Source organism: Periplaneta americana, chromosome 8 (assembly GCF_040183065.1).
Source record: "Periplaneta americana isolate PAMFEO1 chromosome 8, P.americana_PAMFEO1_priV1, whole genome shotgun sequence".
NCBI classification, from domain to species: Eukaryota; Metazoa; Arthropoda; class Insecta; order Blattodea; family Blattidae; genus Periplaneta; species Periplaneta americana.
The window spans coordinates 17507398-17651576 of record NC_091124.1 but is presented as its reverse complement, the minus strand read 5'-3'; the positions used below and the strand labels follow the sequence as shown (position 1 = coordinate 17651576).

The 144179-nt window shown below is 35.7% G+C and overlaps 2 protein-coding genes across 2 annotated transcripts in view; both read right to left on the bottom strand.

Annotated features, from left to right (window-relative positions):
* Positions 1 to 49149: 49149 nt before the first annotated feature.
* Positions 49150 to 124659, bottom strand: LOC138704522 (facilitated trehalose transporter Tret1-like). The gene is made up of 5 exons (XM_069832487.1): positions 124503 to 124659; positions 65006 to 65258; positions 61572 to 61690; positions 55620 to 55852; positions 49150 to 50068 (listed from the first exon to the last, which is right to left on the bottom strand). Exons 1-5 carry the CDS (start codon positions 124576 to 124578, stop codon positions 49298 to 49300), a joined length of 1452 nt encoding a protein of 483 aa, XP_069688588.1. The 5' UTR covers positions 124579 to 124659; the 3' UTR covers positions 49150 to 49297.
* A 14995-nt stretch (positions 124660 to 139654) lies between these two features.
* Positions 139655 to 144179, bottom strand: part of LOC138704520 (facilitated trehalose transporter Tret1-like) — a 47937-nt gene continuing 43412 nt past the window's right edge. Inside the window, exon 5 of the mRNA XM_069832486.1 lies at positions 139655 to 141428. Within this exon, the coding sequence (XP_069688587.1) occupies positions 140694 to 141428 (735 nt within the window). The 3' untranslated portion in view covers positions 139655 to 140693. The remainder of the gene's footprint in view (positions 141429 to 144179) is intronic.

The following is a 144179-nucleotide window of genomic DNA, read 5'->3' as shown; positions in this document are numbered from 1 at the left end:
GCACTTCAACTGATTTTAAACACTGATTAATATTTTATTCTGTTATATATATTCACTTTTGATTTTGATATTTTTAATTTGTTTACGTGAAATTTTTGAAGAAAAAAATATATTTTTTCTAAGTTAGGAATCTTTCAATCTTTCAAAATTCAATAAATCAATTAGAACTAAAATATCATTTGTGTATATAATATATTCCTTCATTATATTATTGCATAATATTTTGTATTTATTTTACAATTGTACTATTGAATACTTTTTCATTTCATTTTATTATTTTTTAAAGGTGCCATCGGCTCTTGTACCTTCTAGTTGACCGAATCTTGTATGTTTTACCTGATATAATTTCATTGTATTTCTTGTATTATTACTGTGATATTCATCACTTTCATTTGCTTACATATATTTGATATAATTTCATTGTATTTCTTATATTATTCTTTCTTGTATTATTATTTTGATATTCATCACGTTACTTTTGCTTACATATATTTGATATAATTTCATTGTATTTCTTATATTATTATTTCTTGTATTAGTATTTTGATATTCATCACGTTACTTTTGCTTACATATATTTGATATAATTTCATTGTATTTCTTATATTATTCTTTCTTGTATTATTGTTTTGATATTCATCACTTTACTTTTGCTTACGTATATTTGATATAATTTTATTGTATTTCTTATATTATTCTTTCTTGTATTATTATTTTGATATTCATCACTTTACTTTTGCGTACATATATTTGATTATTTAAATTAAACAATTAAAAAATTATTTTAGTGTAGGCTTAAACTTGTTATATTACTTTTTCATTATTCGATGTAAACTCTACTCCCAGCCACAAACTTTTGCTTCATCGGGAGTGCCAACCAAAAGTGTACCATTATTATGATCGTTTAAATAAATTATTATTATTATTATTATTATTATATTATTGTACTATATCAATTTTCTCCAAATTGTTACTATAGTGCCCCCATATATCAATACCATGGGATATTCCAGATTCTAGCAGCGACCTGTAGGTATACTTGAGAGTTTTTATGTCAACAGCGAATCTTATGGCTGGTTCACAATAAACTGGGAATGGAAACGAGAACGAAAATAATGTTAAAGTAAATGTATTTAAATGTGAGCATTCACAATTAACTATTAAATACATTTATTTTAACACTAGCTGTACCCCTGCGCTCCGCTGTACTTGTTAGAAATAAATATAAAGTAATTACATAATTAAAATAGGACATCTGGTCTAGGGAACATCCGTGTTTGATAGAAGGATAAATCGTTTAATATGTCACTTAATATAAATTGTATTTAAATAATTAAAATGCGTTCATTTTTCTCCAGAGACCACTCATTTAGTGCAATGATAATTCCTTTAACATATTTCTTAATTGTTATTACATGCAAATAATTAAAATATGATCATTTGGTTCAGAGAACATCCGTTTTTGGTGCAATTTGGTCCGATCAAAATTTTGCTTGGAATGAAACGTATCGGAAATCATTTTTAAAGAAACTTTTGTTATGTAACATTTTACACAAAAATAAATAATAAGCGAGATATTTTGGTTTATTTAATTCAGGCCCCCTTATAATCTCCCTTTTAAATAAAGTATTTTGAATGCCATACAGCCTAAAATCTAACTTACAACCAACTTAATTTATATTCCAATTTTCATCGTAATCCGTTCACCCATTATCGCGTGAAAAGATAACAAACATGCAGACAGACAGAGAGACATACAATCAAAAATTTCCAAAAAGCGATTTTCGGTCTCAGGATGAATAATTATACATGTTAACACCACATCGTTAATTCTCTGAGATGAGAATTAATGTCCTCATAAACATTATTTTAAGAAATACAGGAAATGAATATACAGAATAGCCTATCAAGTTTTCTATGCATAAGAAGCTATTTTAATCTTACCTGTCCTGGATTCACTCAGAAGTTACTGTAATAACATTATAGCATTATGTCCATCCAGAGAAACTACACTTTCCAATGGTGAAATAATAATTAATTATACAAATCGGTTAATTTAGCTTCCGATATTACTTCATACAAACACATAAACATTCTCTGTAGGCTATATTTAATAGCTTTCGATTGTTGTTGTCCAAAATCCCTTATAGACGAAGTCATTTTTTTTATTTTATTACAGCGACTTAGATGGCGTTTTTATCTTAACTATAAAACTCATTTATCTCATTAAATATTAGTCCTATCAAACTTTTGTGAAGAGTAAAACTTATCGGAAATCATTTTTAAAGAAAATTTTGTTATATAACATTTTTCGCTATACTGGAGAATTAGCACGGTCACTTTGAACCGTGCCGTTACGTTTACCACCAAATTTAAGTAAATACACAATGTCACCAACATAAGAACATGACGTTGGTGTGTGGCGTAGTTGGCGGGAGAAATTTTTTCTCTCTCTGTCTACCTCCTTCGTTCTGAACATTATTGAGAGATAGCACCACTGTTAGCGACAATGTGTATTTGTGTAAATATTGCGAGTAAATTATGACGAGTGCCTTAAATGAGAGGCTCGGGACAGAAACGGTTTTGCTGTAGCTCATGCGCGGACCTCTCATGCAGTGGGAGCGTGATCCTTACTTGAATTTATTTTTGCGTGTACTTGCAGATTAAATGATTGAGATCCCTTCTTGCTCCGGTTACAGGCCTTGCATTTACGAAGGTTATGTTAGGTTAGCTTAGATTAGCTTAGCTTAGGTTAGGTTAGATTAGCTTTGGTTAGGTTAGCTTAGCTTTGGTTAGGTTAGGTTAGGTTAGGTTAGCTTTGGTTAGGTTAGGTTAGCTTTGGTTAGGTTAGGTTAGCTTTGGTTAGGTTAGCTTGATTTGATTCGTCCATGTAGTAGTTAAAATTATATAATATTACAGTTTTTGATTCGTAATATTGTTAAAAAATAATAGGCCTATAATGAAAGCAGTGAATAATTTCAAGGTCCTTAAAATTTTTTTTCGTAAAAGGCTAGGTATTTTTCTATAGGCCAGAAATAAAACAGCAACGCCGTCATAATTACGTACTTTACGCTTTGGCGAACATTAACCGGAAATTTACTTTCCGTCATTTTAATTGTATTCCGTGAAACACACCTTTTTTCCTGTTAATTTCCTTGTGATAACCTAGTTTATTATCTTATTACATCTTCATTTTCTTTTAATGCATTCAAAAAACCGCCGTTGTACTACATAAAACCTTGAACTTGACTAATGAGTGAATTATTTAAGAATATAGTCGCGAATTTGACTACCACCATTTCGATTATATTTTGTTTGATACGGCTCGGTACGGCCCGGTGACTAGTGGCCAGCGAGTAGAGTCGACTATCGATATTGGTCTGCCGTGCGTATTATCCAGTTGTTCCACATTTTTAATGAAAATTAATAATAAGGGAGATATTTCGATTTATGTAGTTCAAGCCCCCTTATGACCCCCCTTTTAAATAAAGTATTTTGAATGTCATATAGCCTAAAATCTAAGTTACAACGAACTTAATTTATATTCCAATTTTCATATAAATCGGTTCAGCCATTATCGCGTGAAAAGGTAACAAACATCCAGACAGACAGACAGACTGTACAAACAAAAATTTCAAAAAAGCGATTTTCGGTTTCAGGATGGTTAATTATACATGTTAGGACCAATTTTTGGAAAAACGAAAATTACCAGAAAAATTTCGTCTACAGATTTATTATTAGTATAGCCTAGATTATTTCCGTTCTCATTCTCGTTGTTGTTTCCATTTCATGTTTATTGTGAACCAGCCTTTAGTTTAGTCAGCCGGTGTGGATTTGGGAATGCGCCTAGCTTGAGGGTTAGCGCAATACATCGCAGCTGGGTCGTAATGCCCCCTTCAGAAATTCCATTCCATTCCAACGTACTGTGTGCATACTTGGAACACAACAAAACATCGACGACCCAAACAACTACTTTCATAAACTCAATCCAACAAAACAACATCTACAAGATTTATACTACACTCATTTAGAGCCACCTACCATAGCTGAAACAAATTTATATTCCGTTGGACGCATTCGTGTCGACGGAATTTAGATACCATGCGGATACCAAAGATTATAATATACTACATAATTGAAGAGGAAGGGTTGATATCAACTGAAACTCTAACCAATCAACAAGATAGACGACTTGTGTTTTTTTAATCTTAAATATCTAGTAAAAATTCCCAACACAGCATTCCAAAGTGAATCCCGAGACATCAGTAAATCAATGTTCTCTCATCAAACTCAATTTTACATATCTAATCGTCTTAGAAAGATCAGAAATTTGACACTAAACATAATATCAATAATATCTTATCTTTCTTACAACATTATCTCAAACATTATGTATACGGAAACAGTTTCAAAAAGTTATCTTAAAATTTCGCCACGCAACACATTATGTGAAACTTAATTCCTACAATATATTATTTCATTGTACCGAAGTACATATGATATTTCTATGCAGATATTCTGCGTCATCATACGATGAAAGAGTAATGGAACGGAGAAAAATTCTCTCCGGCGCCGGGATTTGAACCCGGGTTTTCAGCTCTACGTGCTGATGCTTTATCCACTAAGCCACACCGGATACAAACCCGACGTCGGACAGAATTGTCTCTGATTGAGTTCCAACTCTTGGGTTCCCTCTAGTGGCCGCCCTCTGCACTACGTCATAGATGTCTATGAACATAGGACCGAAGTCCACACATGTGCTGAGGTGCACTCGTTATGAGTGACTAGTTGGCCGGGATCGTATGATGACGCAGAATATCTGCATGGAAATATCATATGTACTTCGGTACAATGAAATAATATATGATATGCGTAAATCACGAAGTGATTTAAGACGGCGCTTATTCCGTCGGATCCCGGCCAACTAGTCACTCATAACGAGTGCACCTCAGCACATGTGTGGACTTCGGTCCTATGTTCATAGACATCTATGACGTAGTGCAGAGGGCGGCCACTAGAGGGAACCCAAGAGTTGGAACTCAATCAGAGACAATTCTGTCCGACGTCGGGTTTGTATCCGGTGTGGCTTAGTGGATAAAGCATCAGCACGTAGAGCTGAAAACCCGGGTTCAAATCCCGGCGCCGGAGAGAATTTTTCTCCGTTCCATTACTCTTTCATCGTATAATTCCTACAAGTTCAGAATTATTTTTTACATTCTTAAACTGTGTTGCACGAGCATACTACATTGCTATCCTAGATGACCAACGCAAATCGTAGAGTATAATTATTTCGAAACTTATCGTCAATAACCTCAGTTAACTTCATGGCTTGGACTTTTCAATCTAATTCATCTTCAGAGTCAAAATATACCATATAGTTTCAATAGTTAACAGAATTAAAGTTCTATGCCATTAACTGTAAAAGTATAATTACATAAAAAATCATACAGTAATTCCTGGCTTATCATTATAGCTACATTACGAGAAACTGTGATGTTGAATGAATAAGTAATAAACTTACATTATTTTTCAAACTGACAATAACTGAAATTAAGTTAATCTGTTACCTCAAAATTCCCCTTATTTCACTAATAACAACATATTTACATACATTTAAATACTAAATATAATTTGAGGTAAAATGTACACTAAATAATGTTCAGTGTTGGTTTAATATTACCAATGAGCGAGCAATGCAATGGTTAGAGAACAATGAGCTTGTTGGAACACAACAGCGCGCCTCACGCTATTATTCTGCATCTCCCAAGCTAAGGGAAAGGGGTGGCGCGAGGAGGATATGTAATGACGTCTTACGCTGGTCTCAGTTCAGGCCCGCTCAGGGACATGCCTCGTGTGATCACATTTTGCGATCGGTGCGTTAAGAATCTGAACTTCAAGAAGATCTGTGCTTTAATTTTTACTACCGATAAATAATTGCGATGAAATACAACGTAAATGACATAAATAATGTCTAATCTGTTGTGAACAGCTTATTATTTTGTAGCGATATCTCCTCCGCCTATAAACTACACTGTGTTTACTCTATGTGGGTTAGGAGTTATGGTATTCATGAAGTCCAGTTCTCTCAGATTTCAGAAGCTTGTCGAAGTCGGAAGTTACAGATAGTCTCAACATAGACGAAAACAAGATCTTGTAGTGATAATTGGTGGAACTAATATGTAATAACATGTGCTTAATTCCTAAGTATTACATGAAACTGTGTATTCGTGTTATGTAACATATAATATATGTGTTCGTGCATCAGTTACAACTGCGTAGTGATTGTGATACATTGAATCCTGAATTTTAATATAGGCTACATCAAAATCTAATCATAACGCTAATGATTATGCAACTCAGCGGTATTACACTAGGTAGTTCGAGTGTGTTGATTCATTCAAATACAATTTTGAACCATTATTATTTTTGTTATTGAATCTATGAAACTTTTTCGAGAGTTGAGCTTTCAGCGCTGCGTTTCTTATAGCCTAATATGTGTTCCGAAATGTGGTATATTGTGATGTTTTAAGTGATTGCAATTGACAGTTCTAAGTTTATCATAAAACATATTGAAGTGAAACAGAAATTGAAGGCGACCAAGGAAAGTGTACATCAGGAAGTAAACGCGTCACATGTCGTGATTTGAATGCATTAATCCAATTGGTCATCGATGTCATCCGTGGAGTTGTATGGTGGCGATGTACGCGTCGGCGAAAGGTAAGATTTTCAGTTAATTTTTTCTTCCGTGGACCCATTTGTCGTGTGTAGTAACGCGCTAAATAAATAATGCGGAACACTCTAACTAAACTATGAGAATAATGAAATATATTATGTAAACACGGTATTTAAGTTATAAAAACACTGTAAGTGCTTGTGACATTGTTAAACACTGCCTAGGCCTGTGGTGTCTCAAAGTCAGAACGGCAATGTATCATTTTATAAGTTCCGAGAATGCCGCGTGTATATAATTGTACTACTACATCACGTTCAGGTAGGAATGTAGAAAATATTACAGTTAGCAAGGGATTGTACAGGGACATCATTTTATTTTTACTTCAATTTTTATTGTACCTCAGTTTTTTAATGTACTTCACTCCCACTCCTTATACTAATGAAATTCAACCGTCCTCCACACAGATCCAAGACCGCATATACAGTCATAATACCCTTACGGTCATAGTAAACAGTAAGTTCCAAAAATATGTTCGCGTTTTCCAGTGATGAAAGAGCTTTCAATATTGCATCATTTTCCATTTGCCTACGTCGCATCCCGATTTCCCCCACCTGCTTCTATTGGCTGGGCTGTCTTAGCTCTTTTCTAAGAACATTAATTTCTGTTAGGAATTGGACGTCTACGTAATATTATACCCATTCAATTGTTTAAAATAACTTTAATAAAAGGGCCTCGTTAAGTAATTAACTGTCACGTGATTTCCTCCCTTTCTACGACGCTGCGACGTAATCACTTGGACGGACAGTAGATAGCATGTCTGAGTAATTTTATCTTTTCGGGTCGGGCAGAAGTAAGATTGAATTTACAGTACGTAAGGTCTCTTTTATAGAGTAGGTACAGAATTATTTCAACATGAGTTACTGATACGAAGTACGAACCTGGTAATTAGAATTACGTACAGTAGTCTATAGTGCGATAATATGCAAATTAGAACTGAAGTCTGTATAGAAATGAACGGGCACCATTTTAAAAAATGTGTTTAAATATCCATATTATGATTATTTTTCAATTTAACTTCATTCTCTATAGTGTACGCTAATGTGCTGTAGACAGTATAAAAACACTGCATAATGAATACGTCCGCATGGAAAGCTCATTTCGTGAGTAAAAACACTTATTGTTAATACTGTACTGTATTTTGATTAAACAAAAACCTAATGAAAACTATCAAACTCAAAATCGCGATATTTCCTAGTTTACGTAAATGGATGAACTACTTTTCTTCCCTCCTATACCTAGTAAAGTGATTTGTTTGTATATTACGCCAGTATCACTGAACTCCAATAGTGGAATGGGGTAGCAAACGCTGTTTCCGGTTCTTAATCGTTGATCCGAAGGTATAGCCAGGTTAATATTAGAAATGTTAGTAAAAATAAAATGATGTCCCTGTAGTTCTAGGGAAAATCACAATCATATGAGGACTAGACGGCAAGAAAGATGAATAAGCATTCGAGCGCGTGATGTTCCTTGTGCTTTTCTTGCACGGAGGAAGGAGAGGCAACCAAGGAGTTGTCCCCTACTGTACTATTTTCCTACTCCTGTAGTAACTCGCAGCAAATAGGAAGGAGTTTGCAATGCATTAGTCATAGCGTCTATATCATTTAATGCATAAAATTTACGATAGGATATTAATTAACTCGATAACTATTAGAGTAATATAATATATAAGAGAAGAGAATGAATGATCGTTGTTCATCTCTAGAGAGGGAATAGGAGAGACGAGGTTTGAACACGTGCTGTCACTGGAACGGAATCTATTACGAAAACAGCACGTAATAGAACGGACTGGTCTGGACCTCTAGCTGTGTTTTGGCAATTCGTGCACAATATGGAAGGACATTGAGCAGAGTCCAATGCAAGTCTGTGTTCTGTTCTGCTGTATGTGAAATTTTAGCAGCAGCTGTTGGTAAGTGGAAACGTTAGACTAGGATAGCGAGTCAGGGGTCAGACAGCATTCTGTAGATTGAGTGCTGTAATTCTTTTGCCGTGAACACAAAGTAAAAACGTCAAATGGCGTTACGTTGTGTATCATTACAGACAGTAGGACAACAGTCTACTATATACAGTCGCGAAGATCAATATGTAGTAAAAATGCAAACACGGGTAGTTGCCCACCACTAGGATTGCTACTATCGTCTCATCATCGCAGATCTCTCTCCTAGCAGACGACAAAATATGTTACACTTTCGTTGTCGTGTTCTTTTGGAAAAATTAACACCTTCCTTCCATTATTGAAATATTAAATGCATAAAGTTAATTTATTATTTTAATGAAGTATATTAAATTCCACCATAAACTCAAGATACCTGCAAGAAATAGGTTAATATTATTTTTGTTTGTGCAAAGCGAACTAAAATTTACTATAATAGCTTCACTCATTCAAGATTATAGCGATAATTAATTATGAAACCAATAAATATTAATTTTCATTTCCTTTACAACAACAATAATAGAAATATGAATTAATGGAGTAACTTACGTGTACCGGTACTTGTAGTGTAGGCTTACGTAGTTAACAAAGTGGGATGAGGTTAAGCAATAATAATCACACCAGAATTGGAAATAAAACGTGATCAATAAATTTTATTGTAACAGACTTTTTCTACGTCTCTAGTAAAGCAACAAATAAAAATAACAACAAAATTAACGGCTATAATTAAAAACATATCCTTTGGAAAAAAAAAGTAGGCCTAAGCAATAATAATCCTACCAGAATTGAAAATAAAACGTGATCAATAAATTTCATTAAGACAAACTTAATTTTTCTACGTCTCTAGTAAAATATTATTATTCCAATTATTGTATTTTAGCCATTAACAGTTTCATTACAACCAATAACGAACATTTCACAAGCATCAATGTGAAATACGCAACGAGCTAGCACTCGATGGAAATACGACACAGTCCAAAGTCGACCGTGGACAGTCTATTGTTTCTAGTTGCTAACCGCTTGGAGCGCTTTATCACGAGATTTGCAAAAAATCACCTCAAGCTTCGCGACTGTATATAGTAGACTGTGGTAGGACGTTTTCCAGGGCGAAGAGAGAGATGTAATAGCCTATCTGTTGGGTTGTCATGTGTTCCATATTGTAAGAGGCCTGAAAAACTTGTCCCTTATGAAATTCACACGTTGTATTTTATGTATAGGCCTAATTGTGTGACATTGTAGGTTAGGTCTATTTTATAAGACGACATAGGAGCCGATACTTTTTATTTCTTGTTTAACGTATTTATGAGTACTCGAACCAGCGTCGAAATAAATAAAGTGATCTCACTGACACTGCTCATTAAGATATTTTCCCATTATAATATCGTATATTCTATAGCGAATATTTTTTTTACACTTGTGTCACATTTACAATCTGTCTACAATAGACAGTAAGTAAATATTATAAAAGAATATGACATGAGCGGAGATGTTATCCCATGACAATACTTCAAAAGAAAAATAACAATGTTTCTAATAGCTGTAGTAAAAATGAATGGAAGGTCAACAGCATTGGTCCTCTTAAGTCTTCTTATTGTTTGACTATTATCCAGCAAATTTAATGCATGATGATTCGGATGTTGATTTAATCGGTGCAGGTAATTTTTTGCTGAACGTAGAGATTTCTTCTTTTACAGTTGAAATGTTGAGATCATGATTAATGACATCATTACGTACATACCATGGTGCAGTGACAATGGAACGTAAAGTTTTGGACTGATACCTCTGCAGTATTTCAATGTTTGAGTTGCTAGCAGTTCCCACAGTTGGATGCCGTATGTCCAGATTGGTTTTTAGTGTGACTTTATAAACCAGAAGTTTATTTTCTAATGACAGTTTTGATGTAGGTCCCAATAACCAATAGATTTTTGATGTTTTAAAATTTAATTCTTTACGTTTAGTTTCAATATGTTTACGCCATGTTAAGCGGCGATCTAAATGCATACCTAAATATTTAACATCGTCTGCTTCAGGAAGATCTTTTCATTTGAAGCAATAATAGCAGTGTCATCAGCGAAAGTAGCCACCAATAAGTGAATAAATAACGTAGGATTCTTGTTTCTTGTTGTAGAGCATATTCTTTCTTTTGCTTGTTTTATCTCTTCCTTTGGTCCGTCGAGCGAAGAGAATCTCCTAATTTTGACGATTTAAAACTGTATAACATTATAAACGTATAAATTCCCCTTCTGCAAAAGAAGAACAATCACTAATTTATCACAGTAATATATACAGTCACGAAGCTTGAGTTATGAGGATGCTAGGAACAATAGACTGTGCCGGTACTATTTTGCATTGTCTGTAATGAGGCGATATTAGCGATCCTAGTGGTTAGCAACTATCTATGAATGCATATTTACTACATATTGAGCTTCGTGACTGTATATACTAGACTGTGAATTTATTTTAAAGAAATTCCCCTTCTGCAAAAATGTCCCTTGTAGGAACAGCGGACAAGCATTGGAAGCTTGGATACAGTATGGGCAATGTTAGTATTTTGGTTCTGAACCTATTAAATAATATTCACTCAAAGACTTTATTAGACTGCAATCAATCTACTTCAATCACTCCAATATCGCTAGGGGGGCAGAACGCAGTTTTCACTTGTTTTCATCAAAGCTGTCCTGTATTTTCTAGTAAGATTTTTGACATGCGTTCAATCACCGATAAAGCTCTCGCTCCGTAACAAGTGCGTGGTTGTGCATCGGCCCTATAATCAAGTTGCTGTTTTAGTGATCTAGAAGTAATTCACTCACTCAGCCATGATGTTTCTTACATACATTCATGGAACACTGGCTTAAATAATTGAAATAGTAATGTTTATATAATTTTATTGTATTGTGCTTAGGCCTATCACTTTTCTAATGATACATTGTCAGTTGCGATATAATTATCACACAATGCCAGTTCTGAATGTTTCTTGTTAGATGAATTTACATCATCCCGGTGAAGAAGTGGTAGGACGAGATTCTGAAATTAAGATGATAATAAATAATAATAATAATAATAATAATAATAATAATAAGAATAATAATAATAATAATAATAATAATAATAATAATAATAATAATAATAATAATAATAAAATTCTGCTTCATGCAGCGTTATAAATTGCGGCTATTTCATATTCTTGCTCCGTTTTTCATAAATATCTAACATTTTGAGATCATCCCTTAAATACTCAAAGTCTAGCTCTTTCCAAAGATCGTTTCATTATAGGGAAATCCTTTTAACCCACCCATTCTGAAGGTACAACCAGATTTACAATTTGAGGTTGATGATCTTAAAAAGGGACACCTTTTTGAAAAGCAAGCATAAGGATTGTGTTGGTTTAGATATACAGGATGCCCATAAAATAAGTAACTATTTTCATGAAAACGATATAGTTCATGATATTTGTACTCATAGACGATTGTACACTACAAACTCACTCATACACACTCATTGGTTCCTTTCGACATGTCGTCCATTGATGTCCCTGCACAATTCCCATCTAGACACGGGTTCACGGAATGCATTTCGCAGAAACTGTGGTGTGATTAGTGACACTGCACCACGAATTCTTTGTTTCAGTTCATCAACATTAGACACTTTTCTTGGATTTAACAAATCCCCATACAAAAAAATTCTAATGGGGTAAGGTCTGGAGATCTTGCTGCCCATGGTCTACGGCTGCCTCGTCCTATCCACCGGTTAGGAAACACTTCATTCAAGTAGTCTCTAACAATTGTCTTATAATGGCAAGTGTCTTGTTGGTAAAAAATAGTGACTACGATACCATCTTGTTCCAATTGTGGTTGCAGAAACTCTGTCAGCATATCCAAGTAACAGGCACCAGTAATGGACTTCTCTCTGAAAAAAAAAAATGGTCCATAGGGACCGTATTCATAGACATTCTTAGCGCAGGCTTCCGGTGGATGATCAGCGAACTAACGTTTTTCGTATTCACAAACCAGTGTTAGCGATATGATATCATATGAATCCCGTATAAGTAACCAGTCGATAGCCGGCGCTAGTCTAGCACGCTTGTAGCGCGGGCTAGTGTAATGTCTATGAATAGCACCCTAGATCTTTGCGTGATTCCCAACCACTCATTGGTCTTTGGACTGTCTCTGAAATGCTCAATAAAATCCGTTGGAGGTTTGTCAGCCCGTGTCCAGATGGGAATTGTGCAGGGACATCAATGGACGACATGTCGAAAGGAACCTATGAGTGAGTTTGTAGTGTACAATCGTCTATGAATACAAATATCATGAACTATATCGTTTTCATGAAAATAGTTACTTATTTTATGGGCTCCTCTAAATATCCACGTCTCAGGTCATTTGCTGCCACAATCGCAGGTATGTTCGGTTCTACGTAAATCTGTGAACATTTTTTTTTTTTCAAAATTAAACATATTAAATCAAAAAGGACACGCTTAACAGATGTCAGCCTTCGTGCACAACTAGCAGTGGCTACTTATGAGGCAACCTCTAATTTTGAGATCTTGCAGAATGTAAATATTATAATCAAAAAGTAAAAGATTGCAGATGATAATAATATAATCCTAAAATGATATTCATTCCTTCTTTCTCTTGTTATTTCTTTGTTATGAACACGGAAGGTAGTGACGATCACAAACCGTCTCCGCTGTCTACCTTACTGCGACCGATGCTCCCCATCCCCTGTCTTCACTTTATGTGTAGCGAGTAGTACTGTATTTACAGAGACATCATTTTATTTTTACTTCAATTTTTATTGTACTTGAGTTTTTGAATGTAGTTCACTTCCACCCCCTCTACTAGTAAACTTCCAACCGTCTTTCACACAGAACCAAGGCAGCGTATGCAGTCAAAGTCGCCTTACTGTCATAGTAAACAGTACTGAGTTAGTGAGTATAGTACTTTCCAGAAATATGTTCGCGTTTTCCAATGATCAAAGAGCTTTCAATATTGAATCATATTTTCGCACAGATATTGTCGTCCGTTTGCCTACATCGCATCCCGGTTTCCCCCACCTGCTTCTGCTCGCCCCTCTGTAAATGCTAGTGGCTGGGCTGTCTTAGCTCTTTCCTGAAAACATTAATTTCTGTTAGGAATTGGACGTCTACATAATATTATACAACTGTTTAAAATAACTTAAATAAAAGGACCTTATTAAGCAATTAACTGCCACGTGATCCCCCCCCTTTCTACGACCCTGCGACAAAACCACCTGGACGGACAGTAGATAGCATGTCTGAGTAATTTTATCTTTTCGGATCGGGCAGAAGTGAAGATTGAATTTACAGTACGTAAGGTACTGTTTTATAGAGTAGGTACAGAATTATTTCAATATGAATTACTAGTACGAAGGACGAAACTGGTAATTGGAACTAGGTAGTCTATAGTGCCATAATATGCACAAAAGAACTGAAGCCTGTATCGAAATGAACGGCCACCATTTTCGAAAATGTGTTTAAATATCCAAAAAATCCAAATTATCAAACTCAAAATCGCGATATTTTCTAGTTTACGTAAATGGATGAACTACTTTTCTTCCCTCATATACCTAGTAAAGTGATTTCTTTGTATTTTACGCCAGTATCATCGAACTCCAGTCGTGGGAGGGGGTAGCAAACGGTGTTTCCGGTTCTCAACCGTTAATCCAAAGGTATAGCCAGGTTAATATTAGAAATGTTAGTAAAAATATAGTGATGCCCCTGTAGGTATATTGCGTCATGAATTTATGACGTTTTGCGATGCCTGCCTTAACCGTTTCTGTAAGATATGCCAATAAATTTCTATAGGCTTCTAAAGTTGTAAAGTTCTTATTGAAACACCCTGTAGAAATCCACTTACTTGAGAAGCTCTGCGGATCCTCCATATACTCTTGAATGTCCTCCAGAGTGAGCCTCCTAGTGTCAGGGACGAACAGAAACCCGTGAACGATGGCTATCAACGCGGTCAGGGAAAATACCCATAACATAATATAGCAGCAGCTCCTCTCGTACGTGAGGTGGAAGACCATGCTGACGATGCCGTACAAGACATTGTGCTCGATGGCACAAACCGTCAGCGCTACTGCTTTGATGTAATGGGGAAAGGACTCCGCCTTCATGATGAAGGTGATTGGGCCGTAGCCGATATGGAAGGATATGTTGTACACGATGAGACATGCAAGGGAAACGTAACTCTCGTTGGGTAAGCCCAGATACTGGTAGATGCCCAGGAATGCGAGGGACAGGAAAACTCCAGCCGCTGAGACAGAAAGGTAGATGTTGCGCTTGGCGCGATCTGTGATGAAGCAGAATGTCAAGCCTACCAGGACTTGAATACAGCCTAAGATGGCGGGGAACAGTTCACTGAAGTGCTCATTGGTAAGGAACATTACTCTGACGTAAGACGCGATGGCCATAATCCCGCTGCATTCTCTCAGGAGAATCGTGCAGGCCAGAATAGAGATCTCACGGCGAGTTGATTTGGTTTTGAAGAGATCCTTCATAGTACTCCGGTGGTAGTAGTACATATCCATCGAGATCCGGATTCCTGTCAGCTTCTACGAAAAGAACATGAAAATTAAAAATAATTAATTTTTAAACCCTGATTTCTTAAAAAGAAATGCAGTTACATGAAAACTTGAAGTCTTACAGGAAAGTTTTATGTTAATTTTGTACTCCCGTAGCTGTGATACTGTAAGTTATGTACGAAACATGATCAAATGAAACACGTTTACTTCAACTCGTATAGGCTATTCAGGAAGTTTGTAGATGCCAAACATCTGTGGCGCGACATCTCAGGAAGGGCTAAGATATTGTTTACTTGATTGTAAAGTAAAATATCGTCGGTTTACAAGCAAAACACATAAGTAAAAAATAGGTCTATTACTTCTCAGAAAGAGACGAATATACTGTAGGCCTACATAATGTACTTTATGTATATAAACTTAGAACTAGAAAATTAAATACGCATAAAGAGAAACAACTTGCTAAAATAATATTTTGAGGATTCAGTTTTGTTAAGAGCTTTCAAAGCACCTTTCTCTCAGAGGTTATATTTTTTAATATGTTTTGCTTGTCAGCCGACGATATTACACGCCATGCTTCTTAGCCTACAAGTCACAACTAATAGTATATAGAGCCTCTTTTTATTTTATTTATATATTTATTTACTTATTCATTCATTCATAGTGTTCTATCCAAAGGCAGGTCTTTCACTGCAAACCCAGTACTTTCCAGTCTTTCCTATTTTCTACCTTCATCTTTGTCTCCGCAAATGATCCACATATGTTAATGTCGTCTATCTGATATCATCTTCTGCTCCGAACTCTTGTCTCGTTCACCATTCCTTCCAGTGAATCCTTCAGAAGGCAGTTTCTTTTCAACTAGTGACCCAGCTAATTGCTTTTCCTCTTTCTGATCAGTTTCAGCATCATTTTTTCTTCACTCACTCTTTCCAACACAGCTTTGTTTTTTATTCTGTCTGTCCACTTCACACGTTCCATCCTTCTCCATATCCACATTTCAAATGCTTTTACTATTTATTTATATATTAATTATTTACTTACATATTTATTCATTTTATGATGATATAGCGTTGTTAGCAGAAGAGGAAATGATATTAAAGGATACGCTACTGAGCTAAATGACAGCTGTGAGCAGTATGAGATGAAGATAAATGGAAATAAGACGAAGAGAATGGTCATAGGAAGAAAAATACAGAAGATAAACTTGCGAATTCTAAATGAGGCAGTAGACCAAGTGGACAGCTTCAGATATTTGGAGTATACTATAAGCAGTAACATGAGCTGCTGCCAGGAAGTCAAAAGGAGAATAGCAAGGAAGCTTCTAATAGAAAAAGGACCTTCTGGAAAAAATAAATAAGGAAGAGACTAGTGAATTGCTTTGTATGGAGTGTGACACTGTATGCGGCAGAAACATAGACATTACGACGAAGTAAGAGAAGCGAATAGAAGCATTTGAAATGTGGATATGGAGAAGAATGGAACGTGTGAAGTGGACAGACAGAATAAGAAATGAAGCTGTGTTGGAAAGAGTGGTGAAGAAAGAATGATGCTAAAACTGATCAGGAAGAGGAAAACGAATTGGTTGGGTCACGGCTGAGAAGAAACTGCCTACTGAAGGATGTACTGGAAGGAATGGTGAACGGAAGAAGAATTCAAGGTAGAAGAAGATATCCGATGATAGACGACATTAAGATACATGGGTCATATGAGGAAACAAAGAGGAAGGCAGAAAATAGGAAAGACTGGAGAAAGCTGGATTTGCAGTGAAAGAACTGTCCTTCAACAGAAGAGTAAATGAATGAATGAGTGAATATTCATTCATTCATTCATTCATTCATTCATTCATTCATTCATTCAGTTTCTTACCCACACCTGTGGAGTAACGGTCAGCGCGTCTGGCTGCGAAACCAGGTGGCCCGGGTTCGAATCCCAGTCGGGGCAAGTTACCTGGTTGAGGTTTTTTCCGGGGTTTCCCCTCAACCCAATACGAGCAAATGCTTGGTAACTTTCGGTGCTTGAACCCGGACTCATTTCACCGGCATTATCACCTTCGTATCATTCAGACGCTAAATAACCTAGATGTTGATACAGCGTCGTAAAATAACCCAATAAAATAAATAAATTCATTTTCTTTAATTTACTCATTTATTTATTTATGCATTAATTTACTTACTTATTTAGTTATATATATATTTTATTTATTTATTTATTTATTCATTTTCTTTCATTTGTTCATTTACTCATTTATTTATTTGTGTGTTTATTTTCTTATGTATGTATTTATTCACTTATTCATCCATTTTCTTTTATTTATTTATTTATTTATTTATTTATTCATTTTCTTTCATTTATTCATTTATTTTTGTTTGTTTATTTTCTTATGTATGTATTTATTCACTTATTCATCCATTTTCTTTCATTTATTTATTTATGTATTTATTCACTTATTCATCCTATTTATTTATTCATTTATTTATTTACTTATTTATGTATTTATTTATTTACTTATTTATTTATTTACTTATTTATTTATTTACTTATTTATTTATTTATTTATTTATTTATTTATTTATTTATTTATTTATTTATTTATTTATTTATTTATTTATTTATTTAACGCTAGGCATGTGGTCTAGTTAGTGCAACGAATACTGACCTGGCTGACTTGATCATTGTCGGCACCGTACAGGCAGATTAGGTTTTCCTCCGCCATGTCCAACCTGCCCCTACTAGCCAGGAAGTAGGGCGACTCTGGTATGAAGGGAACCACGCTGAGGGCGAGTACGGGGGCCATGGAGTTGATGGCGGCCACTATGGGCAGGTTGCCGATTGCCTCTGTGGTGTAGATGAACAGCAACCCCGCACTTATCATCACTTGGATCACAGTGGCTTTATTGCGGGAAAATAGCTATTGTAAATCCTCTGTCCACTCAACATTCAGTCTTATGGTAGATGAGCAAATTATCTCCCGTCCGGGAAACAGCTACTATGGGCAGGCGAGCTCCCACTTCCCGATTACGGAGATAGCGCAGTATCGGTGATTCGACAAAATAGTAATGTATTGTTGTTTCGTCAACTGTCCGAAGTCAAGTTTGAACCTTACAATTGACCCAATAAGTACACCTTATTCTCTGTTGTTTACTCTGTAGAACACTTCAGATGTATGGAAATAATTGTTCTTTCTCTGACACATATTGTCAAGTGAGATGTACTGTCTGATAATAGATGTACACATCAGCCAGAACCTCGATCACAGATATTATCAGACGTTAAAATGTAAAAAAAAAAATTAAAATTAAGAAAGAAGATTCTGAGTCTTCACCTTTTCTTTCAAACATTTTTGCAGAATATGCTCGGAATCACACCGTTCTTACACTAAAACATCGTAGATATTTTTTAACGCATGAAACAAACAAGGCATTAAGTTTGCCCAAAACATGGAGCTAACCCCTTTTTGCAGGGAGCCCTTCAATAAAATTGTGAATGCTGTAGTTAATGAAATATTTGCATTTTAGTTCATTTGAAAACAGCTTTAAGGGAACGCTAATTGAAATATTTTTGCTCATTAAACAAATTCAGTATAATTTACCTTATGTAGACTACGTAATGCAGATATCATACAGTTTTATCAATATTGTCACTTGTTTATATTACCTGGGTTCATTACCTAGAAACCCTCGAGTTTCTTCGTCGGAGATCTCTCCCACGTACATGGGAATTAGAATTTCGTGCATTCCAAGTCCAAAGCCTGCAAGGAATCGGGATAGCAGCAAAACAGGAAAAGACCTGAAAAATTAATAAATCATGAAATCAACATAGCAGCTGTGCTGTGTATTGCTTTTCATTTTCTAAATGCTGGTAGAGAAATCATAGTTACTACAAAGTTTGACGGGAGATCTTGTGCCGTGTGCTCAAGACATACGCAGGGAAAAAATATTTATTAGAAAAATTACGTTGTGATTTATTCAAGTGTTACTGCTCACATGTAGCACGTATGGGCGAATCCAGAAATACATATAGAGTGTTTATCATAAAAATCGTAATAAGTTTGTATTACAGACACGCAATTATGACACAAGACGAAATATTAATTCAACATTAGTAGAACCTAAATGTCTCACATCTGCTGGTCTAAAGCATAGCATTAATTTTGGCCCTCGGTTGTACAATGCTTTAACTAAATTACACCAAGAACTTCTAACACGTAACCCACTAACATATAACAAGAAAATTAGAAACGTGTTAATATCTTCAATTTGATTAGATAAATTTATAGCCTATGTGTATGAATTAATCAACCTATATTATATTTATATTCTATAATTTTGAAATATATATTAGTCCTACTTTTCACGTGCGATATTATTCTTCTCTAGTGTTAATATTATATTATATAATTCCATTGCCGCTGTAATTATATTTTAGTTCCTATTTTATTTTACTTATTTATTTTTTTTATTTTAATATTATATCTGAACTGCGACCGAGCACGAGCGCTGCTCATTCGGTCTCAAATTTTGTTAACACTACTGTATCCTCTTTTTATATTGCTTGTATTATTTTATTTCTATTTCTCTTGTTTGTTTTGTAATTATATTCTTTATTCTGTATATTTAAATTTAAATAAATAAATAATAAATAATAATAAATAGTGTTAGTTGGGGAGGCCGGAGGGAAAAAGACCTTTAGGGAGGCCGAGACGTAGATGGGAAGATAATATTAAAATGGATTTGAGGGAGGTGAGTTATGATGATAGAGACTGGATTAATTTTGCTCAGGATAGGGACCAATGGCGGGCTTATGTGAGGGCGGCAATGAACCTCCGGGTTCCTTAAAAGCCAGTAAGGTAGTAAGTAAGTAAGTAAGTAAGTAAGTTACTGCTCACATTCTCGACGCCAAGATCTTGGCTCTCTTTTATATTCAAGACTCTTAAAGGTAAAAATATAATCAATTAATTTTAAATAAGTAATAATTTTGGCTTACGTATTGCTGCAAAGGGTATGAGAAGTTACAATCTTTTCTACAACAAAAATTTTCAGGGTGCTATTCACTGACATTTCGCTAGCCTGCGCTACGAGCGTGCTAAACTAGCCCCGACTATCAACTGGCTACTTGTACAGGATTCATAGCATATAATATCGCTAACACTGGTTTATAAATACGAAAAACGTTAGTTCGCTGATCATCCACCGGAAGCCCGCGCTAAGAATGTCTATGAATACGGCCCTAAGTGTCTTTCTTCGGTTTTCAGATGCATTGAAATTATTAACTTAAATAGCAATAAGTATGATTCCTTTGCATTATAAATTTACAATTTGATGTTGATGGAATTTGTGTTGGTGGATAATTTCTGAGTTCGTTAATAATATTAGGTTATGATGCTCCTTATTGATGTGAAGAAACATTTTGTGAATCTTCAGCGACAAGACAAAAGTGACAATATGAAATCGACAGTATTGCACGAATGGAGATCTCTGATTGGGCTAAAATTGCGATTTGTATAAACGTTAATAAAACCTATAAATTCCAACCGATTGTGCTAATTCTTTTAGAAAGTGTTTAATACGTGTGTCTACACCGGTACCTATAATTGGTTTCGATTTTCGACCCAAAGAAAAAGTTTTAAAAAATTTAGTTTTTGCGGGATTTTAAGGCATATAAACATGAATAAAAATTACAAATACCATCGGATTCTTCTAATTAAAAAATTATATATTAAATTCATGTGTCTGCACACATATCTGTCATAACTTTCATGTTCGCATTGCAGAGAAACATTCTTACATTCCATTGGTGAAATAGTGTACTGAAGCGAAACAGATATACTTGTAACTAATTTAAGAGTCTTGTAAAGTAGTGGCAAAAAAACCGGACAGAACCTTGTAGCTGATTTCAGAGCATTGTTCACTTCAGAGCACGATAGACTGGTAACTAAGACTTTAGTGGTTCAAATCCTGCCCGGGAAGGAAATTTATTTTTGTTCCTTATTCAAATTTATTCCCAATACTTTTCGATTGCAGCGATATTTTACTACTTAATTAACATATTATTCCCAGAACATGAATTTTACCAGCAATCGAAAAGTATTGGGAATAAATTTGAATAAGGAACAAAAAACGTTTCCTCCCCAGGCAGGATTCGAACCACGAAAGTCTTAGTTAACAGTCTATCGTGCTCTGGAGTGAACAATGCTTTGAAATCAGCTACAAGGGTCGGTCCGGTTTTTTTTTTTTATATTGATGCTGTACATTAAAATTTCAATTTCAATGATTTATCTCTAAAATTATATAATATAGGCCTATCTCAAATTTATATGAATTTTGATATGTGTAATTCCATTATTTGTAAAATCTTAAAAAAAATTAACATACTTTAACAACCACAGGTCGCCTTAAGCCTCACCACGCTAACATGTGTGCATTAAAATTGACAGAATACCGGGGATTGAACGTATTGTGCGCACGTGCATCTTTTCGTAAGCAATGAAATATTAAGACGTGCGCCATCTATTGTAATTAACTACGAAACTTCCGTCAGTGGTGGAGGCATCTAGCGGAGTAAATATGAAACTCAAGCTTAGATTAGATTAGATTAGATTAGATTTATTTATTTAACCTGGTAGAGATAAGGCCGTCAGGACTGATTATAACAGCAGATGGCAATGTATAGATTATTTATAAAAAGAAAAAGCTAACCATAAACTATCTTCTGTGGATTTGTTTATCATCATTATCAGGGAACGGATTTATATGGACTAAAAATATATGAAATATGTAAATATATATGTAGTTATTTTTACCAAAATATGGAATTAAATATGGATTTTTACCAAAATATGGAATTAAATATGGACTTAAAATTATAAAAAAATGACTATGTACGTTAAATATTGGTACATTTTAATCAAACTAAACAAAAAATATAATGGACGTACCTTATCTTCCAATGTAGTTTCAACAAAACACAATTTTTATTGTCTGTTACCATAACAATAGGTTACAAACATTTCTTTCAAGTGCTGAAAAGTGAATCTTCTTCTATTGTCTCTGAGGATAGATTTATACTGACTAAAAGAGCGTTCGACGTCACAAGAAGTAACTGGTACATAATTCAATTTCACAATGTCTGCTGGGGATAAGTCCAAGTTAATCTTCACTGTTGATTCACCACTCATCACAGCAACAACCTTTTGTAGTTCTTCATATCCAGGGTTTTTTGAAAGTACAGTGTCCACCTTAGCTCTTACTGCATCTGCAACTTTACCTCTACCACGATTCAGTTGTTCCACAGTACTATTTATAATTTCAAAACTTTCAGATAGTGAAAGGTGCCTATTTTGGAGACTTTTGAGCGTTTTTATGATGCATGAAAATGTATGCTGAATGTGAGCTAAGTCATTCTTCACACTTACTTATGTCACAGGTAACTGTTTTCGCAGTATCAATTGAGACTGCATCTTCAGAGTCCAATGCAAGGAGAACATTGTTAATAGAGTCTATATGTTCGGCATAATATTCAACTGCTTCTAGCCATGTACCCCATCTAGTTAAAATTGGCTTTGGTGGCAATGGAATTTCAGGGTACATTTCTTTCAACACGTTAACTCTACTGGGAGCTTTGAGAAATACTTTTTTCACTGATGAAATCAACAAATCTACTTTAGGGAAATTGTCTCTGACCACTTCTGCCACACGATGAAATGCATGCGCCACACAAGTAAAATGAGTCAATTTAGGATATACAACAGATAATGCTTGTCCAGCTTTGACCATATAAGGGGCAGCATCGCTAATAAAGAATAACACATTATCGTACATAATACCCTTTGGCCACAGGATACCCATAGCTTCGTTGAACAGTTTAACTATAGTTTTGTTATTGCACTTTTCTAGAACATCACAATGTAAAAGAATTCGTTCAGAATATTGTTCACTTAACAAACCGATAACTACATTACCAACAAGTCTACCTTCTTTGTCGGGAGTCTCATCAATGGAAACCCAAATTGAACTATCTTTAATTTCATCTCTTATCTTCTGTATTGTCTCATCGTAGATGGATGGAGCATACGTCTTCCTAAGTGTTGACTCATCCGGGATTGTATGTTGAGTATATTTTTCAAGGAATTCCCTGAAGACCTTATTCTTTAGTTTGTAGAGAGGAATATCAGCAGAGATGAGAGAACGGCACAGGTCGATGTTAAACTCAGATCTTACATTCGATGTTGTTGGTTGTGTTAAAAACAATTGTCTCTGCTTGGAATTTAGTTGTTTGTTGGCCTGATGTTTACTAGTTGTAATGTGTTGTTGCACCAGGAACTTTTGTGTAGATGATACTGCACACTGACACAAATTACAAAATAATATTTTATTGTCAGTTGATAAACCATCTTCTTTAAATTCTGAAATGTAACTTGTTAGTTTTGATTTTAAATTGACTGAATGACGTACTTTTGGCATATTTACCGTCTTTATAGTATGATTTACAAAACTGAACCTATGTGTACTCTGACTGGCATTTAACTGTTGAGCTGCACAACTGAAGTCTGTTAAAAATTTTAAATTAAATTAATACAGTTTTGTAACTTACTTTCCCATTGTTGATAGGACTGCTAATTTTCAAATAACTCTGATGTTAAAGGGATTACTGAACATGTGTTTAAATGTCTATTGTTGAAATGTATTTTTAAAAGTTAATGGAATTTTGTTTTGTTTTATTGTTGAACCTAATATAATATGGACTGTTTTATATGAAATATGGAAAATATATGGAAATTAACGAAAATATGTACTAAACTCTAAAATATGGAAAAATATGGAAAATAAAAGTAGGATTTTTCAACCCTACACATTGTGAAACATAAAGATAATGCAAAATATAAATTATATTAGCTTTATAAGTAAATATGTATTTACATATAAATCCTTTCCCTGATCATTATATATAGTTTCTTAAATAACTTCTTGGGAGTCTTGTCCAGACTGAGAACTCTACATATTTTTTGTGTTTAAGCTATTTATACGGATTTTTTTTATCATAATAACATATTGAGGGCCTTGCCCAGACTGAGAAGGTCAACATATTTGTTTATGGTTTTTAGGTCACAGAGGCTATTTGTCACCGCTAAGTTGAAATAATGTTTTTTTTGCACGATAGTGTGTTTTTTCGTCATTACAACAAACGGCCGCCACTATTGGTAGTTGATTTTACTGAATCCAGAGTTGCCAACGTAGATAAGTATGTTGAAATATTACAAATAACTACTCTAGGGTTGTAATTAAAACTACTCCAGCCATCTACCGACACCTATGACAAACTTCTTGCTGAGAATCAGTGAGCTGTTCATAGTTCAACGTACGTAGGTACTATATATTAATATTTTTAAAAATATTATTTTCAAGATATATTATCGTGCAAAAAATACTGTAAAATACCTGTTTGTGAAGTGCATTACAAAATCTCAGAAACTGAAAAACTCCTCCTCGATTTTCAAACTTTTCTTCGATTTTGTAAAAAGCACGTTTCCCAACCTTGTATCGTACTATACTATTACATGTGAAGAGTGAAGAATATTGGGAAGCATTAGTGAATTAGTCAAGAATGTTGGGCAGTTAACAAGGTTTTAAATTACAGAGACTACTTATTGTAACTAAGTTGAACATACTGTTTTACATATGAGGAAAGATGCAAAACAGTTTGGTGATTGGTGAAGAGACTTCGACATTTTACATTGCTAGTTAAATAGCCTAAATAAGTTATGAAAAATATGTTCAAGACTTATCCATCTTTGTCTTCAGATGAAGTAAGGGGTAAAGGGGGTGAAATAGAAAATCCTGGAAGAACTATTGTTCTGGAATTAGTTTAATTTCGTACATTATATAATTTATTTCCAAGAAATCGTCTGCCCAGGCATCCTGGGTTGTCAAAAACACATAATAATATTACGCATACAAGAATAAAAATGGATTACAGTAAATAGATGAGTCAAATTAAATGTGAACTTAGAATTTGAATTTTAGAAATAATATAAATTATAGGCCTACATATATATCTATAACATACTTCCTCATTGTATGAAATATTAAAAGAATACATTGTGATAAAATTTGGTGTCAGAATTTTCACTGGAAAACACATTTTTAGCATTACTGGTACGGAAGAAGAGATTCTGGATTTTCTGTATGTCTGAGCCCAGGGCTGCAGAATTCGCAAAGTAGGGGAACTATGACGTCAGCCTCACTCCACTTCTATTGGGGATGACCGACTTCCGCCCCGAGAATGAATGTTGATACAGCCGAGCGTAATTTGAACGCCGTGACCGCACAGGTAGAAAAGGTGGGTGGGGTAAAAGAGGGGAGGAAAGCAGTCGCTCTCAAGAGCTACAGTTCTGCAGGCCTGTCTGAGCCGTATGTGGACACATGACATTCTTCAAATAAGGAATGCATTACGGGCAGCCTCCATAAGAGGCAATGTTGTAATGTTTGTTACATTTCTTCTAGAGTAGCACCCAGAAAGATACTCCACGTTTAATAAAATGCAACATTTAAGTCCGGGAGCCTGGATCACACACATTCCCACAGGATCTCCCCATCCCGACAAGTCAAGTCATCCCCACATGCATTTTATGCTCGAAAATCCGCTTCTTTAACTTCGGGGAAGGTACCTAATCGACACATAGCCGAAGTAACGATATTCATGGTTTATATAACAGATCTGCAATTATAAAACTAGTAAATGCCAAAGGACAACAATGGGCAGGACATATGATGTGCATGAATGATAGCAGAAGCAGTGTTGCCAAGTCAGCGGTTTTGTAGCTAAATCTGGTATTTTCAGGACTATGGTCAGCTACAGAATTTTACCGTCAGCGGCTAGCTATTTATTTGGCGTTTTTTTATGATTCCGGCAGAGGGAGACGATATTTTTAAGTTTTTTTTTGTAAAGATTTTATTATTGTTTTTTATATGTACCTGCGGACAGCAATATTAGTTAATCATAAACCAGAGATTAATATGATATCATCACAATTTTTCATTGTGCGAGTATAAGATATCAATAATTATGCTAACTCGATTTCGTACAACCATGTCCATTTCCTGCCCCATCCATTGTTGTACAAATAAGTTATTCCGCATTCGTTACACTCTTAGTCTAATCATATATGCATTGTTTTCGTAAATGAATTGGTATGTTTAATCGTAAAGAGTAGATAATGAACTGAATTATTATTTTCATTTATGATAACTTATATTATGATTCATTCATCCATTCATTCATGGTGTTCTGCCCATGAGCAGGTCTTTCACTGCAAACCCAGCATTCTCCAGTCTTTCCTACTTTATGCCTTCCTCTTTGTCTCCTGATATGATCCAAATATCGTAATGTCGTCGTATATTATATGTTATTTAATTTATCATTCCGCATTGTAGTTTATGTAACACAGACATACTTAAAACTTAAAACCAGACTCATTGTTGGCAGGCACTTCTCCAGCTCAGTGTGAAATCAGATTTCCAACGGACTGGTTTGATTGTGAATGTGATTGTTTCCGAAGTGCCCACTATATTATTCTTGATCTACTTCATTCAATTTTGAAGAAAAATGCCGCGTAAAACTCCATACGTACAAAAGTTTAGAGATGTGTGAAAAAACATACCGTATTGGAAGATTGGGTGGAAGAAGTTTCCGGTGATAGTTGGAAAGCTCGATGTAAATGGTGTAAGGTGATATATTGAATGCAAAATATTCAGTTTTAATTGTGCATACGATTTTACATAGAAAATAGAGCCTACGAAGTGATGCACACTTCCCATAATTTAGTCTACATTTTTATAAAATTCCCCAGTTTCTAAAACTGTATAGTTTGTATTTCAAATTTCAAAGTGGTGTGTTAAGAAAAATCTGGAGTTTTTCAACTACAGTTTAGCGGTTTTTTTTAAGCTTGTGCAGCGGTAAATGGAATTCTGAGTTGGCAACACTGAGCAGAAGTGTAAAGCAGTCTTACCTGGAGATTGTAAATATGGCCCAGCTTATATACATGGGCACGATCATGATAGTGAGCATGGGCTTACAGCCCATTTTCGTGACGCAATATCCACAAGGGATGGACGACGTCAGAGCACCCAGCGTGGTGACTGGAAGCGTCCACTCCCACTCGGAGGCAGTTATGTGTGGATTGCCCGTGTAGTTTCTGTTTATCAACCTGTCTGTGAAAGGCGAGCTCCAGCCAATCAGCTGCCCAGCGCAGAACGATGTCGTGCATACTACGGAAGAGAAATGTTAGATACTAATTTATTACATGATATTATAGCGATTCGATGGAACCCTTATCAGTTATCACCAAAGCTCGGAACTTGGGGACTTGTGTCTTTGCACGTGGCTAAGCGACCGGACTTCAATGTCAACAAACTCCCGCTTCCAGCACGGGGGTACTGTCAGGTCTGCTATAAAAGGGTTTCTGGCTGGAACAACAAATTGATAGTATTATGGCAGGTTGAAACACGTAATTTTACAGCATATATAATAAAAATAAACATGAGAAATATATCAAATTTACTGTTCTGCTCTGTACATTTTATTACAGTGTATGACTACGTACATTCGAATATTTTCAAACCCATAACTTCTTCGCTGATATGAAACGAGAAAAACTTATTTCCAAGTCACATGAAGTGACGGGAGCAAACTTAAAATATTGAATATTTTCACTGTCAGTGTTTTCTGTTGATTTTCAGCAATTGCTAGCTGATCTCGTATGTGAGAAAGATAAGTATATCCTAAATTTTTCTCAAAATAGTTTTCAATTTGTTCTACGGTAGGTTCCTCTGCTACTTGATCCATGGCTATGGACAAATTTTCCACTAATTTAAGGGACTATAATGTCTTTCATTGAATGCCGGTTTCCAGCGTCTAGTTTAGCACAACTTAAAAAATATAAACTCTCAATTCGAAGAAAATAATGTATCTCCTTCGAATTCCTCCACGAAATTCTGTACCTAAAATTTAAAAAATGTATTTTCAAACTTATGTAATATCCATTCTAGTAACATGTATTTTCCAATTCCTCAAACAGACCGTTTATCTGTAATTCTCTGAATGTCATTGGCTTCGACATAACACAGTTTCCTCGTCCGTCTTCCTCTCATTCGATGTGACCACTTTCTTAGTGCATACGACTGTCCCTGAGCACTTGCAGCGTGAGCTTTGTTCTTATTCATGCGCACGACACATAAGTCCCCAAGTTCCGAGCTTTGGTTATCACCAGGGAGCGAAACTTGTTGCCCGATGAAACAGGTTTCTGTTCCTGGACTGCAGCAGTTACGGGTTTGTTTACTTGCGTATTCATTCATACAAAAATATCCTAAAAATTATATAGTACCAATCATACCCTTGCGCTTCACTGCACTTGCTACAAACAAATACCATTTTTTTTTCTCAGAATGGCTCAGTAACTTTTGATACGAAAGGAATTAAGAATTTTTTATAACTTATAATCAGGGAACGGATTTATATGGACTAAAAATATATGAAATATGTAAATATATATGTAGTTATTTTTACCAAAATATGGAATTAAATATGGATTTTTACCAAAATATGGAATTAAATATGGACTTAAAATTATAAAAAAATGACTATGTACGTTAAATATTGGTACATTTTAATCAAACTAAACAAAAAATATAATGGACGTACCTTATCTTCCAATGTAGTTTCAACAAAACACAATTTTTATTGTCTGTTACCATAACAATAGGTTACAAACATTTCTTTCAAGTGCTGAAAAGTGAATCTTCTTCTATTGTCTCTGAGGATAGATTTATACTGACTAAAAGAGCGTTCGACGTCACAAGAAGTAACTGGTACATAATTCAATTTCACAATGTCTGCTGGGGATAAGTCCAAGTTAATCTTCACTGTTGATTCACCACTCATCACAGCAACAACCTTTTGTAGTTCTTCATATCCAGGGTTTTTTGAAAGTACAGTGTCCACCTTAGCTCTTACTGCATCTGCAACTTTACCTCTACCACGATTCAGTTGTTCCACAGTACTATTTATAATTTCAAAACTTTCAGATAGTGAAAGGTGCCTATTTTGGAGACTTTTGAGCGTTTTTATGATGCATGAAAATGTATGCTGAATGTGAGCTAAGTCATTCTTCACACTTACTTATGTCACAGGTAACTGTTTTCGCAGTATCAATTGAGACTGCATCTTCAGAGTCCAATGCAAGGAGAACATTGTTAATAGAGTCTATATGTTCGGCATAATATTCAACTGCTTCTAGCCATGTACCCCATCTAGTTAAAATTGGCTTTGGTGGCAATGGAATTTCAGGGTACATTTCTTTCAACACGTTAACTCTACTGGGAGCTTTGAGAAATACTTTTTTCACTGATGAAATCAACAAATCTACTTTAGGGAAATTGTCTCTGACCACTTCTGCCACACGATGAAATGCATGCGCCACACAAGTAAAATGAGTCAATTTAGGATATACAACAGATAATGCTTGTCCAGCTTTGACCATATAAGGGGCAGCATCGCTAATAAAGAATAACACATTATCGTACATAATACCCTTTGGCCACAGGATACCCATAGCTTCGTTGAACAGTTTAACTATAGTTTTGTTATTGCACTTTTCTAGAACATCACAATGTAAAAGAATTCGTTCAGAATATTGTTCACTTAACAAACCGATAACTACATTACCAACAAGTCTACCTTCTTTGTCGGGAGTCTCATCAATGGAAACCCAAATTGAACTATCTTTAATTTCATCTCTTATCTTCTGTATTGTCTCATCGTAGATGGATGGAGCATACGTCTTCCTAAGTGTTGACTCATCCGGGATTGTATGTTGAGTATATTTTTCAAGGAATTCCCTGAAGACCTTATTCTTTAGTTTGTAGAGAGGAATATCAGCAGAGATGAGAGAACGGCACAGGTCGATGTTAAACTCAGATCTTACATTCGATGTTGTTGGTTGTGTTAAAAACAATTGTCTCTGCTTGGAATTTAGTTGTTTGTTGGCCTGATGTTTACTAGTTGTAATGTGTTGTTGCACCAGGAACTTTTGTGTAGATGATACTGCACACTGACACAAATTACAAAATAATATTTTATTGTCAGTTGATAAACCATCTTCTTTAAATTCTGAAATGTAACTTGTTAGTTTTGATTTTAAATTGACTGAATGACGTACTTTTGGCATATTTACCGTCTTTATAGTATGATTTACAAAACTGAACCTATGTGTACTCTGACTGGCATTTAACTGTTGAGCTGCACAACTGAAGTCTGTTAAAAATTTTTAATTAAATTAATACAGTTTTGTAACTTACTTTCCCATTGTTGATAGGACTGCTAATTTTCAAATAACTCTGATGTTAAAGGGATTACTGAACATGTGTTTAAATCTCTATTGTTGAAATGTATTTTTAAAAGTTAATGGAATTTTGTTTTGTTTTATTGTTAAACCTAATATAATATGGACTGTTTTATATGAAATATGGAAAATATATGGAAATTAACGAAAATATGTACTAAACTCTAAAATATGGAAAAATATGGAAAATAAAAGTAGGATTTTTCAACCCTACACATTGTGAAACATAAAGATAATGCAAAATATAAATTATATTAGCTTTATAAGTAAATATGTATTTACATATAAATCCTTTCCCTGCTTATAATCAACTTCTTTAGAATACACAGTATTAATAAATTCCCGGTATTTTAAGAAATGTTTAACAAAAAAAAAGTTTTTGGCAAGATATTTGTTTTAATTCTCTGTTGGTTTATTTATTTCATGATTTGAAACTTTCTCTTCTCTTTTCCTAAAACTCTTTCCTTAATTCTAGACATTTTATGTTTTTTCACACTATAGGTTTATGATTTGTTATACTCGTATTGTGTTGTACAACATATTATGTGTCTGTTCTTGTATAGCACCCTGAATATGTGTTTTATTAGTTTGGGAATACTCAATAAGTTAAAAAAGAGTGTTAATTGAATATCTTCTGTTTGTTGTATAAGACCAACTTAAACTATCGCAGAGAAATTTGTTTTCATTTTATTAGAACAGCCTGATTGAGGCGACACGGATGTAAAGAGCATTTTTATTTTAAAACTCATATATCTCGTTAATCAGTCAAATAAAAATTTTGCTTAGAATGAAACTTACCAAAAACATTTTCAAAAGCAACTTTTGTTATATAATATTATGCTAAAAAGTCAATAATAAGCGAGATATTTCGATGTATTTAATTCACTCCCTTCTATTGCCCCCTTCTTAAAGAAAGTATTTGGAATTTCAAACTTACAAATGGCTTTCAGAGAACCCGGAGGTTCATTGCCGTCCTCACATGAGCCCGCCATCTATCCCTATCCTAAGAGAGATTAATCCAATCACTATCACCATTTCCCACCTCCCTCAAATCCATTTTTATATTATCCTTCCATCTACGTCTCCACCTCCCCAAAGGTCTTTTGCCTCTCGGCCTCCCAACTAACACTCTATATGCATTTCTGGATTCACCGATACGTGCTACATGCCCTGCCCATCTCAAACGTCTGGATTTAATATTCCTAATTATGTCAGCTGAAGAATACAATGCGTGCAGTTCTGCGTTGCGTAACTTTCTCCATTCTCCTGTAACTTTATCTGTCTTAGCCCCAAATATTTTCGTAAGCACTTTATTCTCAAACACCCTTAACATCTGTTCCTCTCTCAAAGTGAGAGTCTAAGTTTCACAACCATACGGACAACCAGTAATATAACTGTTTTATGAATTCTAACTTTCAGATTTTTGACAGCAGACTGAATGACGAAAGCTTCTCAACCGAATAATAACAGGCATTTCCCATATTTATTCAGCATTTAATTTCCTCCCTATGTTATTTATATTATTTTGTTACTGTTGCTCCAAGTTATTTGAATTTTTCCATCTCTTCAAAGGATAAATTTGCCATTTCTATATTTCTATTTCGTAATATGTTCTGGTCACGAGACATAATCATATACTTTGTCTTTTCGGTATTTACTTTCAAACCTCTCTCTTTACTTGCTTCAAGTAAAATTACCATGTTTTCCCTAGTAGTTATTTTGAATTTCATAGAGCCTAAAATCTAAGTGGGGCCTAACTTATTTTACATACCAATTTTTCATAGAAATCGGTTCAGTCATTATCGCATAAAAAGGTAACAAACATATAGACATAGAAACAAAATTTTCAGAATTGCGGTTTTAGGTTTCAGGACAGTTCATTATACATATTAACAATTGTTTTTGTAAAAGCGAAAATTACCAGAAAAATTTAAGTTAAATTTTTTATTAGTAGTATAGATTTACAATTCTAAAAATATGATCGTGCAAAAACTAGTATTCATTATCAATTAGGCCTATGTGTTAAGTGCGTATCAGAATCTTGGAAATAGAAAAGTCTCAATTTCGTATCGTCTTTTCTAGTTTTCCTTGATTCCGTTATAATGCATTTACCTTTCTTTTATCGCTATAATATAGTGTACGGAAACACACCTGCGAATGTAGCAAGATACTGCATTCTTTTTGTACCCTTGAGAGAGTCTGTACTTTCTGAAATGGCTTGAATGCTCAACTTTGAACTCATCGTAGGTTATCTGAAACAATAGAAGAAACAAAAAGAAGAAGAAATAATAGGAGAGAGAGTACGGGAAGGAGGAATAACACAAAGAAAAGCTTAACTGCAAGAAGTAAATTCAGAGAACAAGAAAATTAAAGGGCGTGAAACGATAGCTATTTTGTTAATAATAGTAATAATAGTATTAATAATAATAATAATAATAATAATAATAATAATAACAATAATAATAATTGTACTATCGTTGAATCTTTCGAGATAATAGGCTGCCCCACCCTTCCTATAAGAACTAATAATAAAATAGGTTTCAGACAAAAATGTTTGTATTCAGTTTAAACTTTTAACTAAAGTGGAAAGCAGAAGGATAATTATTAAGAATCTTGGTAAGCATAAAAAATAGCCTGAAAAGGTCTACTCATGTTATATTAATTTGAAGCTAATTTTGTGTAGTTAAATTTTCATTGACAGGGAAGAGTTTAAATTGAACGCTTCCTTCAGAGTACATACCCGTGTACGATTTTTCGAAGGAACTGTTGATTTTCGTACGGTCTCTTGTTGAGCGAAAATGAAAGAAGAGAGAAAATTTGTATGCTTAAGTTTTTGTACAAGTCTTCAGATTAACTTCACACTTCAACGAAATCACGTAACAAATTTCAGAAGGAAGGCCGTTGTCTGGTGACAGAACTATTGTTTTGTTACTATGGAAATTAGATTACCTAAATTTATGGAAGCTTGAAATCTGCTGATGTAATATATTGGCGACGAGATTTAGTAGCTGTATTCTGCCCTCTGATGAGATCTACAAGGAGTTGATACTGCATAGAATTCATTGTTGCAGGATCGAATCTTACTTACAGCAGTGAATTCAATGCGCCGCCGAGAGAGTAAGCTACAAGGTCGGAGACAAAAAATATGGGACTAAAAATTATTATAATTTATGTTCATATTTTGCGGATAAATTAACTAGTAGGTACTGTACAAGGTGAGTATAAAATATGGAACACTGCTGCAGTTTTCAATTTTCCAACTTTATGAGAAAATTCTTTATACAGAAGTTATAGGGCAGTGATCGGCAGATTGCGCATTTATGACGTGGAAGCAAGGTCAGACTAGATGAGCACCTGAACAGGACCACAGCAATCGCTCAGCGGCAAGCTATTACAGTTGTATCAGGGAAGTTGGTTAAGTTCTGATTTTATTTATACGTGATATTTTGTCTATATAGAATGTACCGTAAGTTACTTACTTACTGGCGTTTTAGGAACCCGGAGGTTCATTGCCGCCCTCACATAAGCCCGCCATCGGTCCCTATCGTGAGCAAGATTAATCCATTCTCTATCATCATATCCCACCTCCCTCAAATATATTTAATATTATCTTCGCATCTACGTGTCGGCCTCCCCAAAGGTCTTTTTCCCTCCAGCCTCCCAACTAACACTCTATATGCATTTCTGGATTCGCCCATACGTGCTACATGCCCTGCCCATCTCAAACGTCCTAATTATTATGTCAGGTGAAGAATACAATGCGTGCAGTTCGGTGTTGTGTAACTTCCTCCATTCTCCTATAACTTCATCCCCCTTAGCCCCAAATATTTTCCTAAGCATCTTATTCTCAAACACCCTTAACCTATGTTCCTCTCTCAAAGTGAGAATCCAAGTTTCACAACCATAAAGAACAACCGATAATATAACTGTTTTATAAATTCTAACTTTCAGATTTTTTGATAGTAGACTGGATGATAAAAGCTTCTCAACCGAATAATAACAGGCATTTCCCATATTTATTCTGCGTTTAATTTCCTCCATATGTTATTTATATTATTTTGTTACTGTTGCTCCAAGTTATTAGAAATTTTTCATCTCTTCAAAGGATAAATTTGCCATTTCTATATTTCTATTTCGTAATATGTTCTGGTCACGAGACATAATCATATACTTTGTCTTTTCGGTATTTAGTTTCAAACCTATCTCTTTACTTGCTTCCAGTAAAATTCCCGTGTTTTCCCTAATCGTTTGTGGATTTTCTCGTAACATATTCACTTCATCCGCATATACAAGCAGCTGATGTAACCCGTTCAATTCCAAACTCTCTCTTTTATCCTGGACTTTCCTAATGGCATATTCTAGAGCAAAGTTAAAAAGTAAAGGTGATAGTGCATCTCCTTGCTTTAGCCCACAGTGAATTGGGAATACATCTTACAGAAACTGACCTATACGAACTCTGCTGAACGTTTCACTGAGACACATTTTAATTAATCGAACTAGAATGTACCGCAAGTAATGTCATTAATTTCCGGGTGTTAATCTTTGAAATATTTCAAACAAACAAGTTAAATACAATGTTGCTCGTTTTTTTAATCCTTCTCGAGATAAAAATTATTTTATATTAAATATGTTATAGGATTTTTGTGAAAGCCATTGATTTAATTCCCAATATGCTCAGTCAATTTAAGAGAGCAATGTATTATGATTAATGCACAGTGGCAACTCGTGACCATTTTTGTTAGTGGAGCCAGATATTTCACAAATTTTGCAGTATGTTAAATAATGCACCAAGATTGTTTATATAATAAATTATTGAAAGAATTTTAGCTTTGTCCTTTAAATGTGCAGAAATTTGATCCGAACAAATGTAACATTGTAAAACTCCTCTTTTCATAACGAAAAGTTACATTTGTTCTGATCAAATTTATACACATTTGAAGGACAAACTATAATTCTTTCAATCATTGATTACCATCTGGTTCGAATCCTCATGGGGGAAGAAATATTCTCATGAAATTTCGGCCAGTGCATGGGGCCAGTGGCCACCCAGCATTGTGATGCACTTAGGAAGCTATGACAGGTAGCGAAATCCGGTTACGAAAGCCAACTATAACGGCTGGGGGATCATCGTGCTAACCACACGATACCTAGATTCTGGTTGGATGATCGTCCACCTCTGCTTCGTCATGTGGGCATGAGGCAAGCAACCGGCTGGTCGGTAATGGTCCTTCATGGGCTGTCGTGCCTTGGATTATTATTATTATTATTATTATTATTATTATTATTATTGCTACTACTACTTACAAATAGCTTTTAAGGAACCCGCAGGTTCATTGCCGCCCTCACATAAGCCCACCATCGGTCCCTATCCTGTGCAAGATTAATCCAGTCTCTATCATGATATCCCACCTCCCTCAAATCCATTTTAAAATTGTCCTCTCATCTACGTCTCGCCCTCCCTAAAGGTCTTTTTCCCTCCGGCCTCCCAACTAACACTCTATATGCATTTCTGGATTCGCCCATACGTGCTACATGCCCTGCCCATGTCAAACGTCTTTATTTAATGTTCGTAATTATGAATTTGAAAGACATGTTGGTTCAGAAAAGTGTGAAATTTATATAATTGTAAATGCCAGGACGTGCATTACTTACTATGATATTAATTGCTAGATCAACTTATCACCTATTTTTTTTAATATTGTTTGCATCTCATGCACCTGAAGATGACTTTTTAAAGTCGAAAATATTAGTGGCTTCGTATTAAATATTGTGATGTAACAGCTTATCTGACCTCACAACTTGAAAAGTGTATTTGACTGAAAATTTATTATATATAATTATTAATAGTTCGTAATTATGTCCAGTGAAGAATATAATGTGTGCAGTTCTGTTTTGTGTAACTTTCTCCATTCTCCTGTAACTTCATCCCTCTTAGCCCCAAATATTTTCCTAAGAACCTTATTCTCAAACACCCTTAACCTCTGTTCCTCTCTCAAAGTGACAGTTCAAGTTTCACAACCATACAGAACAACCAGAAATATAACTATTTTATGATTTCTAACTTTCAGATTTTTTGACAGCAGACCAGATGACAAAAGCTTCTCAACCGAATAATAACAGGCATTTCCCATATTTCTTCTGCGTTTAATGTTCTCCCAAGTGTCATTTATTATTATTATTATTATTATTATTATTATTATTATTATTGTTGTTGTTGTTATTGTTATTATTATTACTATTTTAAATACTGCTCTCTTAAGTGACTGAGCATATTGGGAATTAAATCAATGGCTTTCCCAAAACACGTTAAGGAATGTTTCATATAAAACCACTTTTATCTGTAAAAAGAAGCGACAGGCTCATGTCGGTAGATTTGCTGACATGTAAAAGAACTCCTGTAGGACAAAATTCCGGCACACCAGCGACGCTGATATAACGTCTGCAGTTGCGAGCATCGTTAAATAAACCATATATATATATATTTTTTTTTATTTTCGTCCATCTGTTCAGTATTCCTTGTCTGACTGTTTCATTTCCGATGTCGTCCTCTATCAACCACATGGATTTCCTTTTCTTATTTGTGAAGGTCCAAACATTTTACTTCGCTGTTCATTAAATCCAGACGTTTGAGGTGGACAGGGCATGTAGCACGTATGGGCGAATCCAGAAATGCATATAGAGTGTTAGTTGGGAGGCCGGAGGGAAAAAGACCTTTAGGGAGGCGGAGACGTAGATGGGAAGATAATATTAAAATGGATTTGAGGAAGGTGGGATATGATGATAGGGAATGGATTAATCTTGCTCAGGATAGGGACAAATGGCGGGCTTATGTGAGGGCGGCAATGAACCTCCGGGTTCCTTAAAAGCCAGTAAGTAAGTAAGGTTCATTAAATCATATCTTCCTTTCCTCTCTAGATCAGGGCTGGGCACCGGGAGCGAATCAAAACTCTAAACGGTGACGCTTAATATTCATCCGTTCCGACATCAACGCTGCGCGGTGTTCGGCGAGGAAGAAAGGGGTTGAAGAGAAGTCATATGGCTCCCCGTGGGAGAGTAGAATTCGCTCTTGGTGCCCAGGCCTGCTCTAGATCCTCTATTTCTTTCCATTTCTCTTTCATCCAGGCTTCCTTCGCCTTATCAGTTTCTCTTCTTAGTTCGTTGTTAAGTTTCCTGTAGTTTTTTCTACCTTCTTCTGTGTTGATGTTTTTTTTTTTCTCCATTTTCTACCTTCCTCCATATTCTCCAACATTTTCCCTGCGACCCAAGGTTTCTTAATTCTCCCACTTTCTCTGTATCCTATTGTTTCTTCTGCTGTTGTCTGTATACAGCTTTTCAGATGAGTCCAGTACTCATTACTATTCTCAGGTGTGGGTTCTAATGTAGCGGCTTTCTCTTGAAAATTTGCTTCAAATTGTTTTCTTCCTTAATTCTTCACTTTTTCTATGTTTAATTTCTTCATCACTTGTCTTCCTCTTATCTTCTTCAGATGAATATCTACTTCGCCTATCAGGAGGACATGATTTGAGTTAATATCTGCCTCTGGTAAAGTCTTCGCAATTTTAAGCAATTTCGGAATCTTTCCTGTACCAGTATGTAATCTATCTGGTATCTGCTTTCGTCCCTTGGGTACTGTAGAATTGGGTAAAGTCAATCAGTGGGTGTAAAATCGATCATTTGCGATTTTTATTGAAAATTGTATATTTTCTCAGTTACTTGTTGAAATCTTATTATGCTGACTTCATTGTCTTACATTGCAAATGTAAGCGAGAGGGACAACAAAAAGCCTGGGAACACTGTGTAATTACCGTTGAAGTGAAAATTGTTATTTTCAACTTTTTCTCTTAAATGAAAAATAAGTCTTACAAACTCTAAATTATAGTCAGCAGTGAAAGGAGACAGGAAGTATACGTAAGTAGTTTTCGTTGAGATTGTATCCTGAAATAATAGTTTTGCAGTTCGTAAATGTTAGTATTGAAACATTATTTTAAAAACACTTGTACCTTTGTAGGGTTAAGGCGATCATGCCATCGACCTACTCGAAACAGATAGGACCAGCAGGAAGAATAAATTGTTCATCGAAATACCTCCAACTAACACTTATAAACAGAAAAGTGTCATAGTATAGCTTATATTGATGGGATAGTGGGGAAAAAAGGAAGACGAAATTATAGTGAATTTCTTGCGTAAGAGAAGCACTGCCAAAGGAACATATTTTGTACACCCCTCTGTACCTGACTATGGGAACAACGTAGTTTCTAAAGTGACATGAGGAGGGGAAGATTTCAAATAACATCTGATATAAACCTAAGCAATGTTGAATTGCATTTTAGATTATAATTGAAGGGTGATATTTCAATGTAAATTTTGAATTCTTAAATCTTTGTTTGTCGGTATGTGAAGTATTAAAAAATGTTTTTATGTTTTATAAGTTGGCAATCATAGTCACGATTGTACAGTGAAGACCTATAGCCTAATTGTGTCGAATAGTATGATCACAGTAACAAAAGATACACTATATAATGCTATAGGCATATATTGAAGATTATTATTGTTTTTACACACCTTATAACAAGTAAAATATACGTAATACACTTAATTTTTTTAAAGACATAAACAGTTATCGACTTTACTCCGCAATATTTTAAGATCGATCTTAAACTAAAAATTCAATGGTGATCAACTTTACCCTATTTAAGCAGGTAACTTCGATCACAAGTAAAATAAAAAAGCAGCTTTTTATAGATTGTAATTCAATTCTTGTAACGTGCCTTCATAAGTGAAGGTTATGACGACAAAATGTTATTTTCTGAGGAACTTCGCTCCATTGCATAACCTCAATATCATTAAAAAATTGCAACATTTTGATCGACTTTACCCTCTTCTGCAGTATGTCCATGTGTATCTTCTTCGTTTATGTTGTTGGAATAATGTATTTCCAGCAATCACTGCATTTCTTTCACAGAAATTTATCAGAGATTCTGCTCTGTCATTTCTTCTTCTCACTCCATATTTTCCAACTGTACTTCCCTTTTGACCCTCTCCTACAATTGTGTTCCAGTCACCCATTAGGATTACGCATGCTCCTTTCTTCTCCTTCTCAACTATCTCTTCTATCTTGTCATAGCTTTCTTCCACTTCCTCGTCTGCTGATCCACTATGTGGCATATAAACTTGCACTAGCACTAAGCCCATTTTCTTCCCTTGTAGTCTCACCATTATCATCCGGTCATCTACATAACGCACTGATATCACTTTATCCTTCACACGTGGTCCGAGTAATACACCAACACCGTGACTTCCTTTGCACTCATCATTTGAATAAAAAACCTAAATTCTTCACTCACCAACTCCCCACTATTTTCCCACCTCACTTCTGATATTCCCATCACATCCACTCTGTTTCTTCTCATTTCTTCCTTCAAGTTTTCCAACTTACCTGCTTGCAGAAGAGTTCTTACATTCCACGTTCCAATCCTCCATCTTCTTTTCTTCTGTTGGGTTGCTTCATAATGTGTCCTTCCTCAGCATCCACCTGCCGGACATCCGATTGGGGGATAGTTTACGTCCGGGATCTTTCACCGTGGAAAGACTCATCATGCCATGTTTGAAGTTTTTCTTGGGAAAGGTAAATACGGTAGCTTCCCGTTGCTTTCCTCACACCACTCTCTCTTTCGCATCTTAAAAGATCCCAGGGAGCCCCAGCGTGGAGATGAGGAGAGTGGATTTGACTAATTAGGTCCTCCAGACTTCACCGAAATTCACCGCAAGGATTAAATATCAGTTCTATCGACTCGATCAAAGAGCGGGAAATCTCAATTAGTCTCTGCCCCCCAATTAGTAATTAATAGACTAAATATAATTTTTTCAGCTTTTATTAATAATTACAAACTTATAAAATATTGTAATATTGTTACATGTACATTTGTTTTTGTTTATAATGAAGTATTGGTTAGGACTAGAATATGAAAATCTAGTGAATATATTTAGTACATTGAACCCAGATTTTTTTCGTAATGTAAGGCATAATAATTATTTATGTAACTTGTGTGAAAAGTACAACTTTTTACACGTGTGGAAAGATTCTCATTACTGAAATTATAAGAGTGCAAAAAAGTTCACTCCAAACACAAATTGAATATATAAATTTATTTATTACCATAACAAAAATAAAGAATTTTATACAAGAATTTATTCTGCTCTTATAGTAAAAACATATCCTACGATGTCTAAAGATAACAGAATTTCTAGTAAGTCATGGATAAATTTTTAATATTAGTAGTAATAGCATTCCGTTTGTATCGGAATAAGAGATATAATACAGGGTGGAAGTGAATTAAGCTTGCAAATTTTCGGAGCGAATTCAAAATTCACTGTGCAGTGATGAAGCGTATCCCTCATAACTCAAAAACTATCCAACATTCTATGATGACATTTTTTGTGTGTATTTATGCATGTCATGTCTACAATAAGAAGCAAAATCACTTCTCTACCTTTGATAAATTGTCTGATAAAAAATAAATTCATTTAAAAAAATGGTCGAATATCAGTATTTTCTTCTAACACAAAATAAAAAAAATATATTATTTATTAAGGAATGTAGTTGAAAGAGCATGATATTATAAACATGAGTTTCAGCAATGAAATAAAAGAGAGAACATAAAAGAGTTAACAAGTTTATGAGTTACGAGGGAAATGCTTCATCACTGTCCTTCTTCTATTTGAAAAAAAAAAAATATTTTTTTTATCGTAAAAATATTTTTTTTTCAAATAGAAGAAGGACAGTGTTTTACTCATACCAATTTTCTTTATCGTACAAGATACAGTAATGGAGGAAAAAACGTTGAATATTTACAAAAATTTTACAGCTGTAAGCTGTACCTAACCTCTTACAAGCTCTAATTTCAAGCCACTGCCCGATGCAAGCAAGTTGCAACGTCGAGCCGAGAGCAGATCACCTAGTGAGACAGAACGTGTTCATTGACCTCTTACATCTGTATTACAAAAAATGTGTGTTGGCGGCGGTGTTACCGGACTATTCAAACTTCAGACTTAATTTTCTAATGAACCGTATATTTAATCACACAATGTAATATAGGTTTCTTTTTATTAACCTTCCAGTAGTGGCGCCCTCTTTCAGAGCATCACTGCTGGCGCCAAGTCTGGTAGACCCATATATATTTAATTTTATTTCTGACTCTTCCAACCAATTTATTAATATTTTAGCAATTTGACAGCATCCATAGAGATGAGCTACTTTTCATACGAAAATTCTTATAAAAAACCTCTGCCATTTGTTATGGTAGAAAATAAAAAAGTATTTGAAAACATTATTCCAGAAACCATGTTTTTGTTTACATGGTAGGAATTTACTGTTTGTACTCATTTTGCTTTTAATAAGAAAGGATATTAGGCCTACATTTTTGCACACATTTTTTATATTAACAAATTCTCTGCCTTGTACACAGATAATTTTTTGACCACTGTCGTATTTTATGAGTTTAAACCTTTAACTTTAAAATAATGTAACAAAAGATATAAAACAAACTAAACTATCAGTACACAATGCTCGAAATAATTTCTTCTGGAGGTTAGACTACATCCAATTACACGGAGCAAGTTAGCTTCAAAACTTACGACTGCAGTTGACGGAACCTAGTTGTTAGGTTCAAAATTCTTCATCTTCATGAGACTCTGGCACTTAAGAAGCTATGACGAGACAGTGTAGACATTAAGAGTTAATCGTACAATTCTTTCCACTTCACAATACGTTCATCCGTTGAGCTCTACTTCCTCTGATATCTTCAGTAGTATCTTTTGAACTTCGAGGTGTTTTACCGCCAACGAATTGTTAAGTCGAAAATCTTCACTTTCGTTAGATACAAGAACTTCAGAAGCTATTACGAAAATGTAAATACACCAGGAATTACTGGCATATTTTTCTCCACTTGACATTCGGATTTTCTGTTGAACTCTGCTTTCTATGTTATTCTCCAGCGGTAGACATATCTTGGGAATTTTCCGCCTTCGACTTGTCAAGGTTATATTATATCTTCAACTTTTTAAGTACAATTGTAGAATCTGTGACGAGACGGTGAAGAAATTAATAGTTTTTGGCACAATTTTTCTCAGTTGACATTAGGAATGACCAGTGATCTCTGGTTTCTTTGATGTTGTCCAGCAGTATCTTATGACCTGTGAGATTAGTGCTGCTTATGATTAGGTTTTCTCCGGAGCGGTTGTTTGCGCGCTTTCAATCGGAGACCTCCGGTTACCTCCGATTGATGCAGCGCAGGTTGTATATGTGCTGTGGCGCAGACATACACTTTCCGCTGAGCATTCCTTTAATCGGATCAGGTAGTGATTCGAGTCCGCTGACGTCCGCGTATCTTTTAAAATAAATTCTAATTTGTTGTTGTTTATTCTCTCTTTTATGTTAATCTCTCTCTCTTTCTTCTGCTCTTTTTTTTTTGTGTTGATTAAAGTTCTACGTTAGCTGACAGATTTTTTTTTTTCTAGTTTTTAAATTCATAGTATATTATGTCGAAAGCCGTATTAGTTTTATGTCATTGATCAAATTAATAACATTCAATCTAACTGCAAAACTAACGCAGAAGTAAAGCTTTTCAGTAGCTAATGTAAATATTTATACTTTAATTCTCCTAGAAACTCTCGTTTAATCGCAAACAGGGTTTGTCAATTATTATTCTAATCGGTTTAGTTAACGTAAAATATATTAAGGGAGCTTCAGAATGAAACAAAAGAAACGTGGGCTATCAATGGGATAAAGTTTACTGTCCAACATAATTTATTCAGATTCTTCACCCGACAGGATTGTGATTATTGTGTTAAAGGGTGTCAGTATTTGAATGCCTCTTCTAAAACGCGCCACTCCTGCTCTGTAATAAAAATATAAGTGGATATCAACTTAAGGATAATTGTAATTATATTATTACAAGATGTTTCTTTAGTTTCATTCAGAAATATTTTAATCCAAACAGTAAAATATAACTCAAGTTGTCTAAACAGTAAAATATAACTCAAGTCGTCTTGTAAATATTTCATATGTTTTTTATTGCCTCGAAAGTCACGTTTTAGAGAAATTTCAAGACTTTTTCATAGACTGTGAGCGTTTGGGAACAATAGCACTAAAACAATTTAAAAATAAATCATATCAAATGTTTTGTGTAATTGTTTTCATCAAGTTCGCGATTGTGCGATCGCTTCAAATGGTCTAACAAATTCGAAGTTCCACCAACCTTAGAGTAAATTCGCCCACAAAGTTTACAGTGTGCGACTTTATTATTACCTTCAACTAAATTAAAGAATTTCCATGCGACGGATATCCGATTTGGTGCCATTTTATTCCCCTCACAACTACCGTCAGTCCGTACGCGCCGGTCGTCCTTGAGCTAACTGTCGCTTCGCTCAGAACCCCCGCATCCCTCCGTATGCCCCCTGTTCCACCTACGGTAGTACCGGAGGTCAACGGTGGAGAGCTTTATTCGTGATCTCCGATTCCTCCGCGGCCTTAGTCACTCCGATGAGCAGCACTGTGTGAGATATTTACCTCCCTTCGAATTGTTAAGTTTAAAACCCTTCAGTTTTATTAAACACAACTTCAGCAGCTATGAGGAGACTGTGAAAACATTAACAGTTTCTGATACATTTTTCTGCACTTGGCATTTAGATTGTCCGTTGAGCTCTACTTTATATTATGTTTTTCAGCATTATTTGTGAACTGAGGAACTTTCTCCGCCTTCGAAATATTAAGACACAAGTATTTCAAAACCCGGCACGAGAGTAGGAAGACAATAAGATTTACTGATATATTTTCCTCCACTTCACATTCAGTTTTTCCGTTGACCTTACTTTACATGATATTCACAAACAGTATCTTGTGCACTCCAATATTTTCTCTGCTTTTCAATTGTTAAATTCAAAAGTCTTCACCTTCAGTAGATACAAAATGTTCAGAAGCTATGGCGGGACTGTGTAAACATTAACAGTACCTCGTACACATCTCATGAACTGTGAGATATTTACCTCCCTTCGAACCTACTGCTCACGCTGAAATGTTATTCGTAGAAATCAATTTATCTTTCTCTAAATGTCTTGTTTGTGTTATCTATCAACCGCCCAGCATAAATGACATCGCTTCTATTGAAGCAGCTTTAGTCAACGTTCTTCCTAATTATGAACACGTTGTAATGATGGGTGACCTAAATACAAATCTAATTGCAACTGAAGACTATTCTACTAGACAACTACTGACAGTTTTCCAATCGTGTAATATGACTGTACTTCCCCTCAAACCGACACATCACACTCAGCATAGTGAAACTCTACTTGACGTTATAACTACAAATAATCCTGACTGTGTATTAAATCATGGTCAGTGTGCAGCTTCAGGCATATCAGGTCACGATATAATCTATCTCACATATTCTCTCAAATGCCCCAAGCCAGCGCACAAATCCGTAACATTCCGTGACTTAAAACGTGTTGACGATACAGCATTAACTGCAGACGCGCTGAAAGTACCGTGGCATACTATCTGGACATTACGGACAGTAGACGAAAAAATTGACCGACTTAATGATTATATATTATCGTTATTCGACAATCACGCGCCCATTCAGACGAGACGTGTTAAGAGAGCTCCTGCTCCCTGGATGACTACTGAAATCAAGACCCTAATGACTTCTAGAGACGTGGCACATCGTAAGTACAGACATGATAAAACTGACGTAAATCTTCAACATTATAGACAGTTACGAAACAAAACGACTCAGGCAATAAGAAATGCAAAACTGAGGTTTTTCCATGAACTTATAACACCGGACTCAGATTCAGCCGACCTGTGGAAGAACTTACGAACAATAGGCTTAGGGCGCAGCAAGACTCAGGTAAACGGGACACCATTCACAGTAGACGAACTGAATGACCACTTTGTTTTGACACAAACAACGGGTGTGAACGAAACAACAAAACAACATACAATTGACGAACTAAACAGTATTACCCTACCAGAGAGGGAAAAGTTTCACTTTCTGTACCTTTCACATGATGACGTAAAGAAGGCAATAAAGCGTATTTCGACCAAAGCTGAAGGATCAGATCGGATTGGAATAAAACTGCTCCAGAAAATTATTGACGTAATACTACCAACCTTGACCCACATTTTTAACGCCTCACTCATAACCTCTACATATCCTCGACTTTGGAAACAAGCTCTCATTAGACCTATCCCGAAAAATAAAATTCCTGAATCCCCAAACGACTACAGACCAATTAGCATCTTACCAGCTCTGTCAAAAGCACTGGAGCGCGTAGTACATAAGCAATTGACTGGCTACCTCAATGAGCATTGCTTACTTGACGACTACCAATCTGGTTTCCGTGCAGGACATAATACTACTACTGCCCTTTTAAAAGTGATTGAAGACACTCGAGAAGCCAGCGACAGAGGAGAATTAACACTACTGACATTACTAGACTTCAGCAAAGCTTTCGACACAGTTGACACGGATCTCTTTTTATGCAAACTAAAAAACTACAATCTTTCTAACAGTGCCGTTGCTTGGTTCGATTCCTACCTTCGCGAACGCCAACAATGTGTATCAGCCGGTGGTCATTCTTCCAATTGGCGTACCGTCAAGGCCGGAATCCCTCAGGGCTCGGTTCTTGGGCCATTACTTTTTACGCTTTATATAAACGACATAACAAAGATCTTAAAATATTCAAAACACCACCTATACGCTGACGACTTACAACTTTATATTCATTCCCGAACTTGTACAATCAATGACTCTGTGACCAGAATTAATGAACATCTAGCATCTGTAGCTCAATGGGCGCAAAAATTTGGACTCAGACTAAACCCAGACAAATCACAAGCTATAATAATGGGCCACCAACGAGCATTAAACAAAATAGATCTAGCCACTGTATCAAATACAAAAATAAATAATACTACAATTACATATAGTAAGACAGTAACAAATTTAGGGGTATATTTAGATTCAAATTTAAATTTTCAAAGTCATGTGACCTACATATGTAAGAAAACTTTTTCCATAATTCATTCCCTCAAACACTTAACCAATGTTTTACCTCTCAGCCTTAAAAAGAACTTGATCCAAACTTTAGTGATGCCCCACTTCGATTATTGCGATTCTTTATTCACGAATCTAAATACTGATCTTGCCCATAGACTACAGCGTGTTCACAATATCTGCGTTCGTTTCGTTTGTAACATTAGAAAATTCGATCATGTAACACCGTCACTAGAATTGTTGTCTTGGAGTCCACTTAAAGAAAGAAGATTCTTCAACTCTCTCTTATTACTATTTAAAATCATCCACACCTCCACACCCTCTTACCTAGCATCTCGTTTTGTTTACCTTTCACTACCTCGAACCCGGAACATGTACCTTCTCTCTATTCCTCTGCACAGAACATCCTTCTACTCATCATCTTTCAGCATATCTATTCCATGCCTCTGGAATTCTCTCCCTGACCACGTCAGAGACTGTCGGACAATATCAAAATTCAAATTTAAATTAAAAAATCACATTCTAGTTCGTGGAATTGTTTGTTGAACACATGTCAGGTTGCGCAACTTCACCTTAACCCATGACATATAGTAAATATTGTAACTATGCTGTTGTAAAATTGAAAATTAATATGTAATGTATTTATTATTAATATTATTATTATTATTATTATTATTATTATTATTATTAGTATTATTATTACTATTGCTACTATTATTATTATTATTATTATTATTATTATTATTATTATTGTCAGTTATCAATATCATCATTGCTATCTCTGTTTTCTTTCTTTTCGTTGTATTAGCTCGATGAGAGCACTATAATGTACTTTTGACTCTGTTGACCCTCTATAGGGCTTTAACTTAATTTGTATCATTTTCATCAGTGTTTGTATTTCTTTTTTGTATTTATATGTGCTATCTGGTAGGATGGAAGAGAAGGCCTTATGGCCTTAATCCTGTCAGATTAAATAAATTATTATTATTAATTGTTAAGTTTAAAACCCTTCATCATTATTAAACACAAGTTCAGAATCTATGAGGAGACTGTGAAAACATTAACAGTTTCTGATACATTTTTTTGCACTTGGCATTTAGATTGTCCGTTGAGCTCTACTTTATATTATCTCTTTCAGCATTATTTGTGAACTGAGAAAATGTCTCCGCCTTCGAAATATTAAGACACAAGTACTTCAAAACCCGGCACGAGAGTAGGAAGACTATAAGATTTACTGATATATTTTTCTCCACTTCACATTCAGTTTCTCCGTTGACCTTACTTTACATGATATTCTCAAACAGTGTCCTGTGCACTTCAATATTTTCTCTGCTTTTGAATTGTTAAGTTCAAAAGATCTTCAGAAGCTATGGCGAGATTGTGTAAACATTAACAGTTACTCTACACACATCTCATGAACTGTGAGATATTTACCTCCCTTCGAATTGTTAAGTTTAAAACCCTTCAGCTTTATTAAACACAACTTCAGCAGCTATGAGGAGACTGTGAAAACATTAACAGTTTCTGATACATTTTTCTGCACTTCGCATTTAGATTGTCCGTTGAGCTCTACTTTATATTATCTCTTTCAGCATTATTTATGAGCTAAGAAATATTTCTCCGCCTTCGAAATATTAAGACACAAGTACTTCAAAACCCGGCACGAGATTAGGAAGACATCAAGATTTACTGATGCATTTTTCTCCACTTCACATTCAGTTTCTCCGTTGACCTGTGCACTTCAATATTTTCTCTGTTTTTGAATTGTTAAGTTCAAAAGATCTTCAGAAGCTATGGTGAGATTGTGTAAACATTAACAGTTACTCTACACACATCTCATGAACTGTGAGATATTTACCGTCCTTCGAAGTGTTAAGTTTAAAACCCTTCAGCTTTATTAAACACAACTTCAGCAGCTATGAGGAGACTGTGAAAACATTAACAGTTTCTGATACATTTTTCTGCACTTCGCATTTAGATTGTCCGTTGAGCTCTACTTTATATTATCTCTTTCAGCATTATTTATGAGCTAAGAAATATTTCTCCGCCTTCGAAATATTAAGACACAAGTACTTCAAAACCTGGCACGAGATTAGGAAGACATCAAGATATACTGATGCATTTTTCTCCACTTCACATTCAGTTTCTCCGTTGACTTTACTTTACATGATATTCTCAAACAGTATCCTGTGCACTTCAATATTTTCTCTGCTTTTGAATTGTTAAGTTCAAAAGTCTTCACCTTCAATAGATACAAGATCTTCAGAAGCTATGGCGAGACTGTGCAAACATTAAGAGTTACTCGTACATATTTCTCCACTTACATACTGCTTTACATGATATTCTCCAGCAGTATCTTCTGAACCCAAGAAAAAGTTATTTATCCTTAAAATTTGTAAGTTCAGAAGTCTTGACCTTTACTACTTAAGTTCAAAAGTTATCACCTTTACCAGACATAAAGTTTCAGAACTCGTGGCGAGACGGTGAAGAAATTAAAAGAATTTGGCACAATTCTCTCCACTTGACATTGTTTGCCCGTTGAGCTCTGCTTTCTGTAACTCTCTCCAGCAGTGAATCCTTTTTTTCGGCCTTCTACTTCTTAAATTCAGAAGTCTTCGCCTTCATCAGACACAAGACTTCAAAAGTTATGTCGAGATGGTGAAGACATCAAGAGCTGCTGGTACATTTTTCTGCACTTGACTTTTTCCGTTAAGCTCTGCTATAATGTACTCTAGAGGCTTCCCCTTTGTCTCTGGCACGATGAAATATATGAATACGAATCCAAAAGCCGAGACTATTGAGAAAATCCAAAACGTGGTGTAAGGTCCGATGCCGTCTATAGCGACTTGATACAGCTTGGTGACGACGACGAAACACGCACTGACGAACATAACGCCGATGGAGATAGCCAGTCCTTTCACGTTTGAAGGAAAGATCTCTCCCATCATCGCGATTGGCAGAGGGCCCAAACCAAGGCAATAGGTCACTAGGAAGACTATGAGGCAAGTCAGAGGCAGCCAGTCGAAGGCTGTCGTATCTACTGAAGTCCTGAGGTTCACGAACTGGTAAGCACCCATAACAGCCAAAGACACACAGCAGCCCAGTGCAGATGTCAGCAAGAGGGGCCTTCGCCCCAAGCGTTCTACTGCTGAAGATGTGACCAAGCTTGCGATGATTTGGATGACTCCCACGACTATGGCAGACTCGCTAGACGTGAGGGTGCTTCCAGGCGTGATGTCGAAGATTTGTTGAGTGTTGCTCAAAATGGCCGTGACGCCGCCGAACTGCTGGAAGAAGAGGAGCCCAATCATAACGAGCAGAGCACGGCGCGTACCTCGTGTGGCCACAAGGTCCCGGGGGCGCCCCCGTTGCTTCATCTGCTCCTCGGTCACGGATCGGATACGTTGTAGCTCCTCCTGCAGAACACAACGTTTTAAGTTATATAATTAGAGACATGAGATATATATTGTACAAATGGCAGGAAATTGGCTGCTTAATGTATTTTAGTATGATTGTATTAAAGGGTATATGTACGTGAACGACCACAAATGAAGGGTACACGGGAATAACGATCAAGGTCCATTTTAGAAAGTTTCGAGAAAAACGAATTTTAAAGTTTAAGCACTTAATACTTCCTTATGTGTGTATTTAATACAGGGACATCATTTTATTTTTACTAACATTTTTAATATTGTAAATTTATTTCAACTCAACAATAGGATTTTATTCTTCCAACAATAATTCCTTTCTACAATTCACCTTAAACGCTCTCGTCAACAATAGGATTTTCACTCAACACAGTATTCTTTATAGCACTCCACTGACGGCAATGACAATTTACTTGGACTATTACGAACAACAATGAACTGTTAATCTTAACCAATATTTACAAAGCACTATTTAGAAATCAGAACTATCAGTTCTCAGTTCTTCTAGCTCAGTCACTCGAGTTCACAGTATCTCGAACCACAGACCTTCAGAGACAGTCCACTGTACTCGAACTCAGGTCCCTCCAACTGCGGTCCACTGCACTCGAACTCAGGTCCCTCCAACTGCGGTCCACTGCACTCGAACTCAGGCCTTCGGATGCTGTCACAGTTGCCGACGCACACTCAATACACAAGACTGGCTTGCTTGCTCTGGCTTACTCCCTGACTGGCTGACTAATCAACTGAAAACTGCCCGAGTTCGCTGGCGTTTCTTCTTTTATAATCACAGCGACGTAGCCTCGAAAGTTCGACGCGTCTCCAGAGATAACTCTCCAGAACAATCCAGAGCCCTCTCCTCTCTACCAGCACCAGATGCGCGCGCACTCTCCTCGTCGCGTAGGCCCTTTCCCCTCTCTTCTCTCCGCCGCGCGCCATCCCTCAGTGCTCCGTGGAGCCTGTGTCGGCTCACGCGCGGTTTGCTCTCTTGCGGGACGCTGGTCGTGAGTTCGAATCTCACGTCGCTGTCACAATATTAACCTGGCTATACCTTTAGAGAACCGGAAACACAGATTGCTACCCCTTCCACGATTGTAGTTCGATGATACTGGCGTAAAACAAACAAATCACTCTACTAGGTATAGGAGGGAAGAAAAGTAGTTCATCCATTTACGTAAACTAGGAAATATCGCGATTTTGAGTTCGATAATTTTCATTAGGTTTTTGTTTAATCTTAATTCAGTACTGTACTAACAATAAGTGTTTTTACTCACGAACTGAGTTATCCATGCGAACGTATTCATTATGCAGTGTATATTATACTGTCTACATCACATTAGCGTACAATGTAGAGAATGAAGTTAAATTGAAAAATACAGTAATCAAAATATGGACATTTAAACACATTTTTGAAAATGGTGGCCGTTCATTTCGATACAGGCTTCAGTTCTTTTGTTCATATTATCACACTATAGACTATTGCATCTAATTCCAATTACCAGTTTCGTCCTTCGTACTAGTAACTCATGTTGAAATAATTTTGTGCGTAGTCTATAAAAGAGTACCTTAGGTACTGTAAATTCAACCTTCACTTCTGCCCGACCCGCAAAGATAAAATTACTCAGACATGCTATCTACTGTCCGTCCAAGTAGTTATGTCGTAGGGTCGTAGAAAGGGAGGAAATCACGTGACAGTTAATTACTTAACGAGACCCTTTTATTTAAGTTATTTTAAACAGTTGTATAATATTACGTAAACGTCCAATTCCTAACATAAATTAATGTTTTCAGAAAAGAGCTAAGACAGCCCAGCTTTTACAGAGGGGCGAACAGAAGCAGGTGGGGGAAATAGGGATGCGACGTAGGCAAACGGACAGTACCTGTGCGAAAATATGATTCAATATTGAAAGCTCTTTCGTCACTGGAAAACGCGAACATATTTCTGAAACGTACTATACTCACTAATTCAGTGCTGTTTACTATATGTAGTCTTGGATCTGTGTGTAGAGGACGGTTGAACTTCATGGGTGGATGGGGTGGGAGTGAAGTACATTCAAAAACTCAGGTACAATAAAAATTTAAGTAAAAATAAAATTATATCCCTGTAGAAACTGACGTAGTGGAATGTCAAGAACGATGATTTCTTATTACTAGCTAGACCACATGATAGTACTTCCTTTCCACTATAAGATAGCATTATTAACTCAATTTCGATTTTTGATGGACCTTGATTGTTTTTCCCGTGTACACTTCAAATATTATCGGAAAAAGCAGGCTCTAAATTTCCACAATTTTAAAAGGAAATGAACTCACAATTGGACAAAAATTAGAAGGTACCACAACAACACTTATTAGAACTTAAATATCTGATAAAAGTATAAAAAAATAGTTACTGATAATATTTTTTAGAAATCACTATTTACTTTAAATTAAATTTTCCAAAATTTGACAATTTTCACACATATTATTTCATAACTCCACAACCATTAAAGATAGAAATCTGAAATTTTATACACTGATTTAACATGCATTTATGCAAAAGATAGACTACAATAAAGCCCATTTCTTTGAAAATAGAAAAATTAGGTCACAACACATTATGTAAATTTTAATATATTTTATATAGGACAAATAAAATTTTAATTGTAATAAAATAAACAACTCTACATTTCAGAGAGTAGTCTACTTTTCAGAAATAAGTGTTTATTACATGCAGGAAAAATATTAAAGGTGTCAGAGAGACCATATCAATGTTATGGTTACCAAATGACGTAACTGCAGAATTCTTTTGTTTTGTTTTTTTTTTCATACTGGTTTGAAAAATATTATTAGTAACCTTTTTAATACTTTTATCAGGTATTTAAGTTCTGATAAGTCTTGTTGTGGTACCTTCTAATTTTTGTCCAATTGTGAGTTCATTTTCTTATAAAATTTTAGAAATTTAGAGCCTGCATAATATTTGTGGTCGTTCACGTACATATACCCTTAAAGAAGTCTTCGGTTTCATACCCGATTTTTAGCCTTAGTATTCCAAATGTCTTGAAAATATTTACGGAGTCCATCATCTCGGTAAAAATTTTATTATCTTAGGCCACAACGTCAGAGGTACGTGTTGGTGGCATGGAAGTAGTACTGGATCATCCATATATCTCGGAACCGGAGCTGCATGAAGTTCTTCAGCCGATAACAGCAACTCTTTTGTGCGAGCTAGAGGAGAGCGGTCTGCGGGGATACCTGTTTGGGGCAAGTTACCCTGTTGAGGTTTATTTCGGGATTTTCCCACAACCCAATATGAGCAAATGCTGGGTAACTATCGGTGCTGGACTCCGGACTCACTTCATCAACATTATCACTATCTCATTCAGACACAAAATAATCTAAGACGTTGATAAAGCGTCGTAAAATAAGTTACAAAAAAGTAGTAAGAAAAAATGGTGTACTGTTTAATTTTTCTCATTTAAGCTTATAGAGAGTAGATACAAAAATAGCCTATTTTGCTTCAACCAATTAAAAATAGTTACCTTGCATTACAGGGTTTAAATTGGTTAACCGGTAAATTTTACTTAAGAGAAATGTTTCCAGATGTCTTTAAACGCAATTATTTGTTTACATAAATAAGCCGTTCAGAGCAGAAGTGGTGTAAGTCAAGAATGGGTAATGAGTAGACTTCGTTGAATTGCCACACGCAGCATGCAATCAGGTTGCCGATGTACGGTAGTATAGAAGAGGTGAGCGACCGCCCGGTCTCGTAGTATAAGCAGTTCATGTTAAGAGTTGTGACCGGTCCAAATAGATAGAGCAGCTACAGCTAATGTATACCTATGTAAGGACTTGTTTTTGCATTACTGTGGTTGGAATAGTCAAAGCTTAACATTTGTTCAGTGCAGACAAGAATTCAATCAAACATACTACAATGAGAGTGTTGCTGTTCCAAACAATTGCCCCTGGAATACCCTTACCCCCGCAGCCATTACAACTCTCAGAAGCCCTTAATATAGTGTATAAAGTATCACAAACCGTTATCCTAAATAACAATTCACTAATTTCAGAAAAAGTGAAATGTAAGTTGAAAAACATTATTACTGAAAATTCTGCCTATTCACAACTTCGTATTATAAATGATGTACTATCAGGTCACGACAAGATTTCTGAAGTTGGTGTACTAAAAAGTAGTAACTTTCCGTTCTTCAAATATGCACCTATTACATCGTGTGATGTTGAACGTACATTTTCCCAATATAAAAACTGTTTGAGTGACCATCCGAGGTTCACTTTGTAGTCGCTCAAAATGTACGTAACTTTTCACTGCAATGCACATATTCAAGGATGATGTGAGTATATTACATTAAATTTTAAGAGTTAATATATCTCACTACAAAATAATTGTGTATTTACATGTTTAGACATTTCCTACTTCAATAATCATTCATTATATTTCTTGACTGCAGGATACAAGTTTTATTGTAACCGCGGTATACTGTTCAGTGTTTACATCAGAGGCATACTCCATCCGTTGCACGTCCCCTTCTCATACAGTCTATACCGCGTGCGTAGTAAATCTTACGATTCTCGTGGCAATTCCACGAAGTCTAGTAATGTGTGTTAAAGTAAACATTCTGTAAAATATAGCGCAAAGTAGCAACTAATATTCAATTTATTTAAAGTATTAGTAGTTAGTGGATAGCGAGAAGGACATATTAATTACTACTTTGCGCTGTATTTTACAGAATTTTTATTTTAAACCTCATTACCCAATTTTGACTTACACCACTTTTGCTCTGAACGGCTCAAATTATTGTTTAGACTACATTTTTCTCTATAACTCTAATGTATACACGACCTGTAGTACGTATTTATTGGCTCCAGGCAATAATATTTTACAGCGCTTTCACGGTTCCACACAATTGAAAATGCTCTGAGCAATGAGTGAAATTTCCCTAAACTTAAGGAAGAAAACTAAAATTCGTTAAACACCATAATTTATTACCAGAAATCACTGCTGTCTTAAACTCACTGAGAATATGAGAACTTACTCAAATGTTTCCTAAAATACGCTACTAAACGTTTCATTTAGAATATTTTTTTTTCTCCAAACTTAAGCACAATTGCATTGAACTTTTCTGTTTGGTATATCTCTCTGAAATTAAAGGCATGACTTACGGCTCACTCTGTATATTACATTAATAATTTGTGGCGTTTGGAATTGTCGATACTGCGCTATGTTTTGTGGATAAAATGCTATCTGCGTGACCGGAGACTGCGAGCGGCTCGGTCAAGAGCCGGGTTGTCGCATTGCGGTTTCTTTACAGTCTCTTCACACAGCATTTTTTTGCGATGCTTTCATTTTTAATAGTCGTTGCCACTCACACTAGAGCCTCTTTTTGCCTCTGTCGAGAGGGAACACTCAGACACTTCCGATACTTCCCGAACAGATGATAGTTCTGTCACGGAAGATGATATAGAATTATGTTTTAATGAGGGAGTATAAATTAGTCGTGCCTCTCTGGAATAGTTAATGTAATGTTCTGCCATCTGTGCGCACCTGAACACTCTGACGACTATTATAGCCGCGCAGGCGCATGAGAGCGATTTCGGCGTCGTCAGTCCGCCCCTTCATGATCAGGAAGTAGGGACTCTCGGGCATGAAGATCATGAACACGAGCAACAGCAGCGGGAACACGGTGGACACTGCGCCGTTCATCGTGTAGGACACGTAGGGCGCCAGGGCGTAGCCGAACAGGGAGCCCAGGTTCTGCATCAGCTGCATCAGGGTGCCTGCAAGTCACAGTAGGCGTTAGATATTCAAGTACGAAATATAAAGCAATGGGCCCACTTGCAAGTCGAATAAATAAAAAGGGGTAGAATATAGTGTCTGATATATGAGCTGTTAAGCATTTATATGTAGTATAAATGCCTATGATATGTGCGAAGAGATGGATGTGTGTATGGCTGAGTGGAAGTAGGAATGGATGGATGGTGGATATACGCAAGGTTGGACGGAGGTAGGCATGAATAATTGGATGGACATAGGCATAAATAATTGGATGGATATAGGCATAAATAATTTCATAGATGGAGAAGGACATAAATAATTGGACGGTCGTAGGCATATAAAATTGTATGGATGGAGGAGGGCATAAATAATTGGACGGTCGTAGGCATATAAAATTGTATGGATGGAGGAGGGCATATTTAATTGCACGGTCGTAGGCATATAAAATTAAATGGATGGAGGAGGACATAAATAATTGGACGGTCGTAGGCATATAAAATTGTATGGATGGAGAAGGACATAAATAATTGGACGGTCGTAGGCATATAAAATTGTATGGATGGAGGAGGGCATAAATAATTGGGCGGTCGTAGGCATATAAAATTGTATGGATGGAGGAGGGCATAAATAATTGCACGGTCGTAGGCATATAAAATTTTATGGATGGAGGAGGGCATAAATAATTGGATGGACATAGGCATAAATAATTGGATAGATGGAGCAGGGCATAATAATTGGATGGACATAGGCATAAATAATTGGATAGATGGAGGAGGGCATGAATAATTGGATGGACATAGGCATAAATAATTGCATAGATGGAGCAGGCATAAATAATTGGACGGTCGTAGGCATATAAAATTGTATGGATGGAGGAGGGCATAAATAATTGGACGATCGTAGGCATATAAAATTGTATGGATGAAGAAGGACATAAATATTTGGACGGTCGTAGGCATATAAAATTGTATGGATGGAGGAGGGCATAAATAATTGGACGATCGTAGGCATATAAAATTGTATGGATGGAGGAGGGCATAAATAATTGGACGATCGTAGGCATATAAAATTGTATGGATGGAGGACATAAATATTTGGACGGTCGTAGGCATATAAAATTGTATGGATATAGGAGGACATAAATAATTGGACGGTCGTAGGCATATAAAATTGTATGGATGGAGAAGGGCATAAATAATTGGACGGTCGTAGGCATATAAAATTGTATGGATGGAGAAGGGCATGAATAATTGGACGGTCGTAGGCATATAAAATTGTATGGATGGAGGAGGGTATAAATAATTGGACGGTCGTAGGCATATAAAATTGAATGGATGGAGGAGGACATAAATAATTGGACGGTCGTAGGCATATAAAATTGTATGGATGGAGAAGGGCATAAATAATTGGACGGTCGTAAGCATATAAAATTATATGGATGGAGGAGGGTATAAATAATTGGACGGTGTAGGCATATAAAATTATATGGATGGAGAAGGGTATAAATAATTGGACGGTCGTAGGCATATAAAATTGTATGGATGGAGAAGGGCATAAATAATTGGACGGTCGTAGGCATATAAAATTGTATGGATGGAGAAGGGCATAAATAATTGGACGGTCGTAGGCATATAAAATTGTATGGATGGAGAAGGGTATAAATAATTGGACGGTCGTAGGCATATAAAATTGTATGGATGGAGAAGGGCATAAATAATTGGACGGTCGTAGGCATATAAAATTGTATGGATGGAGAAGTGCATGAATAATTGGACGGTCGTAGGCATATAAAATTGTATGGATGGAGGAGGGCATAAATAATTGGACGGTCGTAGGCATATAAAATTGTATGGATGGAGGAGGGTATAAATAATTGAACGGTCGTAGGCATATAAAATTGTATGGATGGAGGAGGGTATAAATAATTGAACGGTCGTAGGCATATAAAATTGTATGGATGGAGGAGGGTATAAATAATTGGACAGTCGTAGGCATATAAAATTGTATGGATGGAGGAGGGTATAAATAATTGGACGGTCATAGGCATATAAAATTGTATGGATGGAGAAGTGCATGAATAATTGGACGGTCGTAGGCATATAAAATTGTATGGATGGAGGAGGGCATAAATAATTGGACGGTCGTAGGCATATAAAATTGTATGGATGGAAGAGGGTATAAATAATTGAACGGTCGTAGGCATATAAAATTGTATGGATGGAGGAGGGTATAAATAATTGGACGGTCGTAGGCATATAAAATTGAATGGATGGAGGAGGACATAAATAATTGGACGGTCGTAGGCATATAAAATTGTATGGATGGAGAAGGGCATAAATAATTGGACGGTCGTAAGCATATAAAATTGTATGGATGGAGGAGGGTATAAATAATTGGACGGTGTAGGCATATAAAATTATATGGATGGAGAAGGGTATAAATAATTGGACGGTCGTAGGCATATAAAATTGTATGGATGGAGAAGGGCATAAATAATTGGACGGTCGTAGGCATATAAAATTGTATGGATGGAGAAGGGCATAAATAATTGGACGGTCGTAGGCATATAAAATTGTATGGATGGAGAAGGGTATAAATAATTGGACGGTCGTAGGCATATAAAATTGTATGGATGGAGAAGTGCATGAATAATTGGACGGTCGTAGGCATATAAAATTGTATGGATGGAGGAGGGTATAAATAATTGGACGGTCGTAGGCATATAAAATTGTATGGATGGAGGAGGGTATAAATAATTGAACGGTCGTAGGCATATAAAATTGTATGGATGGAGGAGGGTATAAATAATTGAACGGTCGTAGGCATATAAAATTGTATGGATGGAGGAGGGTATAAATAATTGGACAGTCGTAGGCATATAAAATTGTATGGATGGAGGAGGGTATAAATAATTGAACGTTCATAGGCATATAAAATTGTATGGATGGAGGAGGGTATAAATAATTGGACGGTCGTAGGCATATAAAATTGTATGGATGGAGGAGGGTATAAATAATTGGACGGTCGTAGGCATATAAAATTGAATGGATGGAGGAGGGTATAAATAATGGGACGGTCGTAGGCATATAAAATTGTATGGATGGAGGAGAGTATGAATAATTGGACGGTCGTAGGCATATAAAATTGTATGGATGGAGGAGGGTATAAATAATTGGACGGTCGTAGGCATATAAAATTGTATGGATGGAGGAGGGTATAAATAATTGGACGGTCGTAGGCATATAAAATTGTATGGATGGAGGAGGGTATAAATAATTGGACGGTCGTAGGCATATAAAATTGTATGGATGGAGGAGGGCATAAATAATTGGACGGTCGTAGGCATATAAAATTGTATGGATGGAGAAGGACATAAATAATTGGATGGACATAGGCATAAATAATTTTATGGATGGAGGTAGGCATGAATAATTTAGTTTGTCGGGCGTAGGTATGAGTAATTGGATGGACAAGAGCACAAATATAACTGGTTGAATGAATATAGGCATAAATAATTGGATGAACATAAATATAAATAATTGTACGGATGATGTGGGTATGAATAATTGGACGGACATAGGCATAAACAATTGCGTGGATGGATATAGGTGTGACCAAGTGTTTCCACAGAGGTAGGCGCGAATAATATTATGATGAACGAACATAGGTCGTGTATATTGGGATGGATAGACATACGGCATAAATAGTGGGATGGGCAGAAGTAGGGCGTGAATAGTTGGTTGGGCGGACTTAAGGCGTGAATAGTTGAATGGTTGGGTGTATAGGTAAATGGGTGGATATAGACATAGGTGGATTGGAAAGATGGGCATCCATTGCCAAGAATAAATGAATGGACGGAGGTATGTTTGAGTGGATGCATTACGGACATAGGCATGCATGAGTGAATGGACATATTTAGACACGTTTGTATTCGATACATGGACCAATGTAAATGTCGATAGATGGATGGATGGATGGTTGGGTCAGCGGATGGATGGTTGAATAGATGGTAAATAGGTGGATGGATAGGTAGTTGGATGGATGGGTGGATAGATGGATTGGATGGATGAATGGTTGGATGGGTGATGGATAGGTGGATTGATGCTTGGATAGGTGTTTGGGTGGCTGGATGGATGGATGAGTGAATAAATTGATTGGATATTGGATGGATGGTGAGTGGATTGATGAATGAGTGGATGGGTGATGGATAGGTGGATGAATAAGTGGATGGATGGATAGGTGGATGGGTGGATGGATAAGTAGATGGATGAATAGATGGGTGATGGATAGGTGGATGTGTGAATGGATAAGTGGATGGATGGATAGGTGGATGGATGGATGAGTGGATGGATAGATGAGTGGATGAATAGGTGGACGAGTGGATGGATAAGTGGTTGAATGGATAGGTGAATATATGGATGGGTGCATAGCTGGATGGGTGAATGAATAAGTTGATGAATGGATAGGTTGATGGATGGGTGAATAGATTGATGGGTGCATAGGTGGATGGGTGAATAGATTGATGGGTGCATAGGTGGATGGGTGAATGAGTAAGTTGATGAATGGATAGGTGGATGGATGGGTGAATGGATGGATGGGTGTTGGATAGGTGAATGGATAAGTGGAGGAATGGATGGGTGGATGGATAGGTGGATGGTTGGTTGGGTGGATGCATGGATGATTGGATGGATAGATGGATGGGTGGTGTAATGGATGGGTGGATGGATAGGTGAATGGATGGATGATGAGTAGGTGGAACGATGGCTGGATGGATGGATGTATGGGTAAATGGGGATGAATGGATGGGTGGATAGTTGGATGGGTGCATAGGCGGATGGGTGAATGAATAAGTTAATGAATGGATAGGTGGATGGATGGGTGAATGGATGGATGGGTGATGGATAGGTGGATGGATAAGTGGATGAATGGATGGGTGGATGAATAGGTGGATGGTTGGATGGGTGGCTGTATGGATGATTGGATGGATAGATGGATGGGTGTCGTAATGGATGGGTGGATGGATAGGTGAATGGATGGATGATGGGTGGGTGGATCGATAGGTGGATGGATGGATGGATGTATGGGTGGATGGGGATGAATGGATGGGTGGATAGTTGGATGGGTGGATAGTTGGATGGATAGATGGATGGGTGAATTGATGGATGGATGGGTAGGTAGGTGGATGGATGGATTGGTGGATGGGTGAATAGATGGGTCGATGGATTAAATGGATGGGTAAATGGATGGATGGGTGAATGAATAGATGGGTGGATGGATGGTTGGATAGGTGAATGGATGGATTGATTGATTGATGGGTGGATGGATGGATGGATGGGTTAATGGGTGGATGGTTTGGTAGATGGATAGGTGGATTAATAGACGGGTGAATGGATGGGTTAATGGGTGGATGGATGAGTAGGTGGATTAATGGATGGGTGGATGGATGGATGGATGGATGGATGGGTGGATGGGTGAATGAATAGATGGGTGAGTGGGTGATTGGATAGGTGAAGGGATGACTGGATGGATAGACGTAGATATGGTTTGAATGGATGCATGGACCCACATACTGTAACTATGGATGAATGAATGAACAGATGTATGAGTGTTTGGATGGAATGATGTAGGCATGGACCGATGTAAATATGGATGCCCTACGTGTAAGTGTGCAATTGGATATATGATATAACCACTTATTCTGTTTGGACCTTCATACTTTACCTAGGAGCCCACGCACGCTATCCTCTGCGATTTCCCCCAGATAGATTGGACACACGCTGAATGCTACACCCACGCAGAACCCGGTAATTAATCTTGAGACCAGCAATTCCACGACAGACCTGTAACAGTATACAGTATCATGAAAATTAAAAGATTGCCTCAATTATACGTATATGTAGCATGGGAGTGAAATTATTCTATTGGGTACAAGAACGTTTTCGTTAAGTTTTAAGGATACGTGTAAGTATTGCAAAACATACTGTACGTTTGGACTGATATTTACTTCATGCAATACGGAAACCATTCTCTATTAGGAAGAGCATGCCTTTTTGGCTTACAGTTAAAATAAAAAAAAAGTAATACTGATAATGAAGATAAAGAAAGGACAATACAAAGCACAAATAAATTCAAAAAGGAAAATGTCATAAGAAAAGAAGACAACAAAATGGAGAAAATAGAAACGTAAATGAAAGAGAAAATAGAAGAATGAAACATGGATAATAATGAATGGATGTATGGATGAAATGTAAATCTTGAAGATGATAAAACAAAGGGAGCAAGAAATGATGGCACGATTAAGTGGAGGAGGTAATAATAGAATGTACAGGGTGTATATAAACTATCTCCCTATATGTTGTGCAGTGATGGGAACGGTAGATTTTGTATTTTTTCTATAAATGAAACATATATTATAAAAAATTAGGTTCTTGTCTACAAACTACTAAAAGCAATCACAATCAATTACTATTTGCATGTTATTGATTTATTTACTTCTTATTTATACGCAGTTCCAGTAAATGCTAAATAAATTAAGTCTAGCAATCTCAACGCAAAATTGTAGATGTCGCAAGAGGCTTTGTCTTGTACTTTCCAAGGACACCACTGCTGCACCTAACTTCCTCGGCTGCTATATTGACTCTATTGTCGAGAAACTATTTTTCACCTCTTTCATAAACAAGGTATTTCATGTACTTCCTTCCGTAAGAAATCTATCGACGTGAGATCTGGAGACCTAGATGGCCATAGTTCAGATAGCCTACATCTTTGTGTAATTTTAATATTTAATGAATTTGTGCAAAAGGGTAGTAAATATATAAGTAACAAATAATAGTAAATAGTTTTAGTAATTTCGTAATCCGTGAAGTATCTATAAACAGGAGCAGGATTATTTTACAATCGTGTTTGCTTTGCAGGAAATACACAATTATCTCCAATTACGCGACCACTCGCTGGGAGGTAATTTATATACACTTCACGTATGTAAATAATCTGAGATAAATACATTTACGCTGTGCTTACTTGCTTGACCAGCGTCTCAAGGTAAAGGTAGATTCCCGAATATAGACTAGTATTGATATAATATGTTCTTAGCTTGAGCGAGGTAGTTGTACCGTAACTATCGCAAAAGGAAGTGCTAGAGGACTACAATTTATGAGCTGTACTTACGTAATATGCATGGTATGATAGACGACTTAAAACAGTTGGCTGTTTTCGGAAGGAATTTTTTAAGTAGTTTGCGAGAGATAAAAAACAGAATAAAATAATAATAACTATAATAATAATAATAATAATAATAATAATAATAATAATAATAATAATAATAATAATAATAATAATAATAAATAAATAATTTATTTTCTAATGTTATGCCAATAGCTAAAAAGAAGAAATATGAAGCATGAATAACCATACCTGTTAAGCGGTTTATACTTAGGCCTACTTACTTAAGTTACTTACTTACTGGCTTTTGAGGAACCCGGAGGTTCATTGCCGCCCTCACATAAGCCCGTCATTGGTCCCTATCCTGAGCAAAATTAATCCATTCTCTATCATCATATCCCACCTCCCTCAAATCCATTTTAATATTATCTTCCCATCTACGTCTCGGCCTCCCTAAAGGTCTTTTTCCCTCCGGCCTCCCAACTAACACTATATATGCATTTCTGGATTCGCCCATACGTGCTACATGCCCTGCCCCTGCGGTTTATACAAAAACTATTCCGTTTCCGCGTTACGGAAGTTTCCGGATTATAGAAGTCATTTTTAGGTATAAAATCGTTCCATTCTAAGATTTTCTTTCCGTACCCAGAGGTTTCCTTCTTATAAAGATTCCGTCATAGATTTACCTTTACTACTACTACTACTACTACTACTACTACTACTACTACTACTACTACTACTACTACTACTACTACTACTACTACTACTACTGCTATTACTACTACTACTACTACTCTTACTACTACTACTACTATTACTACTACTACTACTATTACTACTACTACTACTACTATTACTACTACTACTACTACTATTACTACTACTACTACTACTACTATTACTATTACTACTACTACTATTACTGCTATTACTACTACTACTACTACTACTATTACTACTACTACTACTACTATTACTACTACTACTATTACTACTACTACTACTATTACTACTACTATTACTACTACTATTACTACTACTACTACTACTACTACTATTACTACTACTACTACTACTACTACTATTACTACTACTACTACTACTACTACTATTACTATTACTACTACTATTACTACTACTACTACTATTACTATTACTATTACTACTACTATTACTACTACTATTACTATTACTACTACTACTATTACTATTACTACTACTACTACTATTACTACTACTACTATTACTACTACTACTACTACCACTACTATTACTACTACCACTACTATTACTACTATTACTACTACCACTACTATTACTACTATTACTACTACTACTATTATTACTACTACTATTACTACTACTACTATTACTACTATTACTACCACTACTACTATTACTACTACTATTACTATTACTACTACTATTACTACTACTATTACTACTATTACTACTACTACTACTACTACTACTACTATTACTACTACTACTATTACTACTATTACTACTACTACTACTATTACTACTATTACTACTACTACTACTATTACTACTACTACTACTACTATTACTACTACTACTACTACTACTACTACTACTACTACTACTACTACTACTACTGCTGCTGCTGCTAGGCCTCTTATTACTAATACTACTACTACTAAAATTTTCATACCTCTGGCAGTAGGATAAAGTTGCCTATTTCCGTGATACCCCTAATCCCGTGATACTTTTTTTTAACTGAATGTCAGTCAAAGCTTTGCCGTTCGACCATAGCGCCAGACATCTTTCTCGAAATACTGCATCTTTCGCATACTTTAGAGACATCAGTGAACTTCATAGCAAGATACCCAATCCCGTGACATTCCGTGAAAAAAAACGTATCACGGAATTAGGAGTATCACGGAATTGGTAACTTTACCCTAAGTGCCGTATGTCATATAACGGAATAAAAGTCATATCACTGGTTAAATGTTAAAGTAATGCGCTAGGACCTGGCAAAAATGATGAGGAACCATGATGCCAGGAATGGGAGCGCCAAGAAGACAAGCAAAGGCTTGCGCCCCACTTTGTTGACCAGGTAGCCGGCTGGCATGGTGGCCATCATGGCGCCCACCCCCACCAGCGACACAATCCACGAGCCCTCGTCACGCGTGATGGGGATGGGAGAGTCGGGTGCCTCGAGCTTCGGCAGGTTCGGCGACGGCCAAGTTCCGAAGCAGCCAACGATCAGGAAAGTGAGGGTGGCTGCAACAACAAGAAACATAACATCTGTACTTCACTGCAGTTCAGTTTCTAAGACTATGTCATCTTGTAAGCAGTAAATTTGTGCTGGAAGAGATTGTGACAGGGAGATACCAAAATGTGAGGAGAAGATACGTTTGTGAGAGCACAGATTCTGAAGACTGTGTTTCGGGTGAAAGATATTGGTGTGAATCTAAGTAACACCAAATTGTAGGACACTTGATTGCTGAGATTTTGGCAAGACAAATTGTAGGTACAGTAAACATGTTGCAGATTTTCGTAATAATCGGAAAAAAAAATATATCACAATTTGCATCGCATTTATTACAAACTGATTAGGAAGAGAAAAAGGAATTGATTGAGCCACTGGCTAAGAATAAACTGCATACTGAAGGATGCAAGGGAGAAAAAATGGTGAACGGGAGAACAGTTCGGGGCAGAAAAAGATATCAGACGATAAACGACATTAAGATATAAGGATCATATACGGAGACCAAGACAAAGGCAGAAAATAAGAAAGATTGTAGACCTGCCAATTGGCAGAACACTATTGTGCGTGCGTGCGTGTGTCATAAATTGACTAACATCAATAACACATTTGAAATTCTGAAAGTAACTAAAACAGTAAAATTATTAACACCACTGAAAAATATTACATTGTATAGGTCTATAGGGTAATAAAAAAATTACTTAATGAGCATATTCTGAATGTCGATAACTCGTTATATCGATTGAACACGTATTTAGCTTAGCGAGTAGTTCCTCTCGGCAAGATCCGTTCCGTCTCAGAAGATATTTCTGTACAGCTCAGACGTTCAGTACGTGACTAACGTTGCAGTCTTCACCATCCTTCTTTGGACAATATCTATACCTACTAATAATAAATCTGTAGCCGAAATTTTTCTGGTAATTTTCGATTTTCCAAAAATAATTGGTCCTAACATATATAATTAATCACCTTGAAACCGAAAATAGCTTTTTTGACATTTTTCTTTGTATGTCTGTGTGTCTGTCTGTATGTTTGTTACCTTTTCACGCGATAATGGCTGAACGGATTTCGATGAAAATTGGAATATAAATTAAGTTCGTTCTAACTTAGATTTTAGGCTATATGGTATTCAAAATACATTATTTAAAAGGGGGTTATAAGGGGGCCTGAATTAAATAAATCGGAATATCTCGCTTATTATTGATTTTTGTGAAAAATATTACATAACAAAAGTTTCTTCAAAACTAATTTCCGATAAGTTTTATTCCATGAAAAATTTTGATAGGATTGATATTTAATGAGATAAATGAGTTTTAAAATAAAAATAACTGCCATCTAAGGCCGTGTAATGAATTAAAAAACAAATGACTTCGTCTATAAGGGGCCTTGGACAGCAACAATCGAAAGCTATGAAAGATAGCCTACAGATAATGTTTCTGTGTTTGTATGAAGTAATATCGGATAATTAATTATTAATTCACCATTGGAAAGTGTAGTTTCTCTAGATGGACATAATGCTATAATGTTATTACAGTAACTTCTGAGTGAATCGAGGACAGGTAAGATTAAAATAGCTTCTTATGCACAGAAAACTTGATAGGCTATTCTGTACATTCGTTTCCTGTATTTCCTAAAATCATTTTTATGACCAAATGAGTGGTCTCTGGATCAAAATGATCGCATTTTAATTATGCAAATACAATTTAAATTAAGTAACATAATAAACGATTTACCCTTATATCAAACACGAATGTTCCCTAGATCAAACGTCCTATTTTAATTATGTAATTACTTTATATTTATTTCTAACGGGTGCAGCGGAGCGCACGGGTACGGCTAGTAATAAGTAAAATTCAACAGATACTTCCGCATAAAAGATACATCACATCAAATTTAAATTTCAAGTAGAATTTAATTTTCCAGATTTCCTCACGTTACTAGTACGTCGAAGTTACGTCTTCAGCACAATACACATTATTCTGTGTAGAATTTTTCACAAAAACGAATTCCAGAACATTTTTAAGAAAATACTCAAAATAATGTAAATTGTACAAAGGTCTTAATTTTAATTATAAAACGTTAATGAGATTAACCATTGTCTTACGGTCATCCAAATTACAATATACGCTGTGTCTTTCACAAGTCAGTGATATAAGACCTTCAAATAGCGTTTAACTGAATTAATTTAATTCCAAATACGCCATCAAGTTGTAAATATTATGTGTAATCCCTGTAAATGATTGAAAATTGTAACCATTGTAAATTTAAGACTTTTTAAATGACTTGATGATGACTTATTAAAGTCGAAAACGTTCGTTATTATGAACCAAAATATATCTTATAATTATATGTAGCCACCGGCATAGCTCAGTCAGCTAAGGTGCTTGCCTGCCAATCCGAAGTTTCGCTCCGACGTGGGTTCGATTCCCGCTTGAGCTGATCACCTAGTTCCGAGGTTTTCCCCAACCGCAAGGCGAATATCAGGTAATCTATGGCGAATCCTCGGCTTCATCTCGCTAAACATCATCTCACTATCACCAATCCATTGACTCTAAAAGCCACCGGCGTGGCTCAGTCGGTTAAGGCGCTTGTCTGCCGGTCTGAAGTTGCGTTCTGGCGCGGGTTCGATCCCCGCTTGGGCTGATTACCTGGTTGGGTTTTTACGAGGTTTTCCCCTACCGTAATGTGAATGCCAGGTAATCTATGGCGAATCCTCGGCCTCATCTCGCCAAATACCATCTCGCTATCACCAATCTCATCGACGCTAAATAACCTAGTAGTTGATACAGCGTCGTTAAATAACCAAGTAAAAAAATTGACGCTAAATAACCTAATAGTTGATACAGCGTCATTAAATAAGCAAGTAAAAAAATTAGGTATGATAAGTTACAGACGGTATAATAATACGAAGTAGCTAAATAGTTTCTTTAATCTATGACAAAATATTTCAATATTCAGTAATTTCATCACTATACAATTTTGTTATTCTAGATTTAATTTGTAATTCAGTAAATATAAAATATTCTTTGTTTCTCTATGATAAATTATCTAGCTTTAATTATTCAGGTAATCTTTTCGTACTTTGATTTTATTGTAATTGTAAATTTAATACTAACTGTAATATTATTTGTAATTGTAATTGTAAATTTAATACTAATTGTAATTTTATTGTTGATATTGTAGTTGGAATCTCCTGGTAGAGGGGCAGAAAAGGCCTGACGGCCTTATCTCTACCAGGTTAAATAAATAAATACTAAATACTAATACATATCATTTTCAACACTAATTACTGTTTTGCGCCTTTGTACGTGAGTCCAAGAGAGGATGAGATACAGGAAGTTACAAATTGAAATAGCGGCGTAGTTAGGGATTATTATTGATCCACAGTTAATGTGGAATAAATATGTTTCTTATTTACAATGTAATAGATATCATAACACGCAAAGGATTGCTTCAAAGATGTCCGCTGGACTTAAGAATAATAAAGCATGATACTAAAGCCACTGAGCAAGTCCAAAAACAGCAAACTCAGATATCAACTGTCGGGTTCCTCGAAATAAACGCTGGCTTACTGATAAACGCAAGAAGAGCCTTGAATTTCACTTGTCAGTACAAAGCGAGGTCTACGTACACATTTCAGTAGGATAACCTTTAGCAACGACAGTGAATAATACAGTGGAGCTTCTATTTCACCGAACAAGGAATTTTTACTTTTTGTCTTGCTCCGAAATAACTATGGGTAAATATTACTAATGTGTGTGCCCTAAATCTGAAATCCAAATACCATTTCCCGGAGAAAGTGAATAGAATTTTTTATTAAAAAAATTACAACACACTAGGGATTCAAAATAACTCATAATACTTGAAAAATGTGTACTGGATACAAAAATGATGTTACATAGTTTAAAATGCAACAACATAATGCGTAGCCTATAATGAGAAAAATCTAAACTTAGACCTACTACTTAAAATAATTTTCTGGATGACTACTGCTTATAACTACGACCCGGGACTGTCTTTTACAAGGAACCAACAATAGTCTGCAAGCATGCTGGATGATGATCTTCCTTTATATCGCCTTTCCATTTCAGATAGGCCTATTTCTTGAAGAAATATTTTCCCATGCTCGTCGCTTACCGCTCCAAGGTTAGGAGGAAAGAAATCCAAATGAGAACGTAAAAAGTTTATTTTGAGAGACATATTACACTCCATTTTCTCATAAACACTTAACATGGTTTCCGTCCACACCTGTGGAGTAATGGTTAGCGTGTCTGACTGCCCGGGTTCAAATCCCGGTCGGGGCAAGTTGCCTGGTTGAGATTTTTTCCGGGGTTTTCCATGAACCCAATGTGAGCAAACGCTGAGTAACTTTCGGTGTTGGACCCCGGACTCATTTCACCGGCATTATCACCTTCATCTCATTCAGACGCTAAATAACCTAGATGTTGATAAAGCGTCGTAAAATAACCTACTAAAAAACATGGTTTCCACAAGTTCGATGTAGTTGTCTGTCCTAGAATTTCCAAGGAAATTTAAGCAAACATCTTTGAAAGCGCGTCCTGCCACTTTTTTTTTTTTTTTTTTTTTTTTTTTTTTGTAACGGAACGTTTTTCCTCAAAAAGTCATCTGTAACTTTGTGAATTTGTATACCGATAAAAATGCCCTAATTTAATTTGGCTTCACTCAAACTGGTAAACTTTCCTTTCAAATACTGAAAACCACACCCTTGTTTGTTCATTGCATAGACCTCACTTTGAAATGGTATAAAATTTAGTGAATAGAAGTGACCATTGTCTGTTTATTTATTAGAAGTACAAAAGAAAATGTCAACAAACATAAAAAACCGCAAATAGGTCATAAACACATAAAATACATTAGTTTTTGTTTTGGTTTACAACCCCCAACTCGTGCCAGATGTTTCCTGGGGCAGCGCTTATCGAAAAGTGAAATCATAGCATATCTTAAAAACCTTACGTGATACGAAGAAAAGAGATGCATTTCCGGATTCAATGCACACCAAACACATTGTTTTAAGTCTGAGCAAAATTCTTGTTGTTCAGTGTTATCGTCGATAATTCGTTCTACAAAACTGAAACGGTTATCGAGGTGAGACAATCGAATAATTTAAACCTTTTTTTGTAGCGACAATTTGTTCAGAAAATAAAAATTTAGCCACATACACACAATTTTTGGATTATAACATCAAACAAAATCATACATTTACAAGAAATATCGTCTGTCAATACTCTTACATTGATTTAATTTAATAATAACGATTAAATACATTACATTATTGTAGAATTCGAGCAGAAAACTTAATAAACACTTGCGAATTCAATAAAATAATCGCATCGTGTTTAAATCGGACGCCTTCTTCAAGTAAAACGTTCATACGTTTAACATTGAGAATCTGGTCACACTTTTTGTTAATATGATATAATTTCATAAAAGATTACTACGTCACGCAAGCAATGAAAGCCTAAAGAAATGTTGAACTTTATGAATCATAAATTATTATAGTTAATGATTAATAAATGCGGGAAATAATTGAACATAGTCTAATTCTAGAGTACTTAACAGAACTGTGGTATTCATTTTGAAATGAATACAAACAATTAATTCACGTCATACTGATGAATGAATAGTTTCGACTTTCATGTGTATTGTCGTTTTGGGACAAGGCCTCGTGGAATGAGGAAACGATTACAAGGTAATGAACGTGATTGTGTTTCGTGACCAAAACATAGTACGAAATGGAAATATAAAAATTGAAAATTTATCCATTGGAAAGAGTCGACCTGGTTGGCGAGTTGGTATAGCGCTGGCCTTCTATGCCCAAGGTTGCGGGTTCGATCCCGGGCCAGGTCGATGGCATTTAAGTGTGCTTAAATGCGACAGGCTCATGTCAGTAGATTTACTGGCATGTAAAAGAACTCCTGCGGGACAAAATTCCGGCACATCCGGCGACGCTGATATAACCTCTGCAGTTGCGAGCGTCGTTAAATAAAACATAACATTTAACATCCATTGGAAAGTTGGAAAAGTTGAAATATCTTGGAACAACAATAACAAATATATACGACATACGAGAGGAAATTAAACGCAGAATAAATACGGGAAACTCCTGTTATTATTCGGTTTGAGAAGCTTTTGCCATCCAGTCTGTTCTAAAAAAATCTGAAAGTTAGAATTTATAAAACAGTTATATTACCGGTTGTTCTGTATGGTTTTGAAACTTGGGCTGTCATTTTGAGAAGGGAACAGAGGTTAAGAGTGTTTGAGAATAAACTGCTTAAGAAAATATTTGGGGCAAAGAGGGATGAAGTTACAGGAGAAAGGAGAAAGTTACACAACGCAGAATTGCATGCATTTTATTCTTCACCTGACATAATTAGGAATATCAAATCCAGACGTTTGAGATGGGCAAGGCATGTAGCACGTGTGGGCGAATCCAGAAATACATATAGAGTGTGAGTTGGAAAGCCGGAGGCAAAAAGATCTTCGCTAAGGCCGATTTCTAGTTGGGATGATAATATAAAATGGATTTGAGGAAGGTGGGATATGATGGTAGAGACTGGATTAATCTTGCTCAGAATAGGGACCGATGGCGGGCTTATGTGAGGGCGGCAATGAACCTCCGGTTTCCTTAAAAGTCATAAGCAAGTAAGTAATACTGTATACTAATTAATTAGGGGATAGCTAATATCTTTCTAGTCACATGCATCACTTTGCATTGTTGCTTTTAATAATAATTATGTAGGCTAATACGGCAATTTTCTCTCGTTATCGGTATACTAATGACAAGTTGTTTTGGCACTCGGCACAAAAACACACAAGTTTCATATTACTTAACTTCTTTTCGTAATGTACTGTAATTGCATGTACAATAGAAGAGGCAAGCCTTGTCCTGTGATATTGTCATGTCCGTGGCTTTATCACCATCTCGCACGGCTCACATGCCAGGTCTTGCCTCCTCACCTATAACTTGTTTATTTTTAATTAAGATCCATTTGTTTTAGCAGACGTGAGTATCCTATTCTGCCCCAGAGATAGGACGTTGTGTTACTGGAATGTGGACGGGTCTTGTTGGGATTTCCCATCGCCAGCAACAGAAGCCTTCTCAATGACGTAAAAGGTGCCAATCACTCTGTCCATACGTAATTCATAATGCGATAACTTCAATGTAAACAGTTTCACTTAAGAGCCAAAAATAAATCAATTAAATGCAAAAAAATATGTTCAAGTGAACACAATCATAACGCGAAGTTCCATCACTCGTAGGTTTTCAGTTTAACTTTGTGTCAGAGCGAATTTTCAGACAGTCACAAATCGGGGGTGCCCGGTATTTGGAGATAAAAATTGAACCGAAACGCAGGATATAGACATTTCGCTAGCCCGCGCTACGAGCATGCTAAATTAGCCTCGACTATCGACTGATTACTTGTACAGGATTCATAACATATCATATCGCTAACACTGGTTTATAAATACGAAGGAAAGGAAGAAGGGATAAAAAAAAGGAAGAAGGGGAAAGAAAGGAAGAAGGGAGAAAGAAAAAGGAGAAGAAAAGAAAGAAGGGAGAAAGGAAAGGAAGAAGGGGAAGGAAAGGAAGAAGGGGAAGGAAAGGAAGAAGGGAGAAAGAAAAGGAAGAAGGGAGAAAGAAAAGGAAGAAGGGTAAGGAATGGAAGAAGGGAGAAAGAAAAGGAAGAAGGGAGAAAGAAAAGGAAGAAGGGAGAAAGGAGAAAGGAAAGGAAGAAAGGGAAGGAAAGGAAGAAGGGAGAAAGAAAAGGAAGAAGGGAGACAGGAGAAAGAAAAGGAAGAAGAAGGAATGGAAGAAGGGAGAGAGAAAAGGAAGAAGGGAGAAAGAAAAGGAAGAAGGGAGGAAGAAAAGGAAGAAGGGAGGAAGAAAAGGAAGAAGGGGAAGGAATGGAAGAAGGGAGAAAGGAAAGGAAGAAGGGGAAGGAAAGGAAGAAGGGAGAAAGAAAAGGAAGAAGGGGAAGGAAAGGAAGAAGGGAGAGAGAAAAGGAAGAAGGGAAAAAGAAAAGGAAGAAGGGAGAAAGAAAAGGAAGAAGGGAGAAAGAAAAGGAAGAAGGGAGAAAGAAAAGGAAGAAGGGAGAAAGAAAAGGAAGAAGGGAGAAAGAAAAAGAAGAATGGGAAGGAAAGGGAGAAAGGAAGGAAGAAGGGGAAGGAAAGGAAGAAGGGGAAGGAATGGAAGAAGGGAGAAAGGAAAGGAAGAAGGGAGAAAGAAAAGGAAAAAGGGAGAAAGGAAAGGAAGAAGGGAGAAAGGAAAGAAAGAAGGAATGAAAGCAGAAAGGAAAGGAAGAAGGGGAAGAAAAGAAAGAAGGGAGAAAGAAAAGGAAGAAGGGAGAAAGAAAAGGAAGAAGGGAAAAAGGAGAAAGGAAAGGAAGAAGAAGAAGGGAGAAAGGAAAGGAAGAAGGGAGAAAGGAAAGGAAGAAGGGAGAAAGGAGAAAGGAAGAAGGGAGAAAGGAGAAAGGAAAGGAAGAAGGGAGAAAGAAAGAAAGAAAGAAAGAAAGAAAGAAAGAAAGAAAGAAAGAAAGAAAGAAAGAAAGAAAGAAAGAAAGAAAGAGTCCCCCTTCTGGAGTAACGGTCGGGGCAAGTTACCTGGTTGAGATTTTTTCCGGGATTTCCTTCAACCCAATATGATCAAATGCTGGGTAACTTTCGGTGCTCATTTCACCAGCATTGTCACCTTAATTTCATTCAGACGCTAAATAATCTAAGATGTTGATAAAGCGTCGAAAAATAACCTACTAAAAATAGAAAAGGAAGAAATGGAGGAAGAAAGAAAGAAAGAAAGAAAGAAAGAAAGAAAGAAAGAAATAAAGAAAGAAAGAAAGAAAGAAAGAAAGAAAGGGCGGAAGAAAGAAGGGAGGAAGGAAAAAGGAAACGAAGGAAAGGGAAAGGGGACGGAAGAAAAGAAGAGTAGAAGAGAAGATAAAAGGAAAGGAAGAAGGGAGGAAAGGGCGGAAGAAAGGAAGGAAAAAGGAAAGAAAGAATTGAAAGAAAGCAATGGAATGAAATTAAATAAATTATTGAAAGAATCTTAGAATTATTGAACAACTTCTACCGTTGATTTCTTACTAGAGAAGAACTGGAAGAGACTTGAAACAAACGCAGTGTCAGTGTAGGAGGAAAAGCTCTACGTCCTTTGTGTCGCAGTATCGTCTGGCCTGAATAAGCTGTAAGTTTATATGAACGAAACAATGCAACAGAGACGTGATGGTTGTGCAAATTGTAATATCAGGTGCACAGCCTGAGATATTGCGGCTCAGCGTACTCCCGCTACAGGCCATTCAACACGCCAGGAAAACAATTACACAAGACTTCTTGGAATACGTGTCGCTTGTGCGAGGAGCAGGTACATATCTAACAAGGGAAGTACGGCTAAAACAGAGTGTAAATGCGTTTAAAATACAGAGTTGTGCTTGTTCTACCACCCATCAGGGTTATTTATCTGTAAAACTCCGAAGTCTTGTACAATCAATGATTGAAGAATAACGAATCTAATGACTAGAGAAGCACAAATTGGTGAAGAAACAACACCGTGTAACAGACAGTTATGACAAGGAGATCCACAAAATACATAAATGAGGTATAACCACAGTCTACTATATACAGTCGCGAAGCTTGAGGTGATTTTTTGCAAATCTCGTGATAAAGCGCTCCAAGCGGTTAGCAACTAGAAACAATATACTGTCCACGGTCGACTTTGGACTGAATCGTATTTCCATCGAGTCCTAGCTCGTTGCGTATTTCACATTGATGCTTGTGAAATGTTCGTTATTGGTTGTAATGAAAATGTTAATGGCTAAAATACAATAATTGGAATAATAATATTTTACTAGAGAAGTAGAAAAATTAAGTTTGCCTTAATGAAATGTATTGATCACGTTTTATTTTGAATTCTGGTAGGATTATTATTGCTTAGGCCTACTTTTTTTTTCAAAGGATATGTTTTTAATTATAGCTGTTAATTTTGTTGTTATTTTTATTTGTTACTTTAATAGAGACGTAGAAAAAGTCTGTTACAATAAAATTTATTAATCACGTTTTATTTCCAATTCTGGTGTGATTATTATTGCTTAACCTCAACTACGTAAGCCTACACTACAAGTACCGGTACACGTACATAAGTTAATCCATTAATTCATATTTCCATTATTATTGTTGTAAAGGGAAATGCAAATTGATATTTATTGGTTTCATAGTTAATTATCGCTATAATCTTGAATGAGTGAAGCGATTATAGTAAATTTCAGTTCGTTTTGCACAAACAAAAATAATATTAACCTATTTCTTGCAGGTATCTTCGAGTTTATGGTGGAATTTAATATACTTCATTAAAATAATAAATTAACTTTATGCATTTAATATTTCAATAATGGAAGGAAGGTGTTAATTTTTCCAAAAGAACACAACGAAAGTGTAACATATTTTGTCGGCTGCTAGGAGAGAGATGATGAGGCGATAGTAGCGATCCTAGTGGTGGGCAACTATCCATGTTTGCATTTTTACTACATATTGAGCTTCGCGACTGTATATAGTAGACTGTGGTATTATGTGGGAAGAAGCTACACGACATTTGCTTTAAATAATATACGAGTATAGGGTATTTCAAAAGTCAGTTCAAACATTAAACCGCTATAAATATTGTAATATGAGATAGGGAAAAAACAAAAACATCACAGTGTTGGTCAAACAACGGGGTTTACAAAACATTGGGAAGATGTTCGCCGTTCTCTTGTTCAACGTACAGCTTTCTTTCTGCGACACCATGTACAGCTTTTTGCAGATAATGTCTTGGCATATTGGCAATTTCTTGCGAGATGGCGTCTTTCAGTTGCAGTAGGGTTGTTGGATATGTCAGGAAAACTCGTTCTTTAACTCTTTAAACCCTACAACCAAACGTCGGCCGGATTGAAACCTGGAGATCGCGGAGGTCACATTGTTGGAGTGAAGTTAAGTATTCACTTTGACTTGCAGTTCCTTTATTTGCTGGAGAAGACGTTCCAGAACTGTTGGAACTCTCATACCCGTGTGCTGTTTCTTCTCCATCAAACTCACAATCACTATTCCTATCCAGTATGTCGGTATCTACTTCTGATAATTCCCGGTAGTATGTTTGCATTATAATGTCACGTAATATGCATGCAAACGGCTCATCCTCACTCCAATTACATCCTCATTATCCAGTATGTAAGTTCGACGTACCTTTTCGCGCAGCAGGTAAACAATGTTCACAGGATTAATTGATTTCAGCCTACTCATGTCTGCCGTTAGTACGTGCACTTCACTACTGAACACCGCAATGGTCTCGCTCGTACTCTCTGTACAGCTACGACGTAGTGAGGCTTGTACGCAAACTTTCAGATGGCGATAGCGGCCGCACACGTAGTTTTACAGATGAATGGCATTGATAGCTATTCGAACAGGTACAACATTATATTTTAAACACGTTTCCAGTCGGTTTTAGCCGTTCGAGCTGGGGTACTTCCCTTGTAAGTATAGTCAACAAGCTGTATGGGTAGTACTTATACCATTAGTTGCCAAACACCACGAAATTGTGACGTAATAGAAATACAACCCGCACACTACAATCGCAGGGAGAGGGGTGGAGTGGGTATCTCCTCAGGTAATGCAGTGAATAACAGTGCAGAGACGAACTGTGACCAAAAAACAAAAGCAATATAATATTCTTCTATTATTAACTTTTTTTATTATTAACCTTTTTCCATGTTAATTTTTTTATCCTCCTATTCATTATTTTTGTATTACTAATAAAATAAAATGAATTTATTTTCTTATTTACCATAAAAAGAACGTGTATTTTACATCAGTAGATATTTGAAATTAGAAAAACGTACCAGGCTGGTCACGAAGTTGTAAATTATACTACATACTTAAAAAAAAACGTCGAAGTATTTTACCCCGATTAAGACATAGAAGCCGATACTTTTTATTGATCGTTTATTAATGAAATATTCAAGTTACAAGTAATGGAGTGGTAGTCTTTATATCAACAAGATAATGACAACGTGCATTGTTCTTTTATACTTCATTTAAAATTTTACAACAAATTAAGTATCTCATATTTTTGCCATCTGCACAAAAAAAAAATACTTTTTCTCCCATCCTCCTTAAAATTAAGTTTTTACTTATTATCTGTTTTCGAAAAGATATCGAAACATATTGTATTATCCTACACACTTGTAACATTACATATATACCTCCGCTGCTGATAAATGTCTTTACTTACAGCGAAGTGATGGCTGTAAACGGAGGGTGGGGGTATGATTCCATGGTTACGCTTGAGTGGAGACAGGGGCATGAGTCGCGACACAGCTTTTGGCGATCACTGACTTATAGTTTATCGGTCTTACTAATAAAAACTCTATATACAGTCGTTTAACTGTCTTATACTTATACAATGAGTAGCTCGTTTATAAGTCGTGTGTAAATTCCTTACTAATAATCACTACATACGTCGTGTATAACAGTATGACTGTTACACAGCTACGTCATAGTTTCATCATTACTTCGTTACGAAAGGTAATAGAATATCTGAGGTTCTCTATTGCATCCGGTAGAGCGCTCTAGTGTGGCGTGTTAAATATCGATAGTACAACTGGCTCTAATCGATTACCACACTACATTTTGGTCAAAGAGTACAAGCTACAGCAATATTATTCTAATAATTCTATGATCTTTGGTTTGTTCTTCTGTGGTTACAAGGGAACCATCATCATAAAATGACAGTCGATACGAACAGCTGTTAGAGGGGAGGCCATTTTTTCGCTATATACAACGCTTAAACAAGGGGTTTCGTGTATATAACTACTGCAAAGCAATTCCCATTGTACAGTTCAGCTTTATTAGTAACGTTTTCTGTCTCAACTCTGCATAAGTCTGGTATAAAAACTATAGGCCTACACGGTTTATTAGTAAGACTGATTTTAATAATGGGGAAAACCTAAGTGCGCTTAAGCCGCTATTTGTGGTACTTCCAAGTCTTGACGTGGGTGACAAATAGCTGGAAAATTTTGTCAGGAGCCCTCTAACCGAGACAGGTTTATTTACTTGCGTTAACTTTACTATACTGGCAGAGGTGCCCTGGTTTCTATTCCACAACTTTATTTATATTATGTTACGAATATGAGTCATATTCTCTCAGTACGCGTGTTACAAGTTTCGTAATAATTCAATTTCTTTATCATGTTACAAGTTGTTTTCTTCTAGAGTATATTATCAGGGACCATCGCTCAAACCAAACTCATAACTGACTAAACACACAACAAAACATGAAGCTTGTTCTTGTTTCTTTGTGACGGAGGAATTGCACACCAAAGACAATTTTATACTCCCAACAATAAATTATTCGACTTAATTTACAAACCATACAGTTTTATGTATATACAATTAATTTTGCAACAGATGCACATAAGTCAGATACTTCTAATCGGAAAGTAAGATAACTTAGCTAGTTTGCACAATGTATGACATACGTAGACTTGCTGTAATAAATTTTACGTAAATAGGGCATATAGCTGCACAAAATAACTGTACATACAATATAGAATTTCTACCGTTATGTTTTTCTCCGTGTAAAGTAAAATGATAATCTATAATAATAATAATAATAATAATAATAATAATAATAATATATTTATTTATGTATTTATTTATTTATTTATTTATTTATTAATATTTGTGTGCTGAACAACAGCCAGAGGCCAATTATAGTTCAGCACAATACACAATCAGAAGATACAAAGGTGCAAAACAAAATAAATAATATCTTAAATAACAAAAACATACATAAATAAAATTGAATACAAACAGTAAAAACTAATAATCAAAACAAAACTAAATCTTAAAAGGATCTAAATTGTGCCCATGCAAATTGGCATATTTTATGCATCTACAGACTGGAGAAAGTGATTTTGAATTTCGGTTATAAAAATTTTTTTGAAATCTTAAACCTTTGTAGGAATACGAAGGCTGATATTGTTTATGATGATAATAATAATAATAATAATAATAATAATAATAATAATAATAATAATAAATCTGTAGCCAAAATTTTTCTGGTAATTTTCGATTTTCCAAAAATAATTGATGTTAACATGTATAATTAACCATCCTGAAACCGAAAATCGCTTTTTTGAAATTTTTGTTCGTATGTTTGTCTGTCTGGATGTTTGTTACCTTCTCACGCGATAATGGCTGAACGGATTTCGATGAAAATTGTAATATAAATTAAATTCGTTGTAACTTAGATTTTAGGCTATATGGCATTCAAAATACATTATTTAAAAGGGGGGTTATAAGGGGGCCTTAATTAAATAAATCGAAATATCTCGCTTATTATTGATTTTTGTGAAAAATGTTACATGACAAAAGTTTCATTACCGGTACAAATGATTTCCGATAAGTTTTATTCTATGCAAAAGTTTGTAGGCCTATGTCTGCTTGTCTGGATGTTTGTTACCTTTTCAAGCGATAATGGCTGAACGGATTTCGATGAAAATTGGAATATAAATTAAGTTCGTTGTAACTTAGATTTTAGGCTATATGGCATTCAAAATGCATTATTTAAAAGGGGGGTTATAAGGGGGCCTGAATTAAATAAATCGAAATATCTCTCTTATTATCGATTTTTGTGAAAAATGTTACATGGCAAAAGTTTCATTACAAATGATTTCCGATAAGTTTTATTCTATGCAAAAGTTTGTATGTCTGTTTGTCTGGATGTTTGTTACCTTTTCAAGCGATAATGGCTGAACGGATTTCGATGAAAATTGGAATATAAATTAAGTTCGTTGTAACTTAGATTTTAGGCTATATGGCATTCAAAATACATTATTTAAAAGGGGGGTTATAAGGGGGCCTGAATTAAATAAATCTAAATATCTCGCTTATTATTGATTTTTGTGAAAAATGTTACATGACAAAAGTTTCATTACAAATGATTTCCGATAAGTTTTATTCTATGCAAAAGTTTGTATGTCTGTTTATCTGGATGTTTGTTACCTTTTCAAGCGATAATGGCTGAACGGATTTCGATGAAAATTGGAATATAAATTAAGTTCGTTGTAACTTAGATTTTAGGCTATATGGCATTCAAAATGCATTATTTAAAAGTGGGGTTATAAGGAGCCCTGAATTAAATAAATCGAAATATCTCGCTTATTATGATTTTTGTGAAAAATGTTACATAACAAAAGTTTCTTTAAAAATGATTTCCGATAATTTTTATTCTATGCAAAATTTTTATTGAAGAGTCCACTGCAAGAATGATGGATGTCATTTGGAATACATTTTGCAGGAGAAGCAATTGAAAGTTTGAAATGCTTAGCGCTCAAAGCTTAACTGTGATTTTCCGATCATTACTGGACAATGACTATCAGTGTTAATGCCATATAACTCTGTATGTACATTCTATATGTCTTAAGCTGTGCATTGACATTCTTGGTTCATTTTCGACAAGAAAGTGTCATCCATCATTCTTGCAGTGGACTCTTCAATTGTCATTGCACCAAATGAGTGGTTTCTGGATCAAAATGATCGCATTTTAATTATTTAAATACAATTTAAATTAAGTAACATATTAAGAATGGAAATGTACAAAAATTACTCCAATATTCAAGTCTGGTAAAATTAACGAAATTCAAAATTATAGACCTATTGCAGTTTTATCGACACTAGCTAAAATATTTAAATCATTAATATATAAACAAATTTATACTTACGTAGCAAAATCAATTTCACATGATCAACATGGGTTTATGATTGGAAGATCAACTGTTACAAATTTACTACATTTCACTCAATTTGTTTCCTCCCAACTAGATAATAAATTACAAGTTGATGTTATTTATACAGATTTCCAGAAAGCATTTGATAAGGTTGACCATGATATTCTTTTATTGAAATTGAAACAATATGGATTTTCCCTCTCATTGCTATCGTTAATTAAATCATACTTGAAAGGAAGAGTACAAGTTGTGAACTTTCATGGACATACTTCTAAGCCTTTTACGGTAAATTCTGGTGTGCCTCAAGGTTCCAATCTTGGTCCATTATTGTTTTTATTGTTTGTTAATGATATTGTGAATTGTGTACAACATTCTAAAATTTTATTATTTGCGGATGATATTAAATTGTATAAAGAAATCAAAACTATATCAGATTGTAAGCTACTTCAAACAGATATTACAAACTTACATATATGGAGTATTAATAATAAATTGTTATTTAATATAAATAAGTGTATACATATGACCTTTTCTAGATTGAAAAATACAATTAAATTTTCATATAAAATAGAGGCAAAAGTTTTACCAGCAGAAAATGAACATAAAGATTTAGGTATATTATTTAGCAGCAATTTTACATTTTATAGTCATATTAATAATATTATAAATTTGTCCTATAAAAGTTTAGGTTTTGTTATGAGAAATTCTTGTAAATTCAAAGTGAAAACTATAATAATTTTGTATAATTCCATTGTTCGATCTAAATCAGAATATGCAGCTGTTATCTGGAACCCAGTTACTAACAAATATATTCTGTTACTAGAAAAAATTCAAAATAAATTTCTAAAATGGTTATATTACAGACTTTATAATGATTATCCTACCTATGAGAGTTATGCTACAATGCTTCAACATTTACATTTTACTAGTTTGCAAATTCGACGAAATTGTCAATCTTTAAACTTTCTTTATAAAATTGTTAACAATAAGTTGAACTGTGTTGGTTTATTTTATTATATAACATTATATGCACCTAAGCTTAAAACGAAATTTCGAAATTTGTTTTACATACCAAGGACAAATACTGAATCCCACAAAAATTCCCCAATTTTCCAAATGTTACAGTTATACAATAAATTACATCCTCATCCGAATGTTGATATTTTCAATATGAATTTCTCTAGATACAGAATTATTTGTTATCATATTTTACAGAATATTGTTGTTAGTTAATTTGAAGCTACTTTCACACCTTATTTCAATTTCTCTTTTTTCTTCCTCTTTTTTCTATTTTGTTTCAGTTTTTAATAAGTGTATATTTCCTTTTCCTTGTTTATGTTTTATCAATTAATTTGTTAATCGTGAACATTGTAATTGGGCTTTGCCTGTTATGTTCATCAACAAATGAATAAATGCAAATAAATGCAAATGATTTATCCTTCTATCAAACACGAATGTTCCCTGGATCAAATGTCCTATTGTAATTGTGTAATTATTTTATATTTATTTCTAACGGGTGCAGCGGAGCGCACGGTACGGCTAGTAATTAAAATAAATTAGACCTTTGTTAATGGTTCATTCATTCGTAACAAATGTATTTTATACTTAGAAAAGCCATTAACCAATAAGTATTCTCCTCTGCTTCATCTTATTGCTCGACTTCGGGTCTGGGGATGAGAATGTAATTTAATAAAATTCGTAATGAAAAATCGAAATAATTCTATAAATGATAAATAATAACTGTTATTATTTCTCCAGGCGAAACTGTTTCCATTTTGATTGAAACTTGACTACATTAATTGTGAGTTTATCCTATGAAACACAAAATCCCTTGAAGAAATTATGTAACTACATAGTTAGGAAACAAATTTATTCTCGACTGCCTCCGTGGTCTCTTGGTCAGCTTCTAGATCTGGAGGTTCCGGGTTCGATTCCCAGGCTCGGCTCTCTGTGAATTTTTCTTGAAGAAGAATTGCTTCGGTGTCTAGAGTTTGAAAATTTGTATGAATGTGAGTATGATTGTGAATGTGCCGGGTTAATATTAATTAGCCAACCATAAAAAAATATAAAAAATACAATATATCAGAATTGTTGCTGGGCAATAACCTGAACATAAGTTTTAGCGTCACATTGTTGACAGGTAATTCCATCCGTTAGCACAACCATAAAGCACTAATAGATGCTATGGACGATGGTCCAGAACCAGACTGTTCCAAGTCCATTTTACTATTTCTTTTTTCAGAAGAGCTGTTTTAAGCTCCTGACATTCAAAGCTTCATGAAACAATTTGGAATAGCTTCACAGCAACCTTATGGAGAGGAATATTTACTATTTTGTTCGATTCATATATGCAGAGAAGAACTGGAACACAATGAAATACAGATTTCTTTCTTATAAAAAGTTGGACTTAGAACAGTCTGGTTCTCAGCCATCGATGGAGTTAACTTAAATTATTCTACCGAACGAGTTGGCGCAGATAATAACATTTGAGACTCGCATTCGGGACATTCCGGGTTCAACCCCTGGGTGACCAATCTGACTGGTGTTTTTCATAGTTTCCCTCAGCCACAAAGGCAAATGCCGAATTTGAAATTTACATACCATGATTAATCACCTCTCAACCACCAATATCATAAACTTCAATCAAAATCTAAAATCAAATAAGTTCGGTATTAGTTCAGAACGCGTTTTGATTTGCTTGGTAGAACAAACCTAATGTAAATGTACCATACATTTTGCTCCACTTTGTAGTTTATAAACAGTTTCACATAATTTTTAAAGAGCTCTGTTTGTTCCCTCTGTCCCTGTAGGTCCAGTAGTAATATATTGACAGTTAACTAGTACTTTCCTTTAATAATCACTAGTCAACAAAATTAAACATATTTTTTGTTAAAATATAAAGAATGGGTGATTCTTACAGAATTTTTTCATGCTGATTTCAGATCTGTTTTCAACATTTTTCTATCACGCAAGGTTTTTGAGTAATTATATGAAATGTAGTTCAGACTTTTCTAGTATTGATACCTTGTAACATTTTACCTAAAATCCTCTTTATTTACCTAAAATGTGTGTGAAATAGATTTTTAGGCTATATTTCGCTTGAGAAACATCTCTTTTGAGTGCCCAGCAGTAATCTAACACAATATTTGGGCTCCATTTTTCCTGGTAGCGCCTTTCCATTTCAGAAAAATCCGTTGAAAACGCTTCCTATGTTCGTCGCTTACTACACGAAGGTTTTGAAGAAAGAAAAAATAGATGAGAATCCAAGAAGTTATTTTGAGATATATGACACCCCATCACGTTATAGTTCTGAATCAGCTCGCTGACAAGTTCTCTGTAATCTTCTAATCTGTGGTTCCTAGAAAGTAACAGTCTGTTGAATGATCCTTAGGTTCCCGGCATATCATTTGAACTAGAAAAGGCATATGACGGGATCCTTTTGGCCAACCAGTTAGGCTAATAGAATAACATAAAGCACAACAGATTTCCGTCAGGGACCCAGTTCCTGTCCTCATCTATTTTGCAATCAAATGAGCACTTGTAAGCTCTTTTAACTAGTAGTAAAATTCACTTGTGTGCTTTCAAAGTTAATTAACCACAAACGTAAAAAAATTGTGTATGATTTACACAGTATTTCGAGGTATGTTTAAATTTATAAGATACTTTTACCACACTTAAAATGAGAACAAAGAAAACATGGGTTTTGAAACTTGTTCCATGATTGATCAATTGAGAATTAATTCCAACTCTCACAGTCTTATGAGGAATAAAATTCATTTTTATGAATTCTGACTTCACAGACAACAATGATCTGAAGTTATAGGTTAATTGTTAAAGCAATAAAATGAAATACAGTGAAACTCCCCAATAGCGGACACCGCCAGGGAAAAATTAAATGTCCGTTATTAAGAAGTGACCGCTATTTAGAAAATAGTTAATATGTATACAGTACATTAAAATTTCTCATACATATTCAAAACTATATTTTATAGTACATTACAGTAGACAGTGAGATTGTGAGATTATTTATAGTATTCATCCAGAGAGAAATCGTACCAGTAAATGTTTTGTAAATGAAATAAACATCACTAACCTGAGTTTTACCCACATTAAACTTTGTGGCCTGCTCACGAACACTTAATTTCCCCTTCTCACTATGCTTTACAATATCCACTTTCTCTTTTAGTGACAAACGTTTACGTTTCTTGTGACATTTTTAATGTGACTGTACTTCCGAACACTCAACTTGACAAACTAAGAAAGTACGGACTAGAGATGGCCGATATTTCACAAACCGATATTTTGTCACAGATAAACCTGTGACTGATGACGCGAAATATCTGTGGCAAAATATCGCTATCGAAATCTGCTCCGTATTCAGTACTCTGTCACCGTTGCAACGTCTGTGACTGATATTTTCTCCTCTACGCCGTGGTTTTGCGCATGCGCATGATACAGGGTGCTTAAGAAAGAACGGATGGATTTCACATGGCAAGAAAATTGTAAAGATTCATCAAATCAAACATTTATTGTTATCAACATATTCACCAATACATGCAGTTTATTTATGGAAAGAACGTTATCATATGATGTCCTTGGCTTTCAATACAGGCATCGAGGCGTTTTCTGATGTTCGCCATCACTTTCACAGTCATAGCTGGTGCAATTGCCACGATTTCTTCACGAATCGCTGTCTTCAGTTCGTCCAGTGTATGTGATCGATGTTTACAAACTTACGCCTTCAAATGGTCCCAAAGAAAGAAGTCGCAGGGCGCGAGATCTTACCGTAGCCTCGGACAATCTCAGTGCAATAGAATTTCGTCCAGGTGATTTCTTCTTTAATGTTGAACCTGTGATACGAAATGAAGCCACCCACCGCAAAATTGTATTCCGAGTTGGAATCCTAGCGTGACATCCGATGTCGAAATGAGTCCTGAGTGGCGATCACAGACTCTTCATTTTTCAAAAATGTCTCTACGATGAAAGCACGTTGTACACCAGACCAACACCATGTTCTCAACTGAAACTGCATTCTATGGCTGACCCAACAGTCGTGGTCCCCCTCACTATATCTCTCTCCTCGTTGCGTATCCATAGTTTGAAATCCATCCGTTCTTTCTGACGCACTCTTTACAATAACAGCAATCGGGCGGTGGTATTTGATTATTTTTTCGTGATATTTTGTTCAATATTATTTCTTTCAAAGTGATGATGTGTTGCAAAGTTATTAGCGACATTATAATAATATAATCATGAATCTGACATTTTGTTTTCATATTTTAGTCTGTATATATGTTTTATAAATATTTATGTATTCCCCCGAGATCTTCACATTTTCATATTAAGCTTACTGTCAATTTATAGTAATATGTAAGTATTTTCCACTAAATTAAAACCGAACGAGACAAAACTGGCTAATATGATGGGCAACCTATTTCGCTAAACTAACCTTGAGGTAGTTTCCTTCGTATTCCCCTTATATACCTTTCATATACGAATCTGTGACAGGTCAGGTTTGGTTGGTTTAAGCTTTTATTATGCCTAGACATATACGATCAACGACTAAACTAGCGTTGAGGTAGTTCCCTTCGTACTCCGCATATACACCTTGCATATACGAATCTGTGACAGGTTAGGTTTGGTTAGTTTAGGCTTTGTTATGCCTTGGATATACGACCAACTGCATCTCCACAAAAAATCAAATTCAACGATTTTCACTTCCGAAATCACCTAAACTACCTCAGCGCTAGTTTAACCCGAGGAACTCTCTCCAAAAAAAAAAAAAATTATATATGCAACGATTTTCACATCCGAATTCGCCGAAACTACTTCAGCGCTAGTTTCACCATCTTATTATAAATTATATAATGATTACACAATTTAAATAATAATACCATTGGTTACCAATACTTTATCTTGTGTAAAATCCTATCTGAACAACAGTTTTGTTTTGTAATTATTTTCCATTGTTTTTCCGAATACTGATGTTTCGTTAATTTTTATTCTGACTCAATATTATAATGTTGATGTACGACTTAAAATAATTATTTATCCATTATATTATATACAATAGAAAGGATCAATTTTTAAAACGATTAGGATAATCACATAACCTCAATTTCTCCATACCCAACTACATTAAAAAATTATCAACTGATTCCATATCTAAAATCAACTACGATATAACCTCTTGGTATATGATGTTAACTTTTTACATGTTTCTGTTGAGTTAGCTTAGTATTTATTTGTTAATGGTACATGTACATAACTTATTTGTTGCATTTTCACCATATCCACCACTGATGTGTGGCGTGTATAGAGAATTCGTATTCACATTGCACTGCTCTTCCATATTTCCTGTTAATTTTTATCGGTGTGACAAAATATCGGTGTAATTCATGCATATTGTGCTTACTTAGGGATATAAAATATCGGTGTGACAAAATCACAGATAAAAGTCACAGATATTTAATCGTCACAGTCACAGTTGTCACAGATACTTGGAAATATCGTTTAAGCTCAACTCTAGTACGGACTGCTCACGTACAGTATCACAACTAACAACTGTGCTGCATACCTTCAATAATGGACAACAACGTTCAAATGCACGATAATGATTGTTGCAAAGAATTCCGTTAGAATTCCGTTTAATTTACAACCGTCTTTTTCTTTTTTTTTTTTTCTTTCACGCTGTCCGCTATTTGGAAGTTTTCATTGTTGTTGGGAGATACATTTCAGTGTCCGCGTCCGTTATTGAGAATGTCCGCTATTTGAAAGAATTTTATCATAAGGGCCAATGTTATTTTGCAGGGGAATTTTAAAATGTCCGCTATTGAGAGGAGTCCGCTATTGGGAAGTGTCCGTTAAGGGAAGTTTCACTGTATTTGAAATATTTTCTTCCCATTAGCATGTTAAGGACTGTATATAGAAATAAAAATAAATCAATTTTTCTAAAATTGTAAAAAATGGTGGGTGGTAGAAAAATTCTGACTTAATTTTTGGAATTAGCAGATGACATTACATAAGAAACAGCGGAAATTATACATTCAACAAAATCATTGTTTACCAGTGATATTAGCACCTCAGGATAATTCCTATGACTGACATGATAAAGGAAATCATCATGTATGAAGCATACGAGTCTTGTGTTCTAATAGATACTGAAGCTTTATTCCAGCTCTTTTATTATGGTGAAATTTGCATGCATAGATTTGTTTATGCCATTGTTTTTACAGAGAATAAACAGGCAATACTTCCGGTATTATTATGCAGATATCTATTGATCGCTGCGCTACGTTGACATATTCCTAATGTTTGTAGCTTGAAGCCTTTCTTTAAGTTATACAATTGTTTCTCTAATAAAACAAAATATGTTTGTAAATATCCATACGACGACTATAGCCTTCGTGACTAGCATAATAGTTGAGACAAGTTATGTTTACAGTTCGTATAGTTGACAGCATTATGTACATATCACTTTGACATGCTTTAAAAGTATAGTGAATAACTAACTGTGACTTCCCTTATTTAATAACATCGTGATGAGTTTCTTCTGTTCCAGCTACGAGTTGAAAAACAAACGTTTTAAAATCCCTGAAGCCAGAATAACACCTCGAACTACTGGAAGACAACTAACTTACGTGATGAATTGCGAAAGAGATTGTTTGAATCCTGGTGTCAGTTACCTCATAAGGGGAAAGGTGTAGTCATCTATGAAGAATATCCAAGAGCCAATTCATGGGTCAGCACCAAAAAGAATTTGTCGTCTCCGGAATATATTAATGCAACCAAGATGTCCTGCAACCTTACTGCAGTGCGCTCCGTTCCTGGCAGAGCTTTCAGCACGACCCGTTGCCGTCAACCAGACTGCAACGAGACAGAAACTCTTGGCCACGTGTTGGGCTTTTGTCGGAAAGGAGAGTTATTGCGTAACAACAGGCATCATAGAGTCCGTGGAGCTATTGCCTGTCTTCTTCGAAACAAGGGTTGGGAAGTTCATGAAGAGGTCCACTGCATTTCTGAAGACGACTCTCACAGAAGAGCGGATATAATAGCAATAAACAGGCAACAACAAAAGGCTATTATCATAGATCCAACTATACGCATGGAGAGAGATCTAAACCAAGCTCATCAGATTGATCATGAAAAGACGGCCATTTATGAACCTTGTATTCCCTACCTTAGTGCCAAGTATAACATACCTCCCTTCAATTGGTCAGTGACAGGTTTATTTTTTGGTGGTCGGAGTTCTTTATAAAAATTTACATATAATTTTTAAAAACAATTATCAATATCATCTTTTGAAATTCAAAAAATCATCTCGCAAGTTCTTAAAGATTCCCTGCATATTATACAGTTTCATTTATACCATTCAGAAGGTCTTAATTAAGGATATGCTAATTTTAAATAAAATCTTTTATTTATAGTACAATTTTATAGTCATCTTCTGAAATTTTATTTTATAATTGATAATTAATGGTGCTTAATTATTACATTTTATTTTTATAACAATATTCATGTTTAATTATATTTATTTGCTATTAATTTCCGGATCCTCGTGGTCATCCTTAATTAAGGCCAGACGAGTTATTTCTCTCTCTCTCTCTCTCTCTCTCTCTCTCTCTAGAAGAATATATTTTCCAGAATCTCTGATGTAAAAAAAACTATCAGACGTGTGTCTGATTGTATGAAACGCTTATTTACTTGACATCCAAGAAATCTGGCTACAATGTCTGTTAATATGGTGACGCTATTAATTTCAGTAGAACGATCTCTGTAAATATAATTTTGTATGTATTAGCACCCGGAAAAAAATTAACTCAACCGTATCCCCGAAAAAAATTAATTCATTAATACTTAATTATACGAGATATGTTACACGATATTCCCACTTTGCACTGCGTGTAATTAGAATTCGTATATTTTATATTGCCGTCATCCAAACTTCGTCTTGACTTGTCATTGGTGTCAATAAAGGTCCCTGTAACCCAATAAGGACGCACAATAAACACGCTTTCTTTAAAGAAATATGGCATCTTACTTGTCTTTGACTTTTCAATTCTTGATAGAGTGATATTAACAACTTTCGATAGGCCTAATATATGTTTAGTGACATTGAGGTCCGTATTTACCAAAGTCGGTAATATATTTATCCTGGTCTTTAGCTAAAAAAACTTAGATAATAGTTACCCTTGTATTCACTAATAAAATTATCTCGGTTAATTGGAATTATCTGGGTTTAAAATTTTACCGGAGAAATGTTAACCGATAAAATAGGAAAAACTATGATAATCGGAATAACAAAATGGTGTGTAGGCGACTGGAACATTTAATTAATGACAAAGAAAATATTAGTGACGAGGAATATGACCAAGATTGTGAATGAAGGCGTATTATGTGTATAAAAGAACGAGCCATACACTTTTATGACTACAATGACATTGATTTTGTACACATTTTAGGTTATCTAAAACTTTACCTTTGTCAATAATCCATTTGCTCATTTTTTATCAGCGGACCGGTGGACTTCAATGAAGTCACGCTGCAGCGAATTAGGAACAACATTTCTGGAAGGTTCAATGGCTATCATGGCGGCTGTACAAGTTGTTATCTGTGCTTCGATAGCAAGATTTTTTGCGAAATTTCCGTACTGCCATCTCGTTCAAAGAAAAGAGACCAGAAACAATTTATTTCTTGAACCGGTAGTAATAACTGGTCCGTTGACATGTTCGCTCATAAGCCATTAACATATTGTTTTTACGTTGTGCTCGTTACAAACAATACAGCAGAACACACCGCCATGACACAACAGTGCACGATGTCATTCGTCTGCTAATTCCCGCCCTATACAAGAACGAATCAGATTCACTGATGGCGGCTGATGGAGACTGCCACCACCTCTGCAAGCTGATGGAACCGGTGCATCAGTGACGTCAGATTGCTCAGCGCTGAGATTCGGAATACGCTTTATTTCAGTTGTTACATCATGTGTTTAATTTCTGTCACTATGATCGGGATTCGTGTGCAAATGCATATTTTTACATAGTCTGTGATGGCAAATATCCATACTTAATCGTGCATATTTTGTACAGTAGTGGCAAAAAAAAAAACCGGACCGACCCTTGCAGCTGATTTCAGAGCCTTGTTCACTCCAAAGCACGATAGACTGGTAACTAAGACTTTCGTGGTTCGAATCCTGCCTGGGAAGGAAACTTTTTTTTTTTGTTCCTTATTCAAATTTATTACGAATACTTTTCAATTGCAGCTATATTTTACTACTTAATTAACTTATTATTCCCAGAACATGAATTTTACCAGCATTCGAAAAGTATTGGGAATAAATTTGAATAAGGAAAAAAAAAAAAAAAAAAAAAGTTTCCTTTCCAGACAGGATTCGAACCACGAAAGTCTTAGTTACCAGTCTATCGTGTTCAGGAGTGAACAAGGCTCTGAAATCAGCTACAAGGGTCGGTCCGGTTTTTTGCCACTACTGTACATACTGTTCCTTATTCAAATTTATTCCGAATACTTTTCAATTGCAGCTATATTTTACTACTTAATTAACTTATTATTCCCAGAACATGAATTTTACCAGCATTCGAAAAGTATTGGGAATAAATTTGAATAAGAAAAAAAAAAAAAAAAAAAAGTTTCCTTTCCAGACAGGATTCGAACCACGAAAGTCTTAGTTACCAGTCTATCGTGTTCAGGAGTGAACAAGGCTCTGAAATCAGCTATAAGGGTCGGTCCGGTTTTTTGCCACTACTGTACCTACATTCCAGGGCAATCGATAAGTAATGGCAACAATGTTGTAAATCAGTGCCCCTAGCGGTGACCATTGGAATCTTGTATTATGTAACAGAGCAGAGTCCACACCTGTGGAGTAACGGTTAGCGCGTCTGACCGCGAAACCAGGTGGTCCGGGTTCGAATCCCAATCGGGGCAAGTTACCTGCTTGAGGTTTTTCCGGGGTTTTCCCTCAACCAAATATGAGAAAATACTAGGTAACTATTGGTGCTGATTCCCGGACTCATTTCACCGGCATTATGACCTTCATTTCATTCGGCCACTAAATAACTTATGATGTTGATACAGCGTCGTAAAATAGCCCAGTAAAAAAACAAAGCAGCGATGCAACATTGAAAGCGTTGAAGTAATCATATTTTGTTAATACTGTAATTATTTCTGATTTGTAGTAAGTAATACAGCCCTAAAAATTGTTCAGTGGGTACAAACATAGGTGCTTCATAAAATCCAAGTTGCAAGATGAAAAAGTGCAACTCAAGAACACTACAAGGAGCTTGTGGGGAAAGAAATCCTACCATAGCGAACTATTTCACTGTGGGTGGAAGCGAAACATTCGCTTTCAATCAAGCGTTGGCATCCAAAGAGTTTTAGTTCGAGCAGTGACAGATATAATCAGAAATGCTGTTGCAGATGGAGTCCGCCATCTTCCAAGGATTTGGCAACGTATTTTTCACATGGCAGGGGACTATATTTGAATTAGTGTAAAACAGTAACTATGTTGCTATTACTTTTGAATGTCCTAGTATTTCAGGCGTCCCTAACACATTAATGTGCATATATTATAGTTTAATTTCAGGATTTTTTACATAAACATACTATTTTACACTCACATAACCTACATAACTCGTAAATGTGTTTATTTTCGTAATGAATTGAAAACGAAAACTCAGTTTCCCAAAACCAGGATAATAAATGGTGTGGTGAATAATGGTATTACAATAGTTTAAGAAATATGAGAACAGCAAAATTACTGGCATTGGTGAATATGAACCTAAGTGAGCTTGATTTTTTAAATGATTTCAAACGAATCCGTCTTATAGTTTCCATTTTGTAACTAGTTTATCGGGTTCGGTTCTACAAGAAATTACTCTATATGTTCTCTAATAAGGTTCAGGATAACAGGCAGGGTTTGGAATTGAACGGGTTACATCAGCGTCTTGTCTATGCGGATGACGTGAATATGTTAGGAGAAAATCCACAAACGATTAGGGAAAACACGGAAATTCTAGTTGAAGCAAGTAAAGCGATCGGTTTGGAAGTAAATCCCGAAAAGACAAAGTAGGCCTATATGATTATGTCTCGTAACCAGAATATTGTACGAAATGGAAATATAAAAATTGGAGATTTATCCTTCGAAGGGGTGGAAAAATTCAAATATCTTGGAGCAATAGTAACAAATATAAATGACACTCGGGAGGAAATTAAACGCAGAATAAATATGAGAAATGCGTGTTATTATTCGGTTGAGAAGCTTTTATCATCTAATCTGCTGTCAAAAAATCTGAAAGTCAGAATTTATAAAACAGTTATATTACCGGTTGTTCTGTATGGTTGTGAAATTTGGACTCTCACTCTGAGAGAGGAACATAGGTTAAGGGTGTTTGAGAATAAGGTGCTTAGGAAAATATTTGGGGCTAAGAGGGATGAAGTTACAGGAGAATGGAGAAAGTCACACAACGCAGAACTGCACGCATTGTATTCTTCACCTGACATAATTAGGAACATTAAATCCAGACGTTTGAGATGGGCAGGGCATGTAGCACGTATGGGCGAATCCAGAAATGCATATAGAGTGTTAGTTGGGAGACCGGAGGGGAAAAAGACCTTTGGGGAGGCCGAGACGTAGATGGGAGGATAATATTAAAATGGATTTGAAGGAGGTGGGATATGATGATAGAGAATGGATTAATCTTGCACAGGATAGGGACCGATGACGGGCTTATGTGAGGGCGGCAATGAACCTTCGGGTTCCTTAAAACCCATTTGTAACTAAGTTCTCTAATAAGAATGTAAGAAAAACTCGGAGTGGCCTTGCGGACTGCCATGTCTTTACCGTATGGCTGCGATAGTGAAAATATTTCAACCTGATAAACTCAGTGTATACATTTGGAAATATGATTGTGTATGTATTATCGCTAATATACTTATTACATTTTGTGCATTTTACATGTACGTATATGCTTTCCAAAGTGTTAATTTTCTCCCCATTGAAAAGATTAAGTTTATATACAGATGTGCCTTTCTATTTTTAATATTTTTAAAGACTTCGCAGTTGATAACGGTTAAATAGAAAGGTAAACGTTATTTAGAAGCTCTAATGAGATATGATAGATACTCTAATGCTGCTAACTATGTCACTGACTAACTGGCTCTATCTTATGTCATCCATCTATATTCACATTTACTGCACGAAGAAAACACGTGCGGAGTTGTCGCTTCTTGCACGTGTCGTTTGTTACATTTTTCACATTAGTGAGAACGAAACACTTGCCGAGATCTCTCTTAGACTCCCTTTCCTTCCTTATGCCTTCTGTTAAATTTCTCAAATAAATTAAGACGAAATACTTTCGTAGGCCTCTCTTACACTCCCTTTTATTGCTAATTTCTTCAGTTAAATTTCTGTCATGAGTGAAGGAGGAACACTTTCAAAGTGCTCTCTTAGACTTCCTATCCTTCCTCATGTCTTCTGTTAAATTTCTCACAGGCGTGAAAGAGGAATATTTTCAAAGTCCTCTCTAAGACTCCTTCTTTTTGCTTATTTCTTATGTTAAATTTCTCATATGAGTGAAAATGAAACACTTTCAAAGACCTCTCTTCAACTCCTCTTTCTTATACATCTTGATTAGACAACTTCTAGCACTATATCACTTCGGAATATGTATTAAATGTCTTTCTCGTGTTAAATTTTACAGTATCTGGTTAACATGTTTCAGCCTGTTATGGGCCATCTTCAGAACTGTTTGGAGCTGATCTTGGCGTTTCCTGTGGGTGTGTATTTGTTTAGTGTAATGTGCAGTCAAAAAGTGTGTGTGTTCTGAAATTGAGTTGTGTGTTGAGAATTTCATTTGGATGTTTTTTTGTGTGTCTATATATTTCGTATTGTTCTAGTGTGTTTAGTTTCTGGCTTTCTGGTTGAATATGTAGAATTTCCATGTCTGGGATATTAAGTTTTTAAATTATGGCTGTTATAGGGGGTAGTTTTCTTAGTTGAATTATTTTCTGTGTTTATGTGTCTGTATGTGCGTTCTCTTTCTTATTCATTTCTTCTGTTAAATTCCTCACATGAGTGAAGACGAAACACTTTCAAAGTTTTCTCTTAGACTCCCTCTTCTTGCTTATGTCTTCTGTTAATTGTCCCAGAGGAGTGAAGATGGATTCCTCTTCTTGCACGTGTCTTCCGTTGAATTTCTCGCATGACTGGAGATGGGAAACTTGCCAATTCCTCTCTGAAGTCTCCTCTTCTTGCTCATTTATTCTCTTAAAGTTCTCACATAAGTGAAGAGGAACACTTCTAAAATCCTCTCTTAGATACCCTCTTCTTCCTTATGTCATTCTGTTAAATTTCTCAAATGAGTGAAGATTGAACACCTTCAGAGTACTGTCTTAGACTCCCTCTTCTTATGTCTTCTGTTAATTGTCTCACAAGAGTGAAGATGGAACACTTTCAATTTCTCTTTTAGACTTCCTCTTCTTGCACGTGTCTTCCGTTGAATTTCTCGCATGAATAGAGATGGGGAAACTTGCTAATTCCTCTCTGAAGTCTCCTCTTCTTGCTCATTTCTTCTCTTAAATTTTTCACATAAGTGAAGAGGAACACTTTCAAAGTCCTCTCTTAGACTCCCTCTTCTTGCTCATTTCTTCTCTTAAATTTCTCACATAAGTGAAGAGGAACACTTTCAAAGTCCTCTCTTAGACTCCCTCTTCTTGCTCATTTCTTCTCTTAAATTTCTCACATAAGTGAAGAGGAACACTTTCAAAGTCCTCTCTTAGACTGCCTCTTCTTGCTCATTTCTTCTCTTAAATTTCTCACATAAGTAAAGAGGAACACTTTCAAAGTCCTCTCTTAGACTCCCTCTTCTTGCTCATTTCTTCTCTTAAATTTCTTACATAAGTGAAGAGGAACACTTTCAAAGACCTCTCTTAGACTCCCTCTTCTTGCTCATTTCTTCTCTTAAATTTCTCACATAAGTGAAGAGGAACACTTTCAAAGTCCTCTCTAAGACTCCTTCTTTTTGCTTATTTCTTATGTTAAATTTCTCATATGAGTGAAAATGAAACACTTTCAAAGACCTCTCTTCAACTCCTCTTTCTTATACATCTTGATTAGACAACTTCTAGCACTATATCACTTCGGAATGTGTATTAAATGTCTTTCTCGTGTTAAATTTTACAGTATCTGGTTAACATGTTTCAGCCGGTTATGGGCCATCTTCAGAACTGTTTGGAGCTGATCTTGGCGCCTTTTGTTTGTGTTTCCTGTGGGAGTGTGTTTGTTTAGTGTAATGTGTAGTCAAAAAGTGTGTGTGTTCTGAAATTGAGTTGTGTGTTGAGAATTTCATTTGGATGTGTTTTTGTGTGTCTATATATTTCGTATTGTTCTAGTGTGTTTAGTTTCTGTCTTTCTGGTTGAATATGTAGAATTTCCATATCTGGGATATTAAGTTTTTAAATTATGGCTGTTGTAGGGGATAGTTTTCTTAGTTGAATTATTTTCTGTGTTTATGTGTCTGTATGTGTGTTCTCTTTCTTACACATTTCTTCTGTTAAATTCCTCACAGGAGTGAAGACGAAACACTTTCAAAGTTCTCTCTTAGGCTCCCTCTTCTTGCTTATGTCTTCTGTTAATTGCCCCACAAGAGTGAAGATGGAACAGTTTCAATTTCTCTCTTAGTCTTCCTCTTCTTGTACGTGTCTTCCCTTGAATTTCTCGCATGAATGGAGATGGGGAAACTTGCCAATTCCTCTCTGAAGTCTCCTCTTCTTGGTCATTTCTCCTTTTAAATTTTTCACATAAGTGAAGAGGAACACTTTCAAAGTCCTCTCTTAGATACCCTCTTCTTCTCTTGTCTTCTGTTAAATTTCCCAAATGAGTGAATATGGAACACTTTCAAAGTTCTCTCTTAGACTCCCTCTCCTTGCTTATATCTTCTGTTAAATTCCTCACATGAGTGAATATGGAACACTTTCAAAGTTCTCTCTTAGACTCCCTCTTCTTGCTTATATCTTCTGTTAAATTTCTCACATGAGTGAATATGGAACACTTTCAAAGTCCTCTCTTAGACTCCCTCTTCTTGCTCATATCTTCTGTTAAATTCCTCACATGAGTGAATATGGAACACTTTCAAAGTTCTCTCTTAGACTCCCTTTTCTTGCTTATATCTTCTGTTAAATTTCTCACATGAGTGAATATGGAACACTTTCAAAGTTCTCTCTTAGACTCCCTCTTCTTGCTTATATCTTCTGTTAAATTTCTCACATGAGTGAATATGGAACACTTTCAAAGTTCTCTCTTAGACTCCCTCTTCTTGCTTATATATTCTTTTAAATTTCTCACAAGAGTGAATATGGAACACTTTTAAAGTTCTCTCTTAGACTCCCTCTTCTTGCTTATATCTTCTGTTAAATTTCTCACATGAGTGAATATGGAACACTTTCAAAGTTCTCTCTTAGACACCCTCTTCTTGCTTATATCTTCTGTTAAATTTCTCACATGAGTGAATATGGAACACTTTCAAAGTTCTCTCTTAGAATCCCTCATCTTGCTTATATCTTCTGTTACATTTCTCACATGAGTGAATATGGAACACTTTCAAAGTTCTCTCTTAGACTCCCTCTTCTTGCTTATATCTTCTGTTAAATTTCTCACATGAGTGAATATGGAACACTTTCAAAGTTCTCTCTCAGACTTTCTTCTTGCTAATGTCTTCTGTTAAATTTCTCACATGAGTGAATTTGGAACACTTTCAAAGTTCTCTCTTAGACTCCCTCTTCTTGCTTATATCTTGTTAAATTCCTCACATGAGTGAATATGGAACACTTTCAAAGTACTCTCTTGTACTCCCTCTTCTTGCTTATATATTCCTTTAAATTTCTCACATGAGTGAATATGGAACACTTTCAAAGTTCTCTCTTAGACTCCCTCTTCTTCTCTTGTCTTCTGTTAAATTTTCACACGAGTGAATATGGAACACTTTCAAAGTTCTCTCTTAGACTCCCTCTTCTTGCTTATATCTTCTGTTAAATTTCTCACATGAGTGAATTTGGAACACTTTCAAATTTCTCTCTTAGACTCCCTCTTCTTGCTTATATCTTCTGTTAAATTCCTCACATGAGTGAATATGGAACACTTTCAAAGTTCTCTCTTATACTCCCTCTTCTTGCTTATATATTCTTTTAAATTTCTCACATGAGTGAATATGGAACACTTTCAAAGTTCTCTCTTAGACTCCCTCTTCTTGCTTATATATTCTTTTAAATTTCCTACATGAGTGAATATGGAACACTTTCAAAGTTCTCTCTTAGACTCCCTCTTCTTGCATATATCTTCTGTTAAATTTCTCACATGAGTGAATATGGAACACTTTCAAAGTTCTCTCTTAGACTCTCTCTTCTTGCTAATGTCTTCTGTTAAATTTCTCACATAAGTGAATATGGAACATTTTCAAAGTTCTCTCTTAGACTCCCTCTTCTTGCTAATGTCTTCTGTTAAATTTCTCACATGAGTGAAAACGAAATACTTTCAAAGTTTTCTCTTAGACTCCCTCTTCTTGGTAATGTCTTCTGTTAAATTTCTCACATGAGTGAATATGGAACACTTTCAAAGTTCTCTCTTAGACTACCTCTTCTTGGTAATGTCTTCTGTTAAATTTCTCACATGAGTGAAAACGAAATACTTTCAAAGTTCTCTCTTAGACTCCCTCTTCTTGCTAATGTCTTCTGTTAAATTTCTCACATGGATGAATATGGAACACTTTCAAAGTTCTCTCTTAGACTCCCTCGTCTTGCTTATGTCTTCTTTTAAATTTCCCACATGAGTGAAGAGAGAACATAGCCGAGGCCTGTCTCTTCTGTAAAAAGTTTTCTGTTGAATTTATCACATGAGTAAAGACAGAACATAAGACAAGTCCTTCCTTAGCTCCGAATTCATAGTAAAAACTTAGAAATGAGTGGGACATTTAAGTTGTAACAAGTCACTCATATCTGTCTCCATTTCATACACAACAGTTGCATAAGATCTACACTCACAGAATGAGTGACACAGCTTTATGTTATATGGCAGCATTGCACCCTACGATGTCACGGCCTTTTGGATCCGTATTTTATATGTTACTTGACTAGCAATGCGTCATCAGTTATTAGTAGTGCATTGTTGAATTCATCTTTTAAATAGTTATTAGCAGGGCCTGGATTTTGATGAAATGTCATATTTTTGTTCCTCATGTAATATGCATTGCTCTCAAGTATTAAAATCCTAAACAAGAACCTCTGGTTATGAAAAAATATTAATTCTATTGTGCATTTTTTCGTCATATTTTGTATTTTTGATGTTGTAGGTAATTTTTTCAAGTTTTAAGTCATTATTTTGGTCATTGTTTTCGCATTTTACTTACTTTTGTGGTCCTTTTCTTTTTTTTTTTTTTTGTTTGTGTGTGTTTTTTTTTGTAAAATATTAAATTATTTAAAATTTATTTTTAATGTAACGAAATAAATATGAAAGTTTGATCAGTGCCTCGACAATGTAGCTACATATTGAGAGTCTGTGTCTTAGCTATACTTATTGTTGTCGCTGCTACCAATAAAATTCTCCTATTTCCAACCTGCCAGTAGTAAAAAAAAAATAGCATGTCTCTCGACAGTGGCGCCAACTTTTGAAAAACACTGGGTGGGCTCAAACATTTGAGATATAAGTTAAATACATCTCATAAGTATAATGATAACATGACAAATTATTTGATGGGCTCGGATCCCACGAGCCCATATAAGTTGGCGCTACTGCCTCTCGACAATGTACATACATGTTGAAAGTAGTTATTTTAGCTACTTACTGTGGCGGCAAGCGTTTGATTCGTTATTTTCACTGTCACAGATTTAGTTAATTACAGATTTTCGGAGAGGAATGTTTGGTATTCAGTTTTCATAGTTTAATTTAGCCATGCCTAAAATAAAGCCATCTAATTACCGGTTTCTGGAAATACAGTTACATGTACAAACAGAGTTATCTATGATTTAACATGCTTATATGTTTAAAATGAGTTTCCGAAATAACAGTTATCGTTGTCTTTACAGTTATCTGTGCTTCAACTGGTAACTGTGCCTCGGCCTGTAGTTACCTGGCTGTTAGTACTGATTCGAACAAATGCTGATATGCAGCGCTACTGCATTACTGTTTCGTAAACTATAACAATTAATAAAATAGACCACAATAAATTAATTTACTATATTATCTGTATAGTTTTAAAAATTTGGCGATTCATTTACACAACTTACGGTAAATATTTTACTTTCTATGATTATTGGGATAATAATGTAGGCTATGTTTATAAAGAAAATTTCGAACATCTGAAGCTTAATTTTCGTCATCAACTTCAGATTGTACGTCGTCAGTCAAGGAATATTTTATTTTTGGATGTTCTACCAATGCCAATGGCATTTCGGGCTCTGAAAAGTTCATTTGAATACATGAAAACATTCACATGGGCGAATGAAAATTTTTTCAACATGTTTATCAATATGGCTGCCATAGCCACCACAGCTGAATACGGTTGCAATTTTTAAGCAAAAGTTACATCTAGTTCTCTTTCCATTAATATCATTTACCTCGATAATCACGCCAAATGTCGACCTCGTTGGCGAGTTGGTATAGCGCTGGCCTTCTATGCCCAAGGTTGCGGGTTCGATCCCGGGCTAGGTCGATGGCATTTAAGTGTGCTTAAATGCGACAGGCTCATGTCAGTAGATTTACTGGCATGTAAAAGAACTCCTGCGGGACAAAATTCCGGCACATCCGGCGACGCTGATATAACTTCTGCAGTTGCGAGCGTCGTTAAATAAAACATAACATTTTATCACGCCAAATACCTACTATTATGCTATTTTAATCATATTACGATTCGGTTGGAAGTATAGATGTACACTATCGTTTACCACACGGTTCTTTAAATTTAAAAACCTTGCACCTACCAGTAGTACAGCGCTCCCTGTGTACCTATCAGCCATATTACTACTGAAAACTTCTTCAAGCAAAAGTAACTATAAATAACTAGAAAATCACTAACAAAATACTAGTGGAGACATCTATGGACGACAATAGATACTGAACTTGAAGTTACCTCAACTGTTAGTTATAAGCGCTGATAAATCTACATTTAACTTTCGGGAAAGTCATGAAAGTTATCAGTGCAGTAAAATTTGTAAGAGCAGTTAAGTAACTGAGAATTAACTGAGGTATACCAGAAACCTGGCATAAATCTTGTCATTTAAGACAGATATCTGAATTTGGGGATGATGTGTTTTCTACGGACGGTGAAGTATTATTTTGTAAGTTGTGTGAAACAAAGGTATCAGCCAAAAGAAAATTCACTGTTCAGCAACATGTGGGTCGCGATAAGCATATACGGGCAGTGCAATTCGCAAGTAAGAAGAAATCTACACAACCTTTACTGCAACAAAGTGTATCCACGAAGGAGAATAAATCGTCAGATCTTTACAGAGACTTTTGTGAAGCATTTCATACTTCTTGCATTGAAGAAGATCTCTCACGGCCAGTGATTTAGCGGACTTCAAGTATGCTCCAGTTGTATCAGCGGATGTGGAAAGGAGTTTCTCACACTACAAAAATGTGCTTTCTGACAACAGGCTTTCCCTAACTTTCGAGAACCTGCGCATGCTGGTGGTTACCTACTGCAATAATTCTGAATAAGGTAATATTTTTTGTGCGAGATCGTGCGTATTTGCTTGTTTTCCGCACAGAACCAATACGCGGCAAGTGTGAAATACCACATTCAGTATTCCCAACGTAGCACACATAACAATTTCCCTCTTCTTACCGCTTAAGCGCGACATTCATTTTACTGCTTTAGGCTTTTAACATATTATTTTCAGAGACGTTTAACATAGTAATAATTATAAATTGGAAGCTTACCACTGCAATTTCACCTAAATTGCAATGTTAATTATTGTTTTTAAATATTTGCAAAAATTAAGTAAAGTCTACTACTCCACGAAACTTATTGCATTCCTGATACAAGTAACATTAAGGAAGCCATCAAAAAATCAACAAGATTCCAGATGCAATATGTTATATAAATAATATTGTTAAAATATTAAAATGAAAAATAAATCATTACATAACCTTACCCTTTGTTTTAAGTTCGCATTTATAGACTGGGAGGGGGGGGAAGACAGACGTATATCACGGCCTACTGGAGTATAGTAAACACAGAAAACATTTTATAGCAACAATGTTGAAGAAAGATATTTTGGTGTTCCGAAGTTGCCGTCATTAAACAGAAACCAACATGGGGATTTCATTGCAACTAATTAGAAATTCGTCTTTCAGGTATGTAATAAACGATCTTCGCACAAAATAATGTACGATACACGAGCGGTATGTTTGTTTTCATGTTCTCGGAAATTAAAAAAGCTCAACTACGTTTCGCTTTTTCAATCTTTTCCTCGACCATGAAAACGTCAACATACCGCTCTTGTAACGTATATTACTATTATACGTGCTCTTTCCTAGAACACACAAATTCGCGAGTTTAAATTAATATTAGTTTTAATTTCAGTTCTAACGTTACAGAAGTAAAAACTGTGCTGTACTGCCATATTATAAAATGATACAACAATTTTGAAGTAATTTTTATTAAGGTCACTTTATATATCACTCTTTAGATATTTTTAGGTCACCAAAATCCGGACCCTGATTTTCACAACCTGCTGCTTAAACAAAGAAGTGAATTGGTGAATAAAGCATTGGAGGACATGAAGAAGAATAAGATGATAATGAAGAGAAATAAAAGGAAGAAAAAGAGACGGATATGTAGAAGAAGGGTGGCGGCAGGAGATTCGATAGTGACGAACGTAAATGTGATCATAATGGTAATTTTGAGTGGTGATGGTCAGAATGGTGGTGGGTGGTCAATATGATGATACCTTAGTTACATACTAGATGACGTTTGAGGGGATGAGTTGACCACTTGTCCCTCTGCCTCCTGTCGGGAAATAAATGTAACTGAATTTCTTGTAGGTACTGAAACCTTCGCTAGGGATATTACCTATTTTCCGATTTAAGAACTGGACCTATGAGTTAAATAAATGAATGAATGCAAGGGTTGATAAGATGTGATTGTTGAAATTAAAAAAGTCAGTTTGGCTATGATTCCCCTTATCGTGTCCTCTTAAATGTATATTTCAGACATAATGAGATTATTCGGTGATAACCGAGCAATGGTGTTCTATGTTGCCCGTCCGATATGAGCGGAATTACGGTGTAACATTTTTGTTCCTCCTGCACAGTTAGCAGATCGTAAAATAGGCCTAGACCGTTATTCGGCCCAACGCTTCAATTAGAAAGGCAAGGAAATTCCAGATTCTTGAGGAAAACTTGATTCGAACCCCGATCTCTTCCTTTGTGAGACGTCATATAACAAACATGGAAATCTTCAAAAAATAATAATAAAAAATAAGGTCGAAACCATTCTTGAAACGTTACATATTATCTGTGAACTCTAAAGTGAGGAGCAAACACGAAAAATTAGCTGTCAATACGAAATGTAAACTTTCAAAAGCATCCTAAAGACGCCATTTGAGAAATATTTTTTTGTCAGACACGTACACATGGCTCTTCACGATCACTAGCTTTTTATCACCTCGATCAGCAGACGAAATATAAACATTCTGTTTGCCACCTTCTTTGTCATAAAAGATTAAGATCCACAGATCATACAACGTAGCCTACAATTCTTAGCAGATACTGATCTTGGAAAAATATTGACTTAAGTTCAACAGACTATTCACATACACTGTAAGGTGTATATGGTTTTCCTTCGTTAACGATAATCAGAATGGTTATTGAACCTTACTACATTATACTGCAACCAAGTTTTTTCTATTACATTATGCTAGAGTTTGTAATGGAAGCTACATTTTTGTGGACTTGTTTTCTGTATAGTATTGTATGTCCGACAAAATTACTGTCAATAAAAATGAGATAGTATATTCCGTCAACCATTTAAACGACTCAGGCACTTAACTTTAATTGTTCTGCACTATGTCCTTCCATGTCCTTTCTTTTCTCTAATCACTTCGACTATTTTGGCTATGCTGACATTTTACTGGCTGACCTTTCCAACGACAACAAAACGAAACTTCAACGTGCTCATAATTTGTGTGTACGTTTAGTGAGCAATGTTCGCAAATATGATCATATTACCCATCCCTGGAAGCAATAGGTTGGCTTAAGCTAGATAAGAATAGTAATATACGTTACAAGAGCGGTATGTTGACGTTTTCATGGTCGAGGAAAAGATTGAAAAAGCGAAACGTAGTTGAGCTTTTTTAATTTCCGAGAACATGAAAACAAACATACCGCTCGTATATCGTACATTATTCTGTGCGAAGATCGTTTATTACATACCTGAAAGACGAATTTCTAATTAGTTGCAATGAAATCTCCATGTTGGTTTCTGTTTAATGACGCCGACTTCGGAACACCAAAATATCTTTCTTCAACATTGTTGCTGTAAAATGTTTTCTGTGTTTACTATACTCCAGCAGGCCGTGATATACGTCTGTCTTTCCCCCCCCCCCCCAGTCTATAAATGCGAACTTAAAACAAAGGGTAAGGTTATGTAATGATTTATTTTTCATTTTAATATTTTAACAATATTATTTATATAACATATTGCAGTAGTAACATCGGCATCTGGAATCTCGTTGATTTTTTCACGGCTTCCTTAATGTTACTTGTATCAGGAATGCAATAAGTTTCGTGGAGTAGTAGACTTTACTTAATTTTTGCAAATATTTAAAAACAATAATTAACAGGGCAATTTAGGTGAAATTGCAGTGGTAAGTTTCCAATTTATAATTATTACTATGTTAAACGTCTCTGAAAATAATATGTTAAAAGCCTAAAGCAGTAAAATGAATGTCGCGCTTAAGCGGTAAGAAGAGGGAAATTGTTGTGTGTGTTACGTTGGGAATACTGAATGTGGTATTTCACACTTACCGCGTATTGGTTCTGTGCGGCAAACGAGCAAATACGCACGATCTCGCATAAAATAAATTTACATTCACTTCTCTCTTTCTTCGAAATACAGTCAACTCCGGATATAGTGAACCTCTGCGAACTTCCATATTTCGTTCACTATATCCGAGGTTCACTGTATCCGAAGTGTCTCTCCTCTAACCTTAAATGACAGGAATGAATGAAATTGTGAACAAGAAAATAAATTATTTAATTTTTGTGGAATGGATTACACTGTGTACTGTATAAGTTGCTCACAGTTGATTTACTTAAACTATGCTGTCGACCCACGGCCGCTTGCGAAAGACCAAGTTCAATGTCACTTATAATATTCGGCTTATCTTCCAAAGAAAACACTTTACACTTCGACATTTTTATACAGTACATTCACTGTTGGAACACTAGAAACAGACTGATCAGGTAGAAATGACAAATGCTGTTATGGTGTGACAGCGTACTCAGCCTTGGAATTTCTCGGGTCACTTAGTGGAAACTAGGAGGGGGTTGATGGAGTTTGAAAGCCATCGAAATTTTACCTTCATTTATGCTTTGGACATAATGTCCGTCCCCTCTTAATAAAAGAAGGCAATTTCATTTTCCGTTGTTTCGATGCTATCAGTCATAATGGACAAGGAAACCCTTTGACGGTGGAGGATTATAAATAACAGTAGAGTAGAGTGCCTGAGAACAGAATGTCGACCCTTCGACGGTGAAGTGAGGCAAGGTCGTCACGCGTTGCCTAGATTTACAGTGCAATTCATTGTCTAAGAATCACTAATCCTACCTTTGTCCTTTGATTAAAGGAGTAAGAAACTTAGAATGTTGTTCTCAACATATTCTTTCAATTTTATACAAGAAGGTCTGACTTCAAATAACAATTTGTCAGGATACAAGGTTCGCTATAACCGGAGCGAGGGTTCACTATAAACGGAAATATTAATGTCCTTTTAATGTATGCGGGTCGAGACCAACGATTTAGGTTCACTATAGCCGAATGTTCACTATATCCAGAGTTGACTGTATTGAACTCTTCTATTCCTTCATATCTGTCGTCTCGCTTCTTCCCACCGTAATCTGAACACATGCTCTCGCCATGAAACAATACTAACAGTATCATCCCATCGCACTTCCTCATACTCACCCTCTTTCACAATGGCCCTACCAAGACTCTGGAATTCGCTACCTGCTAGCATCAGGGACTGTCGAAATAAAATTGAATTCAAACACAAACTTACTAGGCACTTGGTCAGTAATTGAGACTCGTTCAGACATGGCTTCTTGTAAACAGTTCTCTTATTCTAGCACAAAATATTTCAGTATCCGGTAATTTCATCACTATATAATTTTATTCTAGGTTTAATTTTTACTTAAGTAAAAAAATCTGTCTTTGTTCTTAACTTCTACAATAAACTGTCTAGCCTTTATTAATCTGTTAATTTTTTAGTACTTTGATTTTTATTGTATTTGTAAATTTAATATTAATTGTAATTACAATAATTGTAATTGTATTCTTAATATTATAGTTGTAATCCCCTGGTAAAGGGAAAGAAGGTCTGATGGCCTTATCTCTACCAGGTTAAATATATATATATATATATATATATATATATATATATATATATATATATATATACTATATTATATATTATTTCGTACTTTACTCGTCCGACACTATTATCGCTCAAAACTATTTAAATTTAAATATAAATTTCTATCTCTTACACTACGTTTACTATTTATTCCACTAGCCGCGAAGCCAGGTGGCCCGGGTTCGATTCCCGGTCGGGGCAAGTTCCCTGGTTGAGGTTTTTTCTGGGGTTTTCCCTCAACCCAATATGAACAAATGCTTGGCAACTTTAGGTGTTGGACCCCGGAATCATTTCACCGGCATTATCACCTTCATCTCTTTCAGACGCCAAATAACCTAAGCTGTTGATAAAGCGTCGTAAAATAACCTACTAAAATAAAAAAAATAAATATTTATTCCAGACTCAATTTCACTACACCAGCTATTCCAACCGTTTCAATCTTTCTTTCCTACTTCTTGGATTTTTTTTTTATTTTAGTAGGTTGTTTTACTACGATATGGAAGATAAGATTCTACCAATGACAGACTATGAAAGAGACATATTATCCTGCTGACAGTTGGCAGAGTTATTCCTTGCATGTCTGCAGAAACTACTTAAAAATGATCTGAAATCAATCTGCAGAAATCATTATTATGACGACCGCAAGGAGTATAAATTAACTACATTTCTAACTGTATTACCTATCCTCTATAGAATTAAATAATAAGAATCAATATTAAGCTATTAAGCCTTACCTATAGCGTAAAATCGCGATGAAATGAGTTATATTATTAAATTTATTGGTGGAACAGAAAATCCTCTTTGGTTATTCATCAATGAAAGTTGAAACATGACGAAGATATTTAATACTGTCTGTTTATCAAATCTGTATCTTGATTTGAATTTATAATCTATAATAATATGCTAAGCAACATGAGTAGCTTTAATAATCTTTTAGATGTCTTCATTATTCTCGGAAAATTCAACAATTTTCCAAATATCAGTCATTTTCATTTTGTCCGCGAACGAAAGTCAAAGTCTAGATTTTCGGCGACTTCGAAGTAAAGTCACGATTGAAGTTTAGTTTCCTCAAAGTGTCGACTGTGAATAGGAAAATGATGACTTTGTACTTTCCAAAGTCAACTTTGTTCCAAAGTCTCGTCTATGAATACGACCCTTAGGCTTACGTAGTCAGTGATATCTAGCAACCTTCATTTGTCTCATTTATTTTGATCTTTATCTCTACGGTAACATTTTGACGTGATGATAATGCCTGTGGTTGTCATAGTAGTGGATGAATAAATTGTAGAGAAACCGCAACGCTGATAAATTATTATTGCTGTTGATGGCAGCGCAATATCGGTAATTCGATAGACCTACGCCTACACCACGAACTATCTGTAGTAATGTCACGTGAGGTCTTTACAACACGAATTTTATTACGCCATAAGGAAGGCAATTTGATCAAAGATCTTATTACTACTATGCAAGGTCTTTGGGTTTGATATGCGATGATATTACATAAATTTGAACTCTGATTTTCTATTAATTGTTTCATTTCATTCACAAAATACAAATTTTATAGGCTACAATTATAGGTTAAGTTATCTGTGGGAGCAGGACCAATGTCAGCTGTGCCTTATTTCGACCGTTACAATCAGTGCTACACGAAAGCATTTTTATAGCTCGACAAACGCATTCTAGCTGTGGTGTGTAACGGAACTAAAGCTGCATCTACACAGTTCAATATTCCAATCGCGTATGCGTGCAATCTGGGAAGAATATTGAAAGAATCAAGTTTAAAAGGTACGTTCAATTAAGATGTATGCAGATTTTGTGTCTACATGGTGCACCGCTTTGAACATCGTCTTCACTGCGTAAATATATTAATTAATATTAAATATCAATCTTGCATTCATTGCTTTAAAGTTGAAAGAAAAGTTTAACCGTGTAATTGCATCTTAATGTATTCATGATAATCAATTTACGGGGAAACAGTTGGCGACAACGGCTAAACAAAAGAACGACCATGCGATAAATTGATAGCGATAAATGTAGCTGCAAAAATTATCGCAAAGTGTGACTGTGATTGGTTGGAATTTCAAAATTTCATTACACTTCATTGGTCGAAAATGGAATGACGTCATATAAACGAAATAGTCAATGTAATGAAATATATTACTAAACCTTAACAGGAAAAGTGTGTCTATCAATTACATACGTATTTTCGTTGTGTTTTGTTAGCAAAACCCATTCAAATAACTTCTTGAGTTCCTGAATAGCATCTCATTATTTAATTTTTTGTGCTATAGTGTGATTAATTTTTTGCGATATGTTCTGTGTAAACAATTGTAACGATTTTCTGAAAACCTGGAGTGTCCGACAGGGAGTCATTTCCGTTATTGTAAATATTACAGTATTTCGTGTTTATCAGGTACCAATTTCCTGAAGTGATATTTTTCTTTGGGCAAGTTATTACTTTTTAACTTCGAGTGACTTTTAGTATGAAATAATAGTACATTATGCAACGAGCCTATAATGGTAGTAATTAAGACGCAAGTATGATTGCTTATGAAAGAACGCAAGCGAGTTTCATAATTGTCATACGAGCGTCTTAATTACCATTATAGGCAAGTTTCATACGACTTTTTATGCTCGACCATATTTCTAACTTGGAAGTATTCAAAATTATGGTTATGTGCGAACTGACCTGAATTGTGAGATGTGCGCAGACGCGAAAGTATTGATTTTTTCCGAGGCCGAATTCCATTGACCTTGGCAGAGAATAAGATGAACATTACTCTGGTATAACCTGAAAATTGATTTAGAATTGAAAAACGAGATGACAAATTGAATTTATTTGAATATTATTTACAATTCACTCTAATTATTATAGTAACAGAACATAACCTTCTGCGACAGTATTGGATTTCCAGCCTCCGTGACTTTTCGCTAATTCTCTTTCGATTGCATATCCGAGAATAATCGATACTTCCGGTTTTATAACTGTAGAAAGCTGACTTGTCATTGGCTGAACACCTGTAAGCTGACTTGTCATTGGCTGAACACCTGTACTTTAATGAATAGGTGTACTTTAATGATATGCATTAAAGGACTGCTACCAGGTATATAATTACTACATTTCGGCATGGTTGAGCGTAAAATAAATTAATTTATAGAACTTACTAGTTTCAATTTCATAGAATATTTTATGCATTGTAGAAATAGATATTCTTGAGGAAGTAAACGATATAGAGAAGGGACCTTCGGGTAAAATAGGGTTCCATAAAGTTGGAAATTCAATAATAATAATAATAATAATAATAATAATAATAATAATAGTAGTAGTAATGCAAACGATTCTGCTGACAAGAAAATATTGCAAGAGTAAAAGATTAACCGACATATGGAATGTAACGATTCAGCTATTTCAGGGTCATGACTTACAGTATGTCGACATCTGCTCACTTATTTGAAATAATAAGTTATTATGTAAAATAACACCTAAAATTAAACATATATACTGGATAAATAGAGCAACAGGAAAGACTGATGTACACTTGTTTATTGTAGAGTTAAAATTTAAAAAAAAGTATTAAAAATATTTATGATAGTAAATTGTGAAAAGGAGCATATAAATAAGGTTTAAAGTCTTAATGGTTATTACGACTGGTTTAAGCATGCACTAAAACCAGACGTAACTGCAAGTTTGAACCAATAAATTATTGAGATTTGCGATAAATTAATTAGGTTAGGAAATTGTATATTTATTACTAGACGTACCCGTGCGCTCCGCTGCACCTGTTAGAAATAAATATAAAGTAATTACATAATTAAAATAGGACGTTTGAGCCAGGGAACATTCGTGTTTGATAGAAGGATAAATCGTTTAATATGTTACTTAATTTAAATTGTATTTAAATAATTAAAATGCGGTCATTTTGGTCCAGAGAGCACTCAGAAGTTACTGTAATAACATTATAGCATTATGTCCACCTAGAGAAACTACACTTTCCAATGGTGAAATAATAATTGATTATACAAATCGGTTAATTTAGCTTTCGATATTATTTCATACAAACACAGAAATATTCTCTGTAGGCTACGTTTCATATTTTTCGATTGTTGTTGTCCAAGGCCCCTTATAGACGAAGTCATTTGTTATCATTTCATTACACCGCCTTAGATGGCATTGTATTTTAATTTTAAACTCATGTATCTCATTAAATATCAGTCCTATCAAAATTTTGCAAGGAATAAAACTTATCGGAAATCAGTTTCAAAGAAACTTTCGTTATGTAACATATTTCACAAAAATCAATAATAAGCGAGATATTTTGATTTATTTAATTCAGGCTCCCTTATAACCCCCCTTTTAAATAATGTATTTTGAATATCATATAGCCTAAAACCTAAGTTACAGCGAACTTAATTTATATTCTAATTTTCATATAAATCGGTTAAGCCATTATCTCGTAAAAAGGTAACAGACAGACAGACAGACAGACATACAGACAAACAAAAATTTCAAAAAAGCGATTTTCGGTTTCAGTGTGGTTAATTATATATGTTAGGACCAATTATTTTTGGAAAATCGAAAATTACCAGAACAATTTCGGCTACAGATTTATTATTAGTTTAGTATAGATGTATAACTACTTTCGTATATAGATCTTTTTGTTAAATTATTAAGTTTTGTACTTTTGTGAACTAATATTTAAAAAATCTATCACTATCAATAGTAATAGTAATAATAATAATATAGAGAAGAGTGTAAATGCATCCTGATTTTGGAAAGAAGATTGAAAAAAAATTGTCGAGGTGCAAAAAAAAAAAAAAAAGCGAGGAGTTAGTTATTGTCTTCAGATGATTCTTGATTGTCACCACGTATGGAGACAAATGTGTGTAATCCTATCAAATATCATGCGTGTAGCATTAAGAGTTTCTAAGGTATATAGCTTTTTGTATGGATGAAAGGAAAAAAATAGTAATATGCGTTACAAGAGCGGTATGTTGAAGTTTTCATGTTCGAGGAAAAGTTTTAAAAAGCGAAACGTAGTTGAGCTTTTTTAATTTCCGAGAATTGAAAGAAAACATACCTCTCGTGTATCGTACATTATTTTGTGCGAAGATCGTTTATTACATGCCTGAAAAAGGAATTTCTAATTAGTTGCAATGAAATCTCCATCTTGGTTTCTGTTCAATGACGGCAAATTTGCAAAACAAAAATAGCTCTCTTCAACATTGTTGCTTTAAAATGTTTTCTGTGTTTACTATACTCCCCAGCCTATAAATGCGAACTTAAAACAAACGGTAAGGTTATATAGGTAGTGATTAATTTTTGCAAATATTTAAAAACAGTAATTAACAGTGCAATTTACGTGAAATTGCAGTGGTAAGTTTCCAATTTATAATTATTAATATATTGAACGTTTCTAAAAGTAATATGTTAAAAGCCTAAAGCAGTAAAATGAATATGTCACTTAAGCGGTAAGAAGAGGGAAATTGTTATGTGTGTTAGGTTGGGAGTACTGAATGTGGAATTTTAGACTTTCCGCGGATTGGTTTTGTGCGGAAACCAAGCAAATACACACGATCTCGCACAAATTAAGTTACGGAAAATTACAATCATAGTTTAGTGTAATTTAAAACCCGTGTGCACCAGAGCTCTAAAAATTGCTTGACAGCGCTGACAAGGCCATAAATGTCCATTAAATTTTACAAAATATATTTTTCAGTTGAAAAATTATTTTAATTTTTTTAAATTGAGTTATAAACTGGAAAACCATTTCAAATGGAAAACAAAAGACGTGAGACACTTGTGAGATGTTACCATAGCTAAGGAAATCACAGCTCAGGCTTGCGACAAAATAACTTTGAGACAACCGTACTGTATGTGCGATTAAAGCAACAGCAAATGCAAGCGAGAATATGTAATTTAAATTTGTAATTAATTTCTGGATAATTGTTAAAGCAAGACTGATAAGGGTTACAATAGAAGATCTCGATGCAAAAATCGGTCAAGTCCAGAAATGAAAATTTTTCAGATATATAGCAAAAACTTTCACAAAAATTGATTCTGTATTAATTTCAAACTGACTTTTAACACGAAAATTTAGAAAATTAGTAAGTTTTTTATGTGGTTACCATTATTCTTGTCAGTCCTATTTTTAAATGGTGGACTTGAATGTTTTTGTTCCGAAAATATAACATTTCTTTGTCATGTTTGAACTTCATTTATTTCTTGTCTGAAAACAAATCTACGAAACTTACTTTAATCCCAGTTGAGTGCTTAATCAATGCATGTGTATTATGTGGACCTATATTATATCGTTTCAAACAATTATTACTGTACTATAAATTAAAGCTTAAAGTGTTTAGTGCAGCCAATAGTTGTAAGCATATAAAATTTTTTTAACTTGATTATTTAACGACGCCGTATCAACTACTAGATTATTTAGCGTCGATGAAATTGGTGATAGTGAGATGGTATTTGGCGAGATGAGGTCGAGGATTCGCCACAGATTAATTGGCATTCGCCTTACAGTTGGAAAAAATCTCGGAAAAACCCAAGCGGGAATCGAACCCGCTCCCGAGCGCAACTCCGGATCACTAGACAAACACGCTAGTAGCATATGATATTGGGGACCAAAGCTGTAGTTAAAATTGATACTGAAGTATAGGACTGTAGGGAGAAAATATGTTGTTGTTATTGTTGTTATCTAATGCCGGGCTTTGGCAACGAAGCCATTAGCGTTCTTGCTCTCCAATATTTCTCTGTGGTGGATCCATCAGGTAGAACTTCACAGGTTTTGTAGATGATCTTCAGTCATTTCTTCTTCTTTGTTGCATAGAGGGCAATTTGGATTTGTGTAAATTCCTATTTTATTCAAGTGTTTGGCCAAATAATCGTGTTCTGTAAGCAGTCTGAATTTTGCTACTGCAGATTTACGTGGGATTTCTGGAATAATTTCTGTTTTTTTTTATTAAAATGCTCCATTTTTTATCTTTGGCTTTGGTACATAGTGCTTGGTTTTGCTTGATTTTATATTTATTTTTAATTAGTCTTTTGATGGATGTAAAAGGTAGGCTTGTATTTGTATTCTGAATTAAATTGGATCCTTTTTTGGCAAGAAAGTCAGCAGTTTCATTTCCAGAAATTCCGCAATGTGCAGGTATCCATTGCAATTGAATTCTTTTCTCTAGTTTTTGAAGTTGTTGGATCATTTTGTGAAAAATATTAACACCTTCCATCTGGCGGTAGATCTGTTTTTTTTTTTTTTTTTTTTTTTGAAACAGTCAAGACCTTTTTAACTGTAGAGACGTTCCTAAAAGTCAAACTTGACTGATTCTTGCACAAAAGTGTGCAACATATATTTACTCATGCAGTGCATATTAAATGTCAATTTTGAAAAAAAGAATTTGTTTTGCACCGAGTTGTTCAATTAGGGCTTCACCAAGTTTATCACCATTTCTGTCTTTCACTCTCTAGACGTGGCCTTTTGGACTTCGTGATAACTATGTATGTTATCTTTCTTTGCACAAATAACTTACAAGGGTAGACAGAACCAAAAGGGGTCGACCCTGTAAGAGGATTAATAATGTTACTATACCCCGCCAGGTCAATGTCCATATTAGCTATGGTTGGGAAATAAGCAAAGGAGAAGGCATTCATTTCGCTCATAATTAGTTTACTGCTGGTTATTTGTCAAGGCAGTGATATGGAAATCTTATTGTAAACCCATTAGTATCTTTCTGTCAAATGCTTTCGCGATGTCGATAATTAAGAAATAATATTGCTTTCAGAATGTGTTACACAAGTATAATACCGCCACTGATAGTTTGTAAATTGCATTTGAACGCGGATATTGTTCTATTAACATCTCGGCGTTCCGCGTTTTTCATTCAAGACCAATAGTTTGCGAAATGCATTTGAACGCGGATATTATCCTATTAACATCTCGGCGTTCCGCGTTTTTCATTCAAGACCAATAGTTTGCAAATTGCATTTGAACGCGGATATTGTCCTATTAACATCTCAACGTCCCGCGTAATTCATTCTACTCATAGTCTGTACATTTTTCCGTGCAAGAGCGACAGATAAAAAAAAAGTCACCAAGTCTGAATGTATTTTCCTGTCCATTTTATACAGGGACATCATTTTAATTTTACTAACATTTTTAATATTAACTTGCCTATACCTCTGGATCAAATCCGTTTGCTACCTCCTTCCACGACTGGAGTTCGATGATACTGGCGTAATATACAAACAAATCACTTTATTAGGTATAGGAGGGAAGAAAAGTAGTTCATCCATTTACGTAAACTAGGAAATATCGCGATTTTGAGTTTGATCATTTTCATTAGGTTTTTGTTCAATTAAAATATAGTACAGTGTTTTTACTCACGAACTGAGCTGTCCATGCGAACGTATTCATTATGCAGTGTATATTATACTGTCTACAGCACATTAGCGTACAATATAGAGAATGAAGTTAAATTGAAAAATAGTCATGATATGGATATTTAAACACATTTTTTAAAATGGTGGCCGTTCATTTCGATACAGGTTTCAGTTCTAATGTGCATATTATCGCACTATAGACTATTGTACCTAATTCCAATTACCAGTTTCGTTCTTCGTACTAGTAACTCATGTTGAAATAATTCTGTACCTACTCTATAAAAGAGTACTTTACGTACTGTAAATTCAGTCTTCACTTCTGCACGATCCGAAAAGATAAAATTACTCAGACATGCTACCTACTGTGCGTCCAAGTGGTTATGTCGTAGGGTCGTAGAAAGGGAGGAAATCACGTGACAGTTAATTACTTAACGAGGCCCTTTTATTTAAGTTATTTTAAACAGTTCTATAATATTCACTCTTAGCTGAGAGTCTACAACGTGTTCATAATGTGTGCATACGATTCATCTGCAATACTCGTAAATTTGACCATATAACACCTTCCCTCCAGTTACTTTCATGGGTGCGTCTGAAGGAACGAAGAACAATACATTCACTGTCTCTTCTATTTAGAATCATACTTCTACTCCGAATTATCTGTTATCGCGCTTTCAATTTCTTACAACTTTTCGAAACCGGTATCAAGCACTTCTTTCTATCCCTCATCATAGAACGTCTCTATGCTCATCCTCCTACACTATAGAAATACCACGTCTCTGGAATTCGTTACCTAATGATGTCAGGGACTGCCGGACTTTATCAAAATTCAAAATTAAATTGGAAAATTTTGTCTTGTTTAATGCTTTTTAGGTATTGCTAGAAGTGTTGATTTGTGTTTTAAAATCGCAAGTTCCTTGTTTATGTTAGTTAATTAGGATACAATTAATTGTACTTAATCACTCATTTAAAGTTTGTGTGACTGCAACCTGTGTATATTTTTGTGTGACTTAACTTTGTTATAGTGTTTTTTTTTCCTTTTTATTTCTGTTGTTGTATTTGTATTTCTGGTGGTGTGGAAGAGAAGGCCTGATGGCCTTAACTACACCAGAAAGAATAAATAAATAAATAAATAAATAAAAATATTACTTAGACGTCCAATTCCTAACAGAAATTAACGTTCTCAGAAAAGAGCTAAGACAGCCCAGCCACTAGCTGGCGAATAAATGCTGGTGGGGGAAACCGGGATACCACGTAGGCAAATGGACGACAGTACCTGTCCGAAAATGATTCAATATTGAAAGCTCTTTCGTCACTGGAAAACGCGAACATATTTTTGGAACGTACTGTTTACTATGACCGTAATGCTACTATGACTATATGCGGTCTTGGATCTGTGTGGAGGACGGTTAAACTTCATTAGTAGAAGGGGTGGGAGTGAAATACATTAAAAAACTCAGGTACAATAAAAATTGAAGTAAAAATAAAATGATGTCCCTGTATTTTACGCTATTCACAAATAAGACAGTTCGTCAGTCATGTTACGAATACTAATTTTTTCTATCATAGTGCATAAAGTTGCATTTTACCCACTGTTACCAGTCCGTTAAGTGAATCTTTAAGACACTAATGTGTAAAAAAGTAACTAATTGCTTTAAGCACTACCAGAGAAAATGCAACATTCAATGTACAAACTTCATACAGTAAGAAATAATTTTATTAATGCAGCACCTAGATCTTTCATGACGTAAAATATTACACGTAACACAAATAAATTAACAAATTTAACATTCATATTTACATTTTACCCCGTATTTATTTATTTTATTATTTTAGTAGGTTATTTTACGACGCTTTATCAACAATCTTAGGTTATTTAGCGTCTGAATGAGATGAAGGTGATAATGCCGGTGAAAATATCTTTCGTGGTATAAACAAAACAGACTTACTGGTGTCTGCCTTAGAAAATTGAAACAATTAAAAGTTAAAAACAGAACAAAAAACCACGATTCAATATTTAGTCCATCTTCCTCCTATATTAATCACATCTTACAATCGTGGGCATGGAATCGACTAGTTTCCCCCCCCCCCCCCAAATAGCGATTGTTCTCAGCCACGGCATCCCAGGTATCCACAAATCAGGACGTCTTGGGGAGAATATGGCCAATTTTTCCGCATATGCTTCTTTATTTGTGCCCCGTAGCTCAGTCGGAAGAACGCCCGATGTTAGATGTCAACGTCTCAGGTTCAAATCCTTGTCACTTCTATTCATTTTATTGTGTTACAGGATAGTATAATGTAATAATATAAGAAGAAAAAACTAACATTAGTATTATGCAACTGTATTGTTCCAAATCTTTCATTAAATTTATATTATTTATGTCACTAAAGAACGATAACAGAATATAAATGATTTTTAAGTAGGTTATTTTACGACGCTTTATCAACATCTCAGGTTATTTAGCGTCTGAATGAGAAGAAGGTAATAATACCGGTGAAATAAGTCCGGGGTCCAGCACCGAAAGTTACGCAGCGTTTGCTCATATTGGGTTGAGGGAAAATCCCGGAAAAACCTAAACCAGGTAACTTGCTCCGACCGGGATTCGAACCCTGGCCACCTAGTTTCGTGGCCAGACGCGCTGACCGTTATTCTACAGGTGTGGACAATATAAATGATATCTTGAATATTATTTATATCGCTAAAGAACGATAATAGAATTTAATGATAACTTGAATATTATTTATATCGCTAAAGAACGATAATAAAATAGCCTACAAATGATAACTTGAATATTATTTATATCGCTAAAGAACGACAACAAAATAAAATGATAACTTCAAAGAGACTCGAACTCACAACCTTTGAATTACTAACCTAGCACTCTACCGCTGTTCTACGAGACGCAGTATCGAATAGCTTCTGCTTAAACACAATAGTTCCGAAACTTCTTCAAGTGCGATTCTACAAGCGCATGCATCGTGTAACATCACCGTAATCCGAAGTGGACTTAGAATAAATTGCTGTTCACGAGTGTGGTCACTTTTTTTTTGCCCGTTTTACATGTATTTCTGTAGATATCTATGAATATATTTTTTCAGCGTCACAATAACTTCTTTCTCTAATAGGAAATTAAAGAGTTAGAGTTTCAGAAGTTAGCATTTGCGATATCTTAAAGAATGAATTATGTAAATTTCTGATAAGCAAAGTAACTTTGTCTTTATCTGAGTAAACTCAACTTTCCACACTACATTGCACTCCACAAGATTGTTCGTTATTGACCTACCATTAAATGAGGCCGTATTGATAAGTTCTTATCCTACCGTGAAAAATGTTAATGTACCTCAAAATAAATTTTTGACTTTTGAAAATCATCATATTGTAACTCTGTACACTTAGTACAAAGGTCATAAGACAGTTCTAAGTTTCTTAAAATAAATATTTGTCTCGATGTGTACCACTTTAACACAGTACTTTTTACTGTTTCATTCGATGAAAACTTCTTTCCTTGCAACATCCTTAAGTTTTGAATGTAAGTGATAATTCAGTAAGGAGGACGGACAGTCAATTCAAAGCCAGCTTAAACAATTTTCTGCAAAGCAATCAAAAACTTGTCAATGGTCACACAGTATTGAACAACTTTGAAAATTTAACCACGATGTTTTTCCAGAATTTCTTTTCCCGAAGCGTAGTCAACAATGAAGAATAATACACTCCCTTCACAGTTCTACTTCGATTTAAGTAATCTGTCATAATTTTTCCGTCTTTGCCCTAGAAAAATATTTTCTGTAAATTTTGTAATGCGAATTTTTTCTTTTATGTTTATGGAACCAGTGTGTTTCCATTGTTTTGAATGTTCTTTTGTGTCTGGATCGATACGATACAATACGATGCGCTATATGATATGATATATGATTTGATTTATGATATAGGCTTATGATATATGTGATATGATATGATATTTTATACGATATGATATATGATATGATATGATATGATATATGATATGATATGATATGATATGATATGATATGATATGATATGATGTGATGTGATGTGATGTGATGTGATGTGATGTGATGTGATGTGATGTGATGTGATGTGATGTGATGTGATGTGATGTGATGTGATGTGATGTGATATGATGTGATATATAATATGATGTGATATATAATATGATGTGATATATAATATGATATATGATGTTATATGATATATGATATGATACATGATATATGATATGATACATGATATATGATATGATATGATATGATATGTGATATATGATGTGATATGACATGATATGATATGATATATGATATGATATGATATGATATGATGTGATATATAATATGATGTGATATATAATATGATGTGATATATAATATGATGTGATATATAATATGATGTGATATATAATATGATACATGATATGATATATGATATGATATATGATATGATATGATATGATATATGATCTGATATGATATGATATGATATGATATGATATGATATGATATGATATGATATATGATATGATATGATATGATATGATATGATATGATATATGATATGATATGATATGATATGATATGATATGATATGATGTGATGTGATATATAATATGATGTGATATATAATATGATGTGATATATAATATGATATATGATATGATATGATATGATATGATGTGATATATAATATGATGTGATATATAATATGATGTGATATATGTATAATATGATATATGATATTATATGATATATGATATGATACATGATATATGATATGATATGATATGTGATATATGATATGATATATGATGTGATATGACATGATATGATATATGATATGATATGATATGATATGATATGATATATGATACGATACGATAAAATATAACATAACATAACAGAATAGAACAGAACAGAACTTGTGATGTGATGTACTGTGTGATATGATATATGATTTGATATGTGATATTATAATATGCCTAACATTTTTCCACACTGTCCGTCTCGGCTGTATTCATCCTACCTGCTATAGTATTTAGTTCATTCGTAAATCCATCCTTCATTCTATCCGTGGCGCGACACCTACGAAATTTCAAGGCCGAATAGCCGACTGCTGACCTCACGTTTGCTCACCTTAGCAGAGGTGAATGATCCATTCTAACCTAACCTTAAAATTATATATAAAAAATTAGACTACTCTCAATTTCCGCGAAAGTCGGAGTGAGACAAGTGGCCAAAAGACTTGGAGCCCACGTATTTCTTCTGAGCTCCAAATTCCCTTGCAAAGGAAGTGAGATAGCGTATCTTTTCTTTATTTTCTTTAATTAATTAATTAATTAATTCATTCATTCATTCATTCATTCATTCATTCATTCATTCATTCATTCATTCATTCATTCATTCAATGAGGTGTTCTACAAAACAGCCATGGAAATACTGGATGTATGTATTAAGTATAGACATTAAAACCCAGATCATCCTGACCTCCTTCCAGAAGGACGGAATGCTGGTTATCGAATAAAATGCAGTGTTACAGAAATTACATATTGTATTTTAATGCTTTAATTGGGGCGTTTCTTGGAATAACAACTTAACGTCCGTTACTTCGTTCTTTTTCAGCATATATTGAATCCTTAATAAAACTTCCTACTCCTGACAAAATATTTCCCTCCAACAAACACAGCGCCTCCTAGAAACAATTGAATGTCGTTTTGCGTAATACTGTTATACCAGATCTAAAATGTTTGATGCTTTGTATCTCAAATTCAAGATTTATATGACATTTTTTGCTCAGAATGTCTTCGGAAATAAGCTCAGTAAGGAACGGTAAACCCTCGTGAATCACTCTTTAGAAAACCGATAGAAAGGCAGTATTGTATTTGTATTTGTATTTATTTATTTAACCTGGTAGAGATAAGGCCGTCAGGCCTTCTCTGCCCCTCTACCAGGAGATTCCAACTACAATATCAACAATAAAATTACAATTAGTATTAAATTTACAATTACAATTACAAATAATATTACAATTAGTATTAAATTTGCAATTACAATAAAATCAAAGTACGAAAAGATTACCTGAATAATTAAAGCTAGATAATTTATCATAGAGAAACAAAGAATATTTTATATTTACTGAATTACAAATTAAATCTAGAATAACAAAATTGTATAGTGATGAAATTACTGAATATTGAAATATTTTGTGATAGATTAAAGAAACTATTTACAAGTAATCAATTACTGACCAAGTGCCTAGTAAGTTTTCGTTTGAATTCAATTTTATTTCGACAGTCCCTGATGCTAGCAGGTAGCGAATTCCAGAGTCTTGGCAGGGCTATTGTGAAAGAAGATGAGTATGAGGAGGTGCGATGGGATGGTATTGTTAGTATTGTTTCATGACGAGAGCGTGTGTTCAGATTATGGTGGGAAGAAAGGTAAGTGAAGCGAGACGACAGGTACGAAGGAATAGAAGAGTTCAAGATTTCGAAGAGAAAGAGAAGTGAATGTAAATTTCTTTTCTTATCTAGTTTAAGCCAACCTATTGCTTCCAGGGATGGGGTAATATGATCATATTTACGAACATTGCTTACAAAACGTATACACAAATTATGAGCACGGTGAAGTTTCATTTTGTTGTCGCTGGAGAGGTCAGTCAGTAAAATGTCCGCATAGTCGAAATAGGGAAATGCAAGTGTCTGCACAAGGGACTTTTTTAAGCAAGAGGGGAGATGAACATTTATCCTTTTTAGCACATGGATAATAGAATATACTTTTCTGCAGGTTTCTGTGATTTGCATGTCCCAGTTGAGATTATTATCCATGTGAATGCCAAGATTTTTTACTAAAGAACTGAAAGGGATATGCACTGTACTTACTTCAACAGGGGAAATGTCGAGGTGTTTTACAGCGTCGGTTTGCCGTTTGTGTCCTAATATAATTGCTTGTGTCTTTCCAGGATTGATTTTAAGACGGAGTTTCTTTGTCCATGTCACAATCGAGTCAATGTCTTCGTTCAATTTATCTATAGCGTCATTTACTCGGTTTAAGGGGGAAGAGATGTAGCATTGAAGGTCGTCAGCATACAAGTGATAGTTACAATGCCTTACAAGAGATGTAATATCATTGACATATATTGTGAACAACAATGGTCCGAGTACCGACCCCTGTGGTATACCTGATGTTATGTCAAGCCAGGAGGAGCTTCGATTCCCGGATACAACACATTGTTGTCTTTCCCGTAAGTAGGATTCGAACCAACTCACAGCAGTCTCTGACAAATACATATTTCTCAATTTATGGGTGAGCAAGTCAAAATTTACAGAGTTGAAAGCTTTGCTAAGGTCAAGAAGTGTTAGTATTGTTACTTTATTAGAGTCGATTGCTTCACGAATGTCTTCGGTCACTTTAAGTAGAGCAGTGCTTGTGTTGTGTCCAGCTCTGAAACCTGACTGATACTCGTCGAATAGTTTGTGTTCGTTCATGTAGTTAGTAATTTGTCTGTGTAATATTCTTTCCAGTGCTTTTGAAATGGCTGGCAGGATACTGATTGGTCTATAGTCGTTCGGGTCGGTGGGAACTTTGACTTTTGGAAGAGGAAGAACGAAAGCTTGCTTCCATATTTTAGGGAAAGTTGAAGTGATTAAGGAACTATTGAATATATGTGCAATCGTAGGTATTACTATCTCTTGTATTTTCTGTATAAGTATTATGCTAATGTTGTCCGGCCCTTGGGCTTTTGTCTTGTTGCGTCGGATGGCTTTCATTACATCAATGGGAGTGACGTCGGTAAAATAGAATTTGTCTCGAGTTGGGGGAACTGAGTCAGGCAAAACTGTGTCTTGTTTCGTTGTGTCGTTCAAGCTCGGGTCCTTTACAAAGTGTTCGTTCAAGCGGTCAAGTGGGATGGGAATGTCTGCTTGTTCACTAGCCCTTCCAAGTCCAATAACCTTCAGATTTTTCCATAATTCGGAAGGGGTTGTGTTGGGTTCTATAAGTTTGTAGGAGTATTTCAGTTTAGCGTTTCTTATTAGTTGAGTCGTTCTATTTCTTAGTCATTCAGCAACTCTTAGAATAAGTTTACATTGCAAATGTGTCACCTTTTGTAATAGTTAGATACCGTAGAAGTGGGTAAAGTCAATCAGTGGGTGTAAAATCGATCATTTGCGATTTTTGTTGAAAATTATATATTTTCTCAGTAACTTGTTAAAATTTTGTTATGCTGACTTCATTGCCTTACATTGTAAATGTAAGCGAGAGGGACAACAAAAAGCCTCCGAATGCCAACAATGGGAACACTGTGTAATTATCATTGAAGTGGAAATTGTTATTCTCAACTTTTTCTCTTAAACGAAAACAAAGTCTTACAAACTCTAAATTATAGTCAGCAGTGAAAGAAGACAGGAAGTATACGCAAGTACTTTTCGTTGAGATTGTATCCTGAAATAATAGTTTCGCAATTCGTAATGTTAGTATTGAAACTTATTATTTTAAGAAAACTTGTACCTTTGCAGGGTTAAGGCGATCATGCCATCGACCTACTCCAAACAGATAGGACCAGCAGGAAGAATAAATTGTTCACCGAAATACCTCCAACTAACACTTAGAAACAGAAAAGTGTTATTGTATAGCTTATATTGATGGGATAGTGGGGAAAGAGGAAGACGAAATTATGGTGAATTTCTTGCGTAAGAGAAGCACTGCCAAAGGAATATATTTTGTACACCCCTCTGTACCTGACTATGGGAACAACGTAGTTTCTAAAGTGACATGAGGAGGGGAAGATTTCATATAACATCTGATATAAACCTAAGCAATGTTGAATTGCATTTTAGATTATAATTGAAGGGTGGTATTTCAATGTAAATTTTGAATTCTTAAATCTTTGTTTGTTGATATGTGAAGTATTAAAATGTGCTTTTATGTTTTATAAGTTGGCGATCATAGTTACGATTGTACAGTGGAGACCTATAGGCCTAATTTTATCGAATAGTATGATCATAGTAACAAAAGATACACTATATAATGCTATAGACATATATTAATGATTATTATTGTTTTTACACCCCTTATAACAAATCAAATATATGTAATACACTTAATTTATTTTTTTTTAACATAAACAGTGATCGAATTTACTCCGCAATATTTTAAAATCGATCTTAAACTAAAAATTCAATGGTGATCGACTTTACCCTGATTAAGCAGGTAACTTCGATCACAAGTCAAATAAAAAAAACAGTTTTTTATAGATTGTAATTCAATTCTTGTAACGTGTCCTCATAAGTGAAGGATATGACGACAAAATGTTATTTTCTGAGGAACTTCGCTCCATTGCATAATCTCAATATCATTTAAAAATTGCAAAATTTTGGTCGACTTTACCCTCTTCTACGGTATAGCATGGTGTTGAGCGACCTGGTTTGTAGGTACGTAAATATGAATTTTACCTGTGATCCCAGCGGCATATTGCAGACGCCTCCGAGAATGCAGACGAGCGAATATCTTACTGATCACCTGCAGCATCCTGAAGCGTCACGGCTCATAGCAAACTGACCCAACTCTCTCCGCAGACAATACTGACATTGTTACGCTTCTGGCTGTCAAGGCAGTCCCTCCCCCCCACTACCGGCGGCACGTGACGTCACTTCGTGAAACAAGCGGTAGGAAGGACAACTTGATGACGCGCTCTCGGCGAGTTACGGGGGCCACCGTGAACGAGTGGGAAAGTGCTTCTGTCCTCATACTGGCTTCTGAAGCAAATGTATGATTGTCATCAATTTGGGATGTTGCATAAGATTTGAAGAGGAAGAAGACAATTTGGCATCTTGTTACCAAGCGCTCTTGTCTTCAGACAGAAGACGGTGCGACCTTGTCACTCAAGAAATTTCTTTACACCGAAGAATATTGAAATAATTAGTTGGTGTAGTGAAGAAAACAAATTATATTTTTAGCACACCTACATGGGAACTACCACTTTTATGAACTATATGTTGATTACAAATTTGCACCTTCAGTACGCATACCTCAAAGTCTTCACAGCAACGTAAACGATTACAGAACGGTAGCAATATCGCCAAAAAAAAATACACTCATAAATATTCATAGGCTGAAAAATCCCGTGTTTAATTCTGAATGGTACTTTCCGGCACTTGTTTTTATGTTCACGACATCATAGGTTTGTTTCCAGGGGTAACTGAAGACATTATTTTACTCAGTTAATAATTTTGTGGTATTTTCGAATGTCTGAGTTTCGCACTCGATATTTTAATTTAATTATGCCCGTTTCTAAACCATATATTATTTTGTCACGTGAACAAAAATGTATTGATATAACTTTTCGTTCTGCAAAGAAATTGATGTATGTCACGTTTGTTCGGATCAAATCTCTGCACATTTAAAGGACAAAACTAAAATTCTTTCAATCATTTATTATCATAACACGCTGCTCTCTCAAATGATCTAAGTATATTGAGAATCCAGTCAATACCTTTTTCAAAAGACGATTTGAAATATTTCATACAAAACAATTTTTATCTCGAAAATAAATAAAAAAAAAACGAGCAAAATTGTGTGAAACCTTTACTTATATATTTCAAAGAATAACCCCTGTATAGTATACCGATTGTGTAAGGTTTTCTCAAACACGAATGGGGGCAAATCGTAAAACAGCGAACGCTAAGCCCTTTCCACTTTTCCCCTACAAGTTCACACACTCTAGCGGCAAAGAGTTGAAATAGGGTTTAGGGTGGGGTGACATCTAGTGGAGGAAAGTGGAACAAAATGAGTGACTGCGGCATCTATGAAGCAAAAGTGGAACTTCGTCCTGTTTCCCTCTATCTCTTCTCTCTGCTTCATGTCTCTCTCTCTTTTTTTTTTTTCTTATGACTTTGCGGAGGGCAGTATTCGATCCTTCGATCTCCCTAACGAAACGCACGCACGATTTTTGGTCACGCTTTAGACCTCTCTGCTACCGAGGCGAGTTTATGTTCAAGGGAACTGCCATAACGTATTGCAGAAATACAATGTGTGTCGTTGGATATGTCTTGTTGTCTAATGCACATTAATTTGGTTGTATTGTGTTGCGTTGTAAAATACGAAATACGTGCGAGGCGGTAGGCAGTGATCCACCGAAGCGGGGCGGATAGTAGAGAGAGAGAGAGAGAGACAGAAGGCGAGCGAGGTGCCGTGCGGCGAGGGTGGGGATAACTTCCCCTACTGGCGTTCGCTGTTTTACGATTTATTCATATACTAGCCGTACCCGTGCGCTCCGCTGCACCCGTTAGAAATAAATATAAAGTAATTACATAATTAAAATAGGACATTTGATCCAGGGAACATTCGTGTTTGATACAAGGATAAATCGTTTAATATGTTACTTAATTTAAATTCCATCCAAATAATTAAAATGCGATCATTTTGGTCCAGAGACACTCATTTGGTGCAATGACAATTCCTTTAACATGTTTGTAATTTTCATTACATGCAACCATAGTTTAATGAACATTGACATCATTTAGATTTAATGTGTATACTTTATTTTACTTGTTATAGGTTTCCATTCAATTATGGTAATAACTTAATTTTAACCCTTGTTTTCCACGTATTCAGTAAATGGCGCTTGGCCCACTATGGTTCTGAACCCTTCAAATAACTTAAATTATATTATATAATATTACATTACATATATTACATTATATTATATTATATTATATTATATTATATTATATTATATTATATTATATCAGAAGTTACTGTAATAACATTATAGCATTGTGTCCATCTAGAGAAACTACACTTTCCAATGGTGAAATAATAATTAATTATACAAATCGGTTAATTTAGCTTCCGATATTACTTCATACAAGCACAGAAACATTCTCTGTGGGCTATCTTTCATAGCTTTCGATTGTTGTTGTCCAATGCCCCTTATAGACGAAGTCATTTGTTTTTTTATTTCATTATACGGCCTTAGATGGCAGTTATTTCAATTTTAAAACTCATTTATCTCATTAAATATCAGTCCTATCAAAATTTTTCAGGGAATAAAACTTATCGAAAATTATTTTTGAAGAAACTCTCGTTATGTAACATTTTTCACAAAAATAAAAAATAAGCGAGATATTTCGATTTATTTAATTCAGGCCCCCTTATAACCCACCTTTTAAATAATGTATTTTGAATGCCATATAGCCTAAAATCTAAGCTACAATGAACATAATTTATATTCCAATTTTCATCGAAATTCGTTCATCCATTATCGCGTGAAAAGGTAACAAACATACAGACAGACAGACAGACATACAAACAAAAATTAAAAAAAAAGCGATTTTCGGTTTCAGGGTCGTTAATTATATATGTTAGGACCAATTATTTTTGGAAAATCGAAAATTACCAGAAAAATTTCGGCTACAGATTTATTAGTATATATACAGTATATATATATATATATATATATATATATATATATATATATATATATACTAATTATTTGAAATATCTTTATTTCAATGCCATCTGAAGTCTATTAATTGTTGCGAGAGTGAATATGATTCCTATGATATCCATTCGCGGTAGATATCTGTGGCTGTACACAGCTGTTTCGCACTGGAGAGCTGGCAGTAGTATTTCGTGAGCAAGAGCCGCTCTTCGCTGCTCCGCGGAGCGTTCAGTTGCCCGGACCTGCTGTAGATAACAATTATATTTTCTGGAATATTCCTTCTAATGCTTAACTAGTTATGTAAATAATATACTGCAATATTTCTTTCCACTATGTGACATCAATTGAGAGAATTCAACTTAAATCCAGTGTAACTCGTTACTCGCATTAATCGGACAAGTAGTGATAGCTGAACTTCGGCTGACAATATATCACCACAGTCTACTATATACAGTCACGAAGCTTGAGTTTTGAGGGTGCTAGAAACAAGAGACTGTGACGGTACTATTTTGCATTGCCTGTAATGAGGCGATATTGGCGATCCTAGTAGTGAGCAACTATCTAATATTTACATATTTACTACGTATTGAGCTTCGCGATTGTATGTACTAGACTGTGATATCACGATTAACTGTAACACGCTCATATATTTATATCAAGGCCGATAGTTATGCTGAATAGACATGACTACTTCGGCTATAGCGCGTGCACTGACATTCATTACAAATTCACTAAATTTTTATATCTTATTTCGAGGACTGCAAGAAATATGACCAGGTTCAAAATTAGTTAAATCTGAAAAATTATCCGAAATGTGAATAATTTCGAGGGAAAAATTGTTCCGGGGCCGGGTATCGAACCCGGGACCTTTGGTTAAACGTACCAACGCTCTCCCACTGAGCTACCCGGGAACTCTACCCGACACCGATCCAATTTTGCGCTCTATATCCACAGACCTCAAAGTGGGCTGACAACCGTCAAGCAACCAACATTTGAGTGCACACTAACTCTGTGTGACTTTAAATTGTGGTTTTCTGTGACGTACAGTGACGTGTATTATGCAAATTAAGCTTTCAGGAATAAATCCCTGTAAAGTTAATTTGAATAATTTCGAGGGAAAAATTGTTCCGGGGCCGGGTATCGAACCCGGAACCTTTGGTTAAACGTACCAACGCTCTCCCACTGGGAGTTATTCCTGAAAGCTTAATTTATATAACACACGTCACTGTACGTAACAGAAAACCACAATTTAAAGTCACACAGAGTTAGTGTGCACTCAAATGTTGGTTGCTTGACGGTTGTCAGCCCACTTTGAGGTCTGTGGATATAGAGGGAAAAATTGGATCAGTGTCGGGTAGAGTTCCCGGGTAGCTCAGTGGGAGAGCGTTGGTACGTTTAACCAAAGGTCCCGGGTTCGATACCCGGCCCCGGAACAATTTTTCCCTCGAAATTATTCAAATTAACTTTACAGGGAGTTATTCCTGGAAGCTCAATTTGCATATCCGAAATGTGTTTGGATTATATTCTGAGCGAACCCCAGCACCATAGTGCGACTGCAGACTTTAGATAAAGACAAAATTCATGATCCCATCAGATATGGAACTCGCTGCTTCAGAATTCCAGCGCAACGCCTTAACCACGACGGCGAATATACACGAGATAATTTCTTTCGTCATGAGAACTCTTAACAAAGTCGCCATATATATATATATATATATATATATATATATATATATATATATATATATATATATGTATATATATATAATTATATATATATATAATTTGAATTGGTGTTGAAAATTACGGGAAAATGGCAGAACGGATTTTAATGAATGACCTTTCATTTTGAAGCTTTGCATCCAAGGATGTGCGGAAAAATAGTAGCTTTCAGTGAAATGTCAATTTTCCTACATAATTTTCCTATTTTCCAAACTCCATCTGTCTTCAGATTTGAGAACTAACAGCTTTTCAGAATAAGACATTAAAAAAACAGTAACGTGGATGTCGTGACTAGAATTGCCAACAGATTCTCTGACATCATAATGCCAATAAGTCGATCTTCATTTGTCTCTATATTGGTTACTAAGTTCCGGATAACAGACAGGCTTTGGAATTGAACGGGTTACATTAGCTTCTTGTCTATGCGGATGACGTGAATATGTTAAGAGAAAATTCACAAACGATTAGGGAAAACACGGGAATTTTACTTGAAGCAAGTAAAGCGATGGGTTTGGAAGTAAATCCCGAAAGGACAAAGTATATGATTATGTCTCGTGACCAGAATATTGTACGAAATGGAAATATAAAAATTGGAGATTTATCCTTCGAAGAGATGGAAAAATTCAAATATCTTGGAGCAACAGTAACAAATATAAATGACACTCTGGAGGAAACAGAGAATAAGTATGAGAAATGCCTGTTATTATTCGCTTGAGAAGCTTTTGTCATCTAGTCTGCTCTCAAAAAATCTGAACGTTAGAAATAATAAAACAGTTATATTACCGGTTGTTCTGTATGGCTGTGAAACTTGGACTTCCACTTTGAGAGAGGAACAGAGATTAAGGGTGTTTGAGAATAAGGTTCTTAGGAAAATATTTGGGGCTAAGAGGGATGAAGTTACAGGAGAATGGAGAAAGTTACACAACGCAGAGCTGCATGCATTGTATTCTTCACCTGACATAATTAGGAACATTAAATCCAGACGCTTGAGATGGGCAGGGCATGTAGCACGTATGGGCGAATCCAGAAATGCATATAGAGTGTTAGTTGGGAGACCGAAGGGAAGAAGACCTTTGGGGAGGCCGAGACGTAGATGGGAAGATAATATTAAAATGGATTTGAGGGAGGTGGGATATGATGATAGACACTGGATTAATCTTGCACAGGATAGGGACCGATGGCGGACTTATATGAGGGCGGCAATGAACCTCCGAATTTCTTAAAAGCCATTTTGTAAGTAAGTATATTTGAAGTTCAAAAATGAGTTATGGACAGGGACGGCCCGTGCTTATGTGCTACAGTGCTACAGCACAATGATATTTTTTGCTCAAATAATGTATTTACAATACCATAGTATTTGATCTGTCATTTGACAATTTCCCGTCATTATGTTCACGACGCGTTACAGAGTGTTTAGTCTTTGCTCTTCGCTCTTTGGTGCCTCAGGGGTTTCGTTGTGCTACTCAAAACTTACATGAGAATGTAGACAGTTAATGCGCATGTGCGAAGCTGAAATAACTGCTCTGATTGGCTATTTTTACGCGGGGAAGTGCTGTAGTCAGCTTCAGCACTACACAGCTTTGATATTACAAAAGTAAAGCGTAACGAAAGAATGCTTGTTTATGGAAGAACTCGGAACTATGTACAATGTGTTTGGTAATTCAAGTGTCCGACCGCTGCTGCCATCTACCTGGTTTTTGAGGTTCCTCCTGAATCAATCAGTCTAGAAAATTGAAGCCAAGGAATTATGTGACTGTATAATTCAGGAAACTACTTATCGTTTCGGTCTTTAAGCTACCTAGACGCAACAAAATTGTTAAACATCGAATTTTTTGACAATTTTTCGCATAATTTTCCTAAACGCGAACTTGAAGTTGCTGTCAACAGCTATACTGTACTGAACAAAAGAGTGTTAAAGACACAAATTGGAGTTCTATATGGAAGATCCGACTTCTGAAATATAGATGGAGCTGTTCAATTGTTACAATACATAACATAGCCTCCAACAATTCACGGGATCCATTCTGTAAAGTAACGAAGTTGTTAAATATTTCGGTTACAACACCAATGACCACTGCTGAGCCAGAAAGATGATTTTCTTTCTTTAAACGCATAAAAACGTTTTTAAGGAACACTATGTTCCAGGATCGCCTCACTGCTCTTGCAATACTGTCAATAGAAAAGAGTATGATGTCCAAGATGGAGGGGTTTAACTCCAGGGTAATTGACAAGTTCTGCAGTAGGAAGGAACGTCGTATGGATTTCATATTTCGTCACTAGGCGAGTCTCAAATTAAGATAAATACATATAAGTGTATACAGTAGGCCGATATAGAGATTGTAGCACACTCATTATTTTGACCACCAGCCGCTACTGGATATGGGTTTAAGTAAAGGGCTTAGGGCAACATGGTGACAAGCTACATTTGAGACTTAACTTCTCTATGAATATTTTACAACAGTCACAGTAATTCTGTTTAAAAAAAACCTGTGATAATCTATTCAATATCCAACAGGTCATGTCATCTCAAACTTCAGTTTAAATATCAGGCTTATTAATTGTTATAATTTTTAAATTTAAGACTTTCTGTCCTGTAAAATCTGAGTGTAGCTTGTCACTATGTTGTTATACTTGTTCCTAAGACGACGTCACCGCAGTTTTTTTTTTTTTACTTGTTTTGTGTTGCAGTCGACGAGTAACTTACATCATGGGCTAGAGACCACAGAATTTAGCATTAATTTCGAAAAGAAATGTGATAAAAGTATATTTCGCGATTTATTGATAATTATTTAATCACCACGGCATGGCGCGTCCTCAGGTTGCGGATAGAGGAGACGGCCTCCAGATATGGCGGGTAGCTGAGAATATATTGAATAAGCAGTCGTGGACAGCCGATAAGGGGTGGTCCTCCAGCTTGGGGGTTGGGCGAAGGGCTAACAACCCAACACCGTAAAAAAACAGCTTGTTACGAAACTTAACAGTAAGCCTCGGAATGGGACTGATTCTCCGGCACGACCACAGCAAAGGAAAAAGGTTATAAGATTTGGTACATGGAACGTAACTAGTCTTTATAGAACAGGAGGGATAACATTAGTAGCAAAATTACACAACACAGAGCTGCACGCATTGTATACTTCACGTGACATAATTAAGACCATAAAATCCAGACGTTTGAGATGGGCAGGACATGTAGCACGTATGAGCGAATCCAGAAATGCATATAGAGTGTTAGTTGGGAGGCCGGAGGGCAAAAGACCTTTGGGGAGGCCGAGACGTAGATGGGAAGATAATATTAAAATGGATTTGAGGGAGGTAGGATATGATGGTAGAGACTGGATTAATCTTGCTCAGGATAGGGACCAATGGCGGGCTTATGGGAGGGCGGCAATGAACCTCCGGGTTCCTTAAAAGCCATAAGTAAGTAAGTATTTGTAAAATAATCGCAATAATTTCCCAAAAATTGAAAGGGGTTTTTACTTGAAAAATAACGCATTACATAGTAGGCGTCATAACAATGATTAAAAAGATTTTATACGTCAATTTATTCTATATATTAAAATTAAACACAACCTTATAACACTGAGAAAAAACATGACTTGTATTATGTAATATCTGCTGTTTGCTGTTCGTATTTGTGAAATGAAAGCATAGCAGAAGTCGTAATATTATTTTCTTTCATTCTGACGTATGGTCAAAAACAATTATATTATACAGGTACTTTGAGAAAACCTTTTCTGCCTCAACAGATGTACAAGAAATCGAGACACATTTCAGCACAGCAGGTGTAAATTCAGGGTAATTCAACATGACAGGTCGTAATGCCTCAATCACGTCAACTGTAACATTGTAGGGGAGAGTCGGGTAGTATCGGACAGTGAGTTTCTTTCATCTACCACACGATGATAGTACCTGATTGACATGGTTACGTTTTCTGTGATGTCGCATAGAGAAACGTAACCATGTCATTCAGGTACTACCATATGGTGGTAAATGAAAGAAACGCACTGTCCGATACTACCCGACTCTCCCCTAAGTATTGTATGATTATGTAAATCTAGCTTTCAGGTAAAGTTCCCTGTGAAGCAGACTTGAATAATTTCAAGGGAAAAATTGTTCCCGGGCCGGGTATCGATCCCGGAACCTTTCGCAGTGAGACGATGTCGAGTGTACAGTAGTGGCAAAAAAACCGGACCGACGGAATAATCAAAGTCCCCGAAATGAGCCACTGCGCATGCCACGCCCGCATTCACAAGATAGCGAGTAATCTATTGAAATTGTTGTAGTTTCGACTGCTGACGTAGCCCATTTCGAAAGCCATTAGAAAATAAGCTGGTAAAATTCATGTTCTGGGAATAATAAATTAATTAAGTAGTAAAATATCGCTGCAATGGAAAAGTTTTGGGAATAAATTTGAATAAGGAAAAAAAAGTTTCCTTCCCAGGCAGGATTCGAACCACGAAAGCCTTAGTTACCAGTCTATCGTGCTCTGGAGTGAACAAGGCTCTGAAATCAGCTACAAGGGTCGGTCCGGGTTTTTTTTGCCACTACTGTAGTTCTTGGGTAGCTCAGTCGTTAGAGCGTTCGTGCGCTATGCGAAAGGTCCCGGGATCGATACCCGACCCCGGAACAATTTTTCCTTTGAAATTATTGTATGATTGTTTCAAAACTAATATATTTCAAAGTAAGAAATGCTACACTGCAATCAGTACTTTTTATATCCTTGAAATAAGTCATTGTTTTAACCCTTTACATTGTTAACATTTATCTGTACAATATTTACTTGGTTGAATAATTAATTTAGATTACAAACAATAAATATGAATCATGTAACTCGTATTTTTCAATTTTCTGAATTACTAGTTTACTGACATCTATAATTATTCTTGTATTTCAATCTACAAGTCCTAATTGAAATAGTTAATTAATTTTCGTACCCACTCCTTTACATTACCAGAAATTATTATATTCATTCCACACTTCAGAATTGTGCGAAAATCTGTGGTCTCTACCTACCTCTCTCCAACGCCGGCCATGACTCTACTCACTCGCAAGAAAATAAATCCGTACCTATGGTAAAAGAACAACAAACCTGTTTCATCGGGTACCAAATTTCACTGCCTGTTTATTAGATAGGTTGTGTTTGGACTAGAGATGAATAACGATCGAGAAAGCAAGACTAACAGCGCCCGCAAAGCCGAAAACCCGCACGACAATGTTGTATAGGCTACGTCGCGTCGTTGACGTAAAGACTGCTTGTGAGTCTTTCGAGACGTCGAGATTGATCACTCCCGAAGTCCCGAACGTCAAGCAGCCTTGAATCACCACAGTTGTTTATACCTGACTGAACTTTTATCTACTTTGGCAACTGTTATATATGTATAAACAATCAAGTAGCCTATTTGAAACATCATGTCTACCTTTCAGTGTATAACAATCCGTTCCCCAGTCTTTATTTAATTACTAGGCCCTTATTAAAAGGCTAGGAATTTTCTTTTCATATGTTTGAAATCAAGTGTGCAATCTCAAGTAAAAAGATATTAACGTTATGTTTTATGTTTCTTTGAAATGCAGATTTATTTGAGAATTTTTCTTCTATTTATATAATCATAGGTAATGTCATATAATAGAACCAGAACATTTTGATAACTAAGATACTGTTCTGTTTCGTCTTTTTGTCTCATTTAAACATTTATAATGTTATTTATTTCAATGATGTATGTTATTCAAAGTTACGAAATCTTTCCATGCCGACCAAATGCTATTTCGAGAATGATGAGCGAGATTCCAAGCGCACGAGAATGACGAGACGAGATTGGAAAGACAAATGCAACGAACACAGCGAGCGAGAGCGGCAGTTAGTTTTGTTCATCTCTAGTTTGGACCATAACAGTTCAAAAAAGAATAGATAAAATCAGAAAGTATATTTCACAATGTTTTGATGTATACATACAGGTACGTCTACATAGTTATATATGATGGCAACTAAGCCTAAAAAGTAATTTTAATTAACGATATATTTACATTGAACTCTTTGGAACCAAGATTCCACTCTCCTTCATTATTTATTAATTTTTTTGCTGGGTGGAATAAAGCTTTTGACATTAATAACTACCGCAATATATACGGTACTTGTTTCATCATATTCAGATCTTTCACATACAAGCTGAGGTAGATCGAAGCATGGAAACGTAGTGAAATTGTACTAGATCGTCTCAAAAGTTCTTCCCAGTAAGTGTGTTTCGGTCAATTCATACGCTTCTTATTGTAGCCGATTATATACAGTCCACATTAGCAAAGATTTCGGCAGACGGTGGCTTTAGAAACACGAAGACTTGTTATCTCAATTTTCCCCCTTATATCCACACACCTCGAGTGGGCTGACGAGACACCAGAAACCCATATCGAGTGCACAAAAACTCTGTGTGACTTGAATTGTGGTTTTCTGTTAACGTACCTCGGGTGGAGTTTCTGGATAGCTCGGTTAGTAAGAGCGGTGGTGCGTTTAGCCAGAGGTCCCGGGATCGATACCCGGTTCCGAAACAATTTTTTCCTTGAAATTATTCAAGTCTGCTTCACAGGGAGCTTTATTTCAAAGTTAGATTTGCACGAAGACTTGTTGACAATTCACCGCTACTGATAAGTTTCTGCTTTTTCAGTTCGGTGGATATGGCCTCGTTTGCTAGAATAAGTGTTTTTCCTGAGCAAGGTTTGTTTTTAAACCTTAAGTCTCCAAAATTGAATCACTTAAACCAGTTTGATGCCGTCCTACTACTGACCACACCTTCACTTTGTATTTCACAATTTTTTCAGTTGCTGATCAAGTACTAATGCCCATTTCAAAATAAACGCAAACACACAACAGATATAAACAAATTCCCCGTTGTGCAACAACTCGAAGACAAATGATGAGAACATTTAGAGGAAAAAACTTTTGAGACGACCTAGTATTATTACTTATTTCTCCACGCAATGGAGAAGTCCAATATAAAACTCTTCTAAACAACTATAGATGATGCTGAAGGACTTTCTGCGAGTGAATTTGTCGCACATACAGGGTGTCAGGAGGAAAGGTACATGGTGTGAGGGGTGATAATATTGATAATTCTGATCAAAAAATTTTATATGAACATATGCCCTATTCTTAACAGTATCTGACATACAGCTGTTTGAAAATAACAGGCGTCAGTCTCATGTCCTTCATCAGCACTCACATGCTGACGCAACCAAAACGACATAAGGTTGTAGTACGATCAATGTAACGTATCCTGGGCGTTGGATCGGTAGCGATGGAATCGTTTCTTGGCCACCGAGGTCACCCGACTTTACTGCACTGGATTACTGTGTGTGAGGTTGGGTTAAGAGCGAAGTCTCTAGCGCAAAGTGGAAACAAAGGAGAAACTTCTCGCTCGCATTTTACATGCTTGTGATCAAGTAAAGGAATGTCCGAATCAGCTCAGATCAGCAACACAGCAGCTGTATACAAGAACTGCAAAGTGCATTGAAGTTGACGGTGGACTTTTTGAACATGTTCTGTAAAGAAAATATATAATTAAACAGAACATAAGGGTAACAATGTTCTAATTTACTATCAGCTGTCCACACCTGTGGAGTAACGGTCAGCGCGTTTGGTCGCGAAACCAGGTGGCCCGGGTTCGAATACCGGTCGGGGCAAGTTACCTTGTTGAGGTTTTTTCCGGGGTTTTTCTTCAACCCAGTACGAGCAAATGCTGGGTAACTTTCGGTGCTGGACCCTGGACTCATTTCACCGGCATTATCACCTTCATTTCATTCAGACGTTAAATAACTTGAAATGTTGATACAGCGTCGTAAAATAACCCAATAAAATAAAAAGAAATAAATACTATCAGCTGCACTTTTCCCGTTCTCATTGCTTCCATTATTTTTCTCCTATACCGTTAAGAACAGGACATATGTTCATATAAACTTTTTGTTCAGAATCGCCAATATTACGACCCCCTCAAACCATGTACCTTTCCTCCTGTCTCACCCTGTATGTACGAAATTAACATTTTTATTTATTTATTTAATGCAGGGATGTAGAGTTTATCTTTAGCGTGATAATGGCAACATGCAATAGTGTGAGACAAGTAAACAATTATACAAATAAACAGGGGGGGCTTTTGGGGTAGTGCCAATGTGCCATGGCACCGCCAATGAAATAGACAAAAAATAATATCCTAAAAAGCAATTGTAATAGTTTATTTCTACACTTTTATTCGTATTTAATCTGAACGAGCGCGCGCACATATCGGGACGCACTCTTGCAGCGTTTTTCCGAACTTTGGAGCCACTACTGTGTGGCACTGCTTACGTCCATATAACACTGTACAAAAGGCTACTGATTCTAGTTTATATACGTTTCTTATGGCAGACTTTGAGCCGAATTCAGTTTGACTCAGTAGTTAATATTCCGCCCGCTAGAGCACAGTAATGCAGAAATTTCGCTAGATGGCAGGGTTGTTGGAGACGTTAGGCAGGAACCATTAACCGCAGACTTGCACGAAAACACAAGTTAAAGTTCCGCGCCAAATGTTAATATAATGTTGCCAATTCAAAACTAATGCACATAACTTGGATTTGAATGTGTAAAGTATTATCCGTTTAACTATATTGAATGCAGAGATAGTCATGGTTCTTTTTAGAAAGATAAATATTTTTTTCATATTATGTAACACTGTTTGTTAATGTTGTGTAATATGTGTTTTATTTTGCAGCAACTAAATACCACTACACTGTTGCTATAATATTGATGCTTTTGTTAACGATACATGAGATCTATGCAGGACATGAACATGTGTTATTCAGGCCGCTGCCTTGGATTCATCGGCCTGTTAAATAAAATGCAAACGTGTTCTTTATTATCTATATCACTGTTTATCTCGTGTGTTTTTGCCAGTAATTTTATTAGTTATAAAATTAATTTGTATTTGACTAACAATACTGTGAAAGTTTTGCATTATCTGTATCTGTAAATTTCGTTATTAGTTTCGTTTGGTAAAATAGCTGGTTTAATTAATGTGTTTTATTTAACATAATGTAAACGTGAGCTGCGATTATCAGTTTCACTAGGGTAATTTGCGTAAAACCTTTTTTCATTTTTGGCACCACCACCAGAATGCCTCACCGGCCGCCACTGCAAATAAACAAACAAACAGTGAGAGGAGTACATAAATAGTTCATCTCAGCAAGAATGATGGAATATATATAACATGAAAGGAAGAGTAACAAATTTTATATTTGGAGGGCCATCATCTTCTCTCCTGCTTCCCAGTACTTCTCTACCAGTGTTGTGGAGGACAGATTGGCACAATCCATTAGATGGTCTGAGTCCATTACGATGTCCTGGTTGCAGAGTGGGCAGTTAGGATTCTGGAGTAAACCAATGCGGCATAGATGTTTACCAAGCAATCATGTCCAGTTGCTAATCGGAATTTGGCAACTGCTTCTCTCCTTGGTCAATCTGAAACCGAAGTTACATTATCTTTCCATTCAGAGGTGCTTATGTTATCTTGCAGAGATTTTTTATGCTTCCTTTACCTTTTTTTTCGCTAAACTGAAGAATTCCCACGGTATATTTGAACCGTGCCGTTACGTTTAGCACCAAATTTAAGTAAATACACAATCTTGCCAACATAAGAACACGACGTTGGTGTGTGGCGTCGTTGGAGGGAGAAATTTGTTTCTTTTCTCTCTCTACCTCCTTCGTTCTGAACATTACTGAGAGATAGCACCACTGTTAGCTACAAGATATATTTGCGCAAATATATTGAAGTAGATTACGTGACCTATTACGTGACTTAGATGAGAGTCTCGAGACAAAACAGTTTTGCTATATTTCTTTTTTTATTAAATGTTAAGCACAGGAACGCCATTTCGTAATTTTATTTAAGAAACAAGCCAAACAAATTATCTTCGCATCAAAAACGGATGCTCCTTGGACCAAATTATCGTATTTTATAATTGTGTGAATGCAACAGAAGCCAGAAGTCTTCCACTTGACTAATGCAGTGAATTATTTAAGAATATAGTCGCGAATTTTACTACCACCATTTCGATTGTGTTTTGTTTGGTACGGCTCGGTACGGCCTGGTGACTAGTGGCCAGGGAGTAACGTCGACCATCGACATTGCTCTGCCGTGGGTATTATCCAGTTGTTCCCTTTTTTTAACAGTCTGCATGCTCCATTACTTTGGAGTAATACCACAGTCTAGTATATACAGTCGCGAAGCTCAATACGTAGTGAATATGCAAACATTAGATAGTTGCTCACCACTAGGATCGCTAATATCGCCTCATTACAGGCAATGCAAAATAGTACTGTCACAGTCTATTGTTTCTAGCATCCTCAAAACTCAAGCTTCGTGACTGTATATAGTAGACTGTGGTAATACTACATGTATTGGTTTACCTTAAACTATGTTCGTATAATTACTTTATATTGTTCTAAGAGTTACTTTATAGACAATATAGATGGATGAATTTTGTACTTTTCTTTCATTGTAATTTGTCAAACTGTATATTGTTAGTAAATTTGATCAAGTTCTTCTGGTATTTGTGCACTAGTTTGTCTTTACTCACTGGCCAGTTTTCAGTCTTTAGAACTGCCGCTTTCAGAATGTCTCTTTATCTCTCAAGTAATTTATAATTGTATAGCAAATGATCTATCGTTTGTTCGTCATTGTTGCATGGACATAATGGGCTATCTATAATTTTATATTTATGTAGATAAGATTTTATATTTCCGTGTCCTGTTATTACGGTTGTGAAGTTTGAGGTTATGTTAAGTTTCAGTTTCAACCGATCGTTTATATTTGGTAAGAAAGATTTTGTGATTTGTCCTTTTCCTGTGTTGTCCCATTCGTTTTGCCACTTCACTAAACTGAGAGTGTGTATTTCACCTTTCACTGCACTTTTTGGTGTCTTGCTGTTGCTCTCTTGAATATCCTCGGAGCGTGCTGCCTCCTTCGCAAGTTGATCTGCTAATTTATTCCCCTCATGTCCAGCGTGGGCCTTAATCCAGTTGAATTCTATTTTCCAGTTCTTCCTCTCCGCTTCCTTTACTTCTATTCTGATATCTTCTATAAGATGCGTATGGTTTCTAAGGGAGTCTAATGTTATCCCGCTGTCTGTAAATATTGAAATTGTTTGCTGTACATGTTGAATAGCTTTTAATATGGCTAGTTTTCCTTTACCTTCTGTTGTATGATGGTTGATGCTCGACTGTAGGGTACTTCACAAACATAGGGCAGGATTTTAGTGCCCTTTTTTGCAAGAGAATCGGCTATTTCATTCCTGGGGATACCGCAATGAGATGATATCCACTGCAGGACCACTTTTTTGTTGTGCTCAGTAAGGTTCCTAATTATTTTCCTGTATTCGTGTGTATCAGGACAAGGTGGAGGGTCAGAGTTGTTGGTGATGGTCCGAAATTAATATAAAATTTCAGACTATTTTCTGCTCAAGGCACACGTGTTTCGATATCGTTAACAGTTCCAGTGACAATTCTTCCAAGGGGCTTTCCCTTCCCCTCAGGTACAAGAAAGAGTATAAAGACTATGCCGGATATGCTGACGGCAGAAATAAGCCAGAATGCGGTGTAGATACCTAATTTTATAAGAATAAAATGATATAAATTGCTCATGGTCAGGTAGCAGCTCCAAAGAAGAAGAGCACCCACCGACATGGCAAAACCCTTGATGTTGATTGGGAATATTTCTCCCATAATCACCATGTTCAAGGTACCTATGCCGAGGTTGTAGAAAATCACGAAGGCTACCAGACATCCTATGGCAACCCAGTGATACGATGACATGTCGACTTGAAGACGGATGTGCAAGAATTGAAATATTCCAAGGATTGTCAAAGAAGTGGCACACCCGAATGCAGATGCGAGCAAGAGAGGTCTGCGCCCCAGACGGTCCACGAGGCAGATGGTGGCGATGTTCACGAGTACCCCGATGCATTCAACGACCACGACAGACTCGCTGGAAGTCAGATTGCTGCCAGGGATATGGACGAATACTTCTCGAGTTTGACGTAGAGCTATTACGATGCCACAGAACTCCTGCAAGATGATCAGCCCTATCATGACGACCAATGCACGTAAGGCTCCTCTGAATGTAACTAGATCCCGAAGTGAATTACCGTTGCTCATCTGTTCTGCGACGATTTTCTGCATCCCATCGAGCTCCACCTGTCAATAAAACATAGCACTTGAATTTTTATTCTCTCCTGATAAATATATTGTGACAGCGACGTGAGATTCGAACTCACGACCAGCGTCCCGCAAGAAAGCAGATCGCACAGGCTCCACGGAACATTGAGTAACGTCGCGCGGTGGAGAGAAGAGAGAGGGTGTATTAGTCAACGCGACGAGTTTGCGCGCGCATCTGGTGCTGGTAGAGAGGAGAGGGCTCTGGATTTCTCTGGAGTGTCATCTCTAGAGACGCGTGGAACCTTCGAGGCTACGTCGCTGTGGTTATAAATTACGGACGCGAAGGAACGACAGCAGTTTTCAGTTTTTCAGTTATTCAGTCAGTGAGTAAGCCAGAGCAAGCAAGCCAGCCGGAGTTCGACTCGAGTGTGCGTCCGCATCTGCGTCAGCATCCGAAGGCCTGAGTTCGAGTGCAGTGGACCGCAGTTGGAGGGACCTGAGTTCGAGTGCAGTGGACCGCAGTTGGAGGGACCCGAGTTCGAGTACAGTGAACTGTCTTTGAAGGTCTGTGGTTCGAGATACTGTGAACTCGAGTGACTGAGATAGAAGAACTGTGAACTGAGAACTGGTAGTTCTGATGTGTAAATAGTGCTTTGTAAATATTAGTTAAGATTAACAGTTCATTGTTGTGCGTATTAGTCCAAGTAAACTGTCATTGTCGTCGGTGGAGTGCTATAACGAATACTGTGTTGAGTGAAGATCCAATTGTTGACGAGAGCGTTTAAGGTGAATTGTAGAAAGGAATTATTGTTGTGACGAATAAATTACATTGTTGTAACTAATAAAATTTACAATATTTTGAAACTTATGAGCAGAGGTAGAAAATTCGTACCAAAACTGTTAAGTTGTGTGAGCTTGGACTGTATATCTACCGAATGAACAATAGTAACGCAGCTCTGAACGTCAATAACATAAACTTACAAAACAAACGTGTACAGTCGGGCGGAAACCAATCTTATTTTTGTGGCTTAGTGTAAGAAACAAAATAGACAAATGATACTGTATAAAAAAGGCAACTGACAATAATTACAATCTTCGTAATTTTCAATGTAAAATAATTGACTCATACATATAAGAATAAGAAATAAAATATATAATTTTATATACAGGGTGTCCCATTTATCTTGTGCACCTATTATAACTTTTTTGTTTGGATAGATATTGGAATTTTTGTTTTTGAGCGTTGTGTTAGAACGAGGGGCTAACGTAAGTGTGGAGATTTGGTGCAAGTAACTACATTATGGTACAAGATACACGTGACGTTATCAATTTTTCAAATAGCACTACATACATTAATCATGTTACACTGATTACACACATTAAGCCGAGATCAAAAATGTATCACAATGTCACCTTCCTAACCAATAACAACAAGTCCACACCTGTGGAGTAACGGCTAGCGCGTCTGGCCGTGAAGCCAGGTGGCCCGGGTTCGATTCCCGGTCGGGGCAAGTTACCAGGTTGAGGTTTTTTCTGGCGTTTTCCCTCGACCCAATATGAGCAAATGCTTGGTAACTTTCAGTGTTGGACCCCGGACTCATTTCACCGGCATTATCACCTTCATCTCATTCAGACGCTAAATAACCTAGATGTTGATAAAGCGTCGTAAAATAACCTACAAAAAAACAACAACAAAACGAAACAAAAACGTACTTCCAATGTGATAATGTTATGCTTTGAGAGTCACAGAAGATGTTCCAAATGGTGACCATTCACATTAATGCACATTCGAAGGCGTTCCCCGAAAGACCGTATGACTGCCCGGCATGTTGCTGGCTGAATGGACACACAAGCCTGTCGTATGCGTTGCTGCATATCGTCTGATGTTGTCAGAATGTTCTAGTACACACTGTCCTTTACAGTTTCCCACAGGAAGAAGTCGAGTGGCGACAAGTCCGGAGAACGTGCAGGCCACTGTACGTGGATTGTGGCGTCGACAGTTGTGGTTTGTTTACATGTTAAGACAGCAAACACACAACACACGACGTGTACGGACGTCAGTCGTCTTTCGTTTAGTGTAAGTTAATGCACAAGATGAATGGGGCACCACAACAAACGACACATTTGATGGCATTCATTTTGCATTTTGTTGTCATTGATTGGGAAGGTGACATTGTGATATATTTTTGAACTCTTCTTGTACATGATCAATGTAACATGATTAAAGTATGTAGTGGTATTTGAAAAATTGACGACCTCACGTGTATCTTGTACCATAATGTAGTTACTTGCACCAAATCTCCACACTCATATTAGCCCCTCGTACTAACCAATCCAAACAAAAAGTTGTAATATGTGCACAAGATAAATGGGACATTCGGTATGTAGTCCTTGTTACTATCAGTGCTTACTGAGTGTGCGCAGTGTGTTATACCTGGAACTTGAAAAATTCAGGCGGCCCGAATTTTGTTTGAGTCTGTATATTTTCATTTATCTAAAGAGATACTCTTTTATGTTCAGAAGAACAATATTTGCACCCAGAAAATGTAGACTATCATAGTAAGAAAAACTGTATCACAAAGTGAACAACACCTTTGTGAATCTAATACTGCATTTCGTATATGATACATCACATTAAATCCATAATTCCTTTCAAGGACACTTTTCATTTTTTACTTTAATGATTATTGGGTCTTCTGCAGATTAGTATAGCTTATATATAGGGCTCGGAAGTTGAAGACCTAAAAGTTAGTATTGCAAGGTAGTATAGTAAGCTAAGAAAACCATGTT

Excerpts from the sequence above, each read along its gene's own strand:
- LOC138704522 (XM_069832487.1), bottom strand. The coding sequence starts at position 124,578 with ATGCTGCAGGTGATCAGTAAGATATTCGCTCGTCTGCATTCTCGGAGG. Across the intron at positions 55,853-61,571 it reads TAGCGTGCGTGGGCTCCTAG|GCACCCTGATGCAGCTGATG; the intron begins GTAAAGTATGAA and ends TGTGACTTGCAG. Across the intron at positions 50,069-55,619 it reads ATAGTCGTCAGAGTGTTCAG|GAGGAGCTACAACGTATCCG; the intron begins GTGCGCACAGAT and ends TGTGTTCTGCAG.